At 40.1% G+C, this 125,304-nt stretch overlaps 1 protein-coding gene and 1 pseudogene across 15 annotated transcripts; one reads left to right on the top strand and one right to left on the bottom strand.

Annotated features, from left to right (window-relative positions):
• Positions 1–54,962: 54,962 nt before the first annotated feature.
• On the top strand, positions 54,963–82,343 carry CDC7 (cell division cycle 7). 15 transcript variants are annotated; one of them, XM_054484829.1, is made up of 12 exons: positions 54,963–55,277; positions 57,882–58,059; positions 64,381–64,464; positions 64,788–64,923; positions 68,138–68,231; positions 68,322–68,464; positions 69,601–69,850; positions 70,491–70,586; positions 71,368–71,546; positions 72,343–72,425; positions 76,700–76,849; positions 80,617–82,343. In XM_054484829.1, exons 2-12 carry the CDS (start codon positions 57,945–57,947, stop codon positions 81,009–81,011), a joined length of 1,725 nt encoding a protein of 574 aa, XP_054340804.1. In that variant the 5' UTR covers positions 54,963–55,277; positions 57,882–57,944; the 3' UTR covers positions 81,012–82,343. The 15 variants fall into 15 exon arrangements, with proteins under 15 accessions (XP_054340804.1, XP_054340863.1, XP_054340880.1 ...); XM_063652820.1 differs by having other exon boundaries at positions 55,004–55,277; positions 57,865–58,059; XM_054484857.2 differs by lacking the exon at positions 54,963–55,277 and adding an exon at positions 57,011–57,106.
• An 8,390-nt stretch (positions 82,344–90,733) lies between these two features.
• Positions 90,734–92,268, bottom strand: LOC129034936 (WD repeat-containing protein 82-like; annotated as a pseudogene).
• Between the last annotated feature and the right edge of the window lie 33,036 nt (positions 92,269–125,304).

Here is a 125,304-nt window from a genome sequence, read left to right as displayed (position 1 = left end):
GAGAACTTCCCCAACCCAGTAAGGCAGGCCAACATTTAAATTGAGGAAATACAGAGAACATCACACAGATACTCCTTGAGAAGAGCAACCCCAAGACACATAATTGTCAGATTCACCAAGGTTGAAATGAAGGAAAAAATGTTAAGGGCAGCCAGAGAGAAAGGTCAGGTTACCCACAAAGGGAAGCCCATCAGACTAACAGCGGATCTCCCAGCAGAAACTCTATAAGCCAGAACAGAGTGGGGGCCAATATTCAACATTCTTAAAGAAAAGAATTTTCAACCCAGAATTTCATATCCAGCCAAACTAAGCTTCATAAGTGAAGGAGAAATAAAATATTTACAGACAACAAATGCAGAGAGATTTTGTCACCACCAGGCCTGCCTTACAAGAGCTCCCAAAGGAAGCAATAAACATGGAAAGGAACAACTGGTACCAGCCACTGCAAAAACATGCCAAATGGTAAAGACCATCAATGCTAGGAAGAAACTGCATCAGCTAACGGGCAAAATAACCAGCTAACATCATAATGACAGGATCAAATTCACACATAACAATATTAACCTTAAATGTAAATGAGCTAAATGCCCCAATTAAAAGACACAGACTGGCAAATTGGATAAAGAGTTAAGACCCATCAGTGTGCTGTATTCAGGAGACCCATCTCACGTGCAGAGACACACATAGGCTCAAAATAAAGGAATTCAGGAAGATCTACCAAGCAAAAGGAAAGCAAAAAAAATAGCAGAGGTTGCAATCCTAGTCTCTGATAAAACAGACTTTAAACCAACAAAGATCAAAAGAGACAAAGAAAGCCATTACATAATGGTAAAGGGATCAATTCAACAAGAATAGCTAACTATCCTAAATATATATGCGCCCAATACAGGAGCACCCAGATTCATAAAACAAGTCCTTAGAGACTTACAGAGAGACTTAGACTCCCACACAATAATAGTGGAAGACTTTAACACCCCACTGTCAATATTAGACAGATCAACAAGACAGAAGGCTAACAAGGATATCCAGGACTTGGACTCAGCTCTGCACCAAGTAAACCTAATAGACATCTACAGAATCGCAACCCCCAAATCCACAGAATATACATTCTTGTCAGCACCACATCACACTGATTCCAAAATTGACCACATAGTTGGAAGTTAAGGACTCCTCAGCCAACGTAAAAGAACAGAAATCATAACAAACTGTCTCTCAGACCACAGTGCAATCAAATTAGAACTCAGGATTAAGAAACTCACTCAGAACCACTCAACTACATGGAAACTGAACAACCTGCTCCTGAATGACTACTGGGTAAACAATGAAATGAAGGCAGAAATAAAGATGTTCTTTGAAACCAATGAGAAAAAAGATGTAACATACCAGAATCTCTGGGACACATTTAAAGCAGTGTGTAGAGGGAAATTTGTAGCACTAAATGCCCACAAGAGAAAGCAGGAAAGATCTAAAATCGACACCCTAACATCACAATTAAAAGAACTAGAAAAGCAAGAGCAAACACATTCAAAAGCTAGCAGAAGGCAAGAAATAACTAAGATCAGAGCAGAACTGAAGGAGACAGAGACACAAAAAACCCTTCAAAAAATCAATGAATCCAGGAGCTGGTTTTTTGAAAAGATCAACAAAATAGATTGACCACTAGCAAGACTAATAAAGAAGAAAAGAGACAAGAATCAAATAGATGCAATAAAAGTTATAAAGGGTATATCACCACTGATCCCACAGAAATACAAACTACCATCAGAGAATACTGTAAACACCTCTATGCAAATAAACTAGAAAATCTAGAAGAAATGGATAAATTCCTCAACACATACACCCTCCCAAGACTAAACCAGGAAGAAGTTGAATCTCTGAATAGACCAATAACAGGCTCTGAAATTGAGGCAATGATCAATAGCCTACCAACAAAAAAAGTCCAGGACCAGATGGATTCACAGCCGAATCCTACCAGAGGTACAAAGAGGAGCTGGTACCATTCCTTCTGAAACTATTCCAATCAATAGAAAAAGAGGGAATCCTCCCTAACTCATTTTATGAGGCCAGCATCATCCTGATACCAAAGCCTGGCAGAGACACAACAAAAAAAGAGAATTTAGACCAATATCCTTGATGAACATTGATGGAAAAACCCTCAGTAAAATACTGGGAAACCGAATCCAGCAGCACATCAAAAAGCTTATCCACCATGATCAAGTGGGCTTCATCCCTGGGATGCAAGGCAGGTTCAACATAAGAAAATCAATAAACGTAACCCAGCATATAAACAGAACCAATGACAAAAACCACATGATTATCTCAATAGATGTAGAAAAGGCCTTGACAAAATTCAACAACCCTTCATGCTAAAAACTCTCAATAAATTAGGTATTGTTGGGACGTATCTCAAAATAATAACAGCTATCTATGACAAACCCACAGCCAATATCATACTGAATGGACAAAAACTAGAAGCATTCCCTTTGAAAACTGGCAAAAGACAGGGATGCCCTCTCTCACCACTCCTATTCAACATAGTATTGGAAGTTCTGGCCAGGGCAATCAGGCAGGAGAAAGAAATAAAGGGTATTCAATTAGGAAAAGAGGAAGTCAAATTGTTCCTGTTTGCAGAAGACATGATTGCATATTTAGAAAACCCCACTGTCTCAGCCCAAAATCTCCTTAAGCTGATAAGCAACTTCAGCAAAGTCTCAGGATACAAAATCAACATGCGAAAATCACGAGCATTCTTATACACCAATAACAGACAAACAGAGAGCCAAATCTTGAGTGAACTCCCATTCACAATTGCTACAAAGAGAGTAAAATACCTAGGAATCCAACTTACAAGGGATGTGAAGGACCTCTTCAATAAGAACTACAAATCACTGCTCAATGAAATAAAGGAGGACACAAACAAATGGAAGAACATTCTGTGCTCATGGATAGGAAGAACCAGTATCGTGAAACTGGCCATACTGCCCAAGGTAATTTATAGATTCAATGCCATCCCCATCAAGCTACCAATGACTTTGTTCACAGAATTGGAAAAAACTACTTTAAAGTTCATATGGAACCAAAAAAGAGCCCGCATTGCCAAGACAATCCTAAGCAAAAGAACAGAGCTGGAGGCAGCATGCTACCTGACTTCAAACTGTACTACAAGGCTACAGTAACCAAAACAGCATGGTAATGGTACCAAAACAGAGATATAGACAAATGGAACAGAACAGAGGCCTCAGAAATAACACCACTCATCTACAACCATCTGATTTTTGACAAACCTGAGAAAAACAAGAAATGGGGAAAGGATTCCCTATTTAATCAATGGTGCTGGGAAAACTGGCTAGCCATATGTAGAAAGCTCAAACTGGATCCCTTCCTTACACCTTGTACAAAAATGAATTCAAGATGGATTAAAGACTTAAATGTTAGACCTAAAACCATAAAAACCCTAGAAGAAAACCTAGGCAATACCATTCAGGACATAGGCATGGGCAAGGACTTCATGACTGAAACATCAAAAGCAATGGCAACAAAAGCCAAAATAGACAAATGAGATCTAATTAAACTAAAGAGCTTCTGCACAGCAAAAGAAACTACCATCAGAGTGAACAGGCAACCTACAGAATGGAAGAAAATTTTTGCAATCTAACCATCTGACAAAGGGCTAATATCCAGAATCTACAAAGAACTTAAACAAATTGTATAAGAAAAAACAAACAACCCCATCAAAAAGTGGGCAAAGGATATCAGCAGACACTTCTCAAAAGAAGACATTTATGCAGCCAACAGACACATGAGAAAATGCTCATCATCCGGCCAGGTGCAGTGGCTCATGCTTGTAATCCCAGGACTTTGGGAGGCCGAGGCGGGTGGATCACGAGGTCAGGAGATCGAGACCATCCTGGCTAACATGGTGAAACCCCATCTCTACTAAAAATACAAAAAATTAGCCAGGCGTGGTGGTGGGCACCTGTAGTCCCAGCTACTCAGGAGGCTGAGGCAGGAGAATGGTGTGAACCTGGGAGGCAGAGCTTGCAGTGAGCCGAGATCGCGCCACTGCACTCCAGCCTGGGCAACAGGGCAAGACTCCACCTCAAAAAAAAAAAAAAATTATCATCATCACTGGTCATTAGAGAAATGCAAATCAAAACCACAATGAGATACCATCTCACACCAGTTGGAATGGTGATCATTAAAAAGTCAGGAAACAACAGATGCTGGAGAGGATGTGGAGAAACAGGAATGCTTTTACACTGTTGGTGGGAGTGTAAATGAGTTCAACCATTGTGGAAGACAGTGTGGTGATTCCTCAAGGATCTAGAACTACAAATACCATTTGACTCAGCGATCCCATTGCTGGGTATATACCCAAAGGATTACAAATCATGCTACTATAAAGACACATGCACACATATGTTTATTGTGGCACTATTTGCAATAGCAAAGACTTGGAAACAACCCAAATGTCCATCAATGATAGAGTGGATTAAGAAAATGTGGCACACATACACCATGGAATATTATGCAGCCATAAAAAAGGATGAGTTCATGTCCTTTGCAGGGACATGGATGAAGTTGGAAACCATCACTCTGAGCTACCACAAAGACAGAAAACTAAACACCACCTATTCTCACTATAGGCGGGAATTGAACAATGAGAACACTTGGACACAGGGTGGGGAACATCACACACCAGGGCCTGTCATGGGTTGGGGACTGGGGGACAGATAGCATTAGGAGAAATACCTAATGTAAATGATGAGTTGATGGGTGCAGCAAACCAACATGGCACGTTGTGCACATGTACCCTAGAACTTAAAGTATTTTTTAAAAAGACCATTTTTAAAAAATAAAAATTCCTTGGAATTCATAAAGTATTAAAATTCTCTAACAAATACTTTTTATTTAATTTTCTTTTCCTTTATATTCACTGAACTTGCAATTATTCTGGGCCTAAGTATTTATTCTGTGGCTAATTCTGAGACCTCAGATTCCTATTCCTCTCTTAAGTACAACTTGCCTTTAGGTTATTTCTCTGCTCACTAGTACCTTGACCATGGGATGAACAAGGAAAACAAGAACTCTGTTTTTTTTAAAAAAAAAAGTTCGTGAAATATAAATGCCTGATGCTACGATAACTCATGCCCTTTATTTGGAGAGAAAGTAGATAGAAAATAATTAAATACGAGTAATTCAGGCACAGCTTTTTGTAGCAAGTCTACAGGCATCGCAGGGCTGAGCCAAGTCCTGCTTTTAAAAAGCGGATATATCAGATCTGTCCAGATCCTTGGAACTTCTCTTCATTCATATTTGTGAGCACAAGAACTTACTGACCTTTGGTGCATTCCATGATCATTCCCTTTTGTGAAAGTTGGCACCACAGGTGCACAGATGATGTACATGTTCCTATAAAACCTGAATTTTATTATATATTCTTCTGGTTGCATTACTTCGTAAAAAGAAGATGGAAAGTTTAATCTATCCTTGCTGCATTCACAAAATAAGGTTTAGACTTATTGAAATATTTTCAATTAATCTACCAACCACAAGTACATAAGATGGATATAATAGTAGTTACAGTAGCAGATTATTTGTTAGGTGATATGTTTATTATTAGAGGGTAACAGATATGGATAATGTACTTAACACAATGCACTTTCACCTCCCTGGTTTTAAATTCTTGGTTCATACCCCAGTGTCTATTTCTACCCTTTGCTGATTTGGTGCCCCTTGACCATTCACCAGGCACATTGAACTTCACCTCCCCTCTATGATTTGTGACTCAGCTTATTCCTTTTGGCCCAGCAAATGCCACTGACCATCTCAGATGAAGAGTCCTGTTATGGCCACTAATAGCTCACTTCCCACTGCTCTGCCTATTTCGGCAGTGGTCCCATGAAAGGAGAGAGGGAGAACACTAGCCTGCAACCCATTTCTAAATGAGTGCAGTAAAACCTTCCTTTGGTCATATCATTCTTTGTCACAAAAATTCTTCCATGATCCTTTAGCCTGATCTTCAAAGTCTTTCAGAGTCGGGCTCCAAACTACTTTCCCAAACTAATTTCTCACTATTTCCTTAAATGAAAGTCCTCATTCATGTACATTCTCTGAATAATTTGCACAGAATTCTACCGTGGGCCTACTGTATACCTGACACGTGGCAGGGGGCATACATACTTATTGCATGCATGACTAATTGGACTAAATGCACAGGAAATGTTGGCCTGGTTAAACCTGATTTATGTAACCCTGAACAATTTTCACCGTATAGCTATATGGAAGATGTGAAAAATTACACCTAACCTCTTCTGACCCTGTGGCATACCCTGGTTTTGGTTTTTAAACCAAAATTCTGCAAAAGTCTGGCAAGAGCATATTTCCTACTTGTTTCGTTTCCTAAAAATGGAGTGCAGAATAGAAAGGAAGAGCTTTCTCATTATCTGCATATGCTGGTTGTTTGAATTCCAAGATAAACAAAAGTTTACTGTATTTCTAAATTCATCCTTTACTAGATTCCAGTAACTTGAGCTGTGTTATGAAGCCATCTGTAATTTTTTTGCCTCTAGGCTCTTTTGGCCTCTGGACAATACTGTTGCTTATCCTCTTAATTACCCTTGGCCAAGTAAAATGAGACAAGGCATGTTTTGTATACCGTAAGAGCATCCACTTCAAGTTAAATTCTTTACAGTCTGGTCTCACACTATTTTGTGTCATAGATACAAATACTTTAACCTTCATTCTCGAATGTCTGCCTTTTGGAAGGTCATAATAAATTACAAATACCAAAAAAGCGATTTAAGCATAGACATTTTTTATCAGTGTATGGAGATATTCTATTGTCAAACAGTTGTTTTACTATTAAACAGGCTGTGCAGTTCACAACAAAAACCAAGTTTTAGTGTAGGTTTTAAAAATATTTATTAAGTGAATGAATGAATAAAAACGGAAAGTAAGAAAATTATGCATTTCTAGTCAATAACAACTGTATTATGTAGAGTTAGATATAGGTGAATTCATTTTATAAGAAATTAAAATATCCAGTAGAGTTAACTAAATGCATTCCATTTACTTTATAACTATTTTTTCCCCTTTCTCTTTTCTAAAAATGAAAGTTGTATTTGAAAAATTTTGGCCTCCAGAATGTACATTATCATATAAAATTTCAAATCTTACTTATTTCTTTTTTTCTTTCTTTTTTTTTTTTGAGACAGAGTCTCGCTCTGTTGCCCAGGCTGGCTCGGCTCACTGCAACCTCCACCTCCCAGGTTCAAGCGATTCTCACGCCTCAGCCTTCCGGGTAGCTGGAATTACAGGCGTAAGCCACCGTGCCCGTCCCAAATCTTACTTATTTCTGTACTGTGTTTTAAAATGTTTTTTATCACAGCATAATTATATTTGTTATTTTATTTCATTTTATAATCTTCATGTATGCAAAGTGGGGTTGAGGCAGGGGAGTCATGTTGTTTCAGCCTGAGTTCCTAAAATTGATGCTGTGACAATTCTTAGATGAAGCTTTCCTAGGCTAGTTTTGTCATGATAAAGGACTGTCTTATTAAAGTCTCTCAATCCTCGCCTTTTTATAAATCATAATCAAAGTCTCTTTAAAGTTTCTCTAAATTTTAGAAAAGCATTTCTATTATGTATGAGGCTCATTGAAGAAAACTATGATTCCAATAGCTTTTCACTTGAAATATTATTTCCAATTGTGTTAAATGTATAATAATTTCCAGCCCTTTTAATATATCCAACAGTTAACATTTATTCAGAGCTCTTACTCTATGTCAGATACTGTGTTGGGATTTTACACGAATTATCTCACTTAATTCTCACAATAACCCTATTTGTGCCCATTATTCAAATAAAGAAACAGGAATCAAGGCAAAGCAAAGTGCTCATACAGAGGGCAAGTAGCAGGGCTAGGACTTGAAACCAGACCTGTCTGATGCCAAAGCCTCTGGTCTTCTACAAAATTATGGTGAGGTCCCACCAGTAACACAGTCCCATTTACGGGTATTTTAGAGAGGCAAAGCATGGAGGCAGGTTGATTCCTTTGGGATACCTTCCAGGTCTCAGTATGGATTAGTATTTTCCTGCTTGCCAGAGATGAATGAAAATTGTACAAGAGGAAAACAGGTTAGTAGCTACTGCAATTCTGGGGTACCACATCCTGCTATACTGCACCCTTGTTCTTTGGAAAGTGAGTTAAAAACAGCCATTCTTAATTATGGGTTTAGATGAAAGAGAATATGAAGCCTGGAGAGCCATTTTAAATGGTTTTGAGCATGTGGGTATGGGGATGACTGTTTAAGGAGAATCGCCCCTTGCCCCCCAACCCCTCCAGTCCTCTTCACCCCAAGAGGAGAAAATATCTACTACCCTACTGTTCATGGAAGCATCTGGATTTTCCTTTTTATGTAGTCTTTCATGAATCAGACATCTCTGGGAATTTTTCAAAGTTAATTTGTTTCCAAAGGGAGTACAAGGGAATGGCATGCCTTTATATCCTGCTTTGCTGGTTTAAGCCAAGAATGATGTCTCTCAATAGTAGTGGGAGTTGAGTGTGCGGCTGAGTGCAGCACATGGTCCTTTAATTTTTATTAGAGTTCCATCCTGCAGACTGAGGTTGTCAGATGTCATCCTAAGTGTGTGTTTAATATTTCTGAGTTTTGAACTTTGACCTTAGTTTAATGTGGACAGGCCATATGCAGCTACTCGCTTTTAATCAATGACGACAACATTCCTCTGGTGTCAGGGTTCCAAGCCATACTCTGTGGGCATCAAATATTCCCAGAAACAGTCCAGCATTTTCAGACTTAATTTTTTAAAGCCATCACTAATGGCTCTTGAAAAGAAAGATCAAACTAGCATACTAAAGTAAAATTTCTGAGTATAAAATAACTTTTCAAAGGGTGTTTTGCAACACTCTGATCCAGTTCTTCCCCTAATGTTTGGTAGTATATATTTGCTTTATATACACACACAAACACACATACACACACACACACACACACACACACCCTTCTTTTAGAAGCAAGTCTTTGGTTTCTCAGCCCTCTCTTATTATTCCACCCCCATTGCTATGCTGAAGTTCACCAAAGACATTTGATCCAGATATTGCTGAATACCAAGTTTTTTTTAGTTATACTGTTGTTAATCCAATGAAGTTCTTCACTCTCTTATTTATATAGCAAATTATACATAAATGCAGACCAAACATAGTGCCCCCTGCCATGGCAGGGCAGATGCTGCATAGATGCAGAGGATTTTTCCAAGGCTCCTTAAGGTCCCTAGCAGGGAACACTGCTGCCAGTGACCATGTCTGCTCAGGTAGAATCTTGCTAAATTTGAGACGCTTAACTCTATGCAGAGCCACAGCCATTTTATACTTGGAATTTACATCACCATTCAGGAAGCGCCTACACACCTTTCTTTAATTAGTCTCTGGTCTTGGTTTCCATGTTAGCACACACTGCTGATTCTCCTTCTACTTTTTTGGCTATACTAAGTCTCTTAGGTCAGTCTCTCATCCTCTAACCAACTAGTAAATGTTGGTATTCCTCAGAATTCTGTCCTAGGCCCTCTACTCTCTGTTCTCTTTACTTTCCCCTGAGGAAATATTATCAATTCACATGGCTTTAGTTATCTACACACTGACAAATCCCAAAATTATCTCTCTGGTGCAGATCAAGCTTGTGAGTTAACGTATCTGAATATAGAACTGCCTATAGGACATTTCAATTTGGATGTCTCAAAGGCATCCCTAAATCACTGAGTATGTCCAAAATGGGTAACTATTATTCTCTCTAGAGAACAATCATATGGCTCCATTACACATCGAGTTACTCGAGTCATAAAGAACTGGGCGGAGGGGAGGGTTATGACTTTTACTTTCACCTCATTCACCACATCCAATCAATCATTCAACTTCTTAGATGTGATTTATCATTGTCGTCATTGAGTAGAAAGAGTACCCTCAGCAACAGAGAGAAGTACCTGGTTCCTGGGATCGATATATCTCTATTATAGATCATTCATTGCCAAACACTGAGCTGAAGAAAGACTATCAAATCTGGAATAAACACCCACCAGTGATAGTAGTTCACCGCCAGCTGCCCCAGCAATAATGTCAGCTGCAGGTCATGTGCAGTTCTTGGCAATAACATTACCTTCACCCATTTCCCTCTCATGAACATTGTGATACATGGAACTCTCCTTACTCTAATTCTTACTCAGATTTCATGTTCCTAGAAAATACTCCAGTCCTTAGGACAGTTACTAATACCAGATGTTCTGGTTTTTTCCACCAGTCTTTGTAGGTTGATTAATGTGAACCAGTAATGACAAATAGATCTGTATTGTGTTGATAAAATCCAGTTTCAAAACCCACAAGACTGAGAGCCAGATCATGGGCTGTGGTAAATTTATGAAGATAATCTAACCTGTAGAGCCTCTTGAAAGGTAGCCAACTGATTTTTGCCTGGAGTTACCCATGTGCTTTCTACTTGAAATATCTCTGAGGTCTTCTTGGGAAGATGCCTAAACCCCATGAAACAACACTACAGTTTTTTAAAAACTGCTCGATTTAGCATAAGACATGCACAGACTTCCTTTAGTGATAGAGATTGTTAGCAAAAATGTGCTGGAATCTGGGGTAGCAGAGGGAGTTTCTTCATTAGCCATTAGGGTACCTGGATGTGGTATTCCTCTTGCATTGGTCAATGTAATGGCTACACAGAGAATTAAGAATGTCGTTCTTCTCATGATAGCAACCTAAATACAAATTACTTTGTTCATCTAACATTTTATCCTTCCCAAAAAAGAGGACTAACCATCATTTGAAACATGTCTTTGAGGTCAGGTTTGTGACAAGTAATCTCAGAGATGACTCAATCCAAATATAGTTGCCTCTGGAACATGTAATCCCTATCCAGTGTACTCCTCCATGACCATGACACTGAGTTGGGCTCACTGGAAGCATCCTGCTGGAGTCATTGCAGCATACACAAGAGGGGACTGGCTACTCCTTATATGTGGTAGACATTTTAAGGCTTCAAGAACTCTTCCTACGGTCCATCTAGCAGAGGTCTAAACTGCTTTAGGAGCTGAGAAAGAGGAGCAATGAGACCAAAATAGAGGACTTCAGAGGGGAAGGACCATTTCCTGTGTGCAACGGGAGAAGTTAGGGCTTTCCAAACAGAGCCAAGTCTTGAAGGCAAAAATGAGATTTGAGTAGACCAGTTCACAAAGGGTATAGGATTCAAATCAGGCTGCATTTAGGAATACAGTTCAAAGAGAGGGTTGATGCCAAATTGTGGAGCGCCTTGAAAGCCAGGAAGAAGAGTTTAATCTTGTTGTGGTTGGAAAGAGGAAGCATCCTGGGGACAAGCTGAAGAATGGAGATCAAGAATAAGGATGACTAACCAGGTAGCTATTGTAATAACCAGGGCCTGAAGAGGTAAACTAAATTGGTTGCTGTAAGAAAGAGAGACATTCTCAAAGGAGAATTGTGTAATGGAAAATAACCCAATCCATGATTATAACCAGCTATCACACAGAAGAGATAGTGCAGGACCCAGCACCATGAATCTCTGGGTGGGGTCCATAAGGCACATTCATAAATACTCTCATTGGGTTTCATTTCATTACACAAGCCTTGACTCAACTCTCTGGAACATTTTGCTGTTATCTTTCTGAACTGCAGAACTTTTTGCAGAAGGGGAAATGTTTTTCAGCTTCTAGAAAACTATAGGCCCACATGGCAAGGAAATTATTCTGCCCCTTCTCTCTCTTTTTATTCTTCCTATTTAATCAGTCACCAAGCCCTGCAGATCCCAAGCCATCCTTGTGTCTGCCCTCTTTTCTCCACCGCTGCTGCTTCTGCTCTTATGGCTACATTTGGTTTCCTACTATAGATGTCTAGCAGCACACTCACCCTCCAGTCTTGCCTGTCTCTGATCCATCCTTCACAGTTCTATCAGTGAACTGTAGTCTTTGCAAAACTCAAGTCTGATTATGGAAATCCCCACTTTAAAACATCCAGTGATGTCCTGCTGAATGCGTTTAGGAGGAAGTTCAATCTCTTCATCTTAACATACATGGGTCATCATGATTTGTCCCATATGTTGCAGACAGATGTATTTTGCTTGGCCACATGGTATTTTAATCACTGGGAAAATTCACATAAAAATCTGTATTCTAGGCTTCCCTTGAAAAACAAGAAAAAATCCGGTCATATCTAGGTCTGTATTCACAGTGGCAACTCAGGCTGGAGGGAGGAGCAGTCACTCATGGGGACAGCATATGTGCTCTCTGGTTTGTCACAGTCTTCACTTTCCATGTTGTAATCTACCCAGCCTGCTTCGCTCATTGGCTTTATCTGTGTAGCCGCTGGAAGTATTTTTGGCCTGTGGATACCTTCATACTACTCCCTTTTACTTCTTCCCACACACCCTTAATTTATGGAACTACTTACAGCTCCTGCAATAGGTAATAGAGCTTCAAGATTGTGTGACTCTGTAAGCGTTGCTTCCTTTGTTTACCCCATTCTGCTTTACCCCATCCTTTACCTATCTAATACCAACTTTCTCTTCAAGGCTCAGTTCAAGGGCTGCTCATCTAACTTCTCTTAGTTCCCAGGGTAATTTATTTGCCCCTTCCCTGTGGCTTTTTACCTTTATAATCTGATTTTTGTTGCCCCATCACCCCCTATGCCTGCCTTTTCGCAGTACAGTACCTATCATATAGTGCCATAATTAATTATTAGTGTATTTTCCATACTAGACTATAAATTCCTTCCTATTTCCTCACACCTGCTATCTGTTTACCCACGATTGCTACTTTATTATCTTCCTTGTCTTTGAAGATTTTTATTTCTATTGCTTAGCATAGCATCTGCAATAAGAGCTGAATAAACGTTAAGTGAATGTTGTTGGGAAAGTTTCTTTAAAGGCAATAGGCAAAACTAGAGAGTCTAAAGAAGAGTGTAAAGAAAGAGGAAAGAGGGTGAGAGCCAAATAATAGCTTAATAGGTGAGAAGAAGAGGATCTGGGGAAGAAAACAAAGAAGGATGAATTTGGAAGATAATTTGGAGTATGTGTGGGCTTGGAGGCAAAGGGAAGAGAGAGTTTCAATTTCCAAAGAAGGAATCCTCAGAACCGTCAAGCACCCAAGAGAACCCAAGAATGGAGAGGCAGCATAGTATATTGGGTGTATCGAAAAAGCTCAGACTTTAAACAAATCAAAGTCCAGCCCTCAGTTCCTCCACTTACTAGCCATGTGATTCTAGCAAGTTACCTAACTCAAGTTACTTAACTCCTTTGAGACTCACTTTCTAATTTGTCAAATGGAACCTACTGTGGCAGAGAGGGGATAGAGACAGGAAGTCAAAAATTGAGAGACTCATACTCATTGTAAAATGCTGTGCTCCATTGGCAGCCCACTATTAGTGTGTGGCAGAGGCATACTTTCCTTCATCTCCACAGAACACCATGTAACTCTGAAATCCTCAGCACTTCCAGCCATCAACAGTACTAGCCAATGGAATTGATAGTGATGTCCAGCAGATGCTACCTATTAGGAGTGGCAGTGGAGGACAGTGATGACATCCACCAAAGCCCAAGGGAAAGCATTACTTGTGCCCACAATCTGCAGCAATTTGTCCATGACAGACACAGTGGTACCCAGCAAAGATGGTCAATGGTTGAACCTGTCTATGAATGCATGTGAAGTCCCTTCTGAGGACTCCCAGAAATATTGTGCAGGAAGGAGGGAGCTTTGAAGAGCTGATATCCTGTGTTAGTAGGTAAGAGCAAGCACCAGCAAAACTCAGGTTATAATACAATGGACAATTGTGAGGATTCAAGCAATATATGTAAAAGAACCTAGCAGAGCACCTGGCACTTTATTGGGACTCAGATAAGATGCTTTGTCCTGCTGTTATTATTATGAGAAAAATCAATTGTGTATTATCACAAAGACCATGCTGCCTAATCTGTTTTCCATTGCCTTTAACAAGCACTGTTTTACCTTTTCTTTGCCTATGTTTATCTCATTCTGTTAATGAACAGATCAACCAAAAGACAAGGCTTTTTCCTCACACCTGCTGTTTACTCACATGTTTGCTACTTTATTATCTTTCTTGTCTTTAAAGAGAAAGAACTGACTTGATTCCAGTGTTGCCAAGTGTCAGAGAGGTCCCATAGAATGATTTTGCTTCACTCAGCCAATAAAGCTTATCTTCTGGTCTTATTTGCGATGGAAAATATGACATCTGTTCTAATTTCCCACTCTTTTTCCCCTAGGCAGAGTCTACTCTCTCCTGAGAATGTTCCCCAAAGTGTTTGAAACACTGGCAAGAGACATTTAATGAGGGCCCAATAAGATCTTCAATTTTCTTATCTCTTCACTGGGAACTGAAGTATATTATCTAATTCACATATGTCCTGGAGGAATAATTGAGCTCCTGCATGTTTCTAATGTTTTCTAATGATAGAAACTGAAAGATAACAAGTTACAGGAATACATAGCTTTTTGAAAAACAGCTCATATCATTTTATATGCTCATCTTGATAGCATTTTGATTACAATTTCCATTATCCTGTTTCACTGTAAATATGATTTGTAACTTTGAAAGATTTATCAACTTTGCCAAGTTCCCAAGTTCCTCAAAGCAACAAACAATTAAATTTTATTTTTGAAATGTTGTAAATTATAAAAAGAAATTATTTCATAAAGCTCACAGGATCACTGAAATTTGTTTGAATAATAGGTCTGCATAAATTTGACAAAAAGGGTCCATTTATTTTTCTATCAAAATTGACCTCTAAGTTTATTATAAAAGTAGAATGATACATTTGAAAGAGAAACTATAATGTCATGTATATGCAAAAAACTAATTTAAATTAACAAAAATTAAAAGAACTGCATTTTTTAGTAATGCAGCTGAAAAACAGCATTTCCTACACAAAACTAAAGATTTCCAATAGGGACAGCCAATGGATTCCTCTATGCTATGGTTTAAATATTTGTGTTCCTCCAAAATTTATGTTGAAAATAAATCTCCAATGCAATAATGTTAAGAAGTGGGGTCTTTAGGAGATTATTAGGTCAACAGGGTTCTTACCTTGTGAATGAGATGAAGGCTCTTATAAGAGAGGCTTCACAGAGCATTTGCCCTTTTGCCTTTCCATTTATTCCACAATGTGAGGACACAGCATTTGTTCCCTTTTGTATTAGTCAGGGTTCTCTAGACGGACAGAACTAAAAGGATATATATATATCCTTTATACATATAAAATATATATATAAATATTATATATATTATATATAAATATTATATATAAATATTATATATATTATATATAATACTATATAAATGTTATATATTATAGATAATATATAAAGGATATATATTATATATTATATATGATTATATACATATAATATATAATATATAATATATTATATATTATATGTATATAATATATTATATATTAATCTATAATATATTATATACATATAATCTATAATATATTACATACAGATAATATATAATATATTACATACAGATAATATATAATATATTACATACAGATAATATATATTATATATTACATACAGATAATATATATTATATACAGATAATATATACTACATATTATATACAGATAATATATACTACATATTATATACAGATAATATATACTATATATTATATACAGATAATATATATACTATATATTATATACAGATAATATATATACTATATATTATATACAGATAATATATATACTATATATTATATACAGATAATATGTAATATATAATATATATTATATACATATAATATGTAAATAATATATATTATATACATATAATATATAATATATTATATACATATAATATATAATATATTATATACATATAATATATAATATATTATATACATATAATATATAATATATTATATACATATAATATATAATATATTATATACATATAATATATAATATATTATATATTATATACATATAATATATAATCTATTATATATTATATACATATAATATATAATCTATAATATACATATAATATATTATATATTATATGCATATAATATACAATATATAATATATATTATATGCATATGATATATAATATATAATATATATCATATGCATATAATATATAATATATAAGATATATTATATACATATAATATATAAGATATATTATATACATATAATATGTATATAATATAATATGTATATATTATGTATATAATATAATATATGTATGTATGTATATAATATATATTATATGTATATAATATGTATATATTATATACATATATACATATATGCATATATATACATATATACATATAATACATAATATATAATATATATTATATACATATAATATACAATATAATATATAATGTATATAAAATATATAATATTTATATATTATGTTTATATAATATATAATATATAAATATTATATAATATATATTAGATAAAAATATTATATAATATATATTAGATAAAAATATTATATAATATATATTAGATAAAAATATTATATAATATATATTAGATAAAAATATTATATAATATATAATATATAAATATTATATAATATATAATTATATAATATATAATATATAAATATTATATAATATATAAATATTATATAATATATAAATAATATATTATATATAAATATTATATAATATATAAATAATATATTATATATAAATATTATATAATATATAAATATATAATATATAATATTATATAATATATAAATATATAATATATAATATTATATAATATATATTATACTATATATTATATATATACTTGTAATATTATAATATATGTATTAGAATATTATATTATATATTATATAGTATAATATATATTATATAATATATATAATATGTAGTATTATATATATTATATAATATATATAATATGTAGTATTATATATATTATATAATATATATAATATATAGTACAATGTATATAATATTATATAATATATATAATATATAGTATAATATATAATATATATAAATATTATATATATATATATAAAGGGGAGTTTATTTAACTCACATGATCACAAGGTCCCACTACAGGCTGTCTGCAAGCTGAGGAGCAAGGAAAGCCAGTCTGAGTCCCAGAACTAAAGAACTCAGAGTCAGATGTTCAAGGGCCGGAAAAGTCCAGCACGGGAGAAAGACGTAGGCTGGGAGGCTAGGCCAGTCTCATGTCTTCACGTTTTCCTGCCTGCTTTATACTCTAGCCGTGTTGGCAGCTGATTAGATGGTGTGCACCCAGATTAAAGTGTGAGTCTGCCTTTCCCAGACCACTGACTCAAATGTTAATCTCCTTTGGCAACACCCTCACAGAAACACCCAGGATCAATACTTTGCATCTTTCAATCCAAGCAAGTTGACACTCAGTATTAACCATCACAAGTCCACCCCTTGTCAACTGGAACCTATACACAACTCCTGAGATCATATATAATCTTCAAATAAAGGCAATAATAAGGTTGTAATTACACCTAACATAATACAACTATCCTTCATATAACCAGAAATGCACCAATCCCCAACCCAAATATTATTACATAAAGTTAACAATGCTTAAATGCTGATATGAAGTCAATAAATCTTATGTCACATGATAAAGGAAATAAAATGAAGATATTTTCTTAGTACAAGTATATATATGCACAAACATTTTTTAACAAAAGAAGGAGGAAATATTTGTGACAGTTACAGTCCTCATTTCTGCATCTGGTCACGTGGTCATAGCTGGTATTGATTACTACCTTCTTCTACTACCCATTCTGTATTCCCTTTGCCTTCAGCAAACACCCCAGCAGGTCGTGGTTTTTTTCCTGGTGGAGTGACCCAAACTTTCATTCCTGAAGGGCCTGGGCCATTTGTAGTCCTGCCTGGATTGGGCTGTTGTAGTTTCCCTTTGACCTTTATCACAGGGCATGGTAATACTAAGAGACGCCCTAATGGATCCCCTGTATTCCATGCATATTCTTCCTTACCTCTGTTGTGGAGTAGCAGACTGACTTCATCTTGATAGTCCGGGTCAATCACCCCAGCCAACACTGTAACTCCCTTCTTAGCCTGTTGACTTAAAAGTAGGAGGACCCCAAAGTGTCCAGGTGGCAATCTTAACTTCCAGTTTAACGGAATGGAAGGCAGCATTCTCCTGGTGGCAGCATTCCTCCCTCTGGAACTAAGACCTCCAGGCCAGCAGAACATAATGTCGCGAGAACAGGAAGCAAAAATGTTGCTAGTGGATCACTAGGAGTGATGGTGAGTGGTGCTACTTCCACTTCCACTCCTTGATTCCTGAACCTGTGAATCGTGGCTACGGGAGAAAGACTACCATATATTGGATGCTGATTCAGAGCATACAGGCCTTCTGGAGACCTTTGCCCCAGCCCTGCAAAGTATTGTCACCTATTTGACATTGTAATTGTGACTTCAAAAGGCCATTCCACCATGCTATTAATCCAGCTGCCTCAGGATGATGGGGAACATGGTAAGACCAGTGAATTCCATGAGCATGAGCCCACTGCCACACTTCTCTAGCCATAAAATGAGTGCCTTGGTCAGAGGCAATGCTGTGTGGAATACCATGACAGAGGATAAGGCATTCCATGAGTCCATAGATGGCAGAAGCATTGCATGCAGAATAGGCAAACCCATGTCCAGAATAATGGGTTTGTCTGTTCCAGTAAGGACAAACCTCTGCCCTTTCCATGATGGAAGAGGTCCAATATAATCAACCTGCCACCAGGTAGCTGGTTGATCACCCTGATGAATGGTGCCATATTGAGGGCTCAGTGTTGGTCGCTGCTGCTGGCAAATTGGGCACTCAGCAGTGGATGCAGTCAGGTCAGCCTTGGTGAGTGGAAGTCCATGTTGCTGAGACCATGTGTAACCTCCATCCCTGCCACCATGGCCACTTTGTTCATGGGTCCATTGGGCGATGACAGGGATGGCTGGGGAAAGAGACTGAGTGGTGTCCACAGAATGGGTCATCCTAGCCACTTGATTATTAAAATCTTTGTCTGCTGAGGTCACCCATTGGTGAGCACTCACATGTGATACAAATATCTTCACAGTTTTTGACCACTCAGAGAGGTCCATCTGCATGCCTCTTCCCTAAATTTCTTTGCCACCAATTTTCCAATCATGCTTCTTACAAGTCCCTGACCATGCAGCCAAAACATTGGCTACAGCCCATGAATCAGTGTACAAGCACACATCTGGCCATTTCTACTTCCATGCAAAGTGCACAACCAGGTGCACTGCTCGAAACTTTGCCCACTGGGAAGATTTGGCTTCACTGCTGTCCTTCAGTGATGTCCTAGAAAGGGGCTGTAGTGCTGCAAGCTGCTCACTTTTAGGTGGTGCCTACATATTGTGCAGAAACATCTGTGAACCAGGCCCTAGTCTTCTCTTCCTCTGTCCACTGATCATAGGGAACTCCCCATGAGGCCATTGGTACAGCCTGGGGGAGAGCAGGGAGGGTGGCAGGAGTAGAGACCATGGGCATTTGAGCCACTTCCTCATGTAACTTACTTGTGCCTTCAGGACGTGCTCAAGCCTGATCACGTATATACCACTTCCATTTGATGATGGAATGCTGCTGTGCATGACCCACTTTATGGCTGGATGGGTCAGAAAGCACCCAGTTCATGATGGGCAGTTCAGGTCGCATGGTGACTTGATGACCCATAGTCAAACATTCAGTTTCCACCAAAGCCCAGTAACAGGCCAAGAGCTGTCTCTCAAAAGGAGAATAGTTGTCTGCAAAAGATGGCAGGGCCTTGCACCAAAATCCTAGGGGTTTCCATGTGATTCATCTATGGGGGCCTGCCAAAGGCTCAAAACAGCATCCCTATCTGCCACTGACACCTCAAGCACCATTGGATCTGCTGGGTCATATGGCCCAAGTGGCAGAGCAGCTTGCACAGCAGCCTGGACCTGTTGCAGAGCCTTATCCTGTTCTGAACCTCATTCAAAACTGGCAGCCTTTTGGGTCACTCGATAAATGGGCTGGAGTAACACACTCAAATGAGGAATGTGTTGCCTCCAAAATCCAAATAGGCCCACTAGGTGTTGTGCCTCTTTCTTGGTTGTGGGAGGGGCCAAATGCAGCAGCAACTTATCCTTTGCCTTAGAAGGAATATCTTGACAGGCCCTACACCACTGGACCCCTAGAAATTTTACTGAAGTAGAATATCCCTGAATTTTAGTCGGATTTATTTCCCATCCTCTGGCACACAAATATTTCACCAATAAGTCCAGTGTGTTTGCTACTTCTTGCTCATTGGATCCAATCAGCATAATGTCGTTAATGTAATGGACTAGTATGATATCTCACGGAAGCAAAAAGCAATCAATGTCTTTCTGAATAAGATTATGACACAAAGCCTGAGCATTGATATACCTCTGAGGTAGGACAGTAAAGGTGTATTGCTGGCCTTGCCAGCTGAAGACAAATTGCTTCTGGTGGGCCTTATGGACAGGGATGGAGAAAAAGTCATTTGCCAAATCAATGGCTGCATACCAGGTACCAGGAGATGTGTTAATTTGTTCAAGCAATGAAACCTCATCTGGTCCAGCAGCTGCAATTGGAGTCACCACTTGGTTAAGCTTATGATAATCCACTGTCATTCTCCAAGATCCATCTGTCTTCTGCACAAGCCAAATGGGAGAATTGAACAGGGATTTGGTGGGAATCACCACTCCTGCGTCTTTCAAGTCCTCAACGGTGGCACTAATCTCTGCAATCCCTCCAAGGATGCAATATTGCTTTTTATTTACTATTTTTCTAGGTAGAGGCAGCTCTAATGGCTTCCATTTGGCCTTTCCCACCATAATAGCCCTCACCCTTCCAGTCAGGGAGCCAATGTGAGGGTTCTGCCAGCTGCTAAGTATGTCTATGCCAATTATGCATTCTGGCACTGGGGAAATGACCACAGGATGAGTCCGGGGACCCAGTGGACCCACTGTAAGTCGGATGTGAGCTAAAACTCCATTAATTACCTGACCTCCATAAGTGTCTACTTTAACTGGAGGACCACAATGATGTTTTTGGGTCCCCTGGAATCAACATCAGCTCAGAGCCAGTGTCTGGTAGTCCCCAAAATGTCTAATAATTTCCCTCTCCCCAGTGTGCAGTTGCCCTGGTAAAAAGCCAGAGGTCTCCTTGGGGAAGGATGGGAGAAAGATTAACTGCATAAATTGTTGGTATAGTGGGGGTCCTTCCTCGTAGGGACCTGGCCTCACCTTCATTCAAGGGGTCTTGAGTCTGTATACTGGCTCAAGTCTGGAAATCGGTTGAGGGGCTGTGATTCTCTGTTTTTATAATTCAAATTAATCTTTTTTTTTTTTTTTTTTTTTTGAGACAGTCTCACTCTGTTGTCCAGGCTGGAGTGCAGTGGTGTGATCTTGGCTCACCATAACCTCCACATCCTAGGTTTAAGTGATTCTCCTGCCTCAGCCTCCCAAGTAGCTGGGATTACAGTTGCCCACCCCCACACCCAGCTAATTTTTTGTATTTTTAGTAGAGACGGGGTTTCACCATGTTGTCTAGGCTGGTCTTGAACCCCGACCTCAGGTGATCCACCGGCCTTGGCCTCCCAAAGTGCTAGGATTACAGGCATGAGCCACCATGCCCAGCCTCAAATTAGTCTTTTGTCCATTCAACCTAGAAGCTTTCCGCTTCTATAAATTAAGTAGGAATGCAGTAGGCTTCGTATCAATTTCACTTCTAGGAACACTACGATTAATTAGCCAATGTCAGAGCCGTACACAATTCAGACTATTCCGATTGCTGCTTTGCCTCTGCTGTCTATTATGGTAGCTACGCCCACCTTTGATGGTTGAGTGCTGCCACTTGGCCCCCGCCCCCTCGGGATCCAATTATTCCTGTTGTATTTAAATTTTGTAGTTGAGTGACTGTAGTTCCCGCTGTTAGATCTGACATACAGAGAAGAGCAATGACAGGGTCCTTCAAAGATGCAGGTGTTGCCCTCACAAATATATTTCACAAGGCATTGGTCAAGTGTATATCTTCTGGACCCTCCCAGCTGGGATGAGTAGGTCTAAAGTGACTAATCCACTCCACCATCCCAATCTCCCTAAGCCTTTGGATCCCTTCCTCTACATTAATCCAAGGGAGATTAGGCATTTCCAGCTCATTCACATCTTTTAATGCATCTTTCAGCTAACCAAGCAAATGAACTATTAGAACCCTTTTTAACTCCCCGAGCTGCAACATTAAATGCAGAGTCCCTACTTAGTGGGCCCAAATCAATACATTCAGCCTGATCCAACTCTACTTTCCTTCCACCATTATCCCACCCCCACCTCTTAATATCCATTCCCATGCCTGTTCTCCAGATTTCTGTTTACATAAATTAGAAAACTCAAGCAGTTCTTTTTGAGTATAGCACACCTCCTCATGGGTCACACTCTCAACCTCACCCTCTAGGGACCTGCTGGGACTTTAGTCTAATTATAGGTCTAGAAGCAAACAGGGGTGTTGGGGGTGGCTCCTGAGGAGAATCAACATTATCTTGCCTGGCAACTGCCTCAGGGGAGGCCATCACTGTTGCCTTAGGCAGTGCAGGGTTCATTTCCTCAGACAAAGGTGGAAAGGCTGATGGCAGCACGGGTCAGGGAGGGGATGTTGCCACTACTGGGAATGGGGAAGCTGTTTCTTCTGGAAAAAAAGGTTCATCATAGTTTACAAACTCAGTGTCCCCAGCTTCATCAGGGTCCTCCCACACATCCCCATTCCAAGTTGCAGGGTATAGGGAGACCCCCTGAAACTATTGCTATGGAATAAAAGATGAAATGCTCCTGATTATTGTAAATACAAAATTGCATGCAGGATTGTGTAATGCCAGGTTGGACTGCCAGAATGAGCCAACAGCGTGTGATGTGCTTCCCCCTGCAGAGAGCCTATGAATGGATGTGCAGTAAGGGAGGTTTCACATCACCAAGATTCCTATCCCAGAAAAGCAGATGTTCATAACTCTGGGAATGGAATTTGACCCTTATGGAGAGCCTATAAATGGATGCATGGTGGGGTGGCGCCTGTCCATATGGATAAGATAGGGTTATAAATGCCCTCATCTTGCCACCTCTCTTCTAGGCCTCTTTAGGGTTAAGGCATACTCCCTTCTGAGAATTTCTGGTCTAACTGGTTGTCTAGCTTCACGTCCTCTTTCTATGGATTGTTTGTAACCAGCTTTTGCTGCAACTGTTACTGCTGATTAATATCTTGCTAATCATAGGTTATGGAAAGACTGTGTTTCTGTTTTAAGGCTCTATTAGAAATTACTGATGCACACACCATATTGTAAATTCTTATCCCTGTATACTGTACTTCTGCATACAGATGTTATGTTAAAGAATTACTTCATCCCCATGTGACCATCTCACTTCATAATCAAATGACCCTAAATCCCTCACTAACCTACCCCCGCCCTTACTAAACTTAATAATAAATGCTGGTATAACCAGTGCATTGTTGGCACCATGGGACCAGAAGGTGGTGACCCCCCTGGACCCAGCTTTCACTATCTTCTGTGTGTCTATTATTTCCCAACCTGTCGATCCACCTGGGAACAAGGAGAGAGCCCCATTGCACTGTGGGCTGCTGGCCAGATCCCGCAATAGCAGGGTATCATTCTTTTCCAATCAATGCCCTCACTTGGACCTGTAGACACCTGTCTACTTGGATAGTAGACACCTGGTGAGGCTGTGCATGCATCTTTCAATGCAGGTCAGCCACTCACATAAGAGCTTGTGTCTGTTTTTCCACAATTTCAGCTCTTTCTCTACAGGAGCTAAGACTCTCACTTGGGGCAATCTCAGCAGATTTGAGGCTCAATATCTGCCTCTGAAGCTGGAAGACAGAATCCCTGAGTTTATCATTTTCTTTCATCACTTCATCCACTGAACTTAGGAGCAACCAACCAGCTTCATTATGTTCCTTGATTCTCCACATGTGGTCAAAGGCATTACATATAGAGTCACTAAACTCCCTGCCTCTCATAAGCAGTGAATCAGGAGTGTAAAATGCACTTATTTTGTATAGCTCTCTAAACAGTTCACACCAAGACTGTGGGAGTTCAGTCAGGGTGGTGGGAAAAATTATAAAGATAGTTGTAGAAAATAGTCACAAACTTTTTTGGAAGCCCAGGGAGGGGGTTGCATAGCTTCAGTAACAGATTTGGCTGAAGGCAGCCTAATCCTCTTTACCTATAGTTCACAGCAAAAAAGCAAACAACAAGGAAATGTGGGGAGTTTATCTAAATAGCTTGTTTACTCATGTGGTCCTAAGACCAACCTTTGATCAACCGCAGGCACATAATTGCTTTCTACTCAGGGGTCAGCAATGTCAATTACCCTCTAGTGGTATTTACTCGAGACTTTTGTCATTTAATATGTACTAAATAAATGCAAACTTCACTGGCTTATTGAGGTAATGCTCCAGACTCAGAGCAGAGCTCCTTAGCTGGACTGACAGGCAAAAATATAGGTGTCAGTGTACGTCTGTCATCCATTGCTGGGTCAGGGTCTGAGGGTCAGACCCCTGTACAAGACTAACAGTGTTCTCCATACTATTAGAAGTAGAGTCCTGGATGGGCATGGTGGCTCCCACCTGTAATCCCAGCACTTTGGGAGGCCAAGGCAGGTGGATCACCTAAAGTCAGGTTCAAGACCAGCCTGGCTAACATGGCGAAACCTCGTCTCTACTAAAAATGCAAAAAGTAGCCACGGTTGGTGGTGGGCACCTGTAATCCCACCTATTTGGGAGGCTGAAGCAGGAGAATTGCTTGAACCCAGGAGGCAGAGGTTGCAGTGAGCTGAGATCACGCCATTGCACTCCGGCCTGGGTGACAGAGTGAGACTCTATCTCAAATAAATAAATACATAAATAAATAAATAAGAGAGTCCTTAGCATTTTTGGGTCTAATCATATTAAGTAGCCAACTCCAGAAACCCCAAAACCAATGAAAGAACTCCATCCTTAATATTCTGTTCCTCTAGAACCACTCCTGGTACCAAAATCTGTATTAGTTTAGGGTTCCCTAGAGGGACAGAACTAATAGGATATATATATATATGAAGGGGAATTTTTAAGTACTAACTCACACAATCACAAGGTCCCACAATAGGTCATCTGCAAGCTGAGGAGAAAGGAAAGCCAGTCTGAGTCTCAAAACTGAAGAACTTGGAGTCCGAAGTTCAAGGGCAGGAAGGGTCCAGCATGGGAGAAAGACATAGGCTGGGAGGCTAGGCCAGTCTCATCTCTTCACATTTTTCTGCCTGCTTTATATTATAGCTGCACTGGCAGCTGATTAGATGGTGCCCACCCAGATTAAGGGTGGGTCTGCCTTTCCCAGCCCACTGACTCAAATGTTAATCTCCTTTGGCAGCACCCTCACAGACACACCTAGGATCAATACTTTGCATCCTTCAACTCAATCAAGTTGACACCCAGTATTAACCATCACACCTCTGAATGACACAGCAATAAAGCTCCATCTTAAGTAAATAAAGAAATAAAACACCATCTTAGAATCAGACAGACCAGGCCCTCACCAGACACTGAATCTATGGGTACCTTGATCTTTCCAGAGCCTCAATCTTGGACTTCCCATCCTCCAGAACTATGATAAATACATTTCTATTGTTTATTAATAACCCAGGCTGCTATTTTATTATAGCAGCATAAACAGACTAAGACAGAAATTGTACCAAGAAGGTGGGTATTTTCTAACAAATACCTAAAAATGTGGAAGCAGTTTTGGAACTGAGTAATGGGCAGAGGCTGGAAGAGTTTGGAGGAGCAGGCTAAAAAAATCCCATATTGCTATGAATGGACCATTAAGGGCAATTCTGGTGGGGTTCTGCTATGGTATGAATATTTGTCCCCTCTAAAACTCAGGTTGAAATTTAATCCCCAATGTGGCAGTGCTGCGAAATTTTAAGAGGTGATTGGGTCATGAGGGCTTTGCACTCATAAATACATTATTAATGGATTAATGGATTAATGGGTTAATAGGCTAATGGATTAATGGGTTATCATGGGAGTGGAACTGGTGGCTTTATAAGAAGAGGAAGAGAGACCTAATATAATACACTTAGCCCTCCCACCATGTGAGGCCCTGCACTGCCTTGGGACTCTGCAGAAAATCCTCAGCAGCAAGAAGACCCTCACTAGATGGCACCTCTCCATCTTGGACTTTTCAGACTCAATAACTGTAATAAATAAATTCCTTTTCTTTATAAATTACCCAGTTTCAGGCATTTTGTTATAATAAGCAGGAAGTGGACTAAGATAAACACAAAAGAAGGGGAGAGCTATAGAAAGGGCTTCAGTCTTCTCAGAAGTTATCTAAATGTTTGTGATCAGAATGCTGGTAGAAATATAAAGAGTAAAGGCTATTCTGATAAGGTCTTAGATGGAAATGAGGACTATCTCATTGGTAGTTGGAGGAAAGGCCATCCTTGTTACAAAGTGGCAAAGAACTTGGCTGAATTGTGTCCATACTCCAGGGCTTTGTGGAAGACAGAATTTAAGAACAATGAACTAAGATATCTCATGGGAGAAATATCTAAGCAAAATATTGAACGGGCTGCATAGCATCTCTTCATTGCTTCTAGTAAAGACAGAAATGATTTAAAGATGGAATTCACAATTAAAAGGGAAGTAGAGAACCTCAGGGGCCCTCGGGATCTTAGTATTCACTGCCCTGCACCACCTCATCTCTGCTCCTCACATCAGGCACAGTGCTTCTTGGCTGTCCTAGCTGTGGTTCAAGCAGGCCCAGATGTGCCTCAGATGGCCCCTCTGGAAGGTACAGGCTATAAGCTTTGGCAGAGTCCACATGGTGCTACCTCTGCAGGCACACAGAGCACTAGAGCCATGGAGGTATGCTATCTCCACCTAGATTTCACAGGATGCATCCGAGAGCCTTGGGTGCCAGGCAGAGAACTGCATTGGGGTGGGGCTGCTGCAGAGGTCCCCTACTAGGGCAATGCCCAGTGGAGCCACGGTGTCAGGGTCACCACAGAGAATCCCACAGTACAGCAGTGTCTAGTGGAGCCATGGGAATGGGGTCACCCCTGAGACACCAAACCTGTAGACCCACCGACATGCAACTCTAGCCTGGGAGAGCCACAGGCACAAGACTTTAACCCTTGAGAACTGCCATGCGAGCTGTGCCCAGTGAGGCCATGGAGGCAGAGTCCCTGGAGCCTTGGTGATCCAGCCCCAGCCCAGAGTATCTGAAAGGCAGGACATGGAGTCGAAGATTATTTTAAAGCCTCAAGATTTAATGTTGTTTGCCTTGTTGGGTTTTCGAGTTATTTGAGAACTGTTGTCCGTTTCTTCTTTTCTGTTGCTCCCTTTTGAAACGGGAATGTCTATCCTATGCCTGCCCTACCTTTGTACATTGGAAGCACATAACTTGTTGGATGTCACAAGTTCACAGCTGGAGGAGGAATTTGTCTCAGGATGAATTGTGCCTAGAATCTCACCCATATCTGATTTAAATAATATATAGATGAGACTTTGGACTTAGACCTTAAGATTGATGCTGGAACCAGACATCTGTGGCTATGGGATGGAATTAATGTATTTTGTATGTGAGTAGGACATGAATTTTGGTAGACCATGGGTACAATGCTACAGTTTGGATGTGTTCCCTCCAAAATTCACGTTGAAACTTAATTCCCCTTGTGGTGATACCAAGAGGTGGGGCCTTTGGAAAGTGATTAAGTCATGAGGGCTCCACCCTCATGGATGAATTAGTGCCTTATAAAAGGGCTGGAAGAAACTAGCTTAGGCCTTTTTTGTCCTTTCTGTCCCTTTTTCCATGTGAGGACTCAGAGTTTATCCCCTCTAGAGGATACAGTGACAAGGAAGCAGAGAGACAGGGCCCTCAACAGACACTGAACATGCTGGCACCTTGATCTTGGACTTACAGCCTCCAAAATTATGAGGAATAAAATTTCTGATCTTTATAAATTACCCAGTTTAAGGTATTTTGTTATAGCACACAAATGGACTAAGGCATTCTAGTAACAGGAAAGGATGAAAAGATAGGGAGTTGTTCTGGACTCTAGTTTGTTTATCCAGTTCTAGGACGCCTGGTTGACCCAGCTGCTGTTCTTGGAAAATCTGATCTAACTCCTAAGAAGACAAGGAGGGCTTCAGGGGATCAGAATAGTGGACTGCAGCAGGGAATTTACTGGAAATCAACATGGCTTCAGGCCTTTTACTTTTGGCCTTCAGAATCTAATCAACTTCATCTATGGGTAAAATATACAAATTTGACCATTTTGCTGGAAACTATCTTAATGCAAGATCACATCAATGATAGAAAATGATGATTTTATCTAGGCAGCGTGTATTGTGATTTTACTCATGGATAACTAAGAACTCTAAAAATGTTGGAATGAAACATAGAATAGCATATGATTTGAGATTCTCCTTGCTACTACAAATTGAATGGGCAAAAAAGGCTTATAAAACCATAATAATATACATGAATAATGAAACAAAGGATAAATGGCTAAATAGTATACCCTTATTTATTTATACTGAAATTATGATTTTTATATCAAAGTAGCTATTTACTTATGTAGTCCTAGAGTTAAAAACAAAGACCCTCCTCTATCTCAGGCTCTCGGGTGATTTTACTGACCTCATTGCATAAAGAGAAATGTTGGTAATTAAGGCTTTCAATGTCTCCATCCTAGTTCCAAATTGGAACATTCGAACAGGCTTATATAAACCAGAAATGGGATAACTTTACTGTCCAAGATGTGATAGGTTTTAGAGAGATAGTGGGCACTAACCAGGTGGCACATGAGGAAAAGTGGAATAAACTAGTGCCATCCCAGGCAAACCAATGTTTATGATTCTCCACATCTAGCCAGAGATAAATTCTTTCTCCTATCTCAGTTTTTCCCAGGTATTTCCCATTTTCAGCCCTGTCCCATCCCCATGGCGCTAAGGTAGTATTGAGAGAGAAGTTCCTCTTTCACTTCTACCCTAGTTTTCCCCCTAATTCAAAGAGGCTGGCTTTATCTTGTCTTTAAGAGATTTCTTTATTAGTAAAATTCAGCTCCGCCTACATGTCCAACATCAATAAGTCAAATGACTATCAGAGTTACACATCATATCTGTCAACTAGGGACAAGATCAAAGACATTCAAAGACTAAAGACAAAAGAGATTGTAGGTTATTGCCTGATGACTCTATTTAAAATGTAGTGGGATAATGTCTATGAAGTATGAATGGATTTATCTTTCTTTGACACTTTCTCATCTTTTAGCACTTCCCCTCTTTAATTGCCTCAGGGAAGGGTTGTTACAGAAGAAAGCAGATTTAAAAAGAGTCTCTTCCTAGCTTTTAAGTTTCAAAACCTAGGCCCTTAAGGAAACTGAAAAGACTCAGGGCAATTTTTTTTTTAAAAAAAAGAAGAAAAGATAGGATAAGAACCAGGCTTCAGGCCTGAAGGGTGAAAGAAGAGTCAAGGTGATGCAAGGAGAGCTTCGATGCTTGGGGTCCTTGAGAAAAGGGCATCTTGGCTTCCTCACCCCATCCTTCAGGTTGAGTTGCGACCCAAGGGAGTCTGCAGAAACCCTGGCTAGGTTTAGGAGATCCAAGAACACAGATAACGTCCTGCAGGTGGCAAGACCCTGGAGAAGAACCGACATCTTAGACAGCTTTACCCACATGTCAGGGTGGTACAGAAACCATGGACTCACTTTTATGTGTCCAAGAAGGGACAGAAATGAAGACCTGCCCACGTATCATGGGAGCACCTGAGTGAGAAGCAGAACAATCGCTGCATTCCCAAGAGGAGGGGCCTGAACCTAAAGGAGCTTTATGAATGAGTTTGAGGGGTGACCTGAGGACAGCCTGAGTGGAACATGGCTGAGGACCCAATGAGGCAATAGTAGCCCCAGGGGATGTCAGCTTGGCCAGATGACACCAAAGACCTAATGTCCAGGCCCAACCTCAAACCCTGGCACTCCTGGAACATGGGTAAGCCCATGGGAAAATGGAAGGAAGACCCCAATTTAACTGAAATTGTGTTCCTGCCATCCAAGAGGAAGGCTCAAAACAGAATTTAAGTTGAGCTACAGAAAAAGAAGGACATTTATAGTTCTTCTACATCTGTGTTTGTGGATGAGATTTGAACCCAGTACACAGAGACAAGGACATGCAGGATGACAGAATCATAGTGCAACCTACTGAAAAAGAACAGTGGGGAAAGCATATCCACCAGAACAGCTTTGAATTCAGACTCCTCCACTCACTCAGGGAATTCAAAAAGCTCCCCTGTGCCTCCATTCTTTTTAAAGCCACCTTAATACACTTACCAAGTCCTTCCAATTCCATTTCCTTGACACCCTCCCCTTCCTTTCATCTCCACTGTGCCACTGACTTAGCCCCGGCCCGTCTCATTCCTCTTTTGCACTAGCGTATTAATAATAATAATAACAACAGGTTAACATTTATTTGGGCCTCGTTATGTGGGAGACATTGTACTGTTTATTGTATTCTATTAACTCTTTTAATTGTCACATCAGTCCTAAGAGGTAGGTAGTATTTTTATCTTCCTTTCACAGATGAGAAAACTGAGTCACAAAAAAAGTTAAATTGTCCATGACCGTACTGCCAGAAAATGGTGAAGCCAGAAAACCTGGGATGGGCTGTGCATCTCTGGAATTCATACTTTAAACCGCTATACTCTACTGCCTCTTTTTAGTTTCCTGACTCTTCCTGCATCCTGGGTCACTCCCTTCCACACTATTACCTAAATAATCTTTCTAAACCATAAGTCTGAACACAGCATACCTTTCATAAAATCCTTCAATGGCTCCCCATCACTTTTAGCCTAAAATTTAAACTTCTTGGAAAGGTGCAGAAAAGCAGGTGTGATTCAACTCCTGCCTACTTGTTCGGTCCTATTCCACAGGCATATTTTTTCCCCAGCAGTATAAAACTAGTGGCAGTTATTCTCCTGCCCTAAATGAGTGGATAGGACACTACACAACACACACACACACACACACACACACTCTCTCTCTCTCTCTCTCATTCACCCTGATTCCCACTCATTACTTTTAAGAGTCCACTTAACGTTCATCCTGGTTTTAGAAGCAGTTTTTCTAGCACCCTATCCTAAAATATATTCTATTAAATTCTAATTAATAGCTTTCTTGTTTGATCAGGGTTTTTGGGTCTGTCTTCCTCACCACACTGTGAGCATCCTAAAGTCAGGGCTATATTTGAATACTGTTTGTTTGGGGCCTGAAACGTAGCAGGCACCTTGTAGAATTGCCAAATAAAATAATCGATCAAAATACCTTTCATGGCCGGGCGCGGTGGCTCACGCCTGTATTCCCAGCAATTTGAGAGGCCGAGGCAGGTGGATCATGAGGTCAGGAGTTCAACACTAGCCTCTGGCCAAGATGGTGAAACCCCATCTCCACTAAAAATACAAATATTAGCCAGGTGTGGTGGCAGGTGCCTGTAATCCCAGCTACTCGGGAGGCTGAGGCAGGAGAATCACCTGAACCCAGGAGGCGGAGCTTGCAGTGAGCCGAGATAACACCACTGCACTCCAGCCTGGGTGACAGAGCCAAACTCCGTCTCAAAAAAAAAAAAAAAAATCTTTCATATCTTTTTTGCCTGTTTCAACAATAATTTCATATTCATAAGTATAAATTGGCATCTGCTAAATGCCAGTTTGATGTAGACTTTTTTTTTTTTGAAATGGAGTTTCACTCTTGTCGCCCAGGCTGGAGTGCAGTGGTGTTATCTCGGCTCACTGCAAACTCCACCTCCTGGGTTCAAGTGATTCTCCTGCCTCAGCCTCCCAAGTAGCCGGGATTATAGGCGCTTGCCACCACACCCACCTAATTTTTGTATTTTTAGTAGAGATGGGGTTTCACCATGTTGGCCAGGCTGGTCTAGTACCCCTGACCTCAGGTGATCCACCTGCCTCAGCCTCCCAAAGTGCTGGGATTACAGATGTGAGCCACCACACCTGGCCTTTTTTTTTTTTTTTTTTTTTGAGATAGGGTCTCACTCTGTCATCCAGGTTGCAGTGCAGTGGCGCCTACAGCTTACTGCAGCCTCGACCTCCACAGGGCTCAGGTGATCCTCCCACCTCAGCCTCCCAAGTAGCTGGAACTACAGGCATGCACCACTACGCCCAGCTAATTTTTGTAGAGACGGGGTTTCATCATATTGCCCAGGCTTGGTCTCACGCTCCTGGGCTCAAGTGATCTGCTCACCTTGGCCTCCTAAAGTGCTGGGATTACAGGCATGAGCCACTATGCCCAGCCTATATAGACTTTTAAATGCAGTTCTCCTAGTAATATTGTAAGATATACATTATCATTCCAGTTTTAAAGATAAAGAAAACTAAAGCTGAGAGTGCATGAGAATAAAACAAGATAATAAATTATCTTGCAGGGTTTTTTGAAAATGAAAGATAATATAAATAAGTACAAGTACTGAATCCCTAACATAGCAATAACTAACAGGTGATCCTTACAATTATCGATCAGTGATAAGTGCCAGGGTTTATTAGTGTTTCCTGACTATATGTCAGTTCCGGTCCAGGTGCACCACACCTGCTCATACTTATAAATCAATGACTTGTCTTCTTTTCCTAGAAGAAGACAATTACTTCCTTTCTTCAATGTTCATTCTAATCCTTGGTGCAATCCCTCGATTCCCACAAAATCCATGCTTCTAATTTCTGGAGGTCATTTCACAAAATGAGATATAACTCTCCTCTGGGACTTCCTGACCCCACTTTGGGGAATACATTCTTACATTTTTCCCAGCATTTTAAAAGAATTTCCTTCCTGGCCTTAAGGAACTGAATGTTGCCCGTTTCTTGTCATTTTTAGAGTTGATGGGTTGCAGCCTTGCCTGAGCACAGTCAAGCTAGCACAGCTATTGAGGCCTGTGAAAGACCAGATGGTTCTACTCAAATGAACCAAGCAAGACTCCCTCAAACTCAATTTCATGTTCCAGCTTTTCTCAACTGTCACCTGGAAATGCTCATGCTCTATGATGCTAATAAAGTACCATAAAATATTTGCTTCCCTCTGTGGGGTGGGGCTTCCATTGCCCAACACAAATAGGCAGTCCTTCCTAGGGTGCTGGTACCACCTATGCCCCACCTTGACTACACACTTCCCCTCCTGGCACTTACGCGACTCCTCAGGGATTTCAGTTGTGAAGGAAGAGACAGAGAGGAAAGCAGAGTGAAAAGAAAAGCCAGGAGGGGGTCCGAGACAAGTTCATACTTGCTCAGAAAAGAAGACCTAAATAATAGAGTAGGAATGGACTTTGGAGACCATCTAGTTCACTGGTGAGTAAACTTCTTTACATGTGGGCCAATTCAGGAAACATGAAAATGCTTACAGATGTGGCAGGAATGGATATTTGCAACTTAATGAACATTTTTTATGCCACATTTCCTCATACCCTACAACTGTCCTCTTTATTCAGGTGGTGGATGGAGCATGAAGCATGCATTGCCTCAAAGAAAAGTTAACACAACGGGCTGAAGATCATAATTCTCAGCTTAGGAATTTCAAAAGACTAGGCCTAGGCTTAACAATAATATTGTATCAAACTAAGCATTTTACATGCATTATCTTATTTAATCCTCACAATAATCATATTGGATGGTGTGATAGACAGAATAATGGCCCCCAGAGATATCCATATCCTAATTCCAAAACCTGTGAATATATTACCTTATATTGCAAAAGAAGTTTTGCAGGTGTGGTTAAATTAAGGCGCTTGAGTTGGGGAAACTTGCCTGCGTTATCCAAGCTAGGTCCGATGTAATCACAAGAGAAGAGCCAGGGTGAGAAAAAGAGATATGATGACTGATGATGGCCTCAGAGTGTGCACAAATGCTCGATTTCAAGATGCTCTGCTACTGGCTTTGGAGGGGGAGGAAGGAATCACAAGCCAACGAATGCAGGTGGCCTCTAGAAGCTGGAAAAGGTGAATAAACAGATCCTCCTCTAGAGACTTCAGAAGGAACAGTCTTATCAACATTGAAGACTCTGTGACTTCCAGAACTGTAAGATAAATTTGTGTTGTTTTAAGCCACCAGTTTTGTGGTAATTTGTTAGAGCAGCAATAGAAAACTGGCTGGGCATGGTGGCTCACACCTGTAATCCCAGCACTTTGGAAGGCCAAGGATCACCTGAGGTCAGGAGTTCGAAACCAGCCTGGCCAGTGAAACCCCGCCTTTACTAAACATACAAAAATTAGCCGGGCATGGCAGCACACACCTGTAGTCCCAGTTACTTGGGAGGCTGAGGCAGGAGAATCACTTGAATCCGGGAAGAGGAGGTTGCAGTGAGCTGAGCTTGTGCTACAGCATCCAGCCTGGGTGACAGAGCCAGACTCCATCTCAAAAAACAAAAACAAAACAAAAAAACTAATACAGGTGAGTGCTGTTATGAACCCCATTTTACATATAATAAAACTGAGGCCCACTATATTATGCAGCTTTGCTATTGTCATAGAACATAAGTGTGGCAGCCTGAGTGATTACTCACTACACTGTATTGCTCTGTCACATAAAGCGAGAGATTCAGAGGAATGAGTAAAAAGGTTACTCTGGGACCAGGAGGAAGAAAAGTTGGAACCGAAGAGTTCTAGATGGAAGTATAGTCTGAGAAGAGGGGCCAGGAACCCCTCTTCCAAGCCAAGAAATAGGAAAGGGAGGGAGGGAACAGGAGAAATCTAAGGCAAATAGGTTCAGAGATTTAGGAGCAAGGTGTGCCTATGGTCTCCTTTCTCAAGGAGAAACCAGGTTAGTGACCAGACCCTTTGGGGGCAGAAGAATCAGCTGTGTAGTGTCTAGACTAGTGGTCCTGAGACAGGTTTACTGAGTTTCCCTGCTCTCCAAGGTGTCAGGGGAAGCTGCATATTGTCTTTTTGCACCCCAAAGTGACATAGTTGTGGAAACAAAGAGCTATTGGACCTAAAGAGACCCTGTGGATGGGAACGAAGAATGACTCATAGGGTCTTGCCTGGGCTACTGGCCAAGGGCAGAATGGGAGGCTGCGCTTCCCGGTGGATGCCAGCATGTGTAGACGATGTTACCATCTGCACATGTGCACACAGACAGGCACATCTTGATAAGTCAGCAAATCTTGGTCCCATGAACTTAGATGCAACCTTATGGAAGAGATGGAATTATAGAAAAGTGGATGGGTTTGGAGGGAAGATCTTAACAGCCAGATGTTAATAGAAAAGTTACTTGATTTGTAAACTTTTGGTTGCTAATCATTGATCAAGTTCAAACCTTTCATTTTTAAGACTGAAGAAACTGAGACCCACCATTTTAAGTGACTTTAGGGTACAACACCGAACATTTTTTAAATTATAGGATAGGGAATTAAGTCCATGTCCTCTGATGCCACAAGACCAGTGCTTTCTATTTCCTCCCTGGCCCTCTCACTTACTTACTCAACATCTATTGAGAGATGACTGGCATCAAGTATTGGGGATTAAAAGGGGAATTCCAGCCAGGCACAGTGGCTCATGCCTGTAATCCCAGCACTTTGGGAGGCCAATGTGGGTGGATCACCTGAAGTCGGAGTTCGAGACCAGTCTGGTCAATATGGTGAAACCCCATCTCTACTAAAAATACAAAAATTAGCCAGACATGGTAGTGCATGCCTGTAATCCCAGCTACTCGGGAGGCTGAGGCAGGAGAATCACTTGAACTCAGGAGGCAGAGGTTGCAGTGAGCTGAGATAACACCACTGCACTCCAGCCTGGACGACACAGTGAGATTCTGTCTCAAAATAATAATAGTAATAATAATAATAAAAGGAGAATTCCTTCTGGGAGCTTCCACTTCTTTATGTCAGGGGTCTCCATGACTAAATGTGATCCATTTGATCCTGAGAGCTGTTGTTACTACTAAGTAAACATGATCCACAAAGATGGGTCCCCAGCAGTACCCTCATTGCCCTTGTAACTTGCATAGTGCTTTCTTGGAGAGCATGGGTGATCCCTTCAAGCCTGACCTACCCTCCTCACAAACTGTTACCCTAAGCAAGTAGCCACTGGCTTCTCTTCACAGCTTTTCATTTATAAATAATTTTTTTCTTTTAAAAAAATTAACTGTTTACATGGTTTTAATGTAAGTTTTGGAAAATGAAGATAAGAATTTTAAAAAATTATCAGTAATCTCATCTTCTAGAAATAACCACTATTATTAGTAATATTTTCTTCCTAGCCTTCAATATACATACACACAGAGTTCCACACAATTGGAAATCAGAAACATTATTTAAATAGTTTGTTTTAATTTTCACTTATTCTTTTGAATAGAAAAATATGATTATGTGGAACAAGATTCAAACATGCATACAATCAAAGGTAAATTTTCCTTTCTACTCTATTTTCTGCTACCCAGTACTCTTTCCAGAAGTAATCCTGTTGTATCAGAGAAATAGAAAAAAACCATTGTAAAATTTATATGGAACCACAAAAGACCCAGAATAGCCAAAGCTAACCTAAGCAAAAATAACAAAACTGGAGGAATCACATTATCTGACTTCAAATTATACTACAGAGCTATAGTAACCAAAACATCATGGTACTGGCATAAAAACAGACACATAGACCAGGCTGATATGCAGTAGTGACATCATGGCTCACTGCAGCCTCAATCTCCCTGGCTCAAAGCCATCCTCCTCCCTCAGCCCCCCAAGTAGCTAGGATTACAGGGAAACACCACCACGCTGGACTAATTTTTGTATGTTTTTGTAAAGACAGGGTTTTACCGTGTTGCCCAGGCTGGTCTCAGACTCCTGGACCCAACAATCCACCTATTTCAGCCTTCCAAAATGTTGGAATTACAGGGGTGAGCCACCATACCCAGTCACTCTTAAAGATGAATTTTGTTCCTATGGGCTGGTCAGTTCAACATACTGATCTCACCAATATGTTACTATTCAAAGATTTTTGCAGAAAAAGATATGCTACATGGATATAAATTATTCTTTCTACCCCTAGGTAATATAATTACTTTCATTTAAATTTTAAAAGGAAAATATTTGAAGCAATTTATTTTAAATCACAACAGTTCACCTAAATGATCAGAAACAAGGTGGGATATTCTTAATATGCGGCCAAGCTGGGCTGTCAGTGGACCAGGTGGGCTGAGCCTGCAGACAGTTTGTCTTTAACACTTGAAACAGATTGGAAAGGGCAGAAATAGAGAAGCATTGGCATAAAGTTACCCCTCCTGTGTGGTTGACTTGAGATGTGAACATGGGCTTTCTAATTTCAAGCCAAGTCTTTTCCCACTTCTTTCAGACATTGTGATGTAATGAAAAGAGCAAACCTCTAGGATTTGGGGGAATGGGATAGGGGAGGAATATACAAGCAGATGTAAATTGTTAAGGTTCTGGTTTTTGAGCTATCTTGAGTGATAGGTTTGTGGGTGGTTGCAGTGAACCGCCAGTTGCAGTAAAAACAATAAAAATAGATAATGTACAGCCTAGTGATAACGGTGTGTCTATGAATCAATTATAATTAAATTTGGTGCAATGAAGGTACAGTTTTTTAAAATTCTGGCACTGTACCTGATAGCTATATGATATTAGGCCAGACACATAACCCTTCTGAACTGAATTTTTGTAAATATATATTTTGTAAATCTGTTTTACTCTGCCTAATAGGATTATTGGAATATTTTTCTTTAAAAGGTGTATTTAAAAAACAAAGCACAAGCTGGGTGTGGTGGCTCATGCCTGTAATCCCAGCACTTTGGGAGGCTGAAGTGGGCGGATCACCTGAAGTCAGGAGTTTGAAATCAGGCTGGCCAACCTGGTGAGACCCCATCTCTACTAAAAATACAAAAAAATTAGTCAGGCGTGATGGTGCACATCTGTAATCCCAGCTACTCGGGAGGCTTAGGCAGGAGAATCGTTTGAACCCAGGAGGCGGAGGTTGCAGTGAGCCAAGATTGTGCCACTGCACTCCAGCCTGGGCGACAGAATGAGACTCTGTCTCAAACAAAAACAAAAACAAAAACAAAACAAAACACACACACACACACACACAACAAAGCACTGTGTCTGGTTCATAACTAGGCATAGGTGTTTTCTTGCTTCTTTTTCATATTATCTGCTTCCTGGATTGTCTGCATGAAACCTCTTTTTATCAATTATAACAAGTTGTTTTTCATCACTTGACTGCTTGAATATTTTGAATATTTTTTCTTGTTGTTGAGATTTTACTTCAACCCCCAGGAATAATTTGCTAAAATCTTTTTAACATACTCAGATTTTTGTGCTCTATATATTTAAATGGAGAGGACGAAATGGGAGGAGAACTGTAGTGGGTTGAATGGTACCCAAAAAATATATGTCTAGGCCGTCACCCCTGCAACTTGAAAATGTGACCTTATTTGGAAAAGGGTCTTTGCAGATGTTACTACGCCTAGGATCTCAAGATAAGATCATTCTGAATTGCCTAGGTGGGCCCTAAATCCAATGACAAATGTCTTTATAAGAGATACACAGAGTAGAGACAGTGAGAGAAAAGGAGGGGCCACGTGAAAATGGAGGCAGAGATTGGAGTTATGCTGCCACAAGGCAAGAAATACCTGGAGCCCCCAGAAGCTGTGGAATAGGCAAGAAAGGATTCCCCCTAGAGTCTTCAAAGGGAGCACAGTTCTGCCAACACCTTGAGTTCAGACTTTTGGCCTCTAGAACTGTGAGAAAATAAATTTCTATTGTTGTAATCCACCAAATTTGTGGTCATTTGTTATGGAAACCACAGGAAACTAATATAGAAACTAACATTTATTGGATTCTAGCACTCTTCTAGGAGCTTCAAACATGTTGTTTCATTTAGCCCTCAGAAGTACTTGGTAAGGCAGTATTATTTAGATGCTCATCTTTAGATGAGAAACTTACCCACCATCACTAGGTTAATGAGTGGTAGAGCTGAGATTAAAACTAAACTAAATTAGTCTGATCATAAAGTTCATATGAGCTATCTACTGTAATGTGCTACCTGCCAAATAAATTATGTCTCTCTCTCTCTCTTTTTTTTTTTTTTTTTAGACAGAGTATTGCTCTGTCACCCAGGCTGGAGTGCAGTGGCACGATCTCAGCTCACTGCAACCTCTGCCTCCTGGGTTCAAGCAATTCTGCTGCCTCAGCCTCCCGAGTAGCTGGGATTACAGGTGCGCACCACCATGCCCGGCTAATTTTTGTATTTTTAGTTGAGATAGGGTTTCACCATTTTGGCCAGGTTGGTCTAAAACTCCCAACCTCAGGTGATCCACCTGCCTCTGCATCCCAAAGTGCTGGGATTACAGGCATGAGCCACCATGCCTGGCCAAATTATGGCTCTTTATAGAGAATGTGACATTGAAAAAAGTCAAGGGATCTTCTTTTATCCATAAAGGTAAAATAATTTTACCATATAAGTGCTCATAAATATTTACTGTCTGCTTGACATGGACAGGAGGGTTTAAGTAGTGTTTAGTCTATTTTCTATTGCTATAACAGAATACCACAGACTGGATAATTTATAAAGAATGGTTTATTAAGCTCACGGTTCTAGAGGCTGGGAAGTTCAAGAGCACGGTGCTCACATCTTGTGATGGCCTTTCTGTACAACATCACGTGGCAGATAGGCAGAAGGGCAAGACAGCACATGTGAGGGAGAGTTCACTTTTATAAAGAAGCCTTACTGTGATAACTAACCTACTTCCATGATAATAGCATTAATCCATTTATGAAGGTGGAGCCCCCATGACCTAATCGTTTCTTAAAGGCCCCACCTCTTAATACTGTTACAATGGCAATTAGATTTCAAGATGAGTTTTGAAGGGAATATTCAAACCACAGCAAGTAGAAAAAAAAAATAGCAATATCCCTAACAAATATACCATGGAGTGCTATATTATTGGGCGAAATTCAGCCCCGATATTTTACATAGGTTCTTTTCTATTTTCCCTAAGTGTCGGCTGGTCTGAGAAATAAAGGGACAGAGTACAAAAGAGAGAAATTTTAAAGCTGGGTGTCCTGGGGAGACATCACATGTTGGCAGTTTCCGTGATGCCCCCCGAGCCATAAAACCAGCAAGTTTTTATTGGTGATTTCAAAACGGGAGGGAGTATAGGAATAGGGCGTGGGTCACAGAGATCACATACTTCACCAGGTAATAGAATATCACAAGGCAAATGGAGGCAGGGCGAGATCACAGGACCACAGGACCGGGGCGAAATTAAAATTGCTAATGAAGTTTCGGGCATGCATTGTCATTGATAACATCTTATCAGGAGACAGGGTTTGAGAGCAGACAATCAGTCTGACCAAAATTTATTAGGCAGGAATTTCCTCATCCTAAAAGTCTGGGAGCACTGCGGGAGACTGGGGCTTATTTCATCCCTACAGTTGCGACCATAAAAGACAGCTGCCCCCAAAGCGGCCATTTTAGAGGCCTACCCTCAGGGACGTAGTCTCTTTCTCAGTGATATTCCTTGCTGAGAAAAAGAATTCAGTGATATTTCTCCCATTTGCTTTTGAAAGAAGAGAAATATGGCTCTGTTCCACCCCACTCATCGGCAGTCAGAGTTTAAGATTATCTCCCTTGTTCCCTGAACATTGCTGTTATCCTGTTCTTTTTTCAGGGTGCCCAGATTTCATATTGTTCAAACGCACATGCTCTACAAACAATTTGTGCAGTTGACGCAATCACCACAGGGTCCTGAGGCGACATACATCCTCCTCAGCTTACGAAGACGATGGGATTAAGAGACTAAAGTAAAGACAGGCATAGGAAATCACAAGGGTATTGATTGGGGAAGTGATAAGCGTCCATGAAGTCTTCACAATTTATGTTCAGAGACTGCAGTAAAGACAGGCATAAGAAATTATAAAAGTATTAATTTGGGGAACTAATAAATGTCCATGAAATCTTCACAATTTATGTTCTTCTGCCATGGCTTCAGCCGGTCCCTCCGTTCGGGGTCCCTGACTTCCCGCAACACTATATTTCAATATTGGTATTTACAATTCTTTTTGATCTTTATCTTATCTTGTAGATGACTTTAGTCTTTTGTGTTTTCCTTTAATAATCTATTCAACAAATATCTTTTTGAGTATCTATCATATGCCAGGTATTGTGCTAGATGACAGTGAAAAATGAACAAGATATTATTCCTTTCTTCAAGTTACTCCAAAAGTAAAATTAGTTACAGCCTATAGATAGTATAGGATAAGTAATTCAAATACTTTTATCAGTGAGACAAAGTTGCTAAAATTTACATATCTTCTTTTCCTTACTGCCACTCAAACATTAAAAATTCCCCACTTTCATGTCAAACATAAATCTCTATAAACTCAATTTTATACAATATGCTTGAGACAAGTTGGCAGTATGACATAAGTATATGTAGTTAATCATGACAATAGTATGGAGAATGGATGAGAGTCAAGACAGACCCATAGAACTTCTACATTTTTTCACAGTTTAGGATAGCTCAGATTACGGTGTGAATTCCCCACACCTGGAAACAAGAGGCTCTGCAAAGATTATCTAATTAAGCAAGGTGACCAGTGTCAGAAGGCTAAACGTCTCTATTACTTAAACCAGTTAAACATCACTAGTATTGAACACTTCTTTTGCATCTTGGGAGATGATTCTCTATTGATCTCTCACATTTATGCATGTCTTCCAAGTAGCTTTTGTTCCAGGCTATTTTTTGAAGATGTTTGTATAGCAGACAGCTTTGGAAATATAAGATAATATATCTCTCTGCCTCAGAGGACAGATTTTTTTGCTGGCCAGTTGTCTTAGTCTGCTTGTGCTGCTATAACAGAATACCACAAACTGGGTAACTTATAAGGAACAGAAATTTCTCTCAGTTCTAGAGGCTGAAAGTTTATGATCAAGAAAGGCACCAACCTTAGGTGTCTGGTGAGGGTTTCATCTTCCAGAGAGGAGGGATGCAGTGTTTTCACATGACATAACGTGGAAGGGCAAAAGGGACAAGTTCTCTAATCAGACTCTTTTATCAGGGTACCTAATCCCATTCATGAGAGAGGAGCACTCATGACTTAATCACCTCTTAATGGCCTCACCTCCTAATAATATCACATTGGCAATATCTGAATTTTGCAGGGGACACATTTAAACCATAGCACCAGTAAAATGAAGGCCAACTTTCTACCAGAGAAAAGGCTGGGCAGGTTTGCTGGGGGCCGTCATACAAAAGATTGAGGATTGTTAAGCGTGGAATTTCTCAGGTATTCCTCACGCTGTATGTGCCACATCCACTTGGACTCCCCTCTGTGTTGTCCTAGTGGAAGTTGGAGGAAAGAGGTGCTAACATGAACATGAAATTCAGGCTGCCTGCTGTATCGTATGGAATAAAGTCCTTTGTCTGATTCAGCAGTCTCATGGCTTCTGCCAGTGCCCATGAAACTGTGACAGGCAAACTTGTTAGCTTGCAAGTAGGGTAAAATTCAAACCCTTCCCAGCTCTGGACAGTGCACCACTTCAATCCTACCAGCCAGACCTCTCACTTCAGCCACTGCTACTGCTGCTTGTTTCCTGAAGACCTCAGCTAAGTTTGTGCAGAAGTGATTTGTTAGTATTCTTGCTTCAACCTGTGAAGTGTTCCTCTAGCTGTCTGCCCTGGGGAACCTCTGGTACCCCTGTGTGGAACACCCATAGGAACCCACTCAGCATTCTGGCAAGGGGTAGGGAGTTGACCCATGAGGGACAGACACTAATGGATAAATATTTGCTTCCCCTTTTAAACTGAGGTGAAAAATTCTACAGTACATTTCAAAAGCCTCCTCAGAAGACGCTGCAGCATTGTGTGCCAGTCATCCACAGGAGTGGCTAACCCCTTAATATTTAATACGTACTCATCTTGGCTTCTCCTCCTTCCTGTTTTGTATGCCTGCTCCCTGGAATCACATTGTTTAATAAATGTTGCTGGGCTTCGGGGGAACCCAGACAGACACTATCTTATATGTCCTAGCTTTAGCAATTCATATTTTAGTGTAAGTTAACATTCTGAATATTTGAAGAGTTATTACTGCATCAGTGCCGGATGTACCAAAACTGAATAGTACCAAAAGTCTGGGATGCTGAGTTTTGACAGAATCCCAAAACATCTCAGGTGCTTTAAGAAGAATGTGTAGTCCCTATGTTATAGGAGATTCTTGTATTGCTATAAAGGAATACCTGAGACTTGGTAATTTATAAAGAAAAGAAATTTAATTGGTTCACAGTTGTGCAGGCTGTACAAGTGTGGTGCCAGCATCTGCTCAGCTTCTGGGGAGGCCTCAGGGAGCTTTTACTCATGGTGGAAGGTGAAACAGGAGCAGGCATGTCACATGGCAAAAGCAGGAGCAAGCAAGAGCCAGAGGGAAGATGCCGCACACTTGTAAAGAGCCAGATCTCTTGAGAACTCGCTATCACGAGGAGGACAGCACCTAGGGGATGAGGCTAAACCGTTCATGAGAAACCCACCCACATGATCCAATCACCTCCCACCGAGCCCCACTTCTAACACTGGGGATTACAATTCCACATGACACTTAGAGGGGACAACATCCAAACTATATCAGTCCTTATTATTAGTCCTATATTAATTTCTTTCATAGGACTTCCTAACCTCATATTGAAAAAGATCAAATATAAAATCATAACCACAAAATGGCACGAAAGAGGGAAGCGGGCATATCACGTGATCACATTCATTTCTAAAACTGTCTATTCAAGGTTTACGAGAAAAAAAGGAAATTTTGGAATGCTTGTTGTTAGACCAATTTTATGATAAAGTGCTCAATTTGTTCCAGCAAAATGTCAACTTTAAGAGAACTTATCCTTCACTTTTAATATTCATGGTAACTACTCATGAGTGAACTACAGTGGAAATGTGGTAGAAAGAACTCATCGGCCAGGGGTCTTGCTACAAGGAACTATCTTGTAAAGTTAACTTTCTTTGACAAGTTCCAGATGTGCTTCATACCAGAAATATTGAAACACAGGAACATAGTATAGATCACAGAGATGTGATTTCTTGCAATATAGAAGATGAGTGTTTAAATAATACTCATCTAAATACAGGATCTAAAAATTGAATATAATTTTGTCTGCTTACAGGATCTAAAAATTGAATATAATTGTGTTTTTAATTTTAATTTTTATTGGTAAGACTGCTATTTATTTGGGGTGATATGCTTTATACATCACATGCTAGAAGACACTGTTCATTCTCATTCCTGGGCCTCTGTTTTCCCTTCTATTTGTTGGTAGCCACATTCAGCCACTTTCTTAGCTATGTGACGGTTGGAAGAAACTGGCTATATATATATATATATTTTTTTTTTTTTCTTTTTCGAGACAGAGTCTCACTCTGTCACCCAGGCTGGAGTGCAACCTCGCCTCTTGGGTTCAAGTGATTCTCAGGCCTCAGCTTCCCCAGTAGCAGGGATTACAGGCTCTCACCACCTTACCCAGCTAATATTTGTATTTTCAGTAGATACGGGGTTTTGATGTGTTGTTCAGTCTGGTCTCCAACTCCTGACCTGAAGTGATCCATCTGCTCTGGGTTCCCAAAATGCTGAGGTTACAGATGTCAGCCACTGTACCTGGCCAGCTATATATTCTTAAAACATACAGCTCACGATCCCAGGGTGCTTAGAAGGCAAGGGATCCTTTTTAGCTCCCTATAGCATATTCTCTGAGATCACTGTTACCCTTTTTGAGAGATGACCACAGGCGGATATTTCTAGGTAGTGAGGATATAACCCTAGTTTTGTAATACTCAGAGGACCTGCCAGCTTTCTCAAGAGGTGTCATAATTTGGAGCTCTAAATTTTGAGACATTTGTGGTACTCTAGCCTTTTCATGTGGCTAGAGAGAGAATAATGTACTAGAAAACGTAAGTATCAACATAGAATTTGAACCATTTGGAAGGACTAGAATCATTGTTATTGAAGGATGTTGAAGAATTTTATTGACTTTACCACAACCCATTCCCAGCTACACAAGTGGCAGCAAGAAAAGACCCTGTGTGTCTTTCCCTTCACTTTAATAGAGGCACTGAGTATTGCTGGTTTCTCCTCCCTCCTCTTGTCAAAATTAAACGCCAGTCACTGTCCAGCCATAGTCATGCTGTTAACAAAGACTTCAGCATAGAGAATCCCGCAATATTTCCTCCATCTCCTGCCTTGTGGAGGATCATGGAATAAGTGTATTTTTTCACACGGAAAGATTAAGCTGGTGCTCTCCTATCAAGAAAAAGAAACTACCATTAGAAAGCACTAGTCACAATTCTGAGCTGTTGTAATTAACAAATACTAAGTAAATATTTGTGTGCTTTGTTTCTTCATATTAAACAACTGATGTATTGTATGGTAAAAATTTCTTCTGCACGCCTTAGTGACATTTGGTTTATTTGTATGTTGACTTCACAATGCAAGCTGCAATTATGATGCTCAGAAGTTGGCAAACTTTTCGCATAAAGGGCCAGCTAGTAAATATTTTCGATTTTGTGGGCCACACATCTCTATGGCAGCTACTCAACTCACCTCTGCCATTGTAGAGTGAAAGCAGCCATAGACAATACTAAACAAATGAGCATGGCTGTGTTCCAATAAAACTTTATTTAAGAACACTAGAATTTGATTTTTATATAATTTTCATGTGTCCCAAATATTCTTTTACACATTTTTTTCAATAACTTAGAAGTGTAAAATCCATTCTTAGCTTGCAGTGTGTACAAAAACAGGTGACAGGCTGGATTGGTCCCACAGGGGATTTGGTCTATAGTTCTCAGACCACTGTGATGCTCCAACCTCAAACTTACGAGAGTTAAGTTTATCACTATATTTAAAGCTTCAAAGTTAATTGTGCCTATGCCTACATTTTAAATTTATTTTAGGGTCAGGCATGGTGGCTTATGCCTGTAATCCCAGCACTTTGGGAGGCCAAGGTGGGCAGATCACCTGAGGTCAGGAGTTTGAGACCAACCTGGCCAACACAATGAAACCCGTCTCTACTAAAAATACAAACATTGGCCGGGCATGGTGGCACATGCCTATAGTCCCAGCTACTCAGGAGGCTGAGGCAGGAGAATCACCTGAACCTGGGAGGCAGAGGTTGCAGTGACCTGAGACAGCACCACTGCACTCCAGCCTGGGAGACAGAGCAAGACTCCATCTCAAAAATAAAATAAAATAAAATAAATTTATTTTAGTATTTTGGAGAAGGGGCAGTGATGGATAGCCTAACTGGAAAATTCTTCTTTGGGATAAAATTTTATATTTAAAACTTAAAACTAAGAAGATAATTGTTCTAAATCTGAAAAACCACTAGTACTAAACCCCAATTAATATTGCTGTATTAAGTTATATCTTAGTAAACTGTCTTAAATAATGGACAGTCACAACTTTATATTTTTAAAAAATAAATATTGGCTAATTACAATCTTATTCTGTAATTTTAAAACACATAAGAATATGAAAAGTTTTGCACAGTATTGATATATCATTTTTAAAATGTGCTCTTAAGCATATTTCTTTTCCAGCAAAAAGGCACCAACACAAAGGGCCTGAACTTGACATTTCTAGGGATTTTTCAAAATCTTAAATCATCTTCTTTAAAGATAACAAACAATTGGAAGTCAAGCCATTAAGATTTCATCATACTGGGTATTTTTCCCATTAATAGCTGAACTGAAATAATCAGCACATTTCAGAGTAGTACCAGATGCTAGCAAGTTTCAGTCCCTGGAGATGAAACTTGACATATCACAGTACTTGCTCCTTGACCTCCCAGTCTTAATAGTATTTGACTGTATATTGGAGCCCTGGGAATGTACAGAAATGTCAATTTTCATGAATTTGCATTTAAATTTTTAAAATATGGATTTGGTCCTGTGAGTCTGTCTGAATTTTAGTAATAATAACAGGATTTTTTTTCTCCAGAGTGCTTGAAATCTGTATGTTTTAGGAGGAAAATATGTGTTATTTGTTTTCTTTGCATGCTGTAATTACCTTCAGGTGCAACATATTTATTTCATACTATAAATACTTTTTCTCCCTTGGTAGATTTGCAGGTATTTTTTTTACCAAGTTCCCATTCTTCACGTTTTTAGTTTTTGAAATTGGGTTGCAACTATCAACAGGTACTACCAAAAAAAAAAAAAAAAGATAAATGAATAGATATAAAACAACACTAGATAGATAAATAATTATTATACTCAACTGCTTGGGTTCCTTTTAAAAAAATTGTTTTTAGTCTACTCCTGAGAGATTTGTATCTCTTTAAACTGTGCTACAGGACAATAGGACAAAAATTAGTATCTTTTCTCAATAATAGAGCATGAAGTTACCTGTACTTGAAAATCGAATTTCAAATTGAAGTCAGTCTGAGTAAGTTATTTGCTAGCCAAGTTGAAAAAACTTTAAAAAATATATAGTTGAGGTCTCCTGGAAAACTGGATATCCACATGCAAATGAATAAAGTTGAGGCCAGGCACAGTGGCTCACACCTGTAATCCCAGGACTTTGGGAGGCCCAGGCGGGCAGATCACCTGAGGTCAGGAATTCGAGACCAGCCTGGCCAAAATGGTGAAACCCATCCCTACTAAAAGTACAAAAATTAGCCGAGCGTGATGGCAGGCGCCTGTAATCCCAGCTACTCAGGAGGCTGAGGCAGGAGAATCACTTGAACCTGGAAGGCGGAGGTTACAGTGAGCCGAGATCGTGCCACTGAACTCCAGCCTGGGTGAAAAGAGCGAGACTCCATCTCAAAAAAAAAAAAAGAATGAAGTTGGACCCTTACCTAACACCATCTACAAAAATTAACTCAAAATAGATCAAAGATCTAAACAAAGAGCTAAAACCATAAAACTCTTAGAAGAAAACAAAGGGCCAAATTTTCTCAACATTAGATTTGACAATGATTTATTGAATATGACACCAAAAACACAGGCAACAAAAGAAAAAAATAGACAAACTGTACTTTATGAAAATTTAAGCTTTGGAGATCATTTCCTTTGGGGAGTAAAAACAAAACAAAATCTTTGTGCATCAAAAGACACTATTAATAAAGTAAAAAGTCAACCCACACAGTGGGAGAAAATATTGGCAAGTTAGACATCTGATAAGGGATTAATACCCTGAATATAAGAGAACTCCTAAAATTCAACAATTAAAAAAAACTCAAAAAATTGGCAAAAGCCTTGAATATAGTTTTCTCCATAGAAGATATACAAATGGTCACAAACACATGAAAAGATGCTCAACATCAATAATTACTTGGGAAATGCAAGTCATAACCACAGTGAGATTCCACCTCACATCCATTAGGATGGTCACCATTAAAAAAAGAAGTGTTGGCAAAAATGTGGGGAAATTAGAACTCTGTGCACTGCTGGTAGAAATGTAAAATGGTGCAGCTGCTGTGGAAAACAGTATGGTAGTTCACCAAAAAGCTAAAAATAGAATTACCAGATGATCTAGCAATTCCACCGCTAGGTACATACTCAAAAGAACCAAAAGGGTCTCCCATGTATACCAATGTTTATAGCAGCATTATTGACAATAGCTAAAACATGGAAGCAACCCAACTGTTCATTGACAGATGAATGGATAAGCAAAATGTGATACAGTCATCCCTTGGTATCCATGGGGGATTGGTTACCAGACCCCCACAGATACCAAAATCCACAGATCCTCAAGTCCCTTATATAAAATGGTGTAGTATTTTCACATAATCTATCCAATTCTCCCATATATTTTAAATCATTCTAGATTACTTATAATACCTAATACAATGTAAATGCTATGCAAATAGTTGTTATACTGTATTGTTTAGGGAATCATGGCAAGAAAAAATGCCTGTATATGTTCAGTCCAGATGCAAACATCTATTGTTCCCCCTGAATATTTTCAGTCTCAGTTGGTTGAACCCACAGATGTGAAACCCACAGACACAGAGGTTGTATATGCACACAATGCATCTACATACAATGGAATATTATGTAGCCTTAAACAGGAAGGAAATTCTGACATGTGCTACAACACAGATGAACCTTGAGGACATTATGCTGAGTGAAATGCGCTTGTCACAAAATGACAAATCTGTATGATTCTGCCAGAGTTACTTAGAGTAGTCAAATTCATAGAGACAGAAAGTAGAATGGTAGTTGCCAGGGTCTGGGGGACTAGGGAATGGTTATTGTTCAATAGGTGTAGAGTTTCAGTTTTACCAGGTGAAAAGCAATCTGGAGATGGATGGTGGTGATGGTTGCACAACTACGTAAATGTACTTAATACCACTGAACTGTATGCTCAATGATGGTTAAGATGGTAAACTGTATGTTATACGTATTTTACCACAATAAAAAGGAAAAAATATATAGTTGAGGTCTAATCCAAATGAAGACCTTTGTGTTCAAAGAATCCTAGATTCCAGTTTCAGCTCTGCCACTTACTGGCTTGTTGTCATCAGTATTTAGTTAGTCTTTTTTTTTTTTTTTTTTTTTTAAAGACAGGATTGCTCTGCCTCCCAGGCAGGAGTGCAGTGGCCTGATGATCTCAGCTCACTGCAGCCTCAACCTCTCAGGCTCAGGTGATCCTCCCACCTTCACCTCCCAAGTAGCTGGGACTGGAGGTGCACACCACCATGTCTGGCTAATTTTTGTATTTTCAGTAGAGATGAGGTTTCGCCCTGTTGCCCAGGCTGGTCTCAAACTCCTAGGCTCATGCAATCCACCCACCACAGCCTCCCAAAAGTGCTGGGATTACAGAAGTGAGCCACTGCGCCTGGCCAGTCTTTTCTAAAGCTAATATTTCTGATCTATAAAATAGGTCCAATAATTAAAGAATCAATAAGATAACACATAAAAAGATCTTACTACAGTGCCCAACTCAGTGCCTATGACAGTGTGCATCAAATGCATCCCCTTCCCTTACATTCGTTATGTCAATAATTCAAATATATATCAAATGGGATCAAGAAGGAATTGTGGAGGTTTTCCCTTATAGCACTGCTATTGAACTTTTCTCATTTTTGTTTGGGATGCCTGGATGAGAGAGAATTCTCCCAGTTTGGTTGCTAGAATTTATGTCCCTCGATGCCAGTATATGTCCTTTTACCTCGTTCAGTGTCCATTTACCTCATTAAGTGGCCAAAAGTGTCCATTTCCCTCATTATTCTAATATAGGCCTAAACTTAGATATTATGTACTTACCTCAATTCCAGCTGTACCCTGAGGAAAGCGGTGGAGGGCAGAACAGCTTATCCCAGTTCCCTCTCAATAATTCAGCAGGTTCTTATAAACAAACAGGCCTATTTTAGAGGAGCAGTGGGCCACAAAGAAAGTGCTGTCACCAGCTGCCTAGCTCTTGTTGTAAGCCCATACCTTGTGTGCAGGGAGTATCTATTCTATTTGTTCATACTCTCCCACTGTTGACTCCAAAGCAGAATACTCTGTTTTGGGTGTTTTTCTAAGGAGAGGTATGTCTAGAGGAAAGTGCTATGTTAGTGACCCTTCTTGGACCATGACTTTGACTGCTACTGCCTATCATCTTCAGGAGGAAGTCAGACTCAAATGGCAGACTCAAGTCTCAATCCATCATCCAGACATGCAGGATATGCATGGAAGCCCTTCCTATGTTTAGAGCTCAGGCCATCCCTTCCCTAACCCCCCATCCAACAGGGACCCACTGCTCACTAATCCACCTCCTCCAAAAAGCTACATCAGAGAGAAAGGGATGTATTTTCATTGGCTAATTTGTTCCTATGATCCACTTGTTAGAATCACTGACCTGGTTATTATTACTTCAACTGCTTTCTCTTGCAAAGGAGACCACATTTGGTAATGCTAGAAACAACATTCTTGTCAACCAGCAATGATGAGATCAGGGTTGCTACTTTTGCTTTCTTGTAAGCCTTGTACTTAATCAAACTAGGTGCTTAGTCTCTTTTTATCATCTCTTAAGGAGAAATAAACACAGAATAGAAAAGTCCTATATGCAGCATAAGGCCTCATGTAGAGGAGACTAAAAAAATGGAAGCTTTTCCAAAAGAGACCATTTCAGGTCATCTATTTTAAGTTCTCTCTCTCTCTTTCTCTCTCTTTTTATATTTGTATAAATTTAAGGGATACAAGTGCAGAGTTGTTACATGGATATATTGCATAGCGGTAAAGTCTGGACTTTTAGTGTATCCAGGACCCATATAGTGTACATTGTACCCATGAAGAAATTTGTCAACCATCACACCCCTCTCACCTTCCCATTCTCCTGAATCTCCAGTGTCTATCATTCCACACTGTACGTCCATGCGTACAGATTATTTGGCTCCCACTAAGTGAGAATATGTCACTCTCCATCTCTAAACATTTATTGAATAGGTCACTCAGCTTATAGCCTCTTCCTCCTATAGTTTATTTCCTACACTAAAGTAATCTCAATAAATCAAGTCTATTTCTCTCTCTCCTATTTAATACCATTCATTAGTTCTCTATAGCCCTCATTTTGAGAACAGCACACAAGAAACTTCATGATATGTCCCTGTCTACTCTCTAGCTCAACTCCTACCAGTCTTTTTCTTGCTGTTTGGGCTAAAGTAATACCAAACAACTTACAGTTCCCTGAAAACATTTGTCTGTTTCAATCTTCTTAGAATGCCTAGCAGAGTATCTCTTCCTTACCCTGTTGACCTGGTAAGCTCCTATCAATTTTTCAAAACCCAGCGTGGACTTCCCTTTTCCAGAAAAACTTTCTGACCCAAAGTTAATCACCCCCTCATAGAGTTGTTGCTCAAGTCAAGTACTTAATAAATGTGTATTGTTTAGAAGAGTGCTTGGCATGTGGTGAGTTCTATGTCACTGTTAGCCATGATGACAATGACGATGATAAGATTCCCTTACACAGTAATTGACATATATGTGGTCAGTGAATATTTTTCCAACATTGTTGAATTTGTCAAATAAATGAATAACATGGAATAAGTGCTATTCATGTTACTGTGATAAAAGCTAGAGTACAGGTTGCTAGGGAAGCATGCACCCAGGAACTCAACCTGTTCAGTTGGTGAGGCTTCCCTGAGAAAGACATGCTCCATGCTGGGTCATAAAAGATAAATATGAAAACTGTCCAATTCAGCCATTAGATGTATATCAAGCTACTTAAGAGTGGAGTCCTCTTTTTAGTCATTTGCATATTACAAGTACCTATTGTGTTGCTGGGCACAGCAAGTGTGAGAAGGTGTTCATTGAATGAAAAAATAAATTCAAATGTTAGGTGTCTTCCATGAACTCTCCTAGAAACTTTAAATATTGTTTGGTTTGTGTAACAATCCTGTAAGGCAGTTTTTTTCTGTTCTACGTTACTAATTGAGAGATCAAACTTTGGTAAATTTGTGGACCTTTGTGTATTTCAAATTTTCTTGCTGTTTCATTGTAGTTTCAGAATTGATTCATAGCTTTTAGATTTTTAAATAATTTTCAATTTTATTTTTGAAATAAAAATTTTCCCCATTAAATTCTAAGTGTTTCATCCTGGTATACTTTATAATGACTGGCTAGAATTTCATTTTATAACCTAGGAATTTCTTTGTTTACTTGGCATTGCCCTAAGAAATAATTTCTGTTCAGTTTCAAAAGCTAAGTATTTGCTTTACTTTATCTTTTTTTTTTTAAGACAAGGTCTTGCTTTGTCACCAAGGCTAGAGTGCAGTGGTGCCATCACAGCTCACTGTGGACTAAACCCCCAAGGCTCAAGCAATCCTCCCACCTCAGCCTCCCAATTAGCTGGGATTACAGGTATGTGCCAACATGCTGAGCTAATCCTTTTTATTTTTATTTTTTGGTGTTTTTTTGTAGAGACAGTGTTTCACCATGTTGCCCAGGCTGGTCTCAAACTCCCGGACTTAAGCTATCTGCCCGCCTCAACCTCCCAAAGTGCTGGGATTACAGGCATGAGCCACCACACCCAGTCTGCTTTATTTCTATCCTAGGTTAATAAATTCCTCAAAGATAGGAGGTTCTAAGAAGAGTGTGTCAGCTATTTATAAATATAATAGTGGAAAGGGGGATAAGACTTCCATTTCCAGTAACTTTTCCTTTGTCATTTCTTTCTTTCCTAGTCATTTTTTTTTCTTTTTTCTTTTTTGGTGTGTGCGTGTGTGTGCATGTGTGTGCGTGTGTGTGTGTGTGTGTGTGTGCGCGTGTGTGTGTGTGTGTGTGTGTGTGTGTCCTTTAGTAGGGACGTTCATGGAGAGAGGGATGAGCAGAATTATTTGAAAGTTGTTCTGGGAACTTAATTCTGAGTTCACCATACAACTGACCAGAGACTCCCCATTTCTCCCAGAGTGAGAAGTTGCACCCAACTCAAATTTCCACAGGCCTCAAGGTCTCCAGTAGCTGGGCATCTGGTTTTCCCAGACAACTCTTAGAATCACTTGGCTTCTAAATGCAGATTACCTGGTGCCTAAGTAGTTTGAAGTCTACTAATAAGATTGTTCTCATGTGCTCCCTCTAAGACATGAGGACACTTAGAAGGGCAGGATCCCTTTGCAACAGCACACATCCACAATCTCACTGGCACAAACAGGTCCATGGCTTCTCTTGCTAACTCTGAGTTAGTAACTTCTTCCAGCCCATAATGGATCAGCCATGAGTTAGGGAAGAGGCAGATCCTGGGCTAGGCTATCTAAAGAAAACTTCACTGACTTTGGAGGATGCAGAGATAGAAACAAAAGATAAAAAGACACACACACGCACACCCACAAACACACACACACACGCAGCACAAACAGACCTGGAGGCAGAATAAACATGTTATGAAGGAAAAATGGTAAAGGCACTGGTCTGACTCTAAAGAAAACTGTGTATGTAGTTATCAACATCTCTAAATAATAATTTTTATTAAACAATCTATCTCCACCTCCAATCTGCTTACAGGAGACATAAGTGCAACCAACCACTTGATACCTAATTTCTAGCTGAGCACGGTGGCATACACCTGTAATCCTTGCTACTTGGGAGGCTGCGGCAGGAGAATTGCTTGAGCCTCGGAGCTACAGTGATTCATGATCATGCCACTGCATTTTAGCCTGGGCAACAGAGCAAGACCCTGTCTCTCCTAAGTAAATACATAAATGAATGAATAATGAAAATAAATAAATAAAACCTAACTTCTCATTGTACATTAATTCCATAGCCATTTATTAAATCTGTACTATGTGAACAGCCATGTGCTAGGTATTCGGGATAGGATCATTGACGGAGAGGGAAAAAGTACCTACTATAAATTAACTAATACAAGCTAACAACGTCCAGGCCTATGGGACCAAGCACTTTATATGTATTATGTCACTTTATCTAATTTAATCCCTATAGCAAAACCAAGCAAGTATTTTATCCGTTTTACATTTTTGAAATAGGAGCGTCACAGATATTGAATAACTTGCCCAAGTTACACGGCTAGTATAACGTTTATAAACAATTTGACACTGTAGCCACCATTCTATTTGTGCGCCCTACCCCCCCAATAAAGACAAGAAACCAAACTAAGAAACAAACCAAACCTCAAGAGTTGTCTCCATTTGTAGATCTTTTGTTCGTCAATAAATTCAATAGTCTTTCTGTCTCACTCCAAAGCTGCTCTTTCTAAAGGCTCTAATGACTATCTCTGATCAATTCTGGATCCTCACTACTTTTGTGAAGCATTTGCTATAGCTGACCACTTTCTTCTAATTGTAAAACTTTCTGCTCTTGACTTCTATGACATCGCCTTCTTACCTCACAGACTACTACTTCTCAGTCTCTTGCTGGTTCCTCCTCCTCTGCTCAACTATGAAATGTTGGAAGTTATCATAGCCCAACTCTCCATCTACAATCTTTGCTTAATATCGTACAGTCCAAGACTAGGTTTCATCTATAAATTCATAACTGCCAAGTTTATTTCTTCACCCTGAACTATACCCCAGACCAATATATTCATCTGTTTCTTCGACATCATCATTTGCATATCTTGGACTTGATTATTGTTAACGACCTCCAGATAATGACCACCAGGAACACAGCTATAGCTGAGCAACTTGGATGTATTGCTTGTTTCAGTACGTAAGAATGCACACCATGGGGAACCGTGGGATATCTTAGGAAAAGGGTGTTAAAAAGGACTTGTTATAGAATTTGAGTTTGTGTTAGGAGATTTATGGAAGGGTTCAAGAAAGAGGGACTTTGGCCTGGATTGGAAGCTGTAAGGAAGCAAGGATAATTCTATAATTGGGTATTTTAATAAGTATTATGTAGAAGGAAGGAAGACTAGACTGAGGCTAAAACTATAATTGGTAAAGAAGCAGCAGGCACTCGTATTAGCCAGGATAAGGAGATATTTGATCATTTTTATGGCTTGGGCAATGTTGATGTTGTGTCTGTGTTCAGATATGATTACAGAGTGATCTTACTTTTGATCTATCATGGTCACAACTCTGTCTTGTCTGATGTTCTGTGAAATTGTTTATGTTCAACAGAAGAATACCAATACTTAGCTGTGATTGCCAGGCCAGTTCAAAGCAACAGCAAGCCAAGCTGGTAGTACCAGGCCATCTCCTGGATGTCCTGGTCCGCTTTTCTCTTTCTCAGTATCCACACTAGAATTCTTGATTTACTCTCTTCCACCTCACTCAATCAAAAACCATTACCTCACAGACTTCCCTTCTATGTGGCACTACCACCAACACATATGCTAGCCCCCAAACCTAAGATTCACTGTTGATGATGCCCTTTTCTTCATTTTCCATAGCCAATCACCAAATCCCATTGTCTTCTTTTATTTCTTCCGCCACTGTTCTGGTTCAAACTACCATTATCTTCCTCCTAAAGTGCATCCTATTTCTTCTGCTTCCACACTTGCCCCTCTACAATCCATTCTCTTCATAACACATAGATCATATTACTCCCTTGCTTTAAAACTTTCAAATAGCTTCCAATTGTACTCAGAACAAAAGCTAAACTTCTTACCCTGGCTTTCAAGGACCATGGTCTGGCTTCTGCCTAACTTTCCACCCTCATCTATCTGGGACTATCTTGCCGCTCACTCACTATGCTTCCCCCACCCTGGCCTTTCCTGCCCTGCCCCTGCAACATACCAAGTTCCTCTTTCTCTCTGCATTTGCCCTGTCCTTTCTTTGCCAGGACAACAGTCTCCCTACCAGCTCTTTCTCATCCAGGTCTCTTTGAGAGGGCTTCCCTGACCATCTAGATGCCACCTTCCTGGTCAGTATCACATCTTTTCATTTTATTTCCCTCAAATAGTAATCAATACCGGAACGAATACTGTTCATTTTTTCATCCGCTATTGTCATCGCTTCATTGGAATTTAGCTTCCTACAGGGATGGTGTTTATCTTGCTCACTATGATTCCAGCCCCTAGAAAAACCTACCTACCTCATAGCCCAGGGCTCAGTAAATAGTATACACTGCCTTCCTGCCACTGCGCTAATTTCTACTAACACAGCCACAAACAATCAGCAATTACATTTTCTGCTTGTTTTTAACGGGGAAGTAGGGCACTCAACGAAAAGGAAATAAAAGCAGAGTCAGGAAAGTGGCTTTTATCCATGGAGTGCCCAATGTGTTGTGCGGCCACGGTATATAGGGATGTGTCAGCACCTGAGGTTTTTCCTTCTCTGAGCTACCTTCTTTCCTGGAAATCATGTTGGGCCGTTGGGCCCTTAGTCTTATGGTTCACCCTGTTTTTTAAGATCATCTCTGGGCTTCATTCCCGTAACCGCTCTTCTAGCTGGCCAAGGCGGCGGGAAGAAACCCCACCCTCTTGCGCAAGCGCCCAGTAGCGGAATCCGCGGGGTCGAGAGCATTAGTGTGCGCATGTGCAATCAGAGCGGCGGCTGGAAGTGTTGCGCAGGCGCATCCGATCGACTCGGTAGGTGGGGAGCTCTTGGAGACGGCGACCCAGGCATCTGGGGAGCCACAGAAGTCGTACTCCCTTAAACCGTGAGTTTCCGACGGTTTGTCCCATGGCGCGGGATTGTGAGGGATTAGGAACGAATTCTGGATCGTGACTTCGATTTCCTCGCTGTGCAGTTCCTTTCCCCGCCCCCCTTCGGATCCCTCCGAGCTGCGGCGGGAAAGTCGCGCGCCTGCGCACTAAGTATCTGGTTCGGTCTCTGGCCCGAGGGAAGCCGGTCCTTCCCGGCTGAGCTCGCGGCCAGCGCTGGCCGGAGGATTCCCATTCATTCACCCTTCTGCTCCTCCGCCCAGTACTTGTGGCCAGGGTCGTATCAGTTCTCCGTCAACTTGCTTGGGGCCTTGGACGAGCCTCCTGGCCCTTCCTGTCAGTGGCGAAACGGTTTTCTCCCTCAATTCTTTTCCTGACTTCAAACCGCCCCGGGCGCTCGGCCCCTCCCCCACGCGGTCCCGCTGGCTGCACCGGACTCGCAGCCTCTCCGTTTCCCACTGCGCCTGCTGCTGCGCGGGTGCCCAAGCCGGGAAATTCTTCCTGCAGCCCCCTGCCAGTGTTTCTGATAGGTGAAAATAAAGCACATGGAATTCCTTAGACAAGGCCGCAGTATGCCCTACTGTGGAGGTTTGGACACATCGTGCGTTTGAAAATGTTTACCCCTTTGGGGGCAGTAGCATGTTTTTAGTGCGTCGTTTAGCCAGTGATCTAAACTTCTCCAGTGTTCTAATTTTCACAGCTGCTTTGCTCCCCCTGTGGATGTAACCCCTTAACTGGCATTTTGCATCCCAATTGGCTTGTGATGGAGGCGTCTTTGGGGATTCAGATGGATGAGCCAATGGCTTTTTCTCCCCAGCGTGACCGGTTTCAGGCTGAAGGCTCTTCAAAAAAAAACGAGCAGAATTTTAAACTTGCAGGTATGTGTTTAAATCCAAAGATGTACAGTTATAAAGATTTTTCAGGCAACAATTCTGTTTTCAATTGCTCTCAAAAAATAAGATTGAATCTTAAAGTGAGTTGTATGTTTCTATAGAACAGTGTTAAAACAGAGCTTCGTATGATCTAAATGTAGGACTGAATTGCGATTTGGAAGACTAATACAACCTGTTTTACGGTTGAAGTTGCTATGGCCTCAGTATTGGTAATTAAGAATGCAGAAATTTGATGATGCCAAAATTAAATTTCTCTTTTGTACCTGTGTTCTTATCTCTACTCACCACATTGCCTTAAGCTTAAATTTAGAAATTGACACTGGAGATCATCACTTAAGTATTCAAAAGCAGAACTCACAGACAAAAAAAATATGAAGTGTTTGTAGCAATAATAAAGCACCATATCTCAGTGTATAGCGTGAAATGTTCTTTGACTGTAAACCAGACCTTGGGGTGAAGAAGACAGGGTCAAGCAGTGCCTGCTTTTGTACACTCGCATGTGTACCTTCATTTCTGCTCTGGCACAGGACCTGGTACATAGTAGGTATTTATTAATAATAAATATTTGTTAAATAGAGGAATTCTAGCTGACTGTATTTTTTTTTTCTGGAAGGGTAGCCAGATCATCTTTCCCATCTTTGTCTTAAGTGAATTCTGTGCTTGTCCAGAAGATACTTATTTTGACCTTTTGTCCATATATTCTTTTTAACCCCACCCTAGAAAAATGACATCACATACTTTCTGCTTTGATGGAAGTCAGTTATCCCAGTTACCTAAACTTGAAACTTTAATCTTCAGCTGATGCTTTTTATTTATTCCCCATATCGTCACCTAGCTTTATTTCTTTTTAATAAGTACGGCATTGTGTCTTCTTTTCATTCCCATTTCCACCCATTAATTCATTTCCTTACACTTTGTTCCTGATTTACAGCAGTTTCTCACCTATGCTGCCTGCTTGCCCTTTTCCATCCTTCAGTTCATCTTGTACGTTGGTGCTAGAATAATCTTAAAATGCCACTTGCATCCAGTTTCATGGATACTGTTCCTCTTCCTTTCCATTTTTCCAGCAGTTAGCTGTTTTTTTAGTTCATCTTTCCCTTACTAGTCGTTGGACACATAACACAGTAACACAGTCATTGTAGTCTTTTTCTATTGCTTAGAACTCTGCATTTTTGTCTCTACTGTAAGCCCCTTGGCGGCAGTATCTCCTCTGGTTTCTGAAGTATGTTGTGACTTCAGCAGAGTATCTGAATGGATGACTCTGAATTGGTTCTAGCATCATGTTTAGGAGAATGCCACTATCCTAATATTCTGAAAATCTGCTGGGAAGTAATGAATGGGGTGAATTTTATTCCAGATTTCAAAAGTTTTGTAGTGTTTATGTAACAGAACATTGGACATTATAAATAATACGATAAATTATAAAACATGCTAAAACTTTACTCTTATGGTTCTTTTTTAAATATGATCCTTAATAACAGCTAAAGTTATATAAACATAACTTCAATAGGGAGCAAAGCTGATGAGGTCCAGGCACATAACAGTCTCGTAATAATTGGGAAAGTAAATCAAATTAGATCATGAGACAGGTATATGCCTGTACCTCATCAGCTTTACTCCTTATTGAAGTTATATTTTTGATTGGATGTTTTATATATCTTTGCATTCCCAGCACTTAACAGTGTCCAGCACATAGTAGGTGCTTGAAAATATTTGAATGAATGATTTAATGTAAGGATATAAAGTAAAATACTTAGTGTAATGGATGAATAGCATGTCTCTTTATTTTGAGATATTTGTCAGATTTTTATAGCATTTTTCTGATAAACATGATTATTGAAATTTTTGAAGTAAAGAAGGCCAAAATAAAGTCTTTTCCCATTATTGAAATATTGCCACTGTTGACATTTTGTTGTATTCCTTTAGCCTTCCTAGGCATACATAGGTACATTTTTTAGAAACTAAATTGGGATCTTGTTTTGTTTTTGTTTTTGAAAAGAGAACCGGAGTACGGGATCTTATTTCTGATCTCCATTTTTTTTTTTTTAATATATATCTTGAATATTGCTCATGTAGGAAATATTCTACAACTGGATTTAAGGTCCATTGCATATTATATTATAATATATTTAATCACCTTTTACTGTTGACCCTATAGATTGTTTCTATTTTTTCCTATTAAGAAAAATGCTGTAATGCACAAACTATCTGGCATAATATTGGTCAATGTTTATTCTTTCACTGTTTTGGCAAGCTTTTTTTTTTTTTTTTGAGACATGGTCTCTCTGTCACGCCACTGTCACTGGAGTGCAGTGGCGCAATTACAGCTCACTGCGGCCTTAACTCCTGCACTCAAGCAGTCCTACCCCCTCAGCCTCCTGAGTGGCTTGGATTACAGGTGTGTGCCGCTACACTCAGCTAATTTTAAATATTTTTTTTAGAAACAGGATCTTGCTATGTTGCCCAGGCTGGTCTCAAACTCCTGGCCTCAAGCAATCCTGCCATCTTGGCCTCCCAAAGCACTGGGATTACAGGTGTGAGCCACCATTCCTGGCCAGTAAGCTTTTATTTTTTTTTTAAGTGTCTACTATATGCCAAGTTTTAATAAGTGAGAAAGATCTGTTCAGTGAAAGAATGATGTATAAACTCTATATTGAAAGTCTCCTCCATACTAGTGAACTCTACTGGAAGGAAGGCTTGCTTCATTCTGTTTGCTACAATGACGACACCCTTAGCCCATGCTTCTAAAATGGGCTATGGGTACTGTCTTTGTTTGCCTGGGACAGATCTAGCTTACAGCGATTGTCACAGTGTAATTATTATTCCTGCCGCCTTTTCACTCAAGAGTGTCCCAGTTTGGGCTTACATTATATATTATCCCCTAGTTACAGGAGGTATAAACCAGAGAGTACATGAAGCCCCAGAATAACCATGACTATATTCCTAGAGTGTCAGTTTTACTCCATGACAAGATATTGAAAACGTTTCATTTATGTGATGAATATTTATTGTCTATTATATACATGCACTTTTTTAGGTGCTAGGGATAAATCAAAGCATAAAACAGAAATTAACACCATGGTAGTTAGACAGTAGACAGAGAGTAAACAAAAGAAATAAATACCGTGTTCAAAAGTGATTAATGTTACAAAGAAAATGTAAAAGGGAAGGGGAGATAGGAAGTATTGGGGAAGGAGATTGTAATTTTAGTAAGTATAGTCGGTCATAGCCTTCTGTAACATTTGAGCTAAGACTTCAAGGTGGTGAAGGAGTGAGCTGTGCAGATATTTGGGGAAGAGCATTCCAAACAGAGGAAACAGCAAGTACAAAGACCCTGAGATGGGAGTGTGCCTAGCATTCAAGAATAGCAAGGAGGTCATTGTGGCTAGAATGGGGAAGGTAATTGGAGTGAAGTAAAAGAGGGATGTAAAGAGGCTTTCTAATGGAGTGAGATGTGAAACCATTAGAGGTTTTGAGCAAAATAGTGACAAGGTGACTTAGCTTTATCAGAATACTCTTTAAACTCTGTTTGCTGTGTTGCAAGCCGACTGACTACTATGTTACAGATAGACTACAGGCTGGCAAGGAGTGTAGTTAAGGAGACTATTGGTATATTAAAACCAACTTGGATATATTATGCAGCAGAAAACAAAAGTTACTTAAAATGTCAAAATAGAAGCCTAGACCTTCAGGTATAAAATAGAGCCATGTAATTTTTAGCATGTTATAGGCTTTTCAGGATCCTCCTCCAGTCCTCAAAGTCTGTTTCATTTGTCTGTCTTTAGTACTGTTTTCCAGCTTTTTTTTTTTTAGACGGAGTCTAGCTCTTGCCAGGCTGGAGTGCAGTGGCACGAGCTCGGCTCACTGCAACTTCCGCCTCCCAGGCTCAAGTGATTCTCCTGCCTCAGCCTCCTGAGTAGCTGGGATTACAGGCACGCGCCACCACACCCAGCTAATTTTTGTATTTTTAGTAGAGACGGGGTTTCACCATGTTGGCCAGGACGGTCTCGATCTCCTGACCTCGTGATCTGCCTGCCTTGGCCTCCCAAAGTGCTGGGATTACAGGCGTGAGCCACCGCGCCCGGCTGTTTTCCAGCTTTTGACATGAATGCACTTTTCTGCTTTCTGCTCTCATTTCCCACTTCAGAATTTGAGGATATTGCATTCACTTTGGTTGCCAGGAAGTTTTACTGTTGTTTAAAATTGTTGAAGTTGTTCTGAAGTGACAGGAAACCTTAATAAACATTTTGATTTTTGTAAAGAGGAGTAGGTGCATAATAAGTGAGTAGTGGTGTGGAAGTACCGTTAATGTTTCTCCTCCCTTTTACATCTGTTCTCCACTTGTCATTTTTCTGCTTAAAAACTTTCTGTAGCTTTCATGTGCATTCTCTCTTGTCTTCCTCAGCCACATTCTATTTCTATTATGATGATGATGATGATTATTGAGACAGGGTCTCCCTCTTCCACCACCCAGGCTGGAGTACAGTGGCACGATCATAGTTTAGTAACTCAAACTTCTGGGCTCAAGGTATCCTTCTGCCTCAGTCTCTGTAGCTGAGACTACAGGCCTGTGTTACAAAGCCCAGCTAATTTTTGTTTGTTTGTTTTTTAACTTTTTTAAGAGATGGGGTCTCAAATACCTGGCCTCAAGCAGTCTTCTTGCCTTGGTCTCCTAAAGTGCTGGGATTACAGGCCTGAGTCACTGCCCCAGGCCACATTGTATTTTCATTGTCTCTCAGCCCTCCCTCTACCCTAATCATCCAAGCCTTTTTTTTTTTTTTTTCTTGTTCCTGGCTTTACAGACATAGTTAATTTTTCCTAAAATGTTTTCTTCCACTTTCACTACTTGGTGAATGCTTCAGAACAAAACTTAGCTGTCAACTGAAGGCTTCCTATCACCTTCAGAAATCCTCCCCAACCTAGTAGTATATGCGTTCTTTTATTACAGGTGTCACCTTGTATTAAGAATGATAACATGTTTCCTCTACTAGACCAAGCTCCTAGTGGCTGCACCAAATTTATTGGTTTTTTTTTTACATGCCCATTGCTGAGCATTTTTTAAGACAGTGTTTATTTAAATGAATTAGTTCTAGCCAGGTGCGGCGGCTCACACCTGTAATCCCAGCACTTTGGGAGGCCAAGGTGGGCAGATCACTGGAGGTCAGGAGTTCGAGACCAGCCTGGCCAATGTGGTGAAACCCTGTCTCTACTAAAAATACAAAAATTAGCTGGGCGTGGTGGTGCGTGCCTGTAATTCCAGCTGCCCACGAGGCTGAGGCACGAGAATCTCTTGAACCCAGGAGGCAGAGTTTGCAGTGAGTGGAGATTACATCACTGTACTCCAACCTGGGCAACAGAGTGAGACTCCATCTCAAAAAAGAAGGAAAATTAAAAAATATGTATAATATAAATAAAGGAATAAGTCCTGTAGACATCAGCAACACCTCTGTGAAATTGGGCAAATGATTTAACCTCCCTGAATTGAATTTCCTTATCTGAAAAATCAGGATAATCATTCCTGCTCTGCCAAGTTCACAGTACTGTTAGGAAGATCTCAAAAGATAATGCATGTGCAGGTGCTTTGAAAATGTCTTAAACTTATGCTATGTAGGGCTAGTAGAGCCTAGATCCTGTAATAAAATCTGAAGACTTATCTAGTTCTCTTCTGTATCCAGTAGTTTACTGGGTTTTGTATTATTGGCTCCCCTTGTTTTAACTATGTACATTTTTATAAAGAACTGATACTTATTTAAAAGTAGCAATTTATCTGCAGTCAAGGATAAAGGATACTACTGGTAATTGGGACAAATTTTTAAAAATACTTTTTTACATGCTTGAGAGCTTTAGTAGGCCTCTCTGAAAATATAGTGTGAATATTTAATACATAAAATTTTACCAAGCCTTTAAGATTTTGTATCTTTACAGGAAATAGTTTTCAAAAACATTGCAATGTGTCCTTGTCATGCCATCTAGTGATCACAGCACAAATCGTTTAGTTATTTTAAAAATTTGGTGCCTTTTCATGTTGTAATCTCTACAGTAACAATGTATCTATTAGTATATAATTCCAGTATAGTAGAAATTTGGTGTATTTAATTCTGGGACTGTCATTTTTGTCTATTCAAGAGGTGTGTGTGAGTTATAGCAACTTGATAGGGTTTTAATCTTATCACAATTTTATTAAAACTTTTATGTATAATTAATTGCTCATATTTTATAATTTATTTCATTGAGCTTTTTAAATGTTAAGAAACTATAAAATATACTGTCATTGATTAAAACTCTAAATTTTTGTTTCCTTGAAAGGTGTTAAAAAAGATATTGAGAAGCTTTATGAAGCTGTACCACAGCTTAGTAATGTGTTTAAGATTAAGGACAAAATTGGAGAAGGTAATCTGGGGATATGCTTTACTATTTTTACAAGGTCTTTTTTCCCTTCTATTTTCCTTTTGTAGTCTTGGTTTTCATTACTATTTCTTATTGGAAAATATACCACTTTTTAGACTATTAAGACCATAGTTTTATTACTAATTATGGTAACAGCTTTTCTTTTTCAATCTCAAAGAAAGAATAAATAATAAATATTTACAGTAAAATGAAGTCCTGTTTTAATCTGTTATGCCATTGAAACAGTTTTTACAATCTATCTTAGAATTGTTTCATTAACATTTTTAAAAACCAGATATTGAAAAATGTAATAAATTGTTTTACAGGCACTTTCAGCTCTGTTTATTTGGCCACAGCACAGTTACAAGTAGGACCTGAAGAGAAAATTGCTCTAAAACACTTGATTCCAACAAGTCATCCTATAAGAATTGCAGCTGAACTTCAGTGCCTAACAGTGGCTGGGTAGGCAATTTAAACATATTTTAATTGAACTTGTATATAATTTATAAGATTTTAAAGTAGATATTTAGCAGGGATGAGGAGATTATATGTGAATTAAATACATTTTTCAGTCAAGTGTTTGCAATTTGCTAGCACTTTCCTCCTAACCTTGCAATAGTTAGTTAAATTTATAGTAATTCTTTTAGATTGGATTTCCCTTGAGGCTCGGCTTGATTTCCTGTCTTTTATCACTGCTTTTTGTAACCTTCCTGCCAAATCATAAACCTTGGCTTTCATGGTTTACATTATTTTGTAAATGTAGGGAACTCACATTTCACATTTCCCCAGCTATTGACGACCTCATCTAATATTTTATTTAGAATAACAGAATCATCTGGTATGGTTTCTGTCTGTTAGGTCATTTCTGGCAACATATGGACGTGATTTAGAATCTTATCCTCCTAAACTGCCCTCCTTTTTCCACCTGCTCCATCATTTCTTTGTTCCCCCTTACAGCCAGACTTCTCAAAAATTATCTGCATACATTGTTTTCATTCCACACCTCTCTTTCACTAAATACCTATTGCGGCTGTTCTCCTCTATGCTAAACTGGAAACTGTAGAGTCACCCGTTACTGTAGGCATCATTTAACACAATTGACTTGAACCCTTGTCTTGACTTCTGTCCTGCCACACCCTCCTTGTTTTCTTCTTCCCTCATTTGGCCTTTCATTTTCAGTGTCTGCTAGCTCTTCCACTTCTATCTGACCCCTAAATGTTGGAGTTCCTCGTGCTTGCTCTTGGGTTTCTCTGTATTCTCCTTGGTGTCCTCCATTTCCACATGATCTAAAGTAATGGTTCCCAAAAGTATATAGTTAATCTCAGACCTTTTATCTTAACTACAGGTTTGTGTATATCCACCTGCCTATTTAACATTTCCACTTGGTGCCTGATAAATATCTCAAACCTAATATGACAAAACTAAACCTTAACATGCCAAAAAAAACAAAAACAAAAACAAAACCACAACAACAAATGTTCTTATCTACCCATCTCTGCAAATGGCCCATCTACACACTTGTTTGGGCCAGAAACCTAGAAATCATCCTCATTTTCTCTATTTCTCTCCTAAACCACATTAATCACTAAGTCCTAGCCGTTTGGGCTCTAAAATATATCTAGAAGTTCATCCATGTCTTTCTATCTTCTCTGCCACTACCTCAGGTGAAGCCTAGACTATGACTTGTAGCCTGCTTCTTCCTTCTCCCCTTAATTCTGTCTTTACACAGCAGCCAGAATGATCTTTAAAATATAAAATATGTATGTATATAACTTAAATTGGGTCATTAGTTCCACCACTTAAAATCTTTTCAATGGTTTCCCTATGTACTTTGAAAAAAAAATCAACCTTCTCATGCCTTTCTTCCCACCTCCCTCACTGTGCTCCATTTCTTTAGTTTATCAAATTTGTCTCAAGAGCTTTCTTAACTCAGGGCCACTGCCCAGACCGTTTCCCCATTCAGGAAGACCTCTCCCAGTCATTGCTTGCTGACCCTTCATCTTCTGATCTGAGCAAGAGTGAAACTGGACGCAGTAGTTCATGCTTGTAATCCCAGCACTTTGGGAGGATGGCTTGAGGCTGGGAGTTTGAGACCTGCCTGGGCAACCTAGCAAGAACCCATCTTTACAAAAAACTTAAAAATTAGCCAGGCAGGGTGGCACACATCTGTAGTCCCAGCTACTTGGGAGGCTGAGGTAGGAGGATCACTTGAGCCCAGGAGTTTGAGGCTGTAATGACCTGCGATCACTCCATTGCACTCCATCCAGCCTGGTCAACAAAACAAGACCCTGCCTCTAAGAAAAAAAAAAAAGAGTGACACTGCTTGAAAGAAGTCTTCTCTGAATTAAATTAAATTCTCTTATTTTTTTTATTGTCATAGCATCTTTAGATTTCTTTGAAAGCCCTTATCATAATCTGTCATTATAAGTTAACTTGTTGTTATCTGTATTGTCCACTAGATAGTAAACTCCATGAGGACAGAAATTCTGTAAATTTTATTCACTATTGCATCACTAATGTCTGCAATCCCTAACAGCAAATAACAGTGCCCACTAAATACTGAATGAATGAATAAGTAAGCCTGTTTGTTTCAGCCCTCTGTGTATTATAGAAGACAAGAAAATGAGATGACCTCTATAAAGAATGCTTGCATACATTCTTGTACCCTAAATGTGATCATTCCTTTTTCTATACTTTTAACTGTCTCCCTCTACCGCTTTTTCTTTTTCTGTGCTTAAAAAAGTACGTGCTAAAAATGCCTTCATCTGATCTTACAATGCAGTTAGGCAAATTGTCTTTAGGCTCAGCTTCCATTGTGTTATATTTTCCTTCCTTCTGTTTTGTTTCTTCCTTTCCACTTAAATTGCTGTCTTAAAAATTACCAGTTAATTATTCTTTGCCAAACTAAAAGCCTTCCCTCAGTTGTTATTCTCTTTGACTTCCATGCTAATAACTCTTCCTTCAAAATTCCTTTCTTAATTTGGCTGTCTAACTTGACTTCTTCCAAGCTGTTTTCTTTTCTTGCTATTAATTTTCATGTCTGTAGGTATCACTTCTCTGCAAGTACTCTCACTGACTTCTCACTTGTCTTCTCACTTAAGGCTTAGTCCCTTATCTAGATATCTCTATCAAAATGATGAGGTCTGGTTTTAGATGCTTCTTTTACTGGCTTCTCTACTTATTTTTTGGTATCTCTATTGTTTTCTTACTCAGGCTCAAAATCATAGAAATCACCTTTGTCCTATTTTCTTCTTTTATGAAGCAGTGTAGCATAGTGATTAAGAGCATATATCTGGAGCAAAATGCCTGGGTTCAAATCCTGGCTCATTGATCTATTAGTTTAGTGACCTTAATTTATTTATTACTGTTACCATCTTATCTGCTAAGTCTTATTAATCTTTTCCCTTTTTTCTCATTCTGCTACTTCCCCAGTTACAACTATAATTACCTTGTTTGAATTATTATAGTAACCTCAAAACTGGTGCCATTTTTGTTTTAAAAGAAAACTTTAACACAAGAACACAAGTCACTTGTGTTTATATTATGTGATGATGATTTTAAGTCAGTTTTCTAGCAATATGTATGCATTGCTAAAATTGCGGTTTTTAAAATTAGGCATAAAGTTTCAGTCCCTCTGACCTTTCTTCTAAAGGTTCATTGTGCATTTTTCCACTAGGGGGCAAGATAATGTCATGGGAGTTAAATACTGCTTTAGGAAGAATGATCATGTAGTTATTGCTATGCCATATCTGGAGCATGAGTCGTTTTTGGTAGGTTTTAATATTTCTTGAATTTTTATTAGCTAAATATTTAATTGCAAACAATATTTGTAACTCATTTCATTTGTAACTTTATTTTAGGACATTTTGAATTCTCTTTCCTTTCAAGAAGTACGGGAATATATGTTTAATCTGTTCAAAGCTTTGAAACGCATTCATCAGTTTGGTATTGTTCACCGTGATGTTAAGCCCAGCAATTTTTTATATAATAGGCGCTTGAAAAAGTAAGTATGAAGAGTTACTAGAAAATATTTACCCTATTTCTCTTTTAAAAAACAATTTTATTGTCTATATTTAAGGTATTGAACATGATGTTATATATAGATAGTACAAAAGTTACTATTGTGAAGCAAATATTTATCTCAGTTACCCATTTTATTTTTGTTTTTATGGCAAGAGCAGCTAAAATTTACTCATTTAGTATGAATCTCATATACAGTACAGTTTTATTACATGTAATCTTCAGAGTGTGCATTAGGTCTAGATTTATCCTACATATCTGCTACTTTGTATCCTCTGACCTATATCTCTTAGATATAATATAACATACTGCAGCAGCCATGCACAGATTATTTCTGTTTCAGTTTCTTTGTGATTGGAAAGGGAAATTTGGTGACGAAGAAGATAAAATTGTATTAGTGGAATAATGTACATTATTAGATGTACCCTGGTTCAGTGGAAATAGCATGAACTAACAGACTTAGAGGCTAATAATTTTTGACCTTAGACATGTCTCTTATCTCTGGACTTCATTTTTCTTTTCTAGTAAGTGAGGGGATTGGACCACATGATAGCCAATTTCCTGTTTTAACACAAAAGTTTTATTTTTATGTATACTTTTTAATGCTGATTATAATTATAGAGAAATTATAAGCTGAAAATAACATAAATACCTCTATATAATGGATCATATTAAACATAATAATATTATAACTTCTTTTTTGAGCTTTTATATGCCTGACTTTTTAATTTTCTTTAATTGGATCAGATTTTAAAACCATGATTTTAATTTTTTTAAGCTTGCTTAACTAGAAATTATCTGCTATGATGCCATCTCTGCCACCATCAGAGAACAATGGACTGTATTTATGTTATGTATTCCTCTTCTGCCTTATTAACACAGACCACTGGAAAAAGAAAATTTGATTGATTGTGGGACACCTCTTAATTTTCAATCCTAGTTAGCTGTTAAATTCTTACTTTGTCTGGAAAACTTTTTTTTCTTTTTTCCAGAATGTTATAAATTCCTAATTGATCCCCAAAAGAATTACAGTTTTTATGAGGATGGTCTGAGAGTATTACAATGTTACTAAGCTTTAATTGCTATAGATAAGTAAAAATGCTTAATTTTGTCTCTTAGGTATGCCTTGGTAGACTTTGGTTTGGCCCAAGGAACCCATGATACGAAAATAGAGCTTCTTAAATTTGTCCAGTCTGAAGCTCAGCAGGAAAGGTGTTCACAAAACAAATCCCACATAATCACAGGAAACAAGATTCCATTGAGTGGCCCAGTACCTAAGGAGCTGGATCAGCAGTCCACCACAAAAGCTTCTGTTAAAAGACCCTACACAAATGCACAAATTCAGATTAAACAAGGAAAAGACGGAAAGGTTCTCTCTCTCTTATTTCTTAAGTACTGACACTGTTTTGGAAATGTACTCCTTCAACCAACAGAGGGAGATAGAATACTAGGATGGTACTTGTAATTTAAAAAACTTTTTTTTTGCATTTGTTATATGTATTCAGTTGATTCAATTTTCACTAAGATTTGTACTGAATCATTTTGGTTAGTATTTTAAAACTAAAATTTACTTTGTCAGTTTATAACATCTGTCATTAACTATTATGAAATCATATTTTATGACAAAAATGGAAAATATTAAATTTTCCCTGCATGTTAAAAAGTTCAGACTAATTATCGTTTTTAAAAGAAAGCATTAGTTGTAGGGGAGGAATTCTGAAGTGTCTATCTCCATTTTAGCTGCACAGCAAAATGTAACATCCTTGCAGGTGGTTTTTGAATTTTTTTTAGTTATATATATTTGTGGACTATGATAACATTGTATGGGTGTTGAGTTCTGTCTAGACTATTTTCTCCTTTCACAGAAGTGGTTTGGTGCCTGAGAATGACTTGGATGCAGCTGTTTTTGTTTCATCTCACTTAACTCTTTCAAAACTATGGCAGAGTACAGCTGGCAGAAAGTGTTACAGATATAATCCTTATTTTCCTTGTTTTTGTTGGTATTGTAGGAGGGATCTGTAGGCCTTTCTGTCCAGCGCTCTGTTTTTGGAGAAAGAAATTTCAATATACACAGCTCCATTTCACATGAGAGCCCTGCAGTGAAAGTAAGTAATGTAGCTTAATAGTGTAATGGTCAGTCAGTCATACACTGAAGAGAATTTAGGTAATAACTAGATTAACATTTATTATCAGAAATTTTTTTAAACTAGAGTTTGGCTTTGGCAGAAGGTATTACTGCTTTAAGCATTTAGTCAAAACTTGTTTTCTCCAGTTTTTTTCTGAACTTTTCTGGTGGAATTTTTTCTTATTTTTGGTTAGCTGACTATTACTGCTCTTTCTCTAGAGGAACATTTAGAACATTAAGGGCTTTTCTGTCATTGCTAGAGTGTGAGCTCCATACAGTTAGCTAACTATTCTGACACATAGTTGACAGTGTAAAGATGTTTGTAAAGTTAACAAAATCATCATCAACGTAGATGATTTCAGATTGACTTATGATATCTTGTGACAGCTAGACAGCATGAGCAACAAATTAAAACTGTGATTTTAGCCAATGTACTTGTGCAGTTTACAGTTCTGAAATGGAGTTAGACACTAGAACATAACTGTTTTATACTTTTGTAATATATCAGGAAAAGTTCTAATAAAGTATAACTCAAATATTGGCCAAGCTAGGACTAATTAGTAAATTTTAATATAAGGTGACTTTACAGAAAAACCCAAGAAGACCTTAAACATTTTAATAGACAACTGTTTATTTACAGTCCAATGGCCATTCAGCAGTTTTTAAAGTTATGTTTCCGCTATTGCTTTTTGCCATACTAGCATTTTAGGACATCATGTTAAATGTCATGAAAATAGAAAAATATGACTTTTCTTTTACAGCTCATGAAGCAGTCAAAGACTGTGGATGTACTGTCTAGAAAGTTAGCAACAAAAAAGAAGGCTATTTCTACAAAAGTTATGAATAGTGGTGTGATGAGGAAAACTGCCAGTTCTTGCCCAGCTAGCCTGACCTGTGACTGCTATGCAACAGATAAAGTTTGTAGTATTTGCCTTTCAAGGTAATGTGTTTTGATGGTGTTATAAAATCACCAGCATGCAGCCATTAGAAATTGCATTGATTTGGGTGGATAATTTTGTGAGTGCAAGGGATCAATTCAGATCAGTGAACTATAATGGGCCTTGATGCAGAGCAGTAGTATGTTGAAGAGCAAATGATAACAGTTTTCATATATTATTTATTTAATATGGATATACTCTGGAAAACACATTTGCTTTTATATGCAAATAAGTGGGACGGGGTGGCTTTTAGAAGCTTAGAATCACACATTTTGATTGCTGATGTAATCTTTTCTGTTTTCTCTTTTTATTCCCACTTATGTGGAGTAACCAGAACCAAATAGTAGAGCTCCTCTCTTACTCCCACCTCCAACTCTTTGACTCATAAATTTCTCCCTTTCCTTTAAGGCTTGGCTTTCATAAAGCCTTTCTTGATTAACTCAAATATATAAGTGTATCTGTGATCAGTTACTCCAAACAAATGAATTTTTATACCTGTGAATTGCTATTGGGTTCTATTTTTCTATTATGGCTCTTATTATCCACTACTGCTTTTTATTCTTGGAGGTTATTTTAAAACCTTTCTGTAGTAAGTCCGGGGAACTAGTAGAGGGGGTAAAAAACAGTAGAAGAAAAATCTAGGATTTTTATCACACTAGATTATCATTTACTTTATAGTAACGCTTATTATATAGGTATCAAGGCAAAATTTACTGTGAACTAAATTGATGAATGTTATTTTTTAGACTTACATAGTTCAACTTTAACATAACTAGAGAAATCTTATTTCATCATAAGGCGTCAGCAGGTTGCCCCGAGGGCAGGTACACCAGGATTCAGAGCACCAGAGGTCTTGACAAAGTGCCCCAATCAAACTACAGGTATGTTGTACTGGAAATACAGAACCCAGTTAAAATGGATTGTCCCAGACATATTTTATTTTATGATCTTTGTCTATTTATAACTAATATTTGAGCTCTTCTGCTTTTAATTAAGTTATGTAAGCAGTTCTTGCAGTGTGGCATTCCTATTTTTGAGCTAATGCTATTCTTTATGAAAGTTTTTAATCCTAATGTTGCCTCTCTTTTTTTGTTTAAACAGTTTATTCCATAGATTACATTTTGCGTATTTATTTACAAGATGATCTTACCATCTTGTAAATAAATATGCAAGATGTAATCTGTGGAATTTTGTTGACATCACCTTTGTGGGGGAAAAAATTATGTTTAATAGTTTTTGCCAACCAAAGACTTAAAGCATTTTATTTGCTTGCTTAATACCTCAAAAGTTTCCTGTGATGTAGATATAATTGTGTTTGATTAAAATTATTTTTGTTATTATATAAACAATATAATAGCAGTTAGAAGGTTTTGAAAAAGAAAAATGTCTTCCATAATCTAAAAAGTTACCATGGAGCTGGAATCCAGGAAACATCTTGAATGAATAGATGAGTCCTGCTATTCACTTGGATTATGGGCTTTGAAGAAATGCATTCATTCGTTGAATGTCTGTTCTTGCTTGCTAATGATAACATAAATAAATAAATGAGACCATCTGTTCACACTCTAGTCAGGACACACCATCAAATAATTATAAAATAACCTGTTGAGTATGGTAATAAAACTTATTCAAGGTATTTAAGGAGTATCTAACTATCCTAACCCAAAGAGATTATGAAAGGCAATTCATGAAAGAAATAACCTCTTAGAATGTAAATTGGGCTGAGAGGTTAGCATAGAGTCATGAGCCAAGGAACTCAAGAAACAGCATACAGGAAACTAAAAAAGTTTCATTTTGGCCGGATGCAGTGGCTCATGCCTGTAATCCCAGCACTTTCGGAGGCTGAGATGGGCGGATCACCTGAGATCAGGAGTTTGAAACCAGCCTGACCAACATGGTGAAACCCCATCTCTACTAAAAATACAAAAATCAGCTGGGTGTAGTGATGCGCGCCTGTAATCCCAGCTACTCAGGAGGCTGAGGCAAGAGAATCACTTGAACCCAGGAGGCGGAAGTTGCAGTGAGCCGAGATCGCACCATTGCACTCCAACCTGGGCGACAGAGCAAGACTTCATCTCAAAAAAAAGTCCAATTTTGCTAGACTATTAAGATGCAAGTTGAGGAATGGTGAGAAATAAACCTGGAATGAAGTAGACAAGGTCAGACCACAGTTGTTACAGTTTGGACTATATACTGTAGCTATTGGAAAGTTAAGTGAAAGAAGTGACAATGGGATATTCTAGATGGATCATTCTGGCAGGCGTGCAAACAGATTAGCTTTTGGAGAGTGGTGCCATGAATTTGTCCAGATGAGAGGATGAAAATGTGAATGAGAGTATTGGTAATATGGATGAAAAAAAAAGTGAAGGGTTGGAAAGGCAGAGCTTGGTGGATAATTGGATGTAGAATTAGGGTGTGGTATGGTGAGGGAAAAAGGCATTCAGGATGTTTACCAGATTCCTAGCTTGGGAGACTTGGATGTGTACCAGTAACCAAGGTGGAGAGTAAAGGAGAAGTAACTGGTTTATAGGGGAAGGTAAGGTTAGTTTGGGATATAATTGGTTTGAGGTATCTGTGGGACATCCAAATAGAGATGTCCAACAGAATCAAAGTTAAGTCTGATGCTCAGCGAAGGAGCTGGGCTAGAAATAAAGTTGAAGGTCATCATTATATAAATAACAGTTGAAGCCATGAAGTGGATGGATCAATCAGGGAGAGTATACAGAAGGAGAAGTTAAAACTCTGAGGAACATCCGTCAGCACTTAAGGCTTGGAGAAAACATTGAAGGAGCAGGCAGAGGTACCAAAGGAGCTAAGAAAGGCAAGTGGGGCCGGGCACAGTGGCTTATGCCTGTAATACCAGCACTTTGGGAGGCCAAGGCAAGCAGATCACTAGGTCAGGAGTTCGAGATCAGCCTGGCCAATATGGTGAAATCCCATCTCTACTAAAAGGTACAAAAAATTAGCTGGGCGTGGTGGCACGCACCTGTAGTTCCAGCTACTGGGGAGGCTGAGGCAGGAGAATTGAACCCGGGAGGCAGAGGTTACCGTGAGCCAAGATCGCACCATTGCACTCCAGCCTGAGAAACAGAGTGAGACTCAGTCTCAAAAAAAAACAAAAACAAAACAAAAAAAAGGTGATACAGTAGCCCAAGGAACAGAGAGCAGAGAGCAAATAACCTGGTGATACTAGGAGGTCAACAATTAAAAGAGGTGTCACTTTAAGAAAAAAAAAAAAAGAGCTTTTTAACATCAAGTTGAGCTAGTCGTAATCTTTAACTACCAGAATTCAGAAGATTAAAGTTTCTATAGTGGGAATGTAAATTAGTACAACCACTATGGAAAACAATTTGGACATTCCTCAAAAAACTAAAAATAGAGCTACTACATGATCCAAAAATCCCACTGCTGGATATATACCCAAAAGAAAGGAAATCAATGTGCCGAAGAGGTATCTGCACTCCCATGTTTGTTGAAGCACTATTCATAATAGCCAAAATTTGGAAGCAACCTAAGTGTCCGTCAACAGATGAATGGATAAAGAAAATGTGGTACTTACACACAATGGAGTACTATTCAGCCATGAAAAAGAAGATCTTGTCATTTGCAACAACATGGATGGAACTGGAGATCATTATGTCAAGTGAAATAAGCCAGGCACCGAAAGACAAGCATTGCATGTTCTCACTTATTTGTGGGATCTAAAAATTAAAACAGTTGAACCCATAGAGAGTAGAAAGATGGTTACCAGAGGCTGAGAAGGGTGGTGGGAGGGTGTGGGGGGCGTGGGGACAGCTAATGGGTACAAAAAATAGTTACAAAGAATGAATTATCCAGCACTTTGGGAGGCCAAGGCAGGTGGATTGCTTGAGCTCAGGAGCTTGAGACCAGCTTGGGCAACATGGTAGAACCCTATTTCTACCAAAAATACAAAAAAGTAGCTGGATGTGGTAGTGTGCATCCGTGGTCCCAGCTACTCAGGAGGCTGAGGTGGGAGGATCACTTGAGCCTGGGAGGCGGAGGTTGCAGTGAGCCGAGATCACACTACCACACTCTAGCCTGGGTAACAGAGCCAGACTCCATCTCGAAAAAAAAAAAAGAATGAATTAAGACCTGGTATTTGATAGCACAGCAGGAGGATTATAGTCAATAATTTAATTGTACATTTTAAAATAACTAAGAGTACATTGAGGGGCTGAGGCAGGCAGATCACTTGAGCCCAGGAGCTTGAGACCAGCCTGGCCAATGTGGCAAAACCTCGTCTCTACTAAAAATACAAAAAAAAAAAAAAAAAAAAAGAGCTGGGCATGGTGGCACGCCTGAAATCCCAGCTACTCAAGAGGCTGAAGCATGAGAATTGCTTGAACCTGGGAGGCAGAGATTGCAGTGAGCTGAGACTGTGCCACTGCCCTCTAGCCTGGGCCACAGAGGGAGACCTTGTCTCAAAAAAAAAGAAAAAGAAAAAAAGAAAAGAATATAATTGGTTTGTAACACAAAGGATAAATGCTTGAGGGAATGGATACCCTATTTTCCAGGATGTGATTATTACACATTGCATGCCTGTATCAAAACATCTTATATACCCCATCAATATATACACCTACTGTGTACTCAGAAAAATTAAAGTCTTCACAGTCACCAAAAAATAAGAATAAAGTAATTTTTTAAAAGTTTCTATAGCAGTAGTTGGCGCTAGTATCAGCTGAAGAAGAGCTTCTAATGTTCATTACTTTTCACTAAAATGAAAGCACTTTGACCAGTATGGTATGTAATTCTCAAGGATCATTCAGATTTTTTCCCACATAGCTATTTTTGGATTCCTTTTGATCCTATAAAATTGTGCATTTACTTAGTGTTTCCTAGTGATTAAATATCCTTTTAAATTTACCAACACGTTGCTCAAGAAAGAAAACATATTTTGCAGTGAGGATTCTCAGTCCTGGTTGTACATTAAAATCACCTGAGGAACTTTTTTAAAACATTGATGCCTGAGCCCTACTTCAGAACTGTTCAATCAAAATCTTTGGGTCTGGGCATCTGAAATTTTTAAGGCTCCCAAGGTGATTCTAATGCATAATAAATGTTGAAGACTGTTGATATAGATGATAAAATTATAGATTTGAAATTTATTTTTAAAATTTGTCTTCTGTTGCAGCAATTGACATGTGGTCTGCAGGTGTCATATTTCTTTCTTTGCTTAGTGGACGATATCCATTTTATAAAGCAAGTGATGATTTAACTGCTTTGGCCCAAATTATGACAATTAGGGGATCCAGAGAAACTATCCAAGCTGCTAAAACTTTTGGTAAGCAGTTTTGTATTATAGAACAAAACAAAATGCCTTTGATTATCTCCTACAAATCACTTAATAAATTATTATGAAATTTTCTTTACAAATAAACATTCAGTCTTGATAAAGTTCTCTAATATTAAGTAGAAAATTCTTCAGTTGCTTGAAAATAAATTTATCACCTCTCCTCTATACATATAATCATTTAATCTTATTAAGCACAAAGTAATACACTGTTGCAGTATTTAAACTTTACCTTTATAATTTTATAAGAATAAGGAGTAAAATCTTAACTCCTTTTAGTATGGTTTGACTTTTATTACATAAATTTACCTTTTATTAAAGGTATGTTTTACTTTTTAATATGTTTTACTTTTTTATTGTATTTTAAACATCAGATGCAATATGTCTTGGTACTTAGAGTGTCCTTGCTTTAAATGATCTTAGACTATACTAACAAGTAAATAGTTAATTATTAATACAGTGTAATAAGGACTAGGGAAGAGAATAGAAATGTGTGTTGTCAGGTTGTGTAGGTTTACGGTAGCAGAGAAGCAGAATGCATAGAAGGCCTTAACTGATGGGATATTATTGTAAGCATATATTGGACTTGGATGTCATCTTCTTAGCCATGCAAGTTCTTCAAGACTGGGATGTGCAGTGTGCTTCATAGGGCACGTGAGAATTATCTCAGCCTTGCTCTGGCCAACAATCTGAACTCAAGTGCCCATTTAATGTTTATTTTCCAAGCTCAGTTAATACTTTCCAAGGAATAAGTGGGATTGAGTCAGCTTACTACCATACAATACAGAACACCCCAGGAGACAAAGTTTCAGCCAGCCTACCTCAAGAGTAGCTGGGCTGCCTTTTGCTCAACCCCAGGATCAGTGGGTCTTAACCAGAGTTGCATGTCAGAATTATCTGAGAATCTTTTAAGAAATACATATGCCTGCCCATTCAGCCTATTCTTGGAAAATATGATTCAGAAAAACAGGATACTTAGGAAGGCTCCAGACTTGTTAGTTTGAAAAAACAAGTGATTCTGACTAAGAAACTATGGGTGTTTAAGAACCACTGCAAAAATTACTGCCCTTGCTTATGCACTAGTGCTATAGTCTAATCTACAAGAAAAACTTAGTGATGGTTGTGAAGAAAGCCTCATCTTAATAGAGGCTTGCCAAAATATGTTTCTACAGCAAAGTCAGTCCACGATTTGTAACTATCTACTTATTGTAAGAAAATTTTATTTGAAGATAATAAGATGAAATAATATATACAAGGGAAAAAAAGTGACCATGAGTGGAAAGCAAGATTGATAGCTTAGAAATGGCATTCTTACATAATAATAAATATAACAAGTATGTTTATTCTCAACTGAGAAAACTTTCATCTACTATTGAATAACTTCGTGAGAGGTTTATGAACATGAAGTTTATCAGCCAACACCAAAATATTTTATTGAAGAGCTTGAATCGCCCCCATTGGTAATCCAAGTTATAATCAGGGCCAACAATGGAAATACAACATCTGACACAAAAATACTCCAGATCAAGTGCCATGATAGCAAGCAAGAGCTTTTAGAGATTTATCATTGTAATACTTCTCATATTTAAAAACAAATAGGGCCAGGTGTGGTGGCTCACACCTGTAATCCCAGCACTTTGAGAGGCTTAGGTGGGCAGATCATGAGGTCAAGAGATCGAGACCATCCTGGCCAATGTGGTGAAACCCCATCTACTAAAATCACAAAAATTAGCTGGGCATGGCAGCATGCACTTGTAGTCCCAGCTACTTGGGAGGCTGAAGCAGGAGAACCAGTTGAACCTGGGAGATGGAGGTTGCAGTGAGCCAAGATTGCACCACTGCACTCCAGCCTGACGACAGAGCAACTCTGTCTCAAAAAAACAAATAATAAAAATAATGCCATAGGACTTGTCTCAGTTGTATTAGTATGACATCTGTAGTTATTTTAGTCTGATCTTACTATAACTTTGGACTGAGTATAAAAGCCTCAAAATTTCAACAAACACAACTGCATTCCCCTTTGTAACCTAAAGAAATGACTTGGCTAAGATTAGCAGTGAGAGCACCTTTACTTCTCTTATCTGTCCTCAACCCTTAAACCTGGCTCCATTGTGGGTTGTCATTAAGTACTCAGTGAATTGTGTTGAATAAATTAAAAAGAAAAGTCTTGAGCTGAAACAAATTCCTGACACATAGTAGTCTGTAACAAAATATGCTGACTGATTGTGTTACTTGAAGTTATTTTTCCTGAATATTGTAAATGAACCCTCTTTTTTGGTCATATAAAAAAAGCATATTGTATAACGGGCACATGCTATAACATATACTATTAGTTATTTTATGACTTCAGAACAAGCTAATAAAGGAATAAAACTATATGAGTATTCCCCTCTGGCTATAATTTTCTAGAGAGAAGAGGAATGATAGAATCAGTTTAAAAGTAAAAAAGGATTGGCATATTGTACTCTCAAAGAATTTGGCTTTTGGTAATTGTTTGTTTCCTCCCTTTCCCTCCCCTGTTTTTTTCCCTGGCTTAGTATACCGGTCCAGTAGTTAGTTCAGAATATGTGAAGGTAACTTTTTATCATCCACAGCCAGATTAATGACTTTGTTGACAATCTACATTCTCAGAAAGGCATCTAAATGTTGGGGTACTTGTTTCGTACATTTAGTACATTTCTGTTTAATAAGGAAATGCAAGGTAAAAATAATACATGATTGCCATTTGTGTGATTAACTTTTTTTTGCACATCTGATAATAAACCCATCAGGAAGTTATTTCAAAGACATTTATATTTTTAAAAACAGATCTAGTTTGTTTATTTGTTCATTCAGAAACATTTATTGGGGGTTTTATGTGTGCCTAGTACTATTGCGAGTCTCTGCTTTCACAGAGCTTAAATTCTAGTGAGGGAGAGAACATAAATAAATACTATGAGAAATGAGTGGTACTGAGATAAAAGGAAAAGGGGAGGGAAGAGGCTCATTTAGGATAGGTTGGTCAAGAACAGCATCTCTAAGGTTGTATGTGTCATTTGAACAGAGTCGTTGAAAAGAATAATGCCTTTTTATCTAGTCCAGCAGACATTAACTGACTACCTAATATGTACCAGGCATAGGCTGGATTTGGGGGGTTCAAAGATAAATAAGACAGTTCCTACTTTAAAAGAGCTCACGGTCTACTAGGTGGGACAGACATATATAGGATAGCAAAAGTAATAATAGAACTCCTCTCAAGATACAATAGAAGCTGAAATTGATCAATTCTCTCTGAGGGTGTCAAGTGTCAGAGGTGATTCTTGATCTGAGTGGTGATGTCAGTGAAAGTGTCCTGGGCACACAAGGGGTGCAGGGCATCCTAGGCAAAGATAGGAGTCATGTAGTCAAAGACATAGAAGCATGGAAAGGAAGTAGAGTGGGGGTGTGGGAGCTGCAGCTAGTTAAAGATTATAGAAGGGTAAGATGAAGCTTGAGAAATTGGCAGAGTCAAGTGAGTGCCTGGCATAGCTTAGTAAGTCACTGCTTTCTACTTACTATCTCCCACTATGCAATTCAAATACAACTTAAATATAGCATGTGGTGCTCTATCTCATACTCTGTGTGTGTGTGTGTGTGTGTGTGTGTGTGTGTGTGTGTGTGTGTGTGTCCGTGTCTATAAAGCATATGTTTGAACTTTCATGTTTCTCATGAGAGAGGCTTCTGATATATTCAAATAATAAAATGGTTTTTTCTGTTGTTTTTTCTTCTTTTGCTTTTAGGGAAATCAATATTATGTAGCAAAGAAGTTCCAGCACAAGACTTGAGAAAACTCTGTGAGAGACTCAGGGGTATGGATTCTAACACTCCCAAGTTAACAAGTGAGGTACAAGGGCATGCTTCTCATCAACCAGCTATTTCAGAGAAGACTGACCATAAAGCTTCTCACCTCATACAGACACCTCCAGGACAATACTCAGGGAATTCACTTAAAAAGGGGGATAGTAATAGCTGTGAGCATTGTTTTGATGAGTATAATACCAATTTAGAAGGCTGGAATGAGGTACCCGATGAAGCTTATGACCTGCTTGATAAACTTCTAGATCTAAATCCAGCTTCAAGAATAACAGCAGAAGAAGCTTTGTGGCATCCATTTTTTAAAGATATGAGCTTGTGATAATGGGTCTTCATTTAATGTTTACTGTTATGAGGTAGAATAAAAAAGAATACTTTGTAATAGCCATAAGTTCTTGTTTAGAGACCAGAGCAGGATTAATAATTTATTTTAACATTTAGTGTTTGGTGGCACATTCTAAAATGTAGATTAAGAATACTTAAAATGCCTGGGATAGTTCTTGGGACTAACAACATGATCTTCTTTGAGTTAAACCTACCTAAGTAGATTTTAGGTGGGTTCCTATTAGGTCAGATTTTTAGTTTCCCTAATTACCTTTCACTGACATATGCAGAAAAAGGAACAGTTTTAGTTTTAATTAATTAAAATTAACAGATGTGATGAGGATTAAATGAATCAAAAGACTTAATTTGTAGATTCTTTTAGAGTTATGAGCTAGGTATAGTTTGGGGAAACTCAACCTGGTGCTGGTGTTCTAACAATTTTGTAAGTAAAGAAGATAATTTCCTTTTCTAGGGGTACATATTAGGCCTTTTATGAACACTAAAACAATGAGGAAATGTTGGTCATGGGGCAAAGTATCACTTAAAATTGAATTTATCCATTTTTTTAAAATACTTCATGAAAGCATTTTAGTGTGAATTGCCATTTTTTCTTAATGGCTTCTCGATTTTCTTCCTTCTCTGCCCCTACCTAAAACATTCTCCTCGGAAATTACATGGTGCTGACCACAAAGTTTCTGGATGTTTTATTAAATATTGCATGTGTTTACAGTTGGGAATTTAAAATAATACATACACTGGTTGATAAAGGGAAGCTGCAGGACCAAGGTGAAGATTGATAGTCCAAATGCTTTTCTTTTTTGAGTTGTATATTTTTTCACACCATCTTAGATATAATTAGGTAGCTGCTGAAAGGAAAAGTGAATACAGAATTGACAGTATTATTGGAGATTTTTCCTCTGCATAGAGCCATCCAGATCTCTGTATCCTGTTTTGACTAAGTCTTAGGTGGGTTGGGAAGACAGATAATGCAGTAGGCAAAGAGAAAAGGACCCAAGATAGAGGTTTATATTCAGAAATGATATATATCAATGACAACATATCAAACTTCCTATGGGAAAAAGTCTGGTGGGTGGGTCAGCTGACACATTTCCCATTTAGTAGTCATAGGATACAGAAATAGTTTAGGGACATATATTCATTTTGTTATTTTGAGCATTGATAGGTCAGTATATCTACCTAATCTGTTTGGTAAGGATAGGATATATCTGTATAAACCATTACCATTGATCTGCTCTGTCTTATGCCATAATCTTAAAAATTGAATGCTTGAATTTGTATATTTAATAAAGTTATCCTTTTATATTTTTTATGTCAGACTACTCATTTGAAAAAATAGTTTTTTTTTTTAATTGACCACTGGGAATATTTTTCTTTTGAGATGGGTGAATGGTGATATTCCTTCAGCAAATAGGTAGTATGTTAATGAAACAGTCATGTTAACATACATTCAGAAATTCAAGAGGAAAAATTTACCAAAAAGGTAGATAGGGAGACATTCTCTAAGAAAGTTTAAAATTCAGGGCTGTTGTTTTAACTTTCCATTAATGGCAAAGAACTTGGTTGATATTGAGGGGGAAGTAAAAGGGAGCTAGTGTTTTTAAAGATATCCAGTGTTACAAATTAGTTCTCAGGGAATTTCAGTCCCACTGAAGAATATTGCCTCAATTTTGGACAAATATTCCCAATGTGCTAAATCAGAATTGGCAGGGAGCTTCTATATGCATATTCTTTAGGTTTTTAAGCCTTCTGAAGACCATTTTAAATAATGGGAAATGTCTCTAAAATACTTGAATTAGGCAGAATAGTCATTTCTAAGGATAGACTAAGAAGGTAACTAGTTAATGCCATTTCCTCTTAATCAGCTATTTTTCACTGTCAGTTTTTAAAAATTCCTAGTGCTCAGGCTCGATAAAACTTAAGGGTATTTTCATTTAAAAAGCCTTAGACATTTAGAACTATTAATATAACAAGCTACAAGTATTGGTTTTTGAAACAGGCTGAGCTCTCTGGCATTTTTAATGAAACTTCCTTATAAGGAGATGATTATAGTTGTCTTAATGACCTAAATATGTGGCTCAATAATGGTTATTCCAAAGAATTAATCATAGTTTATTTCAAGATAATGAACAAGTCATCAAGTAAAACGTTAATATCTTACTCTTCCTGGCATCAGCATTTCAGGGACAAAATGGTGTTACAGATGTCAGAATATTGATTGCATAAAATCTTGAAACCCACAAAACTCGTAGGCTTAGGTCTTAGTAATTTGTGTTGTTTATGTAATTTCAGCCCTGCACGTCACTGAAAAGTTATTTATCTTAACAAACTGGCCAAATTTGGCGGGTAATGCTGTCTGCCAGTATCTGCAGATGTATTGTTTCCGCCTACATTTGTGCATGTTGTCTGTGGTCTTTAAAGAACACTATCTAACACCAGACAGAAATGTCAACTCTGTCAGATTTTTTCCTATGTTCGAAGAACTGATGTTGCTGTTTCCTAATTTTGTCAAATTATGTGTCTGAACTGTGTTCCTTTCTTGAAAGGTAGATATTACCAAACGTGTACCAGATAAGTAATCAGAAGTCATTAATATTGTGTCAAGTTACAGCACAGTTTTCAACAAAGTAACCACAAAGGTCAGTGCTAAGGCAAATATTTAGTAAACGATGTTTTAGCTATCTAAAGTAAAAAGGCATGATCTTAGGAAAGTGATTGCAAATTAAAAGAGAAAATTAAAAAACTGAAGTTTGGAAAACAAAAGTAATTGCAACAGTTCAAGAGCTTAATCTGACCTGATTTTTTCCTCTGTAGAAGACAATGAACTAAAAGGACACAATTGTTCTCGATCTCTGTTTTGAGTGCTTTAAAAAATTAATATATGGAAGAGTTCAAAATGGGCAAAATAAAAACTTATTTGGAGAGCATACGCATAGCTTTTACAAAGCAAGAACGATGACCAGAAAACAGACGTAAATGGTTTAGAATTTCTATTTAAGCATAAACCATGTGCAAAATTACCCGAATTTAACACATCACGTGTTAGCCATTAGCTGATTCCATCTTGGACCCTACTGAAGCAATTCTTTAAGGAAAATAACAGGCTTAGCACTAGAAAACTTAACATATGAAGGAAAATAGGGAATAAATACATAGATACATCTCTAGTTCCAGATTTAGAGAATGCCAGTGTTACTCCAGCAGGTAACCAAGAAGATGGATCAAGGAATGGGCTTCTGACAGACATCCTGAAGAAATTGAACACTGTCAGCTGTGGAGTGAGTAGTACAAATCAGAAAATGAAAGATCCATTGATTTCCTTCTAATCAGAATTTTTGCCTATGTTCTTTATCCACATTCTATTGATGTGTTTTTATACATGTATTCAATTATGTATTTGCCCTTTGTGTAAATTCCTTCCATAACTTCTCTGAAGACTGTAGCACATGATCTAGAAATGACTTTAGCTAGGACAAGACCAAGAAAGTAAATAAGAAACAGATGATCTGTAGCCTCACGTTGTTATTTTAGCTCTGTCCTTAAGAAAAAGGAGCAGGGCCAGGGGAACCCAGCCACCTCCAAATCTCTCTAGACACTCATCTTCATGCTTTTTTACCTGGTAGAAATTTATTTATTCTGGTGTGTTGCCATTGTCTCTCTATACTCAAAGCTCTGATTTACAAAAACAAAAAACAGTCACACTGTGTATGTGTAAGAGTAATCTTTAGGCAAGTATTAGCAATGTATCTTTAAAATATACTTTTCCCCGTAGTTTGTGAAATGAATGCCTGGTGTTCTGTGAGTGTCCTTTCTGTCATTTTAATTTTTTATTTTGAAACTCCATAGGTAAATGGTCATACCACATGTGTACTCCTCATAAAAAGGAATCTCACTATCACTTTTATGTTTAAAAAAATTAATTTGCTTTCTTGACAAAAGCCAAAAGCTCTTTTAACAAGGGGGCTTATTTTCCTAAGTTTAGTACAATTTATTTGATTGAGAGTGACACCAAATGGTAAGAAAAATGAAATGCCTCATTCCTCTTACATAATCTCTTAACAGTAGACCACCCAACTTCCCCACAAAATGTAATTAAATGAAGCCAAGATTCTAATGCCATGCTTTAGATTCAGAGTGGCCCCAAAGGCGCCTTTGGATTTTGTAGTTGCCATTACCTGGAATGCCTTTCCCTCTAATCTATGTATCCCACTTCCCTCTACAAAGCCTTCACTGATCAGTCCAAATGATCATTTCCTTGATTCCCTATACACAGTTTATAAGCTTCTTGAAAGTAGAGACTGTATTATATATCCCCCCACATTTTCCATTGCTGCATTTAGAAACTCGGGTCTTCAGTCAAAACTGGGGAGTTGACCAGGAATCTGACACCATGGGGTTTTCCAAGCTCCACCAGGATAATCCCATTCTAAGGACAGCTCCTGTCATTCTTAAAACATCTAAAGGATTATACTGTTTTTCCCTTGGTCATCTGTCCTAAGGCTTCTCAGCCCCGCAACCCCCATCCCATCCATCTTAGTTCTAATTTCTCTCCACTCCAATTTGCTGGTGCTCCATTCCCATCGCTTTGACCGCAGTGAAGACAGAACAGCTGGTGGACATTTAATCGCTAACAACTTTTTACAACCTTGTATAAGAGGTGGGTAAGCAAAAATTTTACAATTCTCTATTATAGTCATGTTTTTAGCTCCTAATGTGTACCAAGCACCATAACAATTTAAAAAATCAATTTGTTTTAAGGTCTTGTATGTATAAAATACTATGGGAAAGCATAATATACACATTTGATTATGCTTTGCTAATGCGATTCATCTTCATACATGTGGAACCCTATTAATCTGGATTTTTCTGAGACGGCTTCAATCCCAAAAACTCGATGTGTTCTGAGAATGCCAATGTTTCTGCATCCAAATCGCATTTTTAAGAATGTCTCTCTCAACTAGAAGTAGTATGAAATTGTTAGAAAGGCATTCCAGTTTTTAGCTTTGAAAATATGTCCATTCTAATATATGTGGTATCGGAGGCTCTCTCTGCTTTGGGCACCAGCTGATGTGTATATTATTTAGTGAAATAGAGATTCTTCCAATGTCTTTTGAGAACAAAATGGGATCTTAAGCACTTTCATTGAGGTCTTAAATATAAATGTATGGATGTCACAACTGGGCGACATTTTAATGCCTCCTTACCATTTGTTGATTTAGAAATAAATCCTGATGGGAGGCAGCATAACATAAAGGAGATAGCTAAGGCCAGCTTTTCCCTGTATTGTGAGTTGCAGTTTCCTCATCTGGAAATGGGGTTTATGTTGCCTACCTCATTGATTGGAGGAATGAGAGTATGCTCACTAAGTACAATGCTGACACAAGTACCTAATTGTTAACCTTCCCTCCTTCCTTTCTTTCCCTGGTTTCCTTTCATCTCCCCATACAGGGGAATATTGTCTGAGGATATTCTTACATATTTCTTCCTTAGCCTGTTTTAGTACATAAGGGCTTTTAAACCATTGAGTGGAAAATTGCTGTTATTTGAGATACTGTGAGCCTAACACTGTAGTAATGCTAATTTTCTGCAAATCATGATCTCTCTGTCCATTAGATGGCAGGAGTTCCTTTGGCCATGCTCTGTGAGGAAGCTGCCCAAACACGTTTGGACTTGTGTATCAGTAAGGCTACTAAAAGAGAAAACAAGGTATACAAAATAAACTGGCTCTTATATAAGTAAAACAATTTTACCAGACAAAGGGAGAGCTACTAATAACCTATTACCCCCCCATCTTTTCTAGTCACAAATTTCTTGTATTTTCTATTCCTTCTCTTCTGGGCTTTTGCATTTCCTGTTTCCTCTGCCTGGAGCACTTCTCCACCAAACCCCAGCTTCCTTCACCTAGCTAACTCCTCTTCATCTTTTAGGTCTCAGTTCAGCATCACTGCCATTAGGAAGACTTATTTTACCTCTCATTCTGAGTTCAGGATACCATATCCTTCCTCCACCCCATCCTGCTCATTGTATAGTACCCTGCTCATCATATAGTAGTACCCTGCTCAAATGCTGCCTCCTCACACAGGCATCCCGGTTTACTCTTACTTAGTGTCTCTTTTTCTGACATGTAGAATAGTGCTTGGGACAAGTAGACATTCAACCCTATGGTAAAAAATGCCTTTGCTCCCCCAATACTTTGTAGCTTCCAATCATTCCTGTTGTGGCACTTATAGCACTACATTATCAGTCCTCTATTCTATAACACCACTAGATTGTGAGCGCCAGGACAACAACAATCAGGTCTATTTCATGCACCATTGCATCTCCAGTGCCTGGCACAGAATCAGGCCTCAATCATTATTTGTTGAAAAGTGAGCACACATATAGTATACATATATGCACACAGTATAACTACAGTGAAGCAAAATTTTTTTGTTTGTTTTTTGAGGAGGTCAGTGAAGCAGAGGAGGAGAAATGGTAGCAGGGACCTATACCAGGCTTCCTTTGCTATGACAGCATCCATATTCAGAGTCAGCCAGGTGGGCTTTTGATAGCAGTTACACTAAGTAGGTTTTGGTTTTTGTTTTCGTTTCAAGATGAGTCTCACTCTTTCGCCCTGGCTGGAGTGCAATGGCGCACCATCTCGGCTCACTGCAACCTCTGCCTCCCAGGTTCAAGCGATTTTCCTGCCTCAGCCTCCCGAGTAGCTGGGATTACAGGTGCCCAACACCATGCCCAGCTAATTTTTGGATTTTTAGTAGAGACAGGGTTTCGCCATGTTAGCCAGGCTGGTCTCGAACTTCTGACCTCAGGTGATCCGCCTGCCTTGGCCTTCCAAAGTGCTGGGATTATAGGCATGAGCCACTGCACCTGGCCCACTAAGTGGGTTTTATGTTGACCTGAATTTTCAATGAATGAATTTAGAATTAATGTCAAACTTTGTAGGAAGTTGAACATGGCTTGCAGAGCAAGAATTTGGGAGGCCACAGAAGGTTTGAAGAGATAAAATAGATGTTTTTGAGCAGTCACCTGGTGACCAAACAGATATAGTGATATAAAAATATGCAACAGAATAACCTATATGGATTTGGATAGCTATAAGAAATGGGCTGAAATATAACAGTTAGAAAAATACTCAGATTTGAACACAAGAACACTTCACAAGATATGCTCTGGGTCTTTTTGTTTGCTTGTTTGTTTGTTTGTTTGTGACAGAGTTTCACTCTTATCACCCAGGCTGGAATGCAATGGCACAATCTTGGCTCACTGCAACCTCCGCCTCCCAGGTTCAAGTGATTCTCCTGCCTCAGCCTCCCAAGTAGCTGGGATTACGGCATGCACCACCACACCCGGCTAATTTTTGCTCTGGGTCTTAGGTAGCAAATGCTGTTCATATTTGAGGCCTCCTCTGTGAAGGGCCCGGGAAAAAAGTAGAACATGGCTCCAGCCAGAGTCTCTCAGAGTCAAGAAGGGCCTAGGGTCACTTCCATTTTTTGGATCCCAATATTTTTTTTCTGTTTAAGACTGTAACATGGAAAAAATGTTTGTATGTTAAGCACAAAAGGGACATAAAATTGTATAGACAGTAGAATAACGACTATGTAAACACACCAAAAATCTATGCACAGAAATGTGTAGGGGAACATTTAACACCAAAAGATTAACAGTGGTAGCATTTGGGTGGCAAACTGATTATTTCTAAAATTTCCATATTTTCCTTAATAAGCAGTAATTATAATTGCAACTGGAAATAATTTTTTAAGTACCCCTCTGGCTGAGCAGTGCAGTGTCACTATCAAATACACATCAGTGGTTTTGGCCGTGACTCCTAAGAGGATGCCAAATGCCGCTGCCCCACTCCCTAACCACCCCCAAGAGAGCTTGAGCACCTCTGGCTCCGCTGAGAGAATCTTTGCAGCCCCAGCCCTCAAAATCTCTTATTCTGCGTTATCCCCCCACCACATCATCTCCACTCACTTCCAGCTATATTTTTTCCCTTTCTTTCTTAACTCAGGAGGCAGGTTTGCAACTGCAGGACCCAAAAATAGAGGCCATGAGGTGGCATGTTTTCAAAGAACGTGCTGCCTCAGTTTGGGACACACAGGAACTCAAATACAAATCATTTTCCTGCTGCTGGGTAAGTCATGCTTGGTGGCTGCTCTGGTTGCAGATACGTGAAGTTATATACCCTTTCCTGTTAACCCACGGTTCCAAGCACTCTTTCTTAACAATTATTTCTGTCATGAACTTTCTACCCTAAAAAGCCAGGGGTGGGTACTAACAATTAAGATCATTTGGTTTCTAAAAGTCCATCCTCTCTGGGAAAGCAGAGCTATACAGTGGGTGGCATCCTGCAGATTCTAGTCTACATTTGGGAAAGGTATACACCTCTTGCACTTTCAGTTTAAGGAACAAGTCAAAAAGTAATTGCTTTAAAAAAAAAAAGTGCTAGCAATTCACAGCCTATTCCTGCCTCTGAACAGTAGTTGTGATGCCTTAATTTACTCCCTAGCAGCTATGTATTCTTGAGCAAGTCATAACCTTACTGTGCCTCAGTTTCTGGATCTGCAAGGAGTATTGCCTGCATAAGTGTTTGTTTAGGAACTTAGTAAAATGACATACCACTCTCTCTGCTCTAAGAGAGCCATCAGCCAGCTGCAGCTCGTCTCACTCAGCCTGGGCCTGACCAGAGTCCCTTCCTCTTCCAAGAGAAAGCGAGGAAAAGCAGCAAGCAAGCAGACTTATCAGGTAAATGGGAGTGATCTATCGTTGGCAACGAGGCCTCAAACGAACTGAAAATGCTCTGGCTCCAGCACCCTATCCCCAAATGCCACAAGCCAGACACAAAAGCCATGCAAGAGTGACTATCACACACACCACAGGCACAGAGTACCACCAAGCAAAAAGGGGGATAATACTGCAGAGAGGACCCCAAAGTGCGGCTTGAGGAACACAGGAAGTCATCCCAAGGCCCTCACTTAGCTGCCATGGAAACAGCAAACACTATAAGCTTTGCTTCATTCAGTCTTCCGAAATGAAAACATTAATAGGGAAGACTCACTAACACTTGTGGCAAACACTATTAGCAAGAATGCAGTCTGTCTCTTGGGCTGCGGGACTCCATCTGCTTCAGCTGAACTCTCAGAAACTACAGATGAGAGCAATACATGCATACGCACACACATGTATGCATATCTGTATGCACACAGATGTATTTAAATGAAGGTGCATACACGGTGCTAAAATACAAACAACAGAAATCAAAGATCATATGCAAAAAGGCCAAATATAACATATAACGCAGGCCTAGAACCAGCTCTTGGTCGGGAGCTGGGGAAAGGGGTGGTATCATCTAAAAATTACATACACAATTTGTGGCGGGCAGGGAAGGCATCAGTGTAAACAACTCAGACTCACTTCACAATACTAGCCCACAGCAAAGGATGATGTATCTCATGTACAAAAATAGACTCCCACCTTGCTTTTGTACAAACCAAGCTTGGTAGGCATCCAGGAGGACCGTGAGTTTGTCTTGATGACAGGGCACTGCACCAGGCTGCTGCTAAACCTTCCAGCCCTAGGAACTCACCTGCTACCCTCCCCCTTCTTTCCCTTTCAGGCCCTTTTCCCACCCAACACTTACAGCCTGAGGCCTGCCCGACCACCTAGCCTCACACAACTAACTGCAGTGACTAACTGCACAGCTTCCTGCAAGCAAGGTCCTTCTGTATTTGTCCCTTTCTCTAACCCCAAGATATAAGAAAACATTTCTGTAAATGTTTGGCACCTAAGAAACATGACGGTTGTGGATAATGCCACAAGTACACAGGGAGACCCAGTAACAAGACATGCAGTGTGAGGGCAAGGGGCACTGAACTGCCCCAGCATTTCAAAACCAGGACTGTGGCTTCCCATACATTTAGGGGGATAGGAGAAGGGATGTGCGGAGCTAAAGAGTTCACTGACACCTCAGCAGCATGTACATTCAAATTGAAGATGCTTGAGAGCCCCACTATACCCAAGTTAGGAGTCTGGTCACTCCTCTAGCAGAGCTTGGTGCAGTGACAGCTAGAAAAGATGAGTTCCAATTGAGTCTGTTGCACCAAGAGTCCTTTTGAAGATGCTCAGCAAAGTAATTATTTTCTTTTGAGCAGATGTACAGCACATCCATGGGAAGGCCATGTAAAAGGATGTTCTCCAGCACAGTCAGATGATCCAGTCCCACTATCATCTCAGTCCCCTCTGAGTTTCTTCCTATGGCGGCCCTCACGGTACAGAAATAGCCAAGCAGCATCAGGGTCAGTCATCAATGGTGGGCAACCAGAAGGCCGTGTTGGTACACCCGCTGGCAAAAGTCACAAACTTGGGGTTGAATTGCAAACAGGTAATTGGGCCTGTGTGTTTACCATCCAACACAACTACTTTTATACCGCTCTCTCCATTCCAGAAATGGATCTTGCCATCCTCTGAACCAACCATAACAAACTGAGAGTCTGCAGTAAATGAAGCCTCCAGTGTGACAGCTTTGCTGTTGGCATAACGGCCAAATGTGTGTATCACCACTCCTTTGAATGCACCAATGAGACGAATGAAGCTGACGTTGGTGGAAATGAGGATGACCTTGCCACTGTTGCTGATTTTAAGTGCTGTCCACTCACAAGTTCGATCATACTGCATCTTAAAGGTAGCAAATGGCCCCTTATCAAAAGAACAAAGGTCATAAAGTTTGACCGTTTCAGAGTTGACACCAGCAGCAAAAATTCACCCTTCTGGATCAAAAGAACAAACTGGCTTCCCCTTTATATGCATGAGGCCCTGGCAGTTGGGAGACCGGAGATCCCAGAGTCGAATGGTCTCATTCAAGAGACCCAGAAATGAAAGTGTCATCCACAGGTGACATGGACAAGACCACCACCCTTTTGCTATGTCCAGGAAAGTATCTGATGTATTTGTCGTCATGCAAGGACAAGTAACGAATAGTATCGTCTATTTTGTTACAGCTGTAAACAACCGTGTTTGCCGCAGGAGTGTATCTAATGAGGCCACACCGTATTTCTTACTGAACAGGGTTTTGGTTTGCCCTCCTGGCAGTCATAGAGCACGATGGAGTCGTCGTTGCTGCTCGAGGTGATCACCTCGCTGTTAGGGCTGAAATTGAAGCAGTTAATCTTGTCCGAGTTTTCGCGGAACACGTTGGCGATACAGAAGCTCCGCAGCAGCACGCGGCGGGTCAGCTTCATGGCTGCGTCTGGGGAAGGCAGCGGCGGCGCACGGCCAGGCGGCGGCGAGCGGGCGGGCTGCCTAAGGGCCAACCTGCGCGAGGCGGGCGCCGCGCCGGCGGCTAGGGGGATGTTGGCCAACAGTTGGGCCGCCTCCTCCTCTTCCTCCTGCTTGGACGACGGTCTTCCGCCTGGACTGTGGAGCCTCGCCGACCGTTCGTCCTCACAGCCACCCCATGGGCAACCAGCGCGGCGCCGGCTCATTGTGTCTGCCATCTTGGGGCAACAGGCAGAAGCCGAGCGGATCCCAGCGTTTCTTTTTTAAAGTATTTTTTTTTAGAGACAGGGTCTTGCTATGTTGCCCAGGCTGGATTCAAACTCCTGGGCTCAGGTGATCCCTCTGCCTCAGCCTCCCTAGTACCTGAGATTACAGGTACATGCCACTATGCCCAGCTCTGTTATTTTTTTTTAAATGACAAAGCAGGTTTTCGAAAATGATAGTTTTTAAATATTTTCATCCCCCTGCCTCAGCCTCCCTAGTACCTGGGATTACAGGTACATGCCACCATACCCAGCTCTGTTATTTTTTTTTAAATGACAGGCCGGACACGGTGGCTCACGCCTGTAATCCCAGCACTTTGGGAGGCCGAGGCGGGCGGATCACAAGGTCAGGAGTTCAAGAAAACCTGGCCAATATGGTGAAACCCCGTCTCTACTAAAAATACAAAAATTAGCCGGGCGTGGTGGCAGGCGCCTGTAATCCCAGCTACTTGGGAAGGTGAGGCAGGAGAATCGCTTGAAATCGGAAGGCAGAGGTTGTAGTGAGCGGAGATCGTGCCAAGGCACTCCAGCCTGAGCAACATGAGCAAAACTCCGTCTCAAAAAAAAAAAAAAAAAAAAAAAGACAAAGCAGGTTTTTGAAAATGATAGTTTTTAAATATTTTCATTTAACAAATTAATACCTTTAACACATACATAATTTACAATGAATTTAGGTATTAAGTTGAGCCACATGAAATTGTTGATATTCAATCATTTTTTTAACCTAGAAAATCAATAATGTCATGTAGTTCAACCTAATACAACCTCATTTTGAGATAAATGTTAGGAGTCTATATTTGAGGCCCTGCCTTTAGTGACTATGAGGCCCTAGCTAAGTGCACTGCTGCCCATCCCAACTCTCCCAATATTGATTATAGCCTTAAGGCTGAGGGCATCCCATCTGTGTATGTGAATGTTCAGCCTCTAAACAAAAGGGGTCTAAGCCCTCTGACCAAACAGTGGAGACTGAATACTGGGCTAAAAGAAAACTAAAATCTAGAATTCTAAATTCTAGGTGAGCCTATAGTATATATTAAGGACAAGCAGATGTCTGATATATCTTTGTAAGTTTTCCAAGTACAAATGCTGGAGGCTTCTCTGTTCCTAAGTTCTCAAGAAGGAAATGCAGCAGTGCCTGATGCCTAGTGGGCCTACAGAAGTATTAACTAACTGGCTCATTTTCTCCTTCACTCAACTGATTTTGTACTCACTCTCTACTGCTAAAGATGAGACCGGTTCTGTTTTACTCATTCTCCCCACCTTCAACGGTGAAAACTGTTAAACAACTCCAGGGTCTTTCCTTTCCCTTTCACTCTGCTCTCAAACATACACCATCCTCCCTCCTTAATTTCCTTGCCCGCTTGCTTCTCCAGCCTTCCCTTTCTCTACAGCCTTTTTGCCTCTGCCTCCTCCTGTGCCTCTGGTAACCACTGGGTAGTCAATGAAGAAGCCAGTTTATTCCCCTACCCCCACATCATATCCTAAGCTCATCTTCCCTGACCTTGAGAGGGCATGAGGTGCACCTTGGTGCTCTCAATAAACCAAAGTTGTTTTAATAAGCCCAGTGAGACTAAGATGTTTAAATTCTTCTTCTCACTCTCATCACCGCAATGTGAGATGGATCTAAATATGTTGCAACAGCATAGCCTTGGGCCAGCAGCTCTTGAGTTATAAAATGTTGCAGCAAACTCTCCTTGCATAGCAATGTTATCACCCAAGAACTCCATCCTTAACCCTATCAGCAAGAATTCTAGAGTACTTTCTCTTTGCCATGCTCACAGATTTTCAGAAGTTTTTCCCTGATGGAACCAGCATCTGAAATCTTCATAGAAGCATAGGCAAGACTCCTCCAGCAATTCCTTTTTTCCTTCCCGGATACCATGTTTATACAATCCATCCAAGCAGGAGCTTAGCAGTGGCACTTGAGTCCACTGAACCTAATGCTTCCCTAATTGCACAATTAAGAGGCGGCAGACATTTGAATTGGCAGCTGGACTGCAGTAGGTGGAAATAAGAACATTGTGTTCCTTTGCATGTGAAGTCATGTATAGTTTTTCCAGCATATGATGAAGTTGCAATAAGAAGGAAAATCTGCACTTTAGCTTTTTGGTTTTCCTCTGGATATAAATTTTAGAGAATCTCTCCATGCTGTAAAACCTTATAGCACTTTGTATCTGTTGTGGAGCATCATTTCCTTTATCCTGCCTCTCAGTGTCATGATTTGTATGCCTGTCTTATCTTTGAGCAGCTGCCAGCTCTTACCGGTTTTCTCATTCCACCCTCATCCGTTTACCCACCCAATGTCTAGCACAAGTCCTTTGAATGCGCAGAGTTAGCATGCAGTGACTATTTATTGAACTATTAAAGTTGCTTTGCTTTGGAGCTGTTTTTATCTAACCCTTCCACTGCTCCATTTTATTTAGAAGGACTTAGGATTTAATATATTAGAAAGATGACTACAAGGGATTCAAATTGGCAGGTCTCAATGGTTGCATTTTCTTTGAGAAACTCTTAATACAAAGTAGTGGTCCCCAGTGATCACATCAGTGTTCGGAGACCCTACCTTGTCTCCCAAACACATCCTACCATAGCTGATTGATCCAGGGGATATACCTAACAGGATGGGTCCCTCAAATTGTCACTTTCAGATATTTAAAACCTTAAGGGAGTGGGTTTGAGCTGAGTTCTAGTAAAGACTTGGATCCTGAGGGAAGATTCAAAGGCTTATCACTAGGGCTGCCCTTGTTCCCACTTCACCTGAGATCTGGTCTTTCTGCTCCTCCTTAAATCCTTTGAGCTGCCCCAGCATCTTTCTGGAAAATCCCTTTTGTTCTCAAGTTGACTAAGATCCATTTCTGTTACACACACTCAGTTGACCTAAGCCAATAGAATGATTGGAAGGGGCACAAAGAAAGCCTGCTGGGCTTCGAGCCTGGTGCCACCTTCAACTTGCTGTGTGATATAGTATAAGTCACAAACCAATCTGAACCTCACACTCTCATCTTCAAGTCTATATTATTACCAGAGATTCTAGACAATGCCAGCAAGAATATATTGAAAGATGGATAGAATTGTAAGATGCAGATGTAGCAGAGAAAGTTTATTCTGGGAACGAGGAATGGCACAGGAAAAGACATGGGCATAGGAAAGCAGGGACCTGTTTAGGAAGCAGAAGGAACCCCTCTGGAGCATAGGGTTTCTTGTTTTAAAATGTAGTTAGTGGTTTTATTATTATTATTTAGGTATAGCAAGGCCAGCAGACTAGATGACTGTTATCAAAAAGATAGTTATACTCACAGATGCCAAGAGAAGCGGACATGCCACACCACAGGGGGCCACTCGGGGAAGCACCAGAGTCTGTCAGGAGGCAGAAGGAAAGGAGAAAACATGAGCAAGAGCCTTTATGGTGGTTTCCATGGGAAAGAATGGGCAAGGCAGATTAAGCAGATTAAGGATTGACTAGTTTGAATAATTTCAGCTAGTTCAGGGGCATAGGGACTACTCTTAGTTGTCTGGTAACTGGCCCTGGAGTGATTAGGGCGGGGGATTATGGTCCTAAGTATGACAGCCCAGTAGAGAAGGTATTTGCAGGTATGGGCTCTGGATTGGGTGGTTTGCCTTTGAAAGGTATGCTCAAGGGCAAGTTGTTTACAGTCTCTAGGAATTGGCTAGCCCTGGAAGGGGCAGCACCTCCAGGGTCTGCAAGGCCCCAGATGTCAAAGCATTAAAATACAAAAAATAAATAACATGGTTAATACATCCCTGTAGGAAAGTAGCACACTAGACGGAGGAAATGAAAGCTGAGTCTAGACCGTAAGGGACCACAAATGTTAAACTAAGGAGTTTGGTTTTCATTCTGCAAATAATGTTCTGTATACCCTGAAGGATTCTGAGCAGAGGAATAATATAAGAGCTGTATATTAGGAATACTACTTTGATGTCTTTGGACAGGATGGGGTAGCTTTAAGGACCAGATCAACAGATCCGAGTAAATACTGGATGTGGGGTTGAGGGAAAGATAGGAATAAAAACCAACTTCAATATTTCAAGCCTTTGTAACTGTAGGATAGTGCTGCTATTAATAGATACAGGTGTCTGAGAAGAAGACATCTCTAACAGGAAACTTAAGAGATAAGTGGGCAGAAATGATGAGTTGTGCTTCAGAGATGTTGATGCAACCATGTCCAACAGGAGTTCTCGTGTAATGTTGCTTGTGTGATTATCTGGCATTGTATGTGTCTTGCCTCCCCAAACTGTCAGAAGAACCTCAAAGGACTTGTATCTTATTGTCTTTGTCCCTCCCTCATACCTAGTGCATTGCCTCATTCCTCTGGTCCTTGCCATGTTCCTTCACAAGGCTAGCACAGGCTGTTTCTCAGGGGGCATATCTACCAGAATTTGTCCACATGAGACAGGAACCACTCTGGGCATTCTGACTGCCAGCCTGGGGTCTAAAGATGTCACAAGTTTACACACTCAGGACATGGATGAGACTTAGCTCTAGTGAGCCATGATTTCCTCATACTAAATAAAACCCTTTCTGAATGTTCTCTAAGATCTTTTCTAGTGCTAAAATTCTGTAAATAATTTCTGAGATTTTGTAATGCTAGAAAGGTACCTAGAGCTATCTAGCAGATCAAGGAAATTGCCTACCCTTGTTTTGTCAATATCAAGTTTAGGCAGGCAACCTCTTTCATCTTGACTCTTACTAAACCTTGTTAACCTAAGAAACAATTAATTCTAAAGGTATTAAAGTTTCTCTATTCTTTCCCCATCCTCTTAACCTTGTTCTTTCCTTATGCCCAACACAAGGAACCCCCACCAAGTTGGCTTATCTATTGGGGTGAGTAGGTTCCAATTTATGTTTCAAACACAACAGGCAGATGTCAATCACTGAACCAATTCAGGACTTCTTTGGAGTATCCTAATTCTACTACAAGAAGTGGATATGAGTGGTCCATAAATGGCAAAGAAAACATGCATGCAAAATGTAAAGTGGTATGATGAAGAAGAAAACAGTCAGGAGAAGGAAGGGGGAAAGGAAGTCACAGTTTTTAAGGGTTTTCCATACATGGCCCTCTACTAGATTTCCTGGGTCCTCTTGTTAACCACTCCCATAGTGCCTTGAACTTCAATTTTAACATCATCAGTGTTGTAAACATATTCAATATCTCTCTTCCTGTTAGAATGTATGCTCCATGGAGACAGAGACTATACAATGTCTGTCTTATTTACATCTCTATTCTGGTTCCTCCCAGAGTTCCAGGCAAATGGTGGTGGCTGGGTAAGTATTACATGAATGATTGAATAAACACATCCTGACAAATTAATCTTGACAGTGCTGCAAAGTAACAATATCTCAACTTTACAGAAGTTGAGGCTCAGAGGGATATATTAACTTGCCTGTGGTCACATGGCTAGAAAGTTGAAAAATCAGAAGACTGAAAGTGGGTACCTGAAGCCAGGCTCCTTCGATCCCTCTGCAAGTCCCTCATGAAAACTCTCCCATGCAGTGTCACAGTCATGTTCTGTGTTTGTTCTTTGTAACAGAAATGGGCCACAGCTAACTTAAGCAAAACAGTTTAATGGATGATATCAGGGATTCACAAAACGGAAGAACTGTTAAGAAACTGGGGCAGAGCTGAGATTTCAGGATCAGGAGTGAGTAAATGTTGAGTGAGGTCCATGGAATTAGGTCTTCTCCAAAGGTTTTTTTCCATTCTTTCTCATCACTCAGCTCAATTTAGAGTCCAGGAGAGAGAATTTAATTGGCTAAAGGAGGGCAGAATGCCTTATTGACAGCCCCACCAAGACTATATGTAATGGGGAAGAAGAAATTCCCCCCAAATAATCCAAGTGATCTTACCAGAAAAAAGTGGGACTGTGTGCTAGGCATCCAAAAAAATAGCAGTGTCCACTATGAACTGCTACATGGAGACTTCCAACATCCTGAACCAGAAATGAGTCCCCCTGGCAAGCTGCTGCTTTCCCTGTCCACCCCCAGGAGGTGTTCATGGAGGATGGAGGGATAAATGGGGATCTCTTACAGTGCCATCCTTGAATGCCAGCAGGGCTCCTCCTCAGAAGTTTCTAACGTGTTGAAGAAAGTGAGAACTCACTTGTCTCCCATCCAACACCCACCATCCCCCCAGCTAACCTGACTGGGCTGTTTTTTTGTTGTTGCTTCTGTTTTTGTTCACACCTTCCTGTGGGATCATTTCAAACCCCCATTTCCGGATGACCCAACATCCTCCTGCAATCAACTAGCAGGGGGTGAAGCTTGCCAGAACCTCAGGTAGCAGCTCTGTCGGGCACCATTTTCAGCAACATCCTGTGTTCACAACTTTCCAGCTCAGCTCCAAATGCCAATTTTGGTTTGTGAAAATTTCCATGGCCCCCTGCTAAGCTACTCTTCTCATATCCCAGTTCACAGGCGCAGAGATGTTGATCTCTCATGCTGGGCCCCAGCCACCACCCTGTCCTCTGTGCCATCATTAGCTTATACCCGGCATTTTTTGTTGGTAATAAGCTCTGACTTCTGAAGCATCCCAACAGCCCCTTTTGGGAGGGGGACATATCTAGGAACCCCTAGATATGGAACCCTTTTATAGTCACATGGTGTAATGGTGGCAGAACCAGTACTGGAAACCAAGGCTTTTGGCCATGGTCCCAGCCTTCTTCACTGATAAGTCCGCTTATTCAGTTCAGTGAGAGGCTTATAATTCTGCTATAATATACCCAGAGAACCCACAATTCTTCAGTTACAACAAAGCTCTGAATTTTCTGTAGAAGTAATTGGTTTCAGAATTTTCCCTCACATCCCATACATTACCTTCAATATACATTATTTTTATATTTTTAATTGATTTTTCTTTTTTTTTCTTAGAGACAAGGTCTTGCTTTGTCACCCAGGCTGGAGTGCAGTGGCGCAATCATAGTTCACTGCAGCCTCAAACTCCTGTTTTGAACTGATCCTCCCACCTCAGCATCCCAAATAGCTAGAACTATAGATGCCACCATGCCTGGCTAATTTTTTATTTTTTCTAGAGTCAGGGTCTTGCTATGTGGCCCAGGCTGGTCTTCAATTCCTGGCCTCAAGCAATCCTCCTACCTAGGTCTCCCAAAGTGCTGGGATTACAGGCATGAGCCACTGCACCCAGCCAATATATATATTATTTTTAGTGGTACAACTACCTTGAGATTTACCATTAGCCTCATTTCAGAGGGAAAAACTGAGGCTTGAAGAGGGTAAGTAATTTGTCTCAAGTTCGTACAGTTAGTAAGTAGTAGAACCAAGATTCAAACCTAGCATGCTGGCTCCAGAGCCCCTATGTTTTTTCATTGCACTTAAATTCATTACTATCTCCCATAGGTGTTTTCTGTCCTCCTGTAACCACACACACACACACACACACATACACACAAACACACACACACCCCCCACCCTCTCCCCAAGGACCTATCTAGCAGTCTCTCTGTCCTTTGTTTTAACAGCTTTATTGAAGTATAATTTATATACCATAAAATTTACCTATTATAAGGGTACAGTTTGATTTTAAGTAAATTTATACACTTGTACAATAATCACAATTATAATAATAATTCAACTTTAGAATACTTCTATATTTTGCCTTTTCTAGAAATTTCACGTAAGTGAAATTATACAAAACATTTTTCATCTGACTTTTTCTACTTAGCATGTTTTTGAAATTCATCCATATTGCTGCATGTATCAGTAGTTCATTCCTTTTTATTGCCAAGTAGTAGTCCATTGTATGAATATACCACATTTTGTTTATACACCAGCTAAAGGACATTTGGATTATTTCCAGCTTGGGCTAGTATGTATAACATGGCTATGAACATTTGCATATAAGTCTTTGTGTGAATCTGTGCCTTCATTTCTCTTGGGTAGATACTTAGGAGTTTAATTGCTGGGTCATATAGCAAATATTATTTAACATTTTGAGAAACTTCCAAACAATTATCTAAATTAGCTGCACCATTCTATGGTTTCAATTTTGCCACATCCTTGCTGACACTTGATATTGTCAGTGGGTATTAATAGTTCATTATAGTTTTAATTTGAATTTCTCTAATGAGTAATGATGTTGAACATCTTTTTATATGCTTATTCACCATTCATATGTCTGCTTTGGTGCAATATATATTCAAGTCTTGCTCATTAAAAAAATCAGTTTGTCTTATTGAATTCTTTATATTTTCTGAATATAAATACCTTATCAGGTATATGATTTGCAAATATTTTATTCAAGTCTGTGGCTTGCCTTTCCATTTTCTCAATGGTATCTTCTGAAAAACAGAAGTTTTAAATTTTGATAAAGTTGAATTTATTAATTTTTTTAAGGATCATGTTTTTGGTATCACATCTAAGAAATCTTTGCCCTAATCCATGTTTCTCCTAAGATTTCTTCTAGGAATTTTATAGTTTAACTCTTACATTTAGGCTGTGATTCATTTTTAGTTAATTTTTGCATATGGTTGTCGTGAGGTAAGAATGTAAGTTAAATTTTTTTTTTTTTTTTTTGCACAGGAATATCCATTGCTCCAGCATCATTTATTGATGACTATTGAATTACCTTGACACCCTTGTCAAAAATCAATAGACCACAAATGTAAGAGTTTATTTCTGGCATATACTCTGTTCTATGGATGTATGCCTACCTTTAAGTCAATACCACACTCTTTTGATCACTGTAGCTTTATTTTTTAAATCCTCCAACTTTGTTCTTTTTCAAAGTTGTTTTGATTTCTCTAGATCCTTTGCATTTTCATATAAATTTTAGTATCAGCTTGTCAAGTCCTACAAAAAACAACCTATTTTGATATGGGTTGAGCTGAAACTATAGTTTAATTTGGGGACAATTACTATCTTAACAATATTGAATCTTCCGATCCATGAACATTGTGTGTCTTTCCATTTGTTTAGATTTTTTAAAATTTTTCTCAGCAATGTTTTGAGGTTTTCAGTACATAGGTCTTACACTTCTTTTGTTAAAATTATTCCTAAGTATTTTATTCTTTTTATGCTATTATGAGTGGGATTGTTTTCTTAACTTCATTTTTGGACAGTTTGTTATAGTGTATCCTGCAACCTTACTAAGTTTGCTTATTTGTTCTAGTATATTTTTATAGATTTCTTAGGCTTTTCTACATACAAAATCATGCCACCTGTAATAAGGAGAGTTTTACTTCTTCCTGCTTCAGTCTGCATGTCTTTAATGTCTTTTCTTGCCCTTTTGCACTGGCTAGGATCTCCTGTATAAAGCTAAATTGAAATGGTGAGAGCAAACATTCTTGACTTTTTCTGCGCTGTCCTTTGCTCTGTTTTCAAAGGGAATCCTGATGCCTTTTGCAGAGGAGAAGGTAAAGCTTTTCTGCTTCCTTAGGGGGTCCCTTCAGTATCTCCTCCTGCTTTCTTGCCTAAAAGACTTATGAAACTCATAAGATACCATCTCTCTCTCTCTCTCAGAGGTCCCTCTGGAGCAGCCTCATCCTCAGCACCAGAGTTTTAGTACCCGGAGGAGTAGCACTTGCTTTTTGGCCCCTTCCATGGGGATTCGGTGAGAAGGAATTAAACATTAACTAAAATGTTTGGAACTCTCATGAAAGATCTTCCTAAACCCCAAAAGGAGCTGAGAATGAGTTTCAGTAGAAGACCCTGACAGCTGAGACCTTCCTAGGCACTGTGGGGTTCTGCAATTAGCCCCCATCTCTACACTCCAGCTGCCTGTGCTCTCTTCTTTCCCATGCTCTTCAGAGCACCTGCTACACTCCAAACAGGCTAATCCCTCTAAAACCCCATAAACCCACCATGCTCATCCCCCCAGCTTTGGCTATGCTGTCCCTTCCCTCCTGGAACGCCTTTCCACTTTCCTCTGCTTGTCCATATCCTGCCCGTCATTCAGCACCTAACTCCAGTTCTTCCTCTTCCACAAAGCTTTTCCTGATCACTCTGGCCATCAGAGATATCTCTACAGCTGTACTCTGACTGCCACCCAATTTAGCACATGATCACAGCGGGCTTGTACCATGTAATTAGTATAGGTTTTCCCTGGCCACTTGGATGTAAGAAGCTTCACATTTATTTGTTCTACATTATGATCTCTGGCTTGGCGCCAGCCACAAACACAATGAAAAATCCAGTTATCCGCCACTAACAGGGACGCCCCGTCCTTTCTGAGGTTCCTGTAGTGGCTGTTGGGGCTGGCCTTTCTTTCAGCACACTATTATCACTGCCAGGTTATTCACTGTCTATGCCCCAAAGCCCATTAGGTAGGCAGTGCCGCTATGCTGAGCACAGTGCGACTTCTCAGCAAATCCTTGTTGACAAACTGACATAGGCTGTGCTGAGTCCCCTCCTACTACCCTCCCAGGACCTGTTCTTTGTACCTCTCGGCACCGCGCAGTTTCCCAGTGCTCCTCGACTCCTCGCAGGGCCGGGCAGTGGCCACCCCGGATTGGCTAGCCTTGTCCCCTCGTGATCATGGAAGTGGGCGGGGAGCGTGGTGAGCGGGTGCTGCCGGAGCGCGTGAATCCCGAGGCCCGGAGCGGCAGTCAGCACCCCCACGGCGCGTCCCTGGCAGTCCCGGCCTTCGGGGGGCGGCCCTCGGGCCTCGGGCAACCGCATCCACGGCCCTGGAGCCCATCATGTCCGACGGTTCACGTTTTTCCGCCTGGAGACTGCATGCCTGTCTTTCTGCTTTGCCAAAGTTTCCTTCGCACGCGGAGGGCCCTGAATTACAGAAGTCGCTTTTCTCCAGTCAATTCAAGCCAGCCTGGCGCGAGTCCCTCATTCTCCTTTGTCAACGAGGCAAAGACTCAGTTGTTCACCCAACTGTGTCTTGCTTGGGGGACAGCCCTTTGCCTGCCCTTCCCTTCTCTCTCAGAAGCCCCAAGTGGGCCTTTCCCCGACCCTGCTCTGAGCGCGTGGAAAATCTGCTTCGGGCGCAGATCTCGAGTAGTTGGCCTCCCCTCATTTCCGTCTTTCGCTTCTGCCCGCGTGGGGCCACTTTGGTATAGGTGGGAATGAAGCCGGGGAGGCAGGAGTAGGTCGGAACAGTTTGCAGCTGGCGGCTGGCTGATTGGGTGTTATTTTACTACTGGGCAGAAATGACCGCGGTAGCACTCCTGGGGAGGCCTCTAAAGCTCCAGGCACGATGTGTCGCGGGACCATCCAGTGCTGGCCCCGTGCAGGAGGACAGGACGCGGTCTGGTCGCTGCCCTGGGCGCTCAACATGGGAGCTGCCAGAGGAGAGCGCCCTGTGAGTGCCTGACAAATGAAGGTATTTCTTTCCAGGTTTTACAACCCGATGTATTTTCAGGGAGGACCTTCCTAGGTACCTCCACTTCTCAGTCTCTCAACTCAGCAGCCTCCATCCATTTCCACGAATCCGCTGGATTCGCTCCTGCAAAACACGGTATGAAATTGACTTCTAACTGGAAGCCTTTCTTTTCCAGCCCCATCCACTGCAGTTCTTCTGTTTTCAGCACTCTGGTGTGCTGTTTGATTTTTTTTTTTTTTCATGTGTTTAGCTCGGGCTTTGAAAGAATCTGAAATCTTATATTTTAATTTCAAATCCCCTAAAGCTACAGAGTGCATCTTTCCCTGTCCCACACAGTGCCTGGTTCAGTTCTTGTCCCACAGTATATTAACCAACTGCCACAAAGCCTTATGTATGCCACACAACTAAACACCAGGACGTCTGAAGGAAAAACTCTAGGGTGGCTCTTTGGAGCAGGAAGAGCTGCTACACTCCCAATACCCTCTGAGAGCTGCCAGGTCCCATGATGCCTTCTCTTGTGTGTAGACTGAGATGTATTCATTAAGGGTAACACGGTGATTTTCTGTTTGTGTTCCCTTAACCAAAAAAAAAAAAAAAAAAAGATTTGGTGGAAAAGGCAGATGGAAGTTCTTGAAGGGGGCCACTTCAGAGCAGGGCTTTCTGAGCCCCCTTGAAGCACACCGTGTGTGTGTGTGTGTGTGTATGTGTGTGTGTGTGTGTGTGTCGGGGACCCCAGAGTCAATCCAGATGATGCTGATATAGTTACATTTGAGGACCAGTGGTAGGTAGATCTTTGCTACTCTAGTCCTCAAGCAAACAGCATCAGCCTCACCTGGGAGTTTTTAAGAAATGCAGAATCTGCGCCTCTGCCCGGCTGCCCCGTCTGGGAAGTGAGGAGCACCTCTGCCCGGCCGCCCCGTCTGGGAGGTGAGGAGTGCCTCTGCCGGGCCGCCACCCCATCTGGGAGGAAGTGAGGAGCACCTCTGCCCGGCCGCCCCCTCTGGGAAGTGAGGAGAGCCTCTGCCCAGCCGCCCATCGTCTGGGAGGTGAGGAGCGCCTCTGCCTGGCTGCCACCCCGTCTGGGAGGAAGTGAGGAGCGCCTCTGCCCAGCCGCCCCGTCTGGGAGGTGAGGAGCGCCTCTGCCCGGCCGCCCCGTCTGGGAAGTGAGGAGCGCCTCTGCCCGGCCGCCCCGTCTGGGAAGTGAGGAGCGCGTCTGTCCCGCCGCCCTGTCTGGGAGGTGTACCCCAACAGCTCCGAAGAGACAGCGGCCATTGGGAGCGGGCCATGAGGACGATGGCGGTTTTGTTGAAAAGAAGGGGGGTAAGTGTGGGGAAAGGAAGGAGAGATCAGATTGTTGCTGTGTCTGTGTAGAAAGAGGTGGGCATAGGAGACTCCATTTTGTTCTGACTAGGAGAAATTCTTCTGCCTTGGGATGCTGTTGATCTATGGCCTTTCCCCCAGCCCGGTGCTCTCTGAAACATGTGCTGTGTCAACTCAGGGTTAAATGGATTAAGGGCGGTGCAAGATGTGCTTTGTTAAACAGATGCTTGAAAGCAGCATGCTCTTTAAGAGTCATCACCACTCCCTAATCTCAAGTACCCAGGGACACAAACACTGCGGAAGGCCGCAGGGACCTCTGCCTAGAAAACCAGAGACCTTTGTTCATGTGTTTATCTCCTGACCTTCTCTCCACTATTATCCTATGACCCTGCCATATCCCCCTCTCCGAGAAACACCCAAGAATGATCAACAAATACTTTATATAAATAAATAAATAAATAAAAATAAACAAAGAAAAAAAAAAAAGAAATGCAGAATCTCAGGACCCAGCCAGACCTACTGAATAGGAGTCTGCATTTTAACAAGATCTCTAGGTGATTGGTATATACACAAAAGTGTAAGAATCCCTGCTTTAGTAATGACTGCTCTGGGAACAAGCTTAAACTTGGGCAACCTGGACCTATGTTCACCCATCCTATGAGGGAGATAGATGGTAAATGGTGGGCTAGGGAGAGGGTGAGAGGAAATCTGAGCAGCCACAGATCTGGGGTCCTCTCCCTCCCAAACTGGGCCCTGATTTAGAAATATGGTCTCAAGAGCCTATCTTTCTGTCCCCAGTTTTCACCGTAGACAGCTTTCTAATAATTGAACTGTCTGTTCTGCCTGCTAGTTGCCTTTGTTATTATCATAATCATTAGTGGTTGCTGGAAGCGGGGTAGGGTGTGTTTAGGTGAGCAGGGGGGAGTGTTAATGAGCCCATGGGTCTGGAGTGATGGGGAGATCCCTGTACCTACCACAATTCTGTGCCTTTATTGCATGATCCTCTACACACCCTCCATCCCCTGAAGAGGCTTCCCCCGGCCCCCTGCCCAGTAACTTACTTACTACGAATATTCCGTTGCTACATCCTGTTTCTGCTTTTGACTTTGCATCCTGTTCCAGACCCCTAGCCTGCTCCCTAGCCTCTAATCTGACTCTTCCATTAACTGTCAAACCTTCAACGGATAATTCTTTTAGCATCTGCTGTGCACACCAGTAAGTGCTGAAGATTCAAGGTGAACCCAAGACACAATCCCTGCGTCATGGGGTTTACAGCATTGTGTGGACATCCATCATTCACTGAGTCCTCACTGCACCAGAGACGGCACTAAATGCTTCACTTATATAATCTCACTTTTCTCAGTCATAACTGTCAGGTTGTCCCCACTACATAGATGAAGAAGCCATGGCTCAAAGACTTAAATAATTTTCCCAAGGTCATAGCTAATTGGTGGCACAGGCAGGAGGATTTAAGCTTAGGTCTGATTGCCTCAAAAATGTCTTAAACCACTCTGTAAAAGACTGTTCTTCATCACTGTATCTCCAATGCCCAGGACAGTGCCTGGTATGTATCACACAATCAACATTTGTGGAAGGAAGGAAGGATATTTTTTTGAGCCGTCTCTTGGGCTCCATCCTTCAACCACAGAGCCACCTCAAACCCAGCCTTGAGGTTTCTCAGTACCTCTGGGCACCACATCTTCCTTCCTCACAGACCCCCCAGCCCCCACCCTACATCTGAGGCCCTCCCTAATTTATCCCTGCCTCTTAGGGGCAGCCAGCCAGACCAAGAATCCCTTCTTCATCTTGTCTGAGTATAATACATATAAAGTTGATCCAAGCTTTCTACCTAGAAAACACACACACACACATCCTGAAGCTTTATAATTTACACAGCAGTAATAAAAACGTTGAAGGAATATAAGTAGATGGATGTGGCACAACCTCAGCTCTCCTGATGTGTTACAGACTGCCACCCTATACCAGCTGCCTCCCACAATGGCTGTGAGGTGAGAACACACCCTTCTTCCAAGCTACTTCACACTGCCTCCTCAGCATAAATATAAGATTTTCCATTTTCTATTCCTCTTAAGAGAAAAAGTATAATATAGGCCACAGACACTGACTTCAGTTTCTTGTGGCGCAGATGAGGATTATACTGTGGCATTTCTCTTTTCTGTGACTGGGTGGGCCACGTGAAATAAAGTCCTAGAATGTATTAAAACTGTTTAGACCACCTGAATTAGAATCCTTCATTTGTTAGGCCTTTCAGAAAGCTTTCTCAGGACTGCAAAATATATGGTAGGAATTAATTCCATTTTATAGATCAGCAAACTGAGACAGAAGGTGAGTGAGGGAATTGGAATCACACGAATGGTTATGGCAGGATATAGGGCACAGAGACTTTAGCACGCTTTTCTCTTTCCACTATACCACATACTGTCTCCTGAATTGAACATTTTGATCTTCTTTATTATAAAATGATTCATATAAAATATATCTATATGTTTTCTTATTTCACACTTTTTTTTTTTTTTTTAGGTCACTCTAGAACTGTAAGCATTGGGGGTACCGGGGAAAGGATAGCATCAGGAGATATACCTAATGTTAAATGACAAGTTAATGGGTGCAGCACACCAACATGACACATGTATATATATGTAACAAACCTGCACGTTGTGCACATGTACCCTAAAACTTAAAGTATAATTAAAAAAAAAAAAAAAAGAACTGTAAGCATTTTTCAGACATTCACAATGGGAAGTTTGAATGTTAAAGCTGGAGAGATTGTGGTTAATAGCTTGAATTTTAGAGTCAGGAAAACCTGTCTGTACTCAGGCAAGGTAATTGATATGGTTTGGATCTGTCCCCCAGCAAATCTCATCATGTCGAGATGTAATCTCCGGCGTTGGAAGTGGGGCCTGGTGGGGGGTGATTGGATCATGGGGGTGGTCCTTCATGAATGATTTAGCACAATCTCCTGGTGCTGTTCTCATGATAGTGAGTGAGTTCTCACAAGTTCTGGTTGTTTACAAGTGTACAGCATCTGCCCCCTTCTCTCTCTCGCTCCTGCTCCCACCATGTAAGACAGGTCTGCTTCCCCTTTTCCTTCAGCCATGACTGTAAGTTACCTGAGGCCTCCCCAGAAGCCGAGCAGATGCCAGCATCATGCTTCCTGTACAGCCTGCAGAACCAAGAGCCAATTAAACATTTTTTCTTTATAAATATTACCCAGTCTCAGATATTTCTTTATAGCAATATTAGAATGGACTAATGCAGTAATTAACCTCAGTTTCCTGACAGGTAGATAGAAATTACTAATATGGCCCCCAGTGTCACATGTTCCAAGGAATTAAATGAGATGATATATGATAAGCACTTGGCAGAGTGCCTGGCACATAGTAAGCACTAAATAAATGTTAGTTGTTGTAATTGTTACTAGAACTATTATGTGAGTCCCTCAGTTTCTCTGAAGAATCCTCCTTGTTTTGTGACCAGCAATCCTTGACCTTTATGGCCAAGATCCAGGCAATTTGTGTCTATTTTTTTCTTGACCTATTTTCTGGCTATAGCTTCTAGTTTCAAGATTGTAACCACATCCGTTTAGTCTTTACACTTATTTCAGACATGATATTTAAACAGATTTTAGTTGATTTTCTGAAGATAATACTAAGTCATGAAACAGACCCCCTACATGCTCCTAAAATCTGATAACTCAGTTCTAAAATGCCCACGCCTCAGGGTCCAGAGAAGTTAGATCAGGTAGTGGAGGCCCAAGCCCAAGAATTCATATTCCTTTTGAAAAGAGAATTTGCTTACTTTAGCTTCTAAAGCAATAATTGCATCTAGGGCATCAAACCATTGGAGACATATTGCAATAAAGGGGTTTAGTGTATACAAATTCCATTATATCAAAACTGTGTTCATCCCTGGGATTTTGTTGAGTCTAAAAAATGTATTCTCCAGAAATAGACCTGCTCCCATGTGACCACTTGAGAAAATTTAATTTTAAAAGAGTCAAGATATTGATGCCAATTGACATTGGTTTTTCTTTGATGCAGAATGACAAATATGCCATCTTGTAGTTCTCATTTGAGATGCATCCCAACTTGGCCATTCAGTATATTTACAAATCTATCTCAAAACAAAACGTTTGCTTTTTTATTCTTTTTTGGCCTCCTGGGATTATTTATTTATTCAATAAACATTTATGGAGCTCCTACTATGTGCTAGCCACTTGGCAACATGCTAGGGAGACAGGTGAACAAAGTATTCCTTCCCCTATTCTAGTGAAGGGAGATGGCCAATAATCAAACAAACAAAATTCATAAACAAGAAAAGTATCAGAGAGTGGGAAGCACTACACAGAGAATTAGAATAGGGAGATTCAACAGAGAGTAACTGGATGACTTCTTTATATCAAGCTGTCAGAAAGGTTCTCTAAGGAAGCAACATTTAAGCAGAGACATATTTAACATTTGAGCAGAAGAGGCTTCCTGGAAGAGGAAAAATTCTGGATCCAAGGTTCTAGGACTTGAATAAACTTGACATTCTGCCTCTGATCTCCTCAATTCTACCTCATTAAATTGTGAACTTCAGAGGGTCAAGAACTGGATGATCCATTTTTATGATTAGAAAGTGATTCCTTCAATGAACCTACTACTTCCTACATTCTTGTTAGAACTTTCTCAGCTGTGAATCAGACTTTTCCAGGAAACTTCTACAGTCTTTACTTTGGTGACTACAACCACAATACTCAGTTGTTCTCAAGCAAAAAACTGGGGTTCATTCAAGACTTTAGTATTTGATCAAGATATTTTGCTTGGTAAGCTGGCTATTTTTTGATATAGTTTTATTTTCCCCATCTAGCTGGAATAAGATCATCAAAGTTGGTCATCTTACCTGACATAGCCTAGATATTTTCTTCTTCAGTACTAAACTTAGATGTCCCCACCTTTACAGAGTACATATTAGGGTAAGCAAGGCTAGGTTACAGCAAATAAGCCCCATAGTCGTTCTGTGGCTCTCCTCTAAGCAGTGACTTAGAGATCCGTATTGTTTTCATCTTATATTGCTGCCATCTGGATTCAGAGGTTACAACAGAAGGGAAAGAAAGTGGGAACATGCACAGTTGCACAGTGAATTTTATGGCCAGGCCTGAGAGTAGCATACATCATTTCTGCTCTATCCTATTGGATATCTGGTCATGTGGCCCCAACCTAAGGACTCCTAAGGGTGTCTGGGAAGTGTAGTTTTCACATGTGCTTGGGAAGCGATAGATGGCATGAAATTTGGTGACCCCCAAAGCTTTATCTCTGCTATAGGAAGCCACCCTTCTCTGTTATTCTCCTCTTCAGTCTGGGTTAGGTGCTCCTCTTCAATTGTAGCACAGTCTGATATATAATAGGCACTAAATATGTTTGTTGGTTAGATGAAATGAAAGATAGATTAATTGTAACCTAAGACCTTACATGTATTAAAAGAGTGAACTAGAATTAATCTGTATTGAACTGGTTAATTAACAGAAAATTCCCTATTCATTCAAGGTATGCCTAAGAATTATAGGAAGAAATTGAAACCACACTGTTAAAAAATAGAATAGATTGGGGATCCCTAGGAAATTCCTTTTATTATTTCAACACACAACCTTAGTAGCCAAAGTCACTCCAACTCTCCTCCCCTCTGAGTCACTCTGGCAATCACTCTGTAGTTATTTCAAAGATTGGGAAATTTTCTGAAGGCAACATGGCCTGTTGATGGCATTGACTTTGGCTCCCCTCACCATCACTCTCATTGTTGCCATTAGCCCGTTTTTAAGGCCCTGAAGTTGGCTGCCCTTGAAATAAAGTGGGAAAACCTGCATTTGTGGGCCAGCTTGGTCCCCAGCCCAGTTCCCCAGCCAAAGAAAGTGAACAATCCTGTATTTGTGGCATCCTGAGCCTGCAGCGACCTTCCGGGCCAGCCAGGATGCCAGAGGGAATGCACATTCCCTGAAATGACAGTAGAGGAAGAACAAACCCATTGCCCCAGGACTGATGAATGGGTCCCTCTTTTCCCCCTGGGACAGCCTTAACAGGGCCACATGTAGGGCTTAACTCTTTTCTATCTTGAGCTTTATACATAGAGGCTGATCTGTCTTGTTTCTTAGCTGGAAATTAATTGGGCTGAAAATAGATAATAATTAGTCTTCAATGCTAACTGCAGTTATTTATTTATTTGAGTGATTATTTGATTAATGTATTTCTTTACCTTAATACTAGAGAGCAAGGACTATGTCTGCTTTGTTTTTCATTTTATTCCCTAGTACTTGGCACAGTGCATGGCAGAGAGTAAGTTCTAGGGAAATATTTATTTACATGCAGAATGACTGTGGCAAACCTTGTCTCAAAGCTCAAGCTCTTATTTTGTTTTGTTTTAGCATCGTTTCCCCCAAGAGTGATCATTTCTGCTTCTTGTTATAAATATAAAATACATATCAAGTGGCTTCTGCTGTGTGTTTTTGACTCAGTGAATCCCAGAACCATCAAGACAGAGGCTGGGGATCAGCCCCTTCACCAGCTTTCAACTTTGGGCTGGTGGTGAAACCTCTTGTTTTCAAATTGCTTTATGTATACATGTATCCTGAGTGTAATCAACAGGACTGCTCCACAAACCCAGGGGGCAAATACTGTCACATTTAGTTTCTTTACACAAAAGAAGTAGCCTAAGTTCCCCTGGTTTTTCAGACTGTGGGATTAGCAGAAAGTCTAGCCTCTCTGTCTTGGGGCCCTCTGTCTCCCCATAACTTTTCCAAAATCCCAGAGGTTTACATAATTCAAAAAGAAGGGTCAGCCTGACTTTCACACTCCAGGGGGGAAAATGTTGCTGAGCATTGCCACATGGCTGTGGAAAGTGCCCACTTGAACCTTCAGATGATGTTAGTTCAAGGCTTTGCACAGGCAATTGAAGGTCTATCTGAGTCTGTTTGTGCTACAGTAAGAAAATGCCTGAGCCTGGGTAGTTTATTATCAACAGAAATTTCTTTCTCACAGTTCTAGAGGCTGGGAGTCCAAGATCAAGGCACTGGCAGGTTCAATGTCTGGTTCCAAGATGGCACCTTCTTGCTTTATCCTCTGAAGGGGAGGAACAGTGTGTCTTCCCATGGGAGAAGAGTGGAAGAGCAACATGGACCGAAGCTAGTTCCTCACACTCTATTTTACAAGGCACTAATCCATTCATGAGGGCGGAGCTCTCCTGACTTAATCACTTCCCAAAAGGCCCCACCACTCAATACCATCACGTGGGGATTAAACTTCAACACATGAATTTTGTAGGGAACGCGTTCAAACCACAGCAAGGTCTCCTCAGGAAAATGATCAACCTTGTGTTCAGCTTGGCCAAGATGGCCCCTTGCTTAAGTTCCCAGAACTGCAGAAAGTTAGCTCTTAGTGCTAACTTTCAGTCCCTTATGTGACCTTTCTGCAAAGATCCAGTCATCCAAAGGGGCTGCATCAGATTGTATCAGGCTGTCCAGCCCTATAGACCCCAAACTTCTGTATACTCTTCATCCCCTGGGACTATTACATTGCAGGTCTGACAACTTTTCCTATTCCATCTTTGAAACATAAAAAGTCCTCATTATTTCTCACTTCCAACAAATAGGGCTACCCACCCACTTCTTCATACTGGTCACCCAGATGGTCTCTAGGGGGCTCTATTGCCTTCAGGAGGAGGGAACTACTTGCAGTGCTTTAGGACAGTCTGTATTCCCAGACTTTCTGACACCTTTTTTAGTAGAGAAGAGAAGCTGGAGGGGGAGATGGAGAACGAAGAATGAGGAGAACACTATAATAGAAGCTAAATATCAGCAGATCATTCTATTACACAGCTCTTCACACTGACTGTATAGGCAAATTTCCTGTTTATCCTGAGCAGAAGGCAGCCTTCCTTCTCTAAATTGTACCTACTCAAACATTTAGGCTACAAACTTACAATCAGGAAGAAAACTGAAAGCTCTTCCTGTAGAGTCATCCAGCTTCAAAGTGCTGGATCTTTGCTGGACTTTGTAGTAAATTAATTGAAAGTTTTGTGCAAAATATTATTTCAGGGGATGGGGTAGGCTCCTAGGATGAAACAGCAGTGTGTTTGTGAGGTCAAATTTTTGCTTCTTAGAATAAGAGTCACTTTGATTTTGGTGGGGCAGGATCACCGGTGGGAGGATAACTCATCCACATATACCAGACATGAATCCTTCACTGAGAGATGGGGAGTGGGAGCAGAGTGGTCAGGGTATCCCTGTAAGGCAAGGGAGGGATCCTGACCTCTGGTGCACCTGACCTGTAGTGGACTGGCTCTTGGGTCCAACTCAAGGTTCCTTTTCAGGGCCTGTGGCATGTCCTCCAGGCCATACTGCCATCTTTAAAATACTGCCGGCACCTAGTTGTTACTGTCAGCACCTGGCTGTGGTAGGGGAGGACAGACACCGATGATTCACGAGGCGTGATCCAGAGCATTGTAACCATTAGTAGTAGGTGTGAAAGGAAATCATCAAACCATGTGAAGGTGGGAAAAGTTGTCACAAGTTGCAAATCTATAAGACAAAACTGTAAGACCAATGAAAATATTGGAAAAATTCACTGCGCTCTATGAGGCTGCTGTGAGAAGCAAATGAAGCAAGTGTAAAGCCTTCAGGTGTCACAGAAATAGGCCCCTGATCGTGCCTCAAACCATAAGACATCACAGCATGAAACACCAGTGAGGGAGAGTGATTGAGTTTCACAGATAAAGAGCCTATGAGCAAAACCAATCTTCCTTTCCTCTGAAGTGTGCCCCATTGCTGAGTCATGCTGGTGAGTTATCACGGTTTTCCTCTTGCATGATTTTCTTCTGTAATACTCATTTCAGAAGTTAAAAAAAAAAACAGCAACAAAACAAAACACAACAAAAAACCTGCTACCTGTTTCTCTTTTTAATCCTGCATTTTAACAGACAGGCCAAGAGCAGGAGCAATTAGTCTCCCTGAGGATTTGCAAAGGGGAATTCCAATTGTGAGCGAGCTGTCATCATTCTCCTTCAGTTGTTTAAATGTGATTCCATCTAATTCAGTTCCAGAGCAGGTGTTGAGCATCTTATGTGTGCAGACACTTACTAGGCACTGCTAGGATAGACAAGGACAGGCAGGATGCTGCCACTGCCCGGGTGGAGCACATCATCAAGCAGGGGCCACAGAGACCTAGACAAATAGTTATCTGCAACTACAATGTGGAACAGAGGAGCGAGTGATAGATTTTATCTTAAAGGAGTTAGGGAAGGCTGTAGAGAGGGTGATGTGTGAGCTGGGTCTTCAAGGATGAGTTGGCCTTGTGGGTAAGACAAGAAATATCAAATAAGCTCAGTGGGAGCATAGAGCAAAGGCTAGGGTTCATAGAAGTGCATGGGGTAGAATGACAGCCAGGATGCGTGTGGCTGGATGGAGGGTGAGGCAGATGTTAGAACAGTGATGTTCTAATAGGCAGGCAGGTTTGGGGTACAAAGGGGCTTGGATCCTTGCTCGGGACTTAGGCTTCAGGCAGAATTTCACTAGTACAGGCCAAAAGCTGGTGGCCCTGGAATGCAATGTGCAAGCAGCTCAGATCTCACAGGAGACTGCTTTAGGATGGAAGGTATTTCCTGGAGACCTTGCCACTGATGCCAGAAATTCCCAGCATTTCACTCACTCCTCAGAGGCCTCTGGAAATGTGCACATGCATGCTTCCTGAAGGGGTAATACGTTCACAAGCTGACCCCACTCTCCATGTGCTGAATGTCACTACCTAAAATCACTCACATTTCTGGAACTCAAAGGCAGGCTCTGGAGCAAGGCTACCTGCGTTCAAAGCTCAGCTCTACCACTTGCAGCCATGGAGCCTGGGGCAATCTACTTAACCTCAGAGGCCAGGTGACAGCGAGGCACCCACATGTGAGGTGAGGCACATAGAGATGCCAGTAGCAGAGTGCAGAGAACGTGGGTGCAAATACATTCCTTTGCCCTCACACACCTTTTACCCTCACCAAGCCAATTCATAGCAGAATGCTCTAGAACAGTGTTGACCAACAGAAATATAACATAAACCATGTATGTAATTTAACATCTTTCTGGTAACTCAATTACAAAAAAAAAAAAAATGGAAAGAAACACTTGGAATTAACTCTTTTCCCAGAAAACGTTGTAAAGAGTAGCACGAAATTAACTTTAATAATATACGTGTTAACTAAATATATCCAAAATATTGTCATTTTAACATGTACTTAACATTTTTAAAAATTAGTGAGATATTTTACATCTTCTTTTTGAGTACTAAGTCTTTAAAATCTGGTGTGTATTTTTTTTCTTACTATATACCTCAATTTGTACTAGCCACATTTTAAGCTGCCATATTGAATAGCACAGCTCTAGTACAATGGCCCAAATGACCGTACTGAAATGATAACAATAGCTAATATTTCTTGACTACCAGCCAAGAGACCTTGGGCAAATTACTAACCCTGTGCCTACAGTTTCCTTCTCTACAAAAGAGAAGTAATAATACAACCTAACTTATATTGTTGTGAACACTAAACTGAGAGATACAGCTGAAGTCCTGAATAAGATTATTGCTTCCCTTTGCCTTTGCACATGTAATTTCCTCAGCCTGGAACGCCCTATCTTCTCCACCTGCAAATCCTTATTCATTCTTTTTATTTAATTTCAACTTTGCAAAGAACATTTTTATTGAAATATAAATCACCTACCATAAAAATCACCCATTAAAGTGTCCAATTCAATGGCTTTGGTATACTCACAGGGTTATACAGTCATCACTATAGTCTAAGTTCAAAACATTTTTGTCACTCTCCATCCCCCTTCCCCCTCCCCAATCCTAGGCATCACTAATCTACTTTTTTTTTGCTTTTATTATTATTGATACATAATAGTTGTATGTATTTATGGGGTGCAGTGTGAAATTTAGATACATGCATGCAATGTGTAATGATCGAATCGGGATAATTAGCATATCCATCACCTCAAACATTTATCACTTCTTTGTGTTGAGAACATTCAAAATCTGCTCTTCTAGCTACTTAAACATATACAATAAATAGTTGTTAATTATACTCACCCTATATTGCTATTAGAAACTAGAACTTATTCCTCCTATCTAGCTGTATTTTTGTATCCATTAACCAATCTTTGGCTGTCTTCCCTCCCACCCTTCCCTTCCCCTTATTCATTCTTTAAGATCTTGTCCAAATGTCGCCTCCTCTGTGAAGCCTACCACCTTCCTTCTTAGGAAGCATCAGGTGTTCCTGGCTCTGGACCAACTCCTAACTTTGTTCAGACCTCTGTAACAGGGCTTCTTACCTTGCTTTGTGATTGTTTCCCTACCTGTCTTCCAGGATGAATCTGGAAGGGATTGCTATATCTCATTCAAAGATACAGAATTTGCACTTTTTAATGTCTCTGAAATCAGGGTGCATTTATGTTACAATTGGCGGTGTTTTTTTGTCTTTGTTTTTGTTTTTTTCTTTTTCCTTGCTTGGTGAGACCAAACTAAAAAACTAATGGCACAATGAGAGCATATGGCATAGACTGGATACACGTTGGTATTTGTCTTTGTGTTCCCAGTCACTGAGCTCAATAAATGTAATAAATGTGTTGAATGTACTGACAACACTAGTAAAAGTTTACTGCAATTACCACACATGTGAATTAATTGGCTGGCTGCCTCTCCTCTGCTCTGGATGGTAACCTCCCCAAGGGCAGAGACTGGGGGCCCTTTCACAGCAATGGGCTGGGCATCTTGTGAGAAGCCAAAATGTAATACATGGTTTTTGAGGAAAATGTGCCCTTGAGTTGCAGGCAATGAAAGAAATCCCACCTTCCTCACTACAGCATGATTAGACTTTAAAATTTCCTCCACCAAAATATCTGATTACTGCATTAGGAAGCAGAGCAGTCCAGCTAGAGTGCAGGCTGAGAATGTGCGCTCGTGGGACCAGGAGAGAGAGACCATTTCCCCTCAAAGCTGCATGTTTCTTCGGAAACCCCATAGGGCTCCAAACAGATTATCTCTCAAAAGAACTCATTACAAGGCAAAAAGGGCTTTTAAATTTCAAGTGTTTTAACAAAATCTTTTTTATCTAGAAGTTCCACTGTCTAATTGTGCTGTTTCTCCCCAGTTCATAAAATGATAAGCCAATAAACAGAATCATGCCAAGAAACTCTCTCATCAAGACAGCTCCAACTATAGCCTGATACCAATCATTAGAGGGCTAAATATAATAATGCTTAGTCCAAACAACGGGATGGAGGATGGAAAAATGGAGACCTTCTGGTTAGTGGTGATCTCCAAGCTAGACCCTATCGGAAAGAAGGTATTTTAAAAGGCCCAAGTATGAAGTGTCTGGAATGTACATAGAGTTCCTATAAGCAAATATTGACTTTTAAATCTTTGAGATTATCTCAAAGCTGTTGTTTGAAGGTTCACCTTGGTTTTTCCTTGATGAGTGGATTGGAGTTCCTGCCAAGTAACAAAAGGACTCAGTCTATTTGAGGGCTCTGGCCCAATTCAGACACACACAGACAGCATCCCCCAAACTACCACCATTCCTCCTTAGGGGAAATCATGTCTGCTCTATCTTTAGTAGTACAAACACCTTGATTAAATTAAGGATGTGTGGTTTTACTCCTCCTCACCACCACTACCCGCCCCCACCCCTCCCCACCAGGCCCCCAGAAAAGAAAACCAATGCAGCTAAAGTAAATTGCTCCCTGCCTCACCAAAATGTCAGCCTGTCAGGTAGGCTCAGGTTATAGTCCCAGGGTTAAGCCTGGCTAGATTTGGGCTGCAGAGGCTCCTGGGAGTACTGGCTAACTAGGCCCCTCTGAGGGCTCCTGCATCCTGTACTTGAAATCAGTCACAAACCTTTAACTTCCTGCTTTTCCTTCTCTTCCTTCTCTCTTCAAGTTCAGTTTAAATAAAATTACTCTGCTGAGGGATCTTTAAAAAAAAAAAAAAACAGACAAAAAAAAAAGCATCAGGCTGGGCACAGTGGCTCATGCCTGTAATCCCAGCACTTTGGGAGGCCAGCGCAGGAGGATCACTTGAGGCCAGGAGTTTGAGACCTGCCTGGACAACATAGGGAGACTCTATCTCTACAAAAAATTTAAAAATTAGCTGGGTGTGGTGGCACATGCCTGTATTCCCAGCTACATGAGAGTCTGAGGAGGGGGGATCACTTGAGCCTGAGAGGTCAAGGCTTCAGTGAGCCATGATCACAGCTCTGCACTCCGGCCTGGGTGACAGAGCGAGATCTGTTATCAAAAAAAAAAAAAAAAAAAAAAAAAGGCCGGGCACGGTGGCTCACGCCTGTAATCCCAGCACTTTGGGAGGCCGAGGCAGGTGGATCACGAGGTCAGGAGATCGAGACCATCCTGGCTAACACGGTGAAACCCCGTCTCTACTAAAAATACAAAAAATTAGCCGGGCGTGATGGCGGGCGCCTGTAGTCCCAGCCACTCAGGAGGCTGAGGCAGGAGAATGGCGTGAACCCGGGAGGCGGAGCTTGCAGTGAGCCGAGATCGCGCCACTGCACTCCAGACTGGGTGACAGAGCGAGACTCCGTCTCAAAAAAAAAAAAAAAAACAACCAAACAAACAAACAAACAAAAAAAAACCCATCAAGTAGAAACACCCCTCACCAGGTCCTTCTTAAAGATATTCCCACCCCTTTCCTTCCATATCAATGTGTGCCCTTACCTAGCTTCTTTCTGGAGAAGATGCTTGCAGTCTGTTTCCAACTCTCCTAATTATGGCTCCTAATGGGTTAGGTGGCTAAGAGCCATATTAATGTGATGTTATTCAGCACACGCCTTGCCATTCCTCTTGCTTGACTCTGATAATCGTTTGCAGCTCCCATTCAGGAGGCATCCACAGTTCCTCGGAGAAGAAAAATACTAACAGTTTCAATAGGGTACGTCCCATAGCAGAGGGACGAGCGTATGAGGGGAGAAAGAGGAGCTCTCAACTCTGTCTACTTAGTAGCTACCCATCCAGTGCTTGCTATGGACTCACCCCATTTGGCCTTGGGCAGCCCTCTCTTAACCAGCCCTCTTGACCAATTCCTTTCCCTTTATTTCAGCTGAAATAAAGCTGGGATTTTTTCCCCCTCAAATAATTGTACTGAAATTAAGGAGGAAGCTAAGGAGGAACCATACAAAAACACAGAAGTAGATGAATTTACAGAGTCACAGATTTCTTATCTGACAGAACTTCCTGGGGAATCAGCTTCCTTCCCCACACTCGCACTCTCCTTGAAAAAGACCCCGATCCTTTGTGTACAGTAAGATAAACACATTTCCAAAGGCGATGGGCCCCTGTCTTGTGGAGATAGTTCTCTCCCTTTATCCTGGTCCACCCCTTCAGCCAAGGTCCTGAGACTAATTTAAGTAGAACATGATCAACATTAATCCTACACAACTTTAAAAAAAAAAACAAACCACTATGAACCCAAACTGAGGAACATGCAATAAATAACTGATTTGTAATCATCAAACACATAAACATCATGAAAGTAAAGGAAAGAGAGAGCTGTTTCAAAATGACAGAGACTAGAGATGTCTCTGTCAAACAAAAATGCAATGCATGAATCTAAAATAGATACTTTTGCTTTAAAGGACATTATCAGTAAAGGTTGAATGGGGTCCAAAGATTAAAAGGTAGAATTGTACCAACATTAACTTCCTCATTTTGATAGTTGTATTGCGGTTACATGGGCGAATGTCATTGTTTATGGGAATACACACTAACATATCCACTGGTGATGGGACATTTGAGAGCAGCTTGCTCTCAAATGGTATAGAAAAAATATGTTCTTTGTACTATAGTTTAAATTTGAGATTGTCTTAAAACAACAACAAGCTACTCTGAATCCAACAATCTAATTTTCAGGAATCTAATCCAAACATATTGGAATAAAAGGTACATGACTAGTATTATTTTTTGCCAGCAAAGGTGAAATAACTCCAATGCTCACCATTAAGGGACTGGTTGAGTCCCATTATATACACACATTAGAAAAGGGAATAAGAAGTAGCTCTATATACCACTATGGAATGATTTTCAAGATATAATAAACTAAATAAATAAATAAAGTAGAGAAAATTGTGTATATATATATATATATATATACCTGAGAAAAGGAAATGTATGTGTGTAGTGCATTTAAAAAAACAAAAAGAAGAATAAATAATAAAATTTTAAAGTAAATGATTACTTTTAAGAGATAGGAGGAAATAATGGAGGAGATTTCAATAGAAGCCACACTAAATGTACTTTGGTAGATTTGACTTTGGAACCATGTAAATACTTTTTGTAATTACCAAAAAAATATATTTTAAAAAGGGAATTCCAGAAAATAAAATGAAATAAATTATCCTAAACATGAATATAGTTTGCATAGCCACACAGAGGGGAATTATTCCATGAGACTTAAAACTTCAACTTGACTGTGAGTCCCTATATACCATAGGGACAATAACTACATAAACAAAAACCACTTAAACTCTTTTCAGGAATTATATTGTTGGGGAAAATGTTGGTAGTTTTTCTGAGACGCACATGTGTGTGTGTTTTATGATAGAATAAATGCATAATTATGTAATAATCTATAATTCCCAGTGTCTTTAAAAATCAAGTTTCTCAACTTGGAGAGAAAGAAAATATAGGATTGAAGACATTAAGCAAAATCCCTGCAATTCTGAATTTGAATTGGAAATATCAATATGAACCGATGTTGGATGTTATCTTAAGACATAAACATATTTCCTAGTTCTGTCTACCAAAAAGGCCTAGCACCAATGGCCACCTAGTTAGCATACAGCACCCCCAGGGCCCAGAGTGAGCTCCGGAAATGCCATTTCTCACTAAAAGGAACAAGGATTCTTTGGATAGATGGTTGGTTACACATTTAGAACAGGAAATGTACAAGATGTGCCTGGAATACCTTGTCATAATAGATAACAAGGAAGCTATCAAAAACTATCAGAATTGTATCAAAAGATACAATTCCCACTGGCCAAAGATGAGGTAATTTGAAAATCAATGACAATAATTGCAACAGATTAAAATGCATCAAATACGTTTAAATCGTGAGTTCATGATGATTCTAAAAGATAATAATTGGCCACCCTTGAAGGTGGCTAGTGAATCCTTTTTTAAAAAATACTGGTAAATAAGAAAAAAAAATTGAGCATTTGTCCTGCCTTTTCTATATGAACAGTTATACTGGGTAACCAAGTAACAGAAAAGGAGAACTTCTTCTTCTCTTTATGAAAGTATTACAGCTAAAAATGAAAAAGGAATGGTTGAATTAGAATATCATCATTACCATTTTGCAATTTCTAATGAATTAATGGATCTAGGAATTGATCATTAACAGCTGCTAGTATCACAAAAAGAGAGAAACCAAATATTACATACTTCCTGATGGAAGAATATGCCACCACCTATGAAGCAATCTTACCAAAAATTTTTTAAAAGACCCACCCTGAAGCATATCAAGCCCAAGATCCAACTAACAATTTACAGAAAGAACAGAGAACAGAGCAACAAGTAAAATGACACCACAGGGTTGCAGTCAGAAAACTCCAGACTGTGAGAAAGCTACGTGACCAACAGTCTGGTTTCTTCAAGGGTACTAAGAGAGAGAAAGAGAGAGAGTGGGAGAGAGAGCGGAATCTATAGATCAAAAGAAACATAATGAGACATAGCAACCAATCACAACGTGTGGGCCTTATTTGGATCCTGAATCAAATAAGGACAGTTTTTAAAAGGAATTATGACATTTATGAGAATTTAATAATTGAACACTGGCTGGATATTTGATGAGATTAAGGATTTGTTGTTATTTTTAAAATGTGATTATGGTATTGTGCCTTTAAAAAAATTAGTTCTCTTTTAGATGGTCATACATAACTGCTTACAGAGAAAATTATATGATGTCTGAAATTTGCTTCCAAATAATGCAAATGAGGTGACAGAAGTGAGTGGGGGTGTGTGTAAAACAATGTTAACCATGAGTTCATAACTGTTGAAGTTGAATGATAAGCACTGTTTTAGATGTTTGAAATCTTGCGTATTCATCTACCTGTGTACATACTTAGAATTTTCCATAATACAAAGTTTAAAAATAATACCAACCCTGTACCAGGAACTAGGCTGGCATTGACACACCTAAGCCATGAATTGGCATCACAGAAAAACACTGTCAGAACTTTTCCTTCATGACTTACACATGTGGGAAGGGAGAGGAACTTGGTGGCAACGCCCTTGACTCTCCTCTGACTTGATGAATATGCAGTTTCCTTTGCCAAATTGGAAATTGAGAGGAGAATGCAACCCTGTCTAAACTAGCTTCTCTGCAGAGCTTGTTGAAGGCCGGAACCATTACTCAGGGTCCAGCTGCACAGCATTCTCATCCACCCAGCAACACATGCAGAGAGCTGTGAGATCAACATAAGGCCACATGTGGGTTTGAACAAAGAACAGTCAGACAAAAGCCCTACAGATGCTCCTGACCTCTCTCTTGGCCCCTGGGCCTTCCATGGAAATGTGAACTTTCCTTTGACACTCACATGACACCCTTTGGCCCTTAACAACAGTCCTATAGAGAGTGGGCAGTGCCCTTTGGCTGCATCAAGGGCAGGGGGCTCAATGCTCTAAATTGCTGGCATTCACACCACAATCTTCTCTTATTTCTAGGCCCCACCCTATTTATACTTTAGCTTTGTGGCATTTGAGAGTAGAAACATAAATTCAGCTAGACACTCCACTGCCCAGAGGGGTGACCTTTATTGTACATGCCTGGGATATTTTCCCAGGGAATCCAAGACAGATGGCTTCATCAGAGATGTGTGGTACTATAGAAATGCCTAACCAGGGCCTGGGCCTGGGCACAGGTCTCCCTGGCTTGCACTTGACTTGAATTTGGCTTGCAATGAGGGAGTATTTCTGTGGGGACCCATTCATTCACTCATTTACTCAAGCACATGCTGAGCCTCAACATTAGAAGCTCTGGAAGATACAAAGAAGAAAAAGACAAAGTCTTTGCATGGAAAGGCTCTCAGGTAGGTCGGGGAGAAAGACATGTTCACAAATAACTTCAATTTAAGGCAAGGTGTGATCAGACCCTGACTGAGGAGTTCAGAAAAGGAGAGAAAATTCCCAACTGCAGTAAAGTTGGAGGAGGTGAAGCGGGAAGCAGATGTTAAAAGCTGAATAAAATGTCAATTTTAGGCTGGGCTCAGTGGCTCATGCCTGTAATCCTAACACTTTGGGAGGCCAAGGTGGGTGGATCACCTGAGGTCAAGAATTCGAGACCAGCCTGGCCAATATGCTGAAACCCCGTCTTTACTAAAAACACACAAAAACTTAGCCAGGCATGGTGGCGGGTGCCTGTAATCCCAGCTACTTGGGAGGCTGAGGTGGGAGAATCACTTGAACTCAGGAGGCAGAGGATGCAGTGAGCCGAGATCACGCCACTGCACTCCAGCCTAGGCAACAGAGTCAGACTCTGTCTCAAAAAAAAAAAAAAAATGTCAATTTCAGTAGTCAAGGTGTGGGGAGTTAGGGTTGGGTGAGGGTGCAAGGAGAACAGAGAATTTCAGGTAGAGAAAATATCTTGGACAAAGTCATGCAAATAGAATTTTATAAAGTTTTCTGCAAGTATAATGAGTAAACCCATCAGTGGTGGAGGTGTCCATACATGCAAGGAGCAAAGCTGAACCTTAGGAACTAATATGGTTTATTTTATTTCCTTGTTGCTGTTCATTAGTTTCCCAGAATGCTAGTGATCTCCAAGTTGTCACCTATTGCTTGATAATACATGGAACAAATTAACCAATCCTGAAAGTGGAATTTGAGAAATGGGTCAAAATGATGTGGGGTACAGCCCCACTTATTTATACCAAAGACGCTTTTTACTAACCTCTTGAATCTCTTCCCAGTCTCGTGGTTGGATCAAATATCTCACCAACTTCTTGGTGAACAATGGAAGATCCACATGGTTTGGTTTTTATGAACCTTATCACTACCGACATTTTAAACCAGGTAATTCCTTTCGACGGGAGGCTGTCCTGTGCATTGAGGATGTTTAGCAACATTTCTGGCCTCTACCCATTAGAAACCAGTAGCACTCACACCCCAGTTATAACAACCAAATGTGGGGGTGACAGCGGTGTGGGGGGCAAAATTGTCCCCAGCTGAAAACCACTATACTTTAATATATAAAGAAACCAAAAACATATTACAAGCTTACATTTATTGGGTGTTTATTACGTATAGGCTCTGTATTAAGTGTTTCCATATATTAACCCTTTTAATCTTCCCACACTCCAATAAAGTATAGGTACAATTACGATTCCCATTTGACAGATTAAGAAATTATTTGCACTTACAGAAGGGTTTATCGATGTATCCAGACTCACACTCCTCCTGAGGAGCAGATTCAGGATCTGGCTCAAGTGCTCTGACACAGGCACCCACCCTCCTAGCCACCAAGCTATATCGTACAAGTCCCCAGGCTCCTCAGGCCTCTCTCCTGGAGGGGCCAACCAAATGGTGTGGGCACCAATAACAGAAGCCCCCGGCTGGCCAGCAGTCTCAACTGAATTGCTGGAAACCTCACTTAGCAGGCCACGGGGTTGGAACACACATTGCTTGGGATCACTATGGGAGCCTCCTCACTGCCATGTGGCCTTTTGTTTGTTTTGTTTCGGCTGGAGTGCAGTGGCATGATCTTGGCTCACTGCAACCTCCACCTCTTGGGTTCAAGCAATCCTTGTGCCTCAGCCTCCCAAGCAGCTAGGACTACAGGCACGCACCACCACACCTGGATAATTTTGTATTTTTAGTGGAGACAGGGTTTCTCCATGTTGGCCAGGCTGGTCTCAAACTCCTGACCTCAGGTGATCCACCCACCTCAGCCTCCCAAAGTGCTGGGATTACAGGAGTGAGTCACCACAACTGGCCTGCCATGTGGTCTTTACTGTCATCCCTGGCACTCCCTTCAGGATCGAGTGGCTCATCTGTATTCCCATCAATGACATCCTTTCT

The sequence above is a fragment of the Pongo pygmaeus genome, chromosome 1, assembly GCF_028885625.2.
Source record: "Pongo pygmaeus isolate AG05252 chromosome 1, NHGRI_mPonPyg2-v2.0_pri, whole genome shotgun sequence".
In the NCBI taxonomy this organism is placed as follows: Eukaryota; Metazoa; Chordata; class Mammalia; order Primates; family Hominidae; genus Pongo; species Pongo pygmaeus.
This window is presented reverse-complemented; position numbering and strand designations above follow the sequence as displayed.

Excerpts from the sequence above, each read along its gene's own strand:
- CDC7 (XM_054484829.1), top strand. The coding sequence starts at position 57,945 with ATGGAGGCGTCTTTGGGGATTCAGATGGATGAGCCAATGGCTTTTTCT. Across the intron at positions 69,851-70,490 it reads AACAAGGAAAAGACGGAAAG|GAGGGATCTGTAGGCCTTTC; the intron begins GTTCTCTCTCTC and ends TTGGTATTGTAG. Across the intron at positions 71,547-72,342 it reads TGTAGTATTTGCCTTTCAAG|GCGTCAGCAGGTTGCCCCGA; the intron begins GTAATGTGTTTT and ends TTTCATCATAAG.